General features: G+C 41.4%; 2 protein-coding genes and 1 pseudogene across 2 annotated transcripts; all 3 read left to right on the forward strand.

Moving 5' to 3' along the window:
* The first annotated feature begins 19,488 nt into the window (after positions 1–19,488).
* CDK15 (cyclin dependent kinase 15) lies at positions 19,489–114,088 on the forward strand. The gene is made up of 13 exons (XM_031651450.1): positions 19,489–20,391; positions 21,100–21,249; positions 21,463–21,557; positions 33,368–33,447; positions 43,643–43,737; positions 44,502–44,564; positions 54,767–54,890; positions 56,541–56,661; positions 69,780–69,873; positions 77,454–77,517; positions 94,569–94,617; positions 102,848–102,987; positions 113,946–114,088. The coding sequence occupies exons 1-13, from the start codon at positions 20,269–20,271 to the stop codon at positions 114,050–114,052; spliced, it is 1,305 nt and encodes a 434-aa protein (XP_031507310.1). The 5' UTR covers positions 19,489–20,268; the 3' UTR covers positions 114,053–114,088.
* Positions 45,345–45,935, forward strand: LOC103876449 (ubiquitin-conjugating enzyme E2 variant 1; the record flags this gene model as incomplete). Its single annotated transcript, XM_021924348.1, has 1 exon — positions 45,345–45,935. A coding segment is annotated over one exon (336 nt), but the record flags the coding sequence as incomplete, so codon positions are not given.
* Positions 99,991–100,369, forward strand: LOC116269129 (annotated as a pseudogene).
* Positions 114,089–144,179: the final 30,091 nt, after the last annotated feature.

The raw sequence follows: 144,179 nt of genomic DNA on the forward strand, positions 1-144,179 counted from the left end.
AAATTCACTTTTCTCTCTATACCATTTTGTGCTGTTTAAATTTTTTATCGTATGCTCTTTGCTTATTTTTAAAGCTTTTAAACTTTATTTTATTTTAGGCAGGGTCTTGCTCCATCACCAAGGCTGAAGTGCAGTGGCACCATCTTGGCTCACTGCAGCCTTGACTTTCTGGGGTCAAGTGATCCTCCCACCTCAGCCTCCCAAGTAACTGGGATTACAGGTGCACACCACCATACCTGACTAATTTTTGTATTTTTGGTAGAGATGGGGTTTCACACGTGGCCCAGGCTGGTCTCGAACTCCTGATCTCAAGGGATCTGCCTACCTCGGCCTCCCAAAATGGTGGGATTACAGGTGTGAGCCACTGCACCCATCCCTAAACAGTTTTTTTTAAAGGTCTAGTTCTCAATCATATCTTCCTTTCACTTTTTTCTTCCTTGACTGCTGGGACACACTCCTTCCAGGAGTCATAGCAGGAGTTTCCCCCCTATTCCTTCAGACCTTTCCTTTACCTTTGCAGACTCCTTCTTTCACCTGCCCCTTAAATTCAGAGACAAAATAAATATTTAATACATACTTATTATGTGTCAGGCATTGTTCTAGGCACTGAAAAGACATCATAATGAATAAAATTGACACGAGTCCCTGTTCTTATGGAACAAAGACTCTGGTGCTGTGGAAGACAGTCTCAACATGGAAGTCATCACTTCCTCCCTCCATGCATACAAACATCACTACTGACATCAAATGATGGAACCTGTGTCCTCTCCCCGCACATATAGGCTAGCCTTGAGATTTTTTATTTTTTTAAGTAATAGAATGTGGCAATAATGAAGTTCTGAATCAAGGCCTTAAAGAGAACTGGCAGCTTCCATGTTTCTCTCTGAAAAGCCAGCTTCCATGGTATACTCCAGATTGATTAGCCATATAAAGAGAGAGGTCACATGGATAAACATTGAGGTACCAGACATATGAGTAAAACCTTCTCGTACCTTCCAGGCCGGCCCAGTCACCTTCTGAATGCAGCTGAATGAGTGGCATCAGCCAATGCCAAGTGAAGCAGAAGAACAGCCTAGTCAAGCACTTCCTGAATTCCTGACCTAAATTCCTGAGAAATAATAAGTTGTTGCTTTAAGCCACCGAGTTTTGGGGTGGTTGGTTATGCAGCAATAACTGAAACAAGTGGGAAGAGTGGGAGATAATAAACAAATCTAAAATATGGTAATGACCAGTGCTATAAAGAGGCAAAATAATGCGGTAGCTAAAGGCCCATGCTGAGCCAGACAGCCTGCATTCACATTTCAACTCCAGCTTTGTGACACAATTTGTTTAACCTCCCTGTGCCTCAATTTCATCATCCAGAAAACGGATAGTAATGTCACCTACTTTATGGAGTGATGTGAGGTTTAAATGACCCAATAATACGTAAAGTGCTATGCATGGTACCTGGTACATAGTAAGTGTTATGTGTGTTGTTATTATTGAGAGCAACAAAGAAAGGTAGGGAAATAGAAGGCAAAGGCCTAATTTTATATTAATGGGACAGGGAAAGCCTCTCTTTTAAGAAGACATCTGAACAGAGACTTGTAAAGAAGTGAGAACATAAACCACGTGGACATAGCTGCAAAGGCAAAGAGGGTGGTGCTGCTAGAGCTGAGAAAAGAGTGGGAAGGTGAGAGATAAGAGCCAGTAGATAATGATCTGGTAATAGGACCAGAAAAAGAACTATGGGTTTTATCTGAGTGATACAGGCAACCCTTGGAGGCCTTTTCACAGAGGGTTTTGTAATCTGGCTTCCCTTTTTCAAGGGATGATTCTTCTGCTTTGTGGAGAGTAGAGAACAGAATGTAGGAGTGAAAGAGTGGAAGCAGAAAGATCAGTAAGAGGGTAATAGTTGCAGATGGTTATGATGGCTTAGCCCCAAGCAGCAATGGAGGAAAGGTAAAAAGCAGTTTGGTTCTGGATGTATTTTGAAGGTAGAGCCTGCCATATTTGCTCATTGATTAGAAATGAGCTTTGAAAGAAAGAAGAATTAAGGCCTGAGTAAAGGCCTTAATTGGTAAAGATGAGCTGGCTGGGCACGGTGGCTCACACCTGTAATCCCAGCACTTTGGGAGGCTGAGGCAGGAGGATCACCTGAGGTCAGGAGTTTGAAACCAGCCTGACCAACATGCTGAAACCCCGTCTCCACTGAAAATGCAAAAATTAGCTGGGTGTCATGGCATCTGCCTGTAATCCCAGTTACTAGGGAGACTGAGGCAGGAGAATCACTTGAACCTGGGAGGCGGAGGTTGCAGTGAGCAACCTTGCACTCGACTCTGTCACAAAAAAAAAAAAAAAAAAAAAAAAAAAAAATGGTGGGCTATCATTTACTGAGATAGGGAAGACTGGAAAAAGAGTATGGTGGAGGCTATGGGAAGGAAGTGTTAGGTTTTCATGTTCAGAAAATGGCAATATTTTACATGGCTACTAGGCATTGAATGGATAGGAGTCTGGTGTTGAGGAGAATGATCAGGGCTGGAGATATAACATTGGAAGTCATTGATAGAAAAGAGAAGCAGTCTGAAGCCTGAGCCCTGAGACACTCATTCTATTTAGAGATTGTGAAGATGGAAAGCATCTAGTCCAAGATCCTGCTGGGTTCTCTGAAGGGAGAAATCATTTGTATTTGAGAAACAGAAGGCCAAAAATAGCTAGCAGAGAAGGAGTGACAGGGAAGAGTGGCACAAAATGGGGTTGCAATGATCATGTAGGGGTTGGTAGGCCAGGGTATGACTTTGTATTTTATCCTAAATGCATCAGAAAGTTTTAAGTGGGGGAATGACCTGACCTGATTTGTATTTTTTGGACTTCATTCTAGCATGTGCTTTACATGTACTTCCATTTCCTTACACAGAATATTAAAAAGATGTTTACTTAAGAGTTAGGAGTTCATAAAAATAATATTATTTGTTTAAATTCATTCAGACTGAATAGATTATAGGAAATTTAGAAAGGAAGTAACCGCCCAGTGGCTTCACCTTGCCTGCTGCCTAAACGGAGCCGATTTATCAAGACAGGGAAATTACAATGGAGAAAGAGTAATTCAGACAGAGCTGGCTGTGCGGGAGACCAGAGTTTTATTATTACTCAAATCGGTCTCGGGGGATTGGAGCTTTTAAAGACAAAGTGGAAGGTATGGGCTTGGGAAGTGGGGAGTGCTGACTGGTAAGATTGGAGATGGAATCATAGGGGGTCGACTTGAGGTTTTCTGACTGTCTTCTGTTCCTGGGTGGGATGGCAGAACTGGTTGAGCCAGATTATGGGTCCGGGCGGTGTCAGCTGATCCATCCAGTGTAGGGTCTGCAAAATATCCCAAGCACTGATCTTAGGTTTTATAACAGTAACGTTATCCCCAGGAGCAATGTGGGGAGGTTCAGACTCTTGGAGCCACAGGCTGCATGACTCCTAAACCTAATTTCTAGTCTTATAACTAATTTGTTAGTCTTGCAAAGGCAAACTGGTCCTCAGGCAAGAAGGGGCCCTTTTTCATGAAAGGGTAATTATCAATTTTGTTTCAGAGTCGAACCATGAACTGAATTCCTTCCCAAAGTTGGTTCAGCCTTCACCCAGGAATGAGCAAGGACAGTTCAAAGGTTAGAAGCAAGATGGAGTCGGTTAGGTCTGATCGCTTTCACTGTCATAATTTCCTCAGTTATGATTTTTGCAAAGGTGGTTTCAGAAGCAGGGAGACTTAGTAGAAGGTATTGCATTAGGCCAGATGAGGGATGGTGATGCTTGGACTAGGGAGAGACAGCTGTATGAATAGAGAATTAGATAGATTTGAGTTATTTTCTGGAAGTAGAATTGACATGATTTACTAATGGATTAGATGTGAGATTTTATTTGTATGCTGCCTGGGTTTACTTTCCTGAGTAACTCATTGATGGGAATACCATTTTCTGAACTGGAGAAAACTAAGGAGAAGCCATCTCTGCACAGTTCGAGAAATCTGTTTTTGACATATTATTAAACTTTGGAATACCTTTTAGGCAGTCAAGCAGAAATGTCAAATTGACAGTTAGTGTTGTAGAGAGAAGTCAGGGCTGGAGATAGAGATTTGAGAATTATTCATAGATAGGTGCCAGTCAAAGTCAAGGGACTAGATGAAGTTATCTAGAAGCAAAGTACAGATAAGCAAGTGTTGAAAAGGCCCAGACTGAACACTGGGTCCACTCAAATTAGAAAGTTGAGCAGGGGAGGAGGCATCAGCAAAGATGGTTGCAGAAGAATCCCCAGAGAGGCAGAAGGAAAACCAAGGAAGTGTCCACTTCACAGAATCAAGGAGGCTTTCATAAAGGGTGGCACGATTATGGTGCTAAATGCCACCAAAGAGTAAAACAAGTAAGATCTGAGAAGTAGCCTTTGGATTTTAATAACATGGAATTTCTGGTGACTTGGCAAAGGCAGGTTTGTTAGAGCAATAAACACAGAAACTTTATTGGGGTGAGTTAAAGACAGAATAGGAGGTGAGGAAGCGAAGACATCTCCTTCAAGGTTTGCTGTGGAGTCAAAACATGGGGTGGTATCTAGAGAGGATAGGGTCAAGGTACAGCGTAGATACTATAAACCCAAGCATTTAAAAACAACGACGACAACAGATAGTATGACAGCAAAGCTAGATTTTCTACTGGACAGAATCTGACCTTAAAAGGAAAACAGAAAAGGTATCCAAATATATCTCTCTATATATTGTCATAGACTCAATACTGTGAGTGCACAGTCTGGATCAAATATACTGATAAATATAACTTTTATCATGGCATATATAACACTAATTTACAAACCTGTCTGTCTCTCTTATTGGAGTCTAAGCTCTCAGACAATTTTACTCATTTTTAAATTATCAAGTCTAGCACAGTGCCTTGCACTTTACTGACTTTTCAATGAATTCATTTATTGAGATTCAGCAATTTAACAATTTGTTGAAATGCAGTTCATTGAGATAGACATAAGTACTTGCCTTTTCTGTCACCTACCCGGTTGCCATTGGTTATAGTTCACATCCTCTGATTGGCTGCCCGCTGGGAGGAATTGAAGAGAGTTCCTCCCACTTCCCTATCCTTAGAAGTCATGCAAGACAAGACAAAGATCTTCCTGGTCTCAAATGGCAAAAAGACTGAAGGCAATGGCTTTTCTGCCCCAAAGTGATCCACAAGTGTGGAGTGGTATGTGATGCAGCCTTTGGGAGGTGATGATATTTGGACTAATTTTTATAATGTTGCAATATAATATATTTTAATGTACTATTTGCAAACTTCTTTGTGTGTGCATTTTATCCTCAAAACAACCCCATCCTAGGAATAATTATTCCTAAAATAAAGATGAAGAAACTGAGGCCCAGTGACCTGTCCAAGTTAATTTAACTATTCTAAGTGAGACAGGGACTCAAACCCAGGTCTGCAAACTCCAAATACTCTGCTTTCTCCCTCCTTCAACCCCTAATGAATCAAGGTGTTTTTATTTCATTTTTTATTTTTTGAGACAGGGTCTCACTCTGTCACCCAGGCTGGAGTACAGTGGGGCAACCATGGCTCACTGCAGTCTCTAACTCCCAGGCTCAAACAATCCTCCTGCCTCAGCCTCCTGAGTAGCTGGGACTACAGCTGCTTGCCACTACACCCAGAAAATTGATTATTGTTTTTTTGATATTGGGTCTCATGCTATCACACAGGCTGGAGTGCAGTGGCACCATCATGGCTCACTGCAGCCTCGACCTCCTGGGCTCAAGTGATCCTCCTGCTTCAGCCTCCTGAGTAGCTGGGACCACAGGCAGGTACCACCATATCCAGATAATTTTTTGATTTTTTGTAGAGACAGGGTCTCCCTATGTTGCCCACACCAGTCTTGAACTCCTGACCTCAAGTGATCCTCCCAACTCAGCCTACCCAAAGGGCTGGGATTACGGGTGTGAACTACCACACCCGGACAAATTAAGGTGTTAAGTAGAGTTCAGGACTAATATAAAAAGTAAGGTTTAAGAAAGGGATGATAGAGGATAACAGAAATGAAATAACGGGGTCAGCGAAGGCCAGTATTAAAAACTGAGGATAAGATTCATGGGAGGGTGGTAACAGGGATATGCCTCAGAGGGGGATCAGAATGAATACTAAGTAAACATTGGTTCCAGGAGCCCATCCTGTGTGTATGTATATGTGCGTGTGTGGGAGAGGTGTATTCACATTTATATAAGTACTCTTATTTAATTTGACAAGTGTTTCTTAGGACTCTAAAAGAGGTAGAAGATCTAGTTCATATCCTGATAGTATGCTTACCATCTTGTGAGGAAAACAATAAAAATAAGGATTAGAAAGAACAAATCAGGATTGGGTGCGGTGACTCGCGCCTGTAATCCCAGCACTTTGGGAGGCCAAAGTGGGGGGATCACCTGAGGTCAGAAGTTCAAGACCAGCCTGGCCAACACGGTGAAATCCTGTCTTTACTAAAAATACAAAAATTAGCCGGGTGTGGTGGTGCACTCCTGTCATCCCAGATACTTGGGAGGCTGAGGCAGGAGAATCACTTGAACCTGGGAGGCAGGGGTTGCAGTGAGTCAAGATCGTGCCACTGCACTCCAGCCTGGGTGACAGAGCGAGACTCCATCTCAAAAAAAAAAAAAAAAAAAAGGGATTGCACAAATCAGTCAGTGAGTGACCCAGAGCTCCGCCTTGGGGGAAGTCAGTGTTGGGGAGGGGAGGGCAAAGAAGCAAGGAAAGGTTTAGCAGAGATGGCACCTCAGTCTGGACTTGAAGGAGGGCTAGGCACAACGGAAGGGGAACATGTCAGATGAGAAACACTTGAAGGTTCAGTCAGATGAGCAAGGGAGATTGGTTAGAAAGAGAAGCTACTGGTGTGGCTCCTGTGAACAGAGGTAGGTAGGGCACGATAGAGTCAGGTAGTTAGAAGCCAAGCTGAGGAATTGACACTTAATTCCATAGGTAAGTAGGGGACCTTTGAGGATGTTTAATCAGAAATGGTCAAAGAGGCATTTAAAAAAATAAACCACCAAAAGATCTTCTGTGCTTTCAAAGTACAGTTGTAGTCTGGGTACCTTAATCAACTTAACTATTAAAATAGAGACTGTGTGTATGTGTGTGCGTGTGTGTGTGTGTCTGCGTGTGTGTGCGTGTTACATTTTTTATTCTTACTGAATTAGATTACATTTTGTCTCTCAAGTTAAACAAGGTAGTTACGAACAACTTAGACTATTGTTTTTAAAATATATATGCTGTGATTCTAAGTGGATGAGACCTTAGAAAAGGGGCACTTACCCCTCATTGATATCTGGGAGTATTTTACTATGTGGCTAAACTTCATGCAAGAAGATAAAGCCCAAAATGATGAGCAAAGACCTGTTGATGACATGCGGTAATTTGGAGGAATGATTTAAATAGCAATGCTTCTACTCATCTCATACCAAAAAATAATTAGTGGATTGAATGACTGATCACCAGCTGCAGGTAAGCAGATGCTAGCTTGCTATTTTTAGAATGGAAGCACATGCTGTTTGAGACTTGTTGAGACACATTCATAAATCCTATATTGACATAAATAATTAGACATCGGAGCCAGAATATTTTAATTAAAAGTAAATATCTAGATTTAAATAAAATGTCCTTCTATATCTGAATAGTTTTATGCAATGTGTGCCTAATGGTGTTATATTTCTCCGTCTTATTCTTTTCTTGTCTCAGTGTTGTTGGCAAAGCCTGTGCTGTTGACATGGCCTAGCATTCTGATCTCAATCTGGGCATTACAAGCACCCTGGTTTGTTTTTTTCTTTTTAAACTTTCTTTCTTTTTTTTTTTTCTAAAATTTAAGAGCAGTAGTTTAGGGCTAAAGAGCTTCTTTTTTCATATTACAATGCACAACACATACATTTCTATGTATGTTTTTATTTAAAAAGCATTAGTCCCCCTATCTACCAAAAAATCATGCCTCAGATATTTGTTTGCAAGTGAGTTGTTTTCCCATAGAAACAGTGAGGTTAATAATGGTTTAGTTCCTGGGCTGACTTACGATTACTGATTTATGACGTCATTCTTAGCTGAAAGCAATGGTTTTGCAGTATTTTGTAATTTAGAAAATAAGAAGAAAAATCCCTTGGTATGAAGTGAGTCATTTTTCATGAATATCAGTGCTTAAAGAAAAGCATGTTTCAGGGTACCAGGACCAAGAGATCCACGGAAGCTGTGGAGTTATGGGGCACAGTGAAGAAGGGGTTGGTGAGCAGAAACAGCACCCTGCCCAGCCATATGGGAGCCCGAGGCAGAAGGAACAATGTGTGTCTTTATACTTATGGATGTCAAAATATCCTCCCACATATTGAATCAAGTAGAAAAAGTTAATACAATTCCTATAATTTGGGAAACACCTACATATAAAGCCCTGTGTTGTCAATCTGTTCTCACATAGAGATCAACCCTCATAAACCCACACTGTGGGGGCTGGGGCAGAGAGGAGGATGGGGGGCCCTCCTGTCAGCACAGTGACCTGGGACCTGTGGACTGATTGGAAACCACTATTCTCTTTTTAAAATTCTGCTACTGATTATTTTGCTAATCATGGATTTTTGTGCATTAATTTTTATTTTAATTAATTTTTTTTTTTTTTTTTTTAGACTGAGTCTCACTCTGTTGCCCAGGTTGGAGTGCAGTGGTGCGATCTTGGCTCACTGCAACCTTCACCTCCCAGGTTCAAACAATCCTTCTGCCTCGGCCTCCCGAGTAGCTGGGACTACAGGCGCCCACCACCGCGCCCAGCTAATTTTTGTATTTTTTAGTAGAGACAGGTTTTCACCATGTTTGCCAGCCTGGTCTCGAACTCCAGACCTCAGGTGGTCCACCCACCTCAGCCTCCCAAAGTGCTGGGATTACAAGAGTGAACCACCACACCCAGCCTATTTTAATTTTAAAGTTTGTTTTAGAAATATTGCATTGTGAGATTATTCATTATTTTTATGCATTTAACTACTGAGTGTTTTGGGGTCCCCTTATGCTTGCTTTCAGTCCCAGCACCCATGGGAAACAGTGAGGAAGGGAGCTGCATAAGGGGTCCTCCAGGCAAAAAGATTCCCTTTCTTTTTCTTTTTCTCCATTCTTTCTTTTATTTCTTCCTCTTTCCCTCCCTCTCTCCCTTCCCTTTTTCCTTTCCATTTTTTTTTCTTACTTTGCATCTCCACCTCCATCCCTGGCTGCTACAGAAGACTCTGCTATGGGCAGGAGCCAACCGGATACCAGGGGCTGGGAGCTGGGAGGAGGACAGAATTTCTGAGGGGTGAATGGCCTAATCAATTTCCACAAAGCTTTAAAATACTTAAATTAAAAAAATGTGGTTAGCCACTCTACATTTCAGAGCCTTGGGGCCAAGTCTGGCTTGTCCAGCCCTAGCAACTGTTAGGCTTATGTATGTGATAAAGGCAGTTGGAGGAGTGAGAAAATCTTATGAAGCAACTGGGTAGGGCGAAGAAAAGATTTTTTAACAAAGGATGTGTGTACATTTGAGAAAGAGTGCCTGAGGTGGAACCACTTGGCTGTGAGTAGCAAAGTCCAAGGAAAATTGGGGTAGGTGGAGAGGTTTGGGGTTTGGAAGGGCATCATCATCTTGAAAAAAAAGTTGGCAGAGAAGAAAAGGTGATTTGGACAGTTCTCCATCCTGGCCACCGAGTGGTGCTGTCGGTACAAGGCTGTCTTCTTTCTGGAATGAAGGCCAGAAAGGGTCCAGGCACCCTGGAATTGAGATGGGGAGAGGGAGTCTTAGAGGATCTCCCACACAATTTGTGAATATCAGAAATTTACAAATCAGGTTTTTGTAACTTGCGTTTATTTGTATTTATACATCCACAAAATATGCATATTTTAAAGTAATAACTTGCAGAAGACGTTTTCAAACAGTTCTAAAATTACTGTTTTTAGTACTGTGGAGTGTGCTGAAATTCATGAAAAAGGAGGGTTTCCAGGCCAGACCACTTTATTCTGACAGAGCAAGAAACTTTAGGATAATATTAAAGAAGTTAATGGGAGCATTTTAATGTACTTCACAGGAATTAACAATGACAAATTGTACAAAGATATCATCATTCTTTAGTCAACAGGCTGGGCACTTCTATAGTTGACTGATTGTTCTGTGTGCACACTGACTGTGAGGGACTGCTAGAGAGAGAGGCATGGAATTGAAGACAGCAGGTGGAGGACGCTCACCTCAGCCTCTGTTTTAGTAATGCATTGTTTCCTGTCAGAGAGGAAGTTTTTTTCACATGACTACCAAAAAGCAAATCCTACATACAAGGAATGATGTACTGAGCTGTCAGACCCACTGTGTCAGGGAAAGGGTGCTTACTCACAGTAGCTGGGTCCTCATTGTGTGGAGACACAGCTAAGTCCCTAGCGTCAATACCAGTGAGTTTATTTATTTTTATTTTTATTTTTTCAAGACAGTTTTGCTCTTGTCACCCAGGCTGGAGTGCAATGGCGCAATCTTGGCTCACTGCAACCTCTGCCTCTCAGGTTCAAGCGATTCTCCTGCCTCAGCCTCCCAAGTAGCTGGGATTACAGGTGTGCACAACCACATCTGGCTAATTTTTGTATTTTTAGTAGAGATGGGGTTTCACCCTGTTGGTCAGGCTGGTCTCAAACTCCTGACCTCAGGTGATCCGCCCACCTCCTCCACCCAAAGTGCTGGAATTATAGGCGTGAGCCATCGATCCCAGCACCAGTGAGTTTAAATTCTCCCTGATACCTATGCTCTAAAAAACTTTGAACAATTTGCAGTTTTCTTATCCAAAATTGGGGGAATAAATATCTACATCACAGAATTAACTAAGATAATGTATGCAAAGTGCTTGTTTAGAACAGATACAAAATGGTAGCCATATTCGGTGATAATGCCTGCTGAAGGAAGGCAGAAGCAAGCACAAGCATAAAAGCTCTGGTATGACTCATCATCTCTACATTCTTAAATTGTATGAAGGAGGAAAATGGTCAAGTAGGCTAAAAGTATGGCCTCTGCAGCTGATCCACCTTGGGTCAAATCCTAGTTCTACCACTTCTTTCTTTTTTGGGCAAATTATTTAATAATTTTGCCACAGAATGGTTATGAGTAAATGTAAGTAAACCATGTGTTTGCCTTCTTATTATTTTCACTTCCTAGAGCCAGAAGACTTGTACTAAATTCATGACAAGTTGCCTCACTCTGGGACCTGACTGTGCTATATTTGCAACCTGTTCTTTATAAAAAGAACGTTGAGTCATTCTTTTAAAAATTCATGCTGTTATATTGAAAGTGGAAAATTAAATATAAAGTTGTTGTTCTCCATTTCAGGGGAATCACATCATCAATTCAAGTCCTTTCTGGAATTTTCCCATAGTCCATTCAGACTCAAGAAACCAATCAACCGTACAAATGCAAAGAAAAACAGAAAGTATCTAGTCTGTAGAAGCATAATTTTCTTTTTTGTTTAGACTGGAAGTAAGAAGTCTTCCACTTTCCCTGCTTCTACAACTATCCCAAGTATTCCTACAGTTTGAGATGACGAGTCCTTTTTTAGGTACGGTGTTCAGTATACAGTAGTCCCCCTTTATCTGTGAGGGGCGAGGGATATGTTCCAAGACCTATAGTGGATGCCTGAAATCAAAGCTAGTACCGAATCTCTATATACATTGTGTTTTTTCCTGTACATACATGCCTATGATAAAGTTTAATTTATATTGGGGACAATATGAGATTAATAACAAAAACTAACAACAAAATAGAACAATTGTAACAATATATCAGCATCGCTAGTCTTGCACTTTGAGGCCATTAGGTAAAATAAGGGTTATTGAACACAAGTGCAGAGATACGGTTGATCTGATAACCTAGAGGGCTACAAAGTAACTAATAAGAGGGAAGAATATACAGGGTGAATACGCTGGACAAAGGGATGATTCACATCCTGGGCAGGTTAGTGTGAGATTTTTATCACACTACTCAGGATGGCGTGCAATTTAAAACTTATGTGGTGTTTATTTCTGGAATTTTTCATTAAATATTTTCAAACTGTGGTTGACCACGGGTAACTGAAACCATGGAAAGCAGAACCATGGATTAGGAAAGGGCTACTGGAATTGCATTGTTTCACAAGCTAAGCCATTCTGTCACAAGAACACCTTACAATGAGATTTCCTTACCTGCCTGTGCAACGTCCTTTTTTTTTTTTTTTTGGCACGTCAAATGCTTTCCAGTAGATTTAGAATGTGGACCTACCCATATGGAATCAGTCAGCATTCTTGAGCATTCCATTTGTAGTTAAAAGAATTTTGATCCACAACCAGTAATCTTGTTTCAGGAGTGAAGTCCAGGATGTGGAGAAAGCCTGAATGAGAGGCAGGAATCTAGTATCAAGGCAAGGATCATGGAATTTAAGGCTAGAAACCTAACCATATTATTCGCAGGACCCCAGGAATGGTCTTTTAAAGCCAGTAAAAACTCAATAACTCACCAGTTTCGAACCTTACTCTTTATTAAAAACAGTGGAAATAGAAGATAACACTGGAATTTGCAACATCAATTTCATTGTAAATAGTATACTATTATGCAATAATAGTATGATATAAAGAAGGAACAGATATATGTATGTGTAAGGCTACAAAGGAGACCGAGATACCATGTGCCTGCAGTTCTGCTGACTGTCAGCAGACAGCACTCTCAGCATGTCAGTTTCAAGTTAGGGTACTCCAGGAAGAAGGAAGAAGCGTGACTTAAGAATTGGCGGGGCCTGATGGCTCACATCTGTAATCCCAGCACTCTGGGAGGCCAAGGCAGTTGGATCTCCTGAGGTCAGGAGTTTGAGACCAGCCTGGCCAACATGGTGAAACTCCATCTCTACTAAAAATACAAAATTAGCCAGGTGTGGTTGCACATGCCTGTAATTCTAGCTACTTGGGAGGCTGAAGCAGGAGAATCACTTGATCCCAGAAGGTAGAGGTTGCAGTGAGCCGAGATCGCACCACTGCACTCCAGCCTGGGCAACAAGAGTGAAACTCTGTCTCAAAAAAAAAAAAAAAAAAAAAAAGAATTGTAATCTATTGCTTTTATTTTTTACCAAAAGACGTACCATCTTTTTACAAAGGATAATGTTACATACCTCCTGGTTAATGAACTAGAGTCACTTATTGCTGGTTTAGTTTATCTATTACTGGTTTATTCGAAATATAACAACTCATTTAAAGTTCAGCCTTATAATTAGTAAGAAATGTGAGCACACTAAGAGACAGTTCATGCTCTTTTACAAATACAAGTTATTAATGTCTCCTCATTAAATAAAATTTGTGAAATTTGGTATACAGTCTTTGGGGAGTTTTATAAATATTTTCTACTATTTGCTAGTTTATTTTATTATTTACTTATTTTGAGATAGGGTCTCGCTCTATTGCCCAGGCAGGAGTGCAGTGACGAGATCTTGGCTCACTGCAACCACCGTCTCCCGGGTTTAAGTGATTCTTGTGCCCCAACCTCCCAAGTAGCTAGGATTTCAGCCACGTGCCACCACGCTAGGCTAATTTTTGTATTTTTAGCAGAGATGGGGTTTTACCATGTTGGTCAGGCTGGTCTCAAACTCCTGACCTCAGGTGATCCACTCGCATTGGCATCCCAAAGTGCTGGGACTACAGGTGTGAACCACCATGCCCAGTCTATTTGCTAGTTTAATAACCTTGGGGGAAAGTTACTTAAACTCCCTGAACTCTGTTCCCTCCATGATTAAATGTGGTTAATAATGGTAGCTACCTCACTGTCATGGCATTGTAAGGATTAATCTCTGCCTGCATGGAGCCTGGCACAGAGCAAGCACTGACATGGCAGCTGTTGCTATGATGATGATAATGATTGCTGTACTTTCATTGAAAGCCTCCACCACCCTTGATGAAAGTAGCCATGAATATAAAAAAAGAAATACATTATCAAAATGTATAGATTTTGTATAAAATGTGTTTTTTAAAACACTGTTGTTTTTCTACATTTTTATTTAGAAGTCAGATACACAGAAATGAATCCCCCTATAGTTATCACTCAGTTTAAACAATGATCAATATTTTTACCACTTTTGTATTTTCTATCCCCAGAATATATGTCTGCAGTATTTTAAAGGAAGCCTGGAAATTATGCCATTGTACCTATAAATACTTTAGTATGCATCTCTAATGGCAGGATTCTTTTTAAAACATAATCATCATGCAAAATTAAAAATAAATTCTTAAAACCATCTAATACCATATTTGAATTTCAATACTTCTTTCAGGAATGTCATTTTACAGTTAATTTGTTCAAATCAGGAGCCAAACCATATCTATATATTGCATTTGTTTGTTATCGTTTTTTTTGTTTGTTTGTTTGTTTGTTTTTGAGAGACAGCATCTTGCTCTGTCAGCCAGTCTGAAGTGCTGTGGCACAACCACGGCTCATTGCAGCCTTGACCTCCTGAACTCAAGCAATCCTCCCACCTCAGCCTTCCCAGTTGCTAGGACCACAGGTGCATGCCACCACACCTGGCTAATTTTTTCAGTTTTTGTGGAGATGGGGTCTCACTATGTTACCCAGGCTGTTCTTGAACTCCTAGATCAAGCAATTGTCCCACTTCGACCTCTCAAAGTATTGGGATTACAGGTGTGAGCCGCTGGGCCTGGCCCTTAAGTCTTTCAAATTCTCTTCATTTTCTTCTTATTTAATGCCATAGATTTGTTAGAGAAATCTCTTAGAGATTTTTGTCCTTCCTGATTTGCCTATTTGATTCCTGTGATATTATTTAATTTCTGTGTCCTCCGTGTTTCTTGTAATTTGGTTTTAGAGCTAGAAACTTTATTAGATTCAGGTTTAATTGTTTTCTTTAGTTACATCACAAGTGGTGCTGTATGTCCCGTTCCATCATAACAGGAGACATATAATATCTGGATGTCCCAAATTTAGTGAAGCTAAGATTGATCAGTGGGCTCAGATGGTGTCAGCCTGACCCCTTCATTGCAAAGTTCCTCATCAATCCTCCACCTAATGATTTTAGCATCCATTAATGATTGCTTTCTTAGATCATTGCATTAGAGATTCCATGATAGTGATGTTTGTATTTCTATTCCTTCTTTTGCATTTATTAGCTGGAATTCTCCCATAAGGAAGAAATTTCCCCTCATTAAGTCTTTGATAATCTTGAAAAAATAATTTATGTAGAAAATACAAAATACAAAAAATACTTGATTTTTCTCCTTTATTAATATTCAGAGTAATAAGTTTGTAAACTAGAAACCTTCAAGTGGGCACTTTTGTTTAGAATTACTGTAAAGTTACAGATTTTATACATTCCATGTGTCATTACAGTCATTCTTATTTTTGCTACTCAAATTGCCCAGTCTTCAACCAATGTGAGTCCCTTTCAGGTTAGCTTTCATATCCTTTTGACAGGACTCCAGTTGGCTTAAGATGAGCCTAGGACATCTTTCTTGATAACTTCCTTGCTTTCTGGCAAGAAAGATATCCCAGGCTCATTTGTCGAGTTCATACTCCAGACCTGGAATCTGGAATCCACCATTTCTGCACGGATGTTTAGCTCTTTCTTTTTAGTGGAAAATGGTGTTAAGAGGCCAAAATTGGAGCAGTAGGGCTGCTCATTGCTATTGAGTTGTCATTCCTTCTAGGTCTTTTTGGTTGACAGAGCTTTTTTTAAACAAATAAAAGCCATAAGTTTTTATTTCCAAGTCAAATTTAAGATCACATAATTTTTACTTGATTTCTTTGATTTGATATTTACATCTATTTTCTCTCACGCTGAAAAGTTTGGTTTCCAATGGCATTAGCATAATTACTCACCAGTTTTAACCTAAGATATGCCTATAATAATGATGGGGTTCAGAATATGCTACCCCCAAGTATGGCACCTTGGTATTTGAGAAAACAGCAGAAGCAGGAAAGTCATTCTCATCTGCCCATCTTCCTCTCATCCCTTCTCCCTTAAAGCAGGTCATAAAATCTAACTGACTTCCCTCTAAAGTAGGTCATAAGACCTCAACTCCAGATATAAGTTTCCTATACCCTGTAAAAAGGAATATCATTATCCCTGAAGACACGGAGATGCCAAGAATAATAAACAGGTCTTGCTAAGTTCTCCCCAGTTTCTTACCATTAGATCAGACCCTTTTGTCCTCCAATCACGTTTCTTCACAATTATCTACTTTTCTTCATCAAGCTTAGCATAAAAATACAGATTTTCCTGTTTGTTTGGGTCTTCATTTCTGAAGGCTCCTGTGTTGTGTAAACTTGCATTAAATAAATTTGTGTGCTTTTCTCTTGTTAATCTGTCTATTGGTATATGGATGTCATCCATGAACCTAAAGATGGGTGAGAAATCTTTTTTCCTCTATAATAGATTTAAAATAATAGTAATAATATTGCTACTATTGGTAAGATTACTACTACACTTTTTTTATTTGTTATTTTTATTTTTGGGGATGGGGTCTCACTATGTTGTCCAGACTGGTCTCCAACTCCTGGGCTCAAGCAATCCTCCCACCTTGGCCTCCCAGAATGTTGAGATTACAGTTGTGAGCCACCATGCCTGGCCCTGACTATACTTTATTTCCCTTCATTTCTTTGCCACCAAATATTGTTCTGCATTTTGCTTTAACTTAACAATATATTTTAGTCATCACTCCATGTCATTATATATAAATCTCCTTCCTTTTAACAGCTGCATATTACTCCATTGTGTAATTACTCCATTGTGGACATATATGAATTATTTTCAATGTTTATAACAGATTTTACATTATTTCTCATATTATCTGTTGAATGCTGTGATAATCAACATATTCTAGAAATGTTATATTTGGCTAAATTTAATAAAGATAGAATGCAAAGACTGGAAAAAATGGCAACTGTTAACTAAACATAGTAGTTTGAATTTATACCACTTAAGAAGGGAAAAATAACTCCAAAAATGTGGTGGGTGGAGAAGCTAGCCTGAAACGATCAGTAACCTAAAATTTTTACTGCCAATTAAAAAGTGGCTACCATTTGTCTTAACACAAATTCCCTGAAAACAGAGCCTGAGGTAAAAGGGGTGGGGTTGTAGGGGCAGTTTGTGCAATCTTAGGGAAGTAGAAGTGAGGAGAAGGAGAGAGGAAATATTAGGATTATTAGGTTGGTGCAAGAGTAATTGCGGTTTTTGTCATTGAAAGTAAGGGCAAAACTGTAATTACTTTTGCATCAACCTTATAAATGGAAGTTCTTTTCCCTTTCTTTCTTTTTTTCTTTCTTTCACCTTTCATCTCTCTCTCTCTCTCTTTTTTTTTTGAGACAGGGTCTCACTCTTTTGCCCAGGATGAAATGCATGATGCAATCATAGCTCACTGCAACTTCAAACTCCCAGGCTCAAGCGACACTCTCAAAATGGAGCATGTTTCTGAGCTGATCTCAACTCCACAACATCTCTGGTTTCCCAATGGTGGAACTGCACTCCATGGAACTTCCTGCAGTTCTGGTTGTATCACCTGGCCCTTGCAAGCTGTTGCTAGAGAAGCCCGAGCCTCTCTGGCTCTTGGTCTGTTTAGGCTGGTGGGCAAGCACGAGGGTCTCTCCTGGTCAGTCAGCTTCACGTGTTAGGGTTCCTTGTCCTATGACAGGAGGAGGTAGCAGCAACAATGAGTGTGCTTCAAGACCCCAGAAATGGCCTCTATTGCTATGATGGCAACCAGGCTGCTAAAGGAGGTGCAGCCAAGCCAATCTGGAGTGGTTCACAAACAGCCTAATGCACAATGCTAAATGAAATCGTCTAAGTCTTCTGTCCTTCAGAAATCTTTCAGAACAAAAGCTATTTCTGACACAGCAAGAAAATATCTTAAAAAGTCATCAGATATTTTTCCTTGGCTTTAAACAAGACCGTAAAGCCAGTCTGGTTGCACACACCTGTAGTTTCAGCTATCTGGGAGGCAGAGGTGGGAGGATTGCTTGAGCTCGGGAGTTCTGGCAGGTACGCAGTGCACACCTGGGAATAGCTCTTGCACTCCAGCCTGAGCAAGAAAGCAAGACCCTGTCTCTGCAAGAAAAAAACAAGTAGCTCATTCTAGTATCTAAACATAGCAATTTACACCTTTAATTAACCAGGCTGTAGGCCAGTGCTGTGGCTCACCTGTGTATTCCCAGCACTTGGGGAGGCAGGAGGATCACTTGAGCCCAGGAGTTGGAGACAAGCCTGGGCAACATAGTGAAACCTCTGTTTGTACAAATAATAAAAAAAGTATCCAGGCTTGGTGGTGTGCACCCCTAGTTCCAGCTATTTGGGAGACTGAGGTAGGAGGAATTCTTGAAAGCCAGGAGTTGAAGACAAGCCTGGGCAACATAGTGAGACCCTGTGTCTACAAAAAATAATTATCTGGTTGTCTTGGCACAGGCCTGCAGTCCTAGCTACTCGGAAGGCTGAGGTGGGAGGATCACTGAGCCCAGGAGGCTGAGGCTACAGTGAACGATGATCGCCCAGCTGGACTCCAGCCTGGGAGACAGAGGGAGACTCTGTTTCCAAAAACAAAAATGCAAGAACAGTCGTCATAGACTTGACCTGGGACATAACTTTTATGTGATGAAATTAACAATCTTTTAGGAAGAAATTAGCATTTCTGATAAAATGTATTATAATCACATTATTATAAATTCAAATGGAATTAAATATTCTGAGAAACTAGCTTCTCAGTCTCTCAGTTGTCAGTCAAAAGTTTAATGTCTTTGGCTGGGTGCGGTGGCTCAGGCCTGTAATCCCAGCACTTTGGGAGGCCAAGGTGGGTGGATCACGAGGTCAGGAGATCGAGACCATCCTGGCTAACATGGTGACACCTCATCTCTACTAAAAATACAAAAATTAGCCGGGCACGGTGCCGGGCGCCTGTAGTCCCAGCTACTCAGGAGGCTGAGGCGGGAGAATGGCGTGAACCCGGGAGGTGGAGGTTGCAGTGAGCTGAGATCGCGCCACTGCACTCCAGCCTGGGCGACAGAGCGAGACTCCATCTCAAAAAAAAAAAAAAGATAAAACAAGTTTAATGGTCTTTGAGCCAAGTATTCTTCCTTTTCTTCTTTTTTTTTTTCCACAAAATATCTCTAGATTGAATCTTGGAATTGACTTAAGTCTCTTGTGGCAATTTTGAAATGAAAAAATACATAAATACATGCTCATAATTAAATTACCTGAACATTTTAAAAAACCATCATGAGGTTCAAATATCAAATATTCATAAATATTGTTGTGATGATAGACATGACTCTTATTTTTTCCCTTAATAATGATTGAATGTTTATATATCCTCCATTCTGTCTCACTCTATGATTAGTACATTATAGTGGCAATAATCTTAGGAATCTAACAGAGAAAAATGTTGCATTTGAAGACTACAGACGGCAAACCAATTTGAGCCAGGTTCCTTGACATGTCGTGCTATTATTATAGTACTTTACATATAGTAAACATTAATTACATATATGTGTAAGGAAGCAAGAAAAGAAGAAAGTATTTCATTCAAACTCCTCTCTCTCCATCACCACTGGCTAATATCATCATTTGTATAGTTAAGAACAACACAGGCACTCACCACATAGTTTTTGAATAAATGAATGAATGGCAACCCTTCTAAGACTATTGGATACACTGTTGTTTGAAGGCAAAGAGATAGAGTAGATATCTTCAACTTTTTTCCTGTCTTATGATTCTGTGGTTTCTATGACTACTAAAAGTTAGCTAGGTAGAAAATTTGTTTTAAAGTCTGAAAACCAAAATGCTTTCATAAAAGGCAGGGAGAAAAATAGTCTTCAACATGTCCACTTTAGCACCAGGAAAACCTAATATCAATATCACTATCAATGATATCATATAAATATCATTACATTGATGAGCAATGTCAATCCCTAAAAACTATGTATACTAATAGCACTAACTTGTGGCCAGAACAAGAACCTTAACTGTGCCAAATTTTATTCTATTCAATAGCAGCTGCCTCGTTTTCAGTTGTGCACATCTGAATGCAAGCAATCCCTGTCTGATGTGGAGTTTCTTGCACTGATAAGGAAAAACTGCTGAAGTTGTGAGGCTGCTCCAGGCAGAGTCATCATGTGAGTCATATGAAAGCTCCACACTGCTGACCTCTGGCAAAAAGGGAGAGAACAAGGATAGGAGAGGCAGTGGGGGAAAGGTTCAAGTGCGGGTTTTCTCCTTGAACCTAGAAGATTATGGGTCAAGAGCTGTGTGCAAAGACTGTACAGCCTGGATGCAGCTGCTATCGTTGTTCAGAGGGAGGCGAGGCACACAGCTGTCGGAGGAGTCAGCCTGAGACCATGGAGGCTGCGTTCAAGGTATTTGTATCCCAGGAGGAGAGCATCTTTCTCTATTGATAAACCAAGGAGTTCAGACACTCCCTTTTTGTAGCAGGGTCTGATTCTTCTGCGGTAGGTCTAAACCAATAAAATGAAAATTCTATTAAAGTCACAGAAAATTTATGGCTGTAGTTATCAAATTTGGAGAATTTCTTGTAAACCAAAAGGGAAAAATAATCCTTGGCTTTGGGTTGCACGAAACTCACTTGGCTTGAAGTAGTTCTCTCGAAATCTCTAAGGTCCTAAATTACAGAGCTGAGATTTAAAAGGCAAGCTGCAGTATTAGTTGATATGCTATGGATTCGAAACTTTAGTAATTAGTTCATGATTATTAGCAATGCAGTAGTAGATTATTCCCCCACAGCAATAAATTAAGTGGACAGGAAAAAAAAAAAAAAAAAGCCAGAGTTAAACAGAAAAAAGTTGGAAAACATCCATCAAAGAGATTTAGGTTAACCTAAATGTTAAAGACATATTTTTAGGTGAAGAAAGAATGTAGTATTTCAGGAGTTGATACCATTATGGTCTTTTTCAGGGATCTTTCAAGAAAAGTGCCTTTTGGGGGTACAGGAAGCTTAGAAAACATGTGAAGAGTGAAAATGAGGCAAATAAAGAAAAAATTGTTTTACCAGGCACTGAATCTTTACTTTGCATAAATTTTATTCCTGCTCTTTCTTTTTTCTCTAGCTAACAGACCTAAAAGAAGCATCATGTTCCATGACTTCATTTCACCCCAGGGGACGTCAGGATGTCCGTGCTCAGAAGTTCAAGAGTAAAAGGCCACGGAGTAACAGTGATTCTTTTCAGGAAGAGGATCTGAGGCAGAGTTTTCAGTGGGTGAGTGAGCAGCTGATGTTGATCAAGAAGAATTTAATGTGTGCTTGTCTAGGGAGGCCGGCCCTTATGTCCAGGGCAATTACTGAGCGAGCCTTCCCAAGTCTGCTCTGGAAATGCTGTCTAATTTCCCTGGAGAAAAAAGTCAACACTAAAAAAAAGTGCTCTTTCTCTCTTGCCTTTCACCCACTCCTTTTCCCCATTCCCCTAAAGCAGAGGAAGAGCCTCCCTTTTGGAGCAGCCTCATCTTACTTGAACTTGGAGAAGCTGGGTGAAGGCTCTTATGCTACAGTTTACAAGGGGATTAGCAGGTGAGTGACACATAGCTGGGATACACTTTAGAGATAAGGGTCCTGCCCCCTTAATTTCACATTATAAAGCCAGGTGAGACATCATAGAGGTTCATAGCACTCAGGACCTGGGCAAGACACCATGGCCGACAGGGAGAGAGACATGATGACTTAAACAGCCTTGAAAGAAAAACAAACCTGCCCTGCCCTAATTAAAATCAGCCCACTTAAATGTTTATCAGCCTTTCCCTTCTTGCATTCAATTCAGAGAATTCAAAGAAAATAGACATTCTCTACTACTGACCCAAAGAACAATTACCACTCTTCAGGCCGGTGGGAGGCACAGTTGGTAAAGCGTCTCTAACAGGTTTTTTATATCCCTCCCTAAATCTCAATGACAGAGGTTTGTAATGGCAACCTGGAGTTTGCTGCTTCATTCCTCCACCTGGCCTTTATAGAAGAAATTGGAGGCCGGGCGCGGTGGCTCACGCCTGTAATCCCAGCACTTTGGGAGGCCGAGGCGGGCGGATCACAAGGTCAGGAGATCGAGACCACGGTGAAACCCCGTCTCTACTAAAAATACAAAAAATTAGCCGGGCGCGGTTGTGGGCGCCTGTAGTCCCAGCTACTCGGGAGGCTGAGGCAGGAGAATGGCGTGAACCCGGGAGGCGGAGCTTGCAGTGAGCCGAGATCGCGCCACTGCACTCCAGCCTGGGCGACAGAGCGAGACTCCGTCTCAAAAAAAAAAAAAAAAAAAAAAAAAAGAAATTGGAGTTGGTTTCTGCAAATTATGGTACATGCAAAAGATGATGAATCCTAGATTTTTTATACTTGCAAAATATACAAAATGTCTGGAGAATAAAAATACTGCTTATCCAAAAGCTAAGTACTAATTTTGGTAAACAACAAACTTTGTTAAATATATATAAAAGATCCATGAATTCCCTTGTCTTTTAGTCAAGGTTTCCCACCTTGACTAAAAGACAAAAAAAAAGTTGGAAGGTCGTTTTTTCTTTATGTTACTCCAATAGATAAAAATAATGGCTCAATAGTGGTTAAATATTAATTTTAAAAATATAGCTGATCCAAGTGCAGTGGTATTTACTACTTGATCACAACCAGCTACAGATTTCTTTGTTCCTTCTCCACTACCACTGCTTCATTTAACTGGCCAAAAACAAAAAAAAAGAAAAAAGGAAAATTTTATATAACTACTACGAGACTAAATATTCATTATTTATCTTAGTATTTATGCTGTTATTATTATTTTTACTTGTTAAAACAAGATTGTAGGGGACATACAATTTCATTTTATTTTATTATTTATCTATTTATTTATTTTGAAATGGAATCTCACTCTGTCACTCAGGGAGTGCAGTGGCGCGATCTCAGATCACTGCAACCTCCACCTTCTGGGTTCAAGTGATTCTCCTGCCCCGGCCCTTTATACTTTCTTAATCTGTTTTAGTCATGGTGTATATTAACTTTTTTTAATGCTGAGAACATCTGCAATAAAAGACCACATTTGATTTTATTCTAAGGTTCCTCATATCAGTTTGGCCATGATAACTGTTTCAAGATGGCTCAGATCTGGGGCACCCTGGAACATACTTGGATACATGGGTACCATGAACACTTCTGATCTTCCCTTCTGAGTCCTGACTTTGTTCCACACAAACAGACCTTTCTAGCCCAAAGTTTACACAGAATTCACTCATCTTTTCTCCTAGTTACTGTATGTTTTCTTTTTCATTTAACTCTTTCATCTATTGGGAATTTATATTGTATATTCACAATCATCCCAGCTCCATTTACTAGATTTTCTTTTCTCTGATGGTTTGAAATGCTGCTGTGATTACATATTAGATCTCATGACTACTTGAAATTGTTTCTGTTCTTTTTTTTTTTTTTTAATTTATTTATTATTCTTATACTTTAAGTTGTAGGGTACATGTGCATAACATGCAGGTTTGTTACATATGTATACTTGTGCCATGTTGGTCTGCTGCACCCATCAACTCGTCATTTACATCAGGTATAACTCCCAATGCAATCCCTCCCCCCTCCCCCCTCCCCATGATAGGCCCCGGTGTGTGATGTTCCCCTTCCTGAGTCCAAGTGATCTCATTGTTCAGTTCCCACCTATGAGTGAGAACATGCGGTGTTTGGTTTTCTGTTCTTGTGATAGTTTGCTAAGAATGATGGTTTCCAGCTGCATCCATGTCCCTACAAAGGACGCAAACTCATCCTTTTTTATGGCTGCATAGTATTCCATGGTGTATATGTGCCACATTTTCTTAATCCAATCTGTCACTGATGGACATTTGGGTTGATTCCAAGTCTTTGCTATTGTGAATAGTGCTGCAATAAACATACGTGTGCATGTGTCTTTATAGCAGCATAATTTATAATCCTTTGGGTATATCCCCAGTAATGGGATGGCTGGGTCATATGGTACATCTAGTTCTAGATCCTTGAGGAATCGCCATACTGTTTTCCATAATGGTTGAACTAGTTTACAATCCCACCAACAGTGTAAAAGTGTTCCTATTTCTCCACATCCTCTCCAGCACCTGTTGTTTCCTGACTTTTTAATGATCGCAATTCTAACTGGTGTGAGATGGTATCTCATTGTGGTTTTGATTTGCATTTCTCTGATGGCCAGTGATGATGAGCATTTTTTCATGTGTTTGTTGGCTGTATGAATGTCTTCTTTTGAGAAATGTCTATTCATATCCTTTGCCCACTTTTTGATGGGGTTGTTTGTTTTTTTCTTGTAAATTTGTTTGAGTTCTTTGTAGGTTCTGGATATTAGCCCTTTGTCAGATGAGTAGATTGCAAAAATTTTCTCCCATTCTGTAGGTTGCCTGTTCACTCTGATGGTAGTTTCTTTTGCTGTGCAGAAGCTCTTTAGTTTAATTAGATCCCATTTGTCAATTTTAGCTTTTGCTGCCGTTGCTTTTGGTGTTTTAGACATGAAGTCTTTGCCCATGCCTATGTCCTGAATGGTACTACCTAGGTTTTCCTCTAGGATTTTTATGGTATTAGGTCTAACATTTAAGTCTCTAATCCATCTTGAATTAATTTTCGTATAAGGAGTAAGGAAAGGATCCAGTTTCAGCTTTCTACTTATGGCTAGCCAATTTTCCCAGCACCATTTATTAAATAGGGAATCCTTTCCCCATTTCTTGTTTTTCTCAGGTTTGTCAAAGATCAGATGGCTGTAGATGTGTGGTATTATTTCTGAGGACTCTGTTCTGTTCCATTGGTCTATATCTCTGTTTTGGTACCAGTACCATGCTGTTTTGGTTACTGTAGCCTTGTAGTATAGTTTGAAGTCAGGTAGCGTGATGCCTCCAGCTTTGTTCTTTTGACTTAGGATTGTCTTGGAGATGCGGGCTCTTTTTTGGTTCCATATGAACTTTAAAGTAGTTTTTTCCAATTCTGTGAAGAAACTCATTGGTAGCTTGATGGGGATGGCATTGAATCTATAAATTACCTTGGGCAGTATGGCCATTTTCATGATATTGATTCTTCCTATCCATGAGCATGGTATGTTCTTCCATTTGTTTGTGTCCTCTTTGATTTCACTGAGCAGTGGTTTGTAGTTCTCCTTGAAGAGGTCCTTTACATCCCTTGTAAGTTGGATTCCTAGGTATTTTATTCTCTTTGAAGCAATTGTGAATGGAAGTTCATTCATGATTTGGCTCTGTGTTTGTCTGTTATTGGTGTATAAGAATGCTTGTGATTTTTGCACATTAATTTTGTATCCTGAGACTTTGCTGAAGTTGCTTATCAGCTTAAGGAGATTTTGGGCTGAGACAATGGGGTTTTCTAAATATACAATCATGTCATCTGCAAACAGGGACAATTTGACTTCTTCTTTTCCTAACTGAATACCCCTGATTTCTTTCTCTTGCCTAATTGCCCTAGCCAGAACTTCCAACACTATGTTGAATAGGAGTGGTGAGAGAGGGCATCCCTGTCTTGTGCCAGTTTTCAAAGGGAATTTTTCCAGTTTTTGCCCATTCAGTATGATATTGGCTGTGGGTTTGTCATAAATAGCTCTTATGATTTTGAGGTACGTTCCATCAATACCGAATTTATTGAGCGTTTTTAGCATGAAGGGCTGTTGAATTTTGTCAAAAGCCTTTTCTGCATCTATTGAAATAATCATGTGGTTCTTGTCTTTGGTTCTGTTTATATGCTGGATTATGTTTATTGATTTGCGAATGTTGAACCAGCCTTGCATCCCAGGGATGAAGCCCACTTGATCATGGTGGATAAGCTTTTTGATGTGTTGTTGAATCCGGTTTGCCAGTATTTTATTTAGGATTTTTGCATCGATGTTCATCAGGGATATTGGTCTAAAATTCTCTTTTTTTGTTGTGTCTCTGCCAGGCTTTGGTATCAGGATGATGTTGGCCTCATAAAATGAGTTAGGGAGGATTCCCTCTTTTTCTATTGATTGGAATAGTTTCAGAAGGAATGGTACCAACTCCTCCTTATACCTCTGGTAGAATTCAGCTGTGAATCCATCTGGTCCTGGACTTTTTTTGGTTGGTAGGCTATTAATTATTGCCTCAATTTCAGAGCCTACTATTGGTCTATTCAGGGATTCAACTTCTTCCTGGTTTAGTCTTGGAAGAGTGTAAGTGTCCAGGAAATTATCCATTTCTTCTAGGTTTTCCAGTTTATTTGCGTAGAGGTGTTTATAGTATTCTCTGATGGTAGTTTGTATTTCTGTGGGGTCGGTGGTGATATCCCCTTTATCATTTTTAATTGCATCGATTTGATTCTTCTCTCTTTTCTTCTTTATTAGTCTTGCTAGTGGTCTGTCAATTTTGTTGATCTTTTCAAAAAACCAACTCCTGGATTCATTGATTTTTTGGAGGGTTTTTTGTGTCTCTATCTCCTTCAGTTCTGCTCTGATCTTAGTTATTTCTTGCCTTCTGCTAGCTTTGGAATGTGTCTGCTCTTGCTTCTCTAGTTCTTTTAATTGCGATGTTAGAGTGTCAATTTTTGATCTTTCCTGCTTTCTCTTGTGGGCATTTAGTGCTATAAATTTCCCTCTACACACTGCTTTAAATGTGTCCCAGAGATTCTGGTATGTTGTATCTTTGTTCTCATTGGTTTCAAAGAACATCTTTATTTCTGCCTTCATTTCGTTATGTACCCAGTAGTCATTCAGGAGCAGGTTGTTCAGTTTCCATGTAGTTGAGCGGTTTTGATTGAGTTTCTTAGTCCTGAGTTCTAGTTTGATTGCACTGTGGTCTGAGAGACAGTTTGTTATAATTTCTGTTCTTGTACATTTGCTGAGGAGTGCTTTACTTCCAATTATATGGTCAATTTTGGAGTAAGTACGATGTGGTGCTGAGAAGAATGTATATTCTGTTGATTTGGGGTGGAGAGTTCTATAGATGTCTATTAGGTCTGCTTGCTGCAGGGATGAGTTCAATTCCTGGATATCCTTGTTAACTTTCTGTCTTGTTGATCTGTCTAATGTTGACAGTGGAGTGTTGAAGTCTCCCATTATTATTGTATGGGAGTCTAAGTCTCTTTGTAAGTCTCTAAGGACTTGCTTTATGAATCTGGGTGCTCCTGTATTGGGTGCATATATATTTAGGATAGTTAGCTCTTCCTGTTGAATTGATCCCTTTACCATTATGTAATGGCCTTCTTTGTCTCTTTTGATCTTTGATGGTTTAAAGTCTGTTTTATCAGAGACTAGGATTGCAACCCCTGCTTTTTTTTGTTCTCCATTTGCTTGGTAAATCTTCCTCCATCCCTTTATTTTGAGCCTATGTATGTCTCTGCATGTGAGATGGGTCTCCTGAATACAGCAGACTGATGGGTCTTGACTCTTTATCCAGTTTGCCAGTCTGTGTCTTTTCATTGGAGCATTTAGTCCATTTACATTTAAGGTTAAGATTGTTATGTGTGAACTTGATCCTGCCATTATGATATTAACTGGTTATTTTGCTCGTTAGTTGATGCAGTTTCTTCCTAGCCTCGATGGTCTTTACATTTTGGCATGTTTTTGCAATGGCTGGTACTGGTTGTTCCTATCCATGTTGAGTGCTTCCTTCAGGGTCTCTTGTAAGGCAGGCCTAGTGGTGACAAAATCTCTAAGCATTTGCTTATCTGTAAAGGATTTTATTTCTCCTTCACTTATGAAACTTAGTTTGGCTGGATATGAAATTCTGGGTTTAAAATTCTTTTCTTTAAGAATGTTGAATATTGGCCCCCACTCTCTTCTGGCTTGGAGAGTTTCTGCCGAGAGATCTGCTGTGAGTCTGATGGGCTTCCCTTTGTGGGTAACCCGACCTTTCTCTCTGGCTGCCCTTAAGATTTTTTCCTTCATTTCAACTTTGGTGAATCTGGCAATTATGTGTCTTGGAGTTGCTCTTCTCGAGGAGTATCTTTGTGGCGTTCTCTGTATTTCCTGGATTTGAATGTTGGCCTGCCCTACTAGGTTGGGGAAGTTCTCCTGGATGATATCCTGAAGAGTGTTTTCCAACTTGGTTCCATTTTCCCCCTCACTTTCAGGCACCCCAATCAGACGTAGATTTGGTCTTTTTACATAATCCCATACTTCTTGCAGGCTTTGTTCATTTCTTTTTCTTCTTTTTTCTTTTGGTTTCTCTTCTCGCTTCATTTCATTCATTTGATCCTCAATCACTGATACTCTTTCTTCCAGTTGATCGAGTCGGTTACTGAAGGTTGTGCATTTGTCACGTATTTCTCGTGTCATGGTTTTCATCTCTTTCATTTCGTTTATGACCTTCTCTGCATTAATTACTCTAGCCGTCAATTCTTCCACTTTTTTTTCAAGATTTTTAGTTTCTTTGCGCTGGGTACGTAATTCCTCCTTTAGCTCTGAGAAATTTGATGGACTGAAGCCTTCTTCTCTCATCTCGTCAAAGTCATTCTCCGTCCAGCTTTGATCCGTTGCTGGCGATGAGCTGCGCTCCTTTGCCGGGGGAGATGTGCTCTTATTTTTTGAATTTCCAGCTTTTCTGCCCTGCTTTTTCCCCATCTTTGTGGTTTTATCTGCCTCTGGTCTTTGATGATGGTGATGTACTGATGGGGTTTTGGTGTAGGTGTCCTTCCTGTTTGATAGTTTTCCTTCTAACAGTCAGGACCCTCAGCTGTAGGTCTGTTGGAGATTGCTTGAGGTCCACTCCAGACCCTGTTTGCCTGGGTATCAGCAGCAGAGGCTGCAGAAGATAGAATATTTCTGAACAGCGAGTGTACCTGTCTGATTCTTGCTTTGGAAGCTTCCTCTCAGGGGCGTACTCCACCCTGTGAGGTGTGGGGTGTCAGACTGCCCCTAGTGGGGGATGTCTCCCAGTTAGGCTACTCAGGGGTCAGGGACCCACTTGAGCAGGCAGTCTGTCCTTCTCAGATCTCAGCCTCCGTGTTGGGAGATCCACTGCTCTCTTCAAAGCTGTCAGACAGAGTCGTTTGCGTCTGCAGAGGTTTCTGCTGCTTTGTTGTTGTTGTTGTTGTTGTTGTGTAGCTGTGCCCTGTCCCCAGAGGTGGAGTCTACAGAGACAGGCAGGTTTCCTTGAGCTGCTGTGAGCTCCACCCAGTTGGAGCTTCCCAGCAGCTTTGTTTACCTACTTAAGCCTCAGCAATGGCGGGCGCCCCTCCCCCAGCCTCGCTGCTGCCTTGCCGGTAGATCACAGACTGCTGTGCTAGCAATGAGGGAGGCTCCCTGGGCGTGGGACCCTCCCGGCCAGGTGTGGGATATGATCTCCTGGTGTGCCTGTTTGCTTAAAGCGCAATATTGGGGTGGGAGTTACCCGATTTTCCAGGTGTTGTGTGTCTCAGTTCCCCTGGCTAGGAAAAGGGATTCCCTTCCCCCTTGCGCTTCCCAGGTGAGGCGATGCCTCGCCCTGCTTCAGCTCTCGCTGGTCGGGCTGCAGCAGCTGACCAGCACCGATCGTCCGGCACTCCCCAGTGAGATGCACCCAGTACCTCAGTTGAAAATGCAGAAATCACCGGTCTTCTGTGTCGCTGGCGCTGGGAGTTGGAGACTGGAGCTGTTCCTATTCGGCCATCTTGCTCCGCCCCTAATTGTTTCTGTTCTAATCTTTTAAAAAATCATGTTTCCTTAATCTATCTTTTCTTATATTTGTGCTGCCTTTTTTTTTTTGAGATGGAGTCTCGCTTTGTTGCCCAGGCTGGAGTGCAGTGGCGCCGTCTCGGCTCACTGCAAGCTCTGCCTCGCGGGTTGACGCCATTCTCCTGACTCAGCCTCCCTAGTAGCTGGGACTAGGGACTACAGGTGCCCACCACCACGCCCGGCTAATTTTTTGTAGTTTTTTAGTAGAGGCGGGGTTTTACCGTGTTAGCCAGGATGGTCTCGATCTCCTGACCTCGTGATCCGCCCACCTCAGCCTCCCAAAGTGCTGGGATTACAGGCATAAGTCACCGCACCCAGCCTTGATTTTAATTATTGTTGCTTTAGACTATTTTTAGAATATATCAAAACTCTAAATTAGAGAATTATTGACATCTTTGCTCTATTAGATTTTCTAATACAAATATCCTGTAAATATCTAATACAAAACAGTCCCTGGAATGGTCATTTGCAAGACCCTATACAATCCCTACCCTCCATTCCCCAGCACACACTCAGCTCCTCTCTGTCCTCATCTCTCCTTTGCCTCTCCTGCTCCAATGCCAGGACTGCTCCTGCCTCAGTCAAGGACTTTTAACTTGCTGCTCCCTCTGCCTGGAGCTGCCTTCCACTGTTCATGCACACAGCTGACTCCTCCCCTCCGTCAGATTCCCGGTTCAACTGTTACCTTATTTATAAAACTGTAGTCCCAGCTACTCAGGAGGCTGAGGCAGGAGAATCACTTGAACTTTGCAGGCGGAGGTTGCAGTGAGCTGAGATTGGCACCACTGCAAACGAACCTGGGCGAGAGTGACACTCTGTCTCAAAAAAAAAAAAAAAAAAGGTATAAAGCATTTTCTCTTATAAACATACTTGCCAAAAAACTTTTTGCAAGGTTTAGGGGAGAATTTCATGGAACCATGTTCTGAGGAAAATACATCATAAAACTTTTAAACAAAATTTAAAAGACATGATAAGGCAAACAAAAGAAACTGGGGAAAAGTTTGTGCAAAATAGTTCAATAAAAAGGTGGGCAAATCAGCAAATCACAAGAAAAACAGAAAAGATCCATAAACGTATGAAAAGTCAGTTTCACGTATGGTTAAAGAAATGTAAATTGAAATGTGATAAACCTTTTTACCTTTCAAATAGGCCAAAAAAATGAAGATGAAAGCAAAAAGCAAACCCACATGATAGGGCTATCTCAGAGGGACACAGGAGCCAACTGAAAGAGCTTCCAAAGGACAAAGCTGCAAAAATTTAAGCAACCAAAAAAAGTGGTGTTAAATTATAACCCAAAGTATAAAATAAATATCTATGAGTTCATACTGATATAAATAAATTATTCAATACATTAACAAATGGGAGAGAAGAAACAAATCTTTCATGCCAAATAAATACAAATAATTTATGTAGATAATATACCTTCAAAGAGGTACAGCAAAACTCTCCACTCCTTAAGTGTGGGTCATTCATAGTGGCATTTCTCTAAAAGTACAGTATGAAAAAGGGAGAGAAAGAGTAACTTTATAGTACAGAAACCTGACCAACACTGTCTCAGACAGGTGATTAAGGTCAACATCAAAAGTCATAAATCATGATGATGGTATGCACTCTTTTTTTTTTCAGATGGAGTCTTGCTCTGTTGCCTAGACTGGAGTGCAGTGGCGTGATCTCAGCTCACTGCAACCTCCACCTCCCAGGTTCAAGTGATTCTCCTCTCTCAGCCTCCTAAGTAGCTGGGATTACAGGCGCATGCCACCACACCCGGCTAGTTTTTTGTATTTTAGTAGAGACGGGGTTTCACCATGTTGCCCAGGCTGGTCTTAAACTCCTGAGCTCAGGCGATCCACCCACCTCAGCCCCCCAAAGTGTTAGGATTACAGGCGTGAGCCACCACACCTGGCTGATGGTATGCACTCTTAATATGATGTGATAAAAATGGTACTTTACCTCCCCCAAACCCATAACCCAGTCTAATCATAAGAGAAATATCAGAAAAGTTCCAAGAGATGGGTATCCTACCCAATACTTAACTAGTACTCCTCAAAACTCTCAAGGTCATCAGAAACAAAGAAGGTCTGGGAAACTGTCACAGTCAAGAGGAGCCTAAGGAGACAGGACAGCTAAATGTAATCCTGAATGAGATCCTGGACCAAAAACAAAAAAGACATTAGGTAAAAACTAAAGAAATCCTAATAAACTATGGACTTTAGTTAGTAATAATGTGCCAATATTTGTTCATTAATTATAACAAACATATCATATTAATGTAAGATATTAACAATAGAGGAAACTAGATGGGAGATATGTGGGAACTTTCTGTACTGCATTCTCAATTTTTCTATAAATCTAAGACTGTTCTAAAAAGTGAAGTCCAAAAGCTCCCAAAACAAAACCTGCCCCATGTTGGTGAGGGAGCGGGAGAATGGCCATTCTCATGACCAGTTAGTGTACCATTACTCTGTGGGACAGTTTGGGAACACGAGTGCAAATCAATGAAAACACGTGCATTGCGTACCCTTTGAATCAGCAATTCTGCCACCACTTTAAGGAAATAACTGGGGTTTTCTGAAAAGATTTGTCAACAAGTATGATCATCACAGTATTTTTGTAATAGCCCAAAGCTAGAAACAACGAAAAGGCTTTTGAAATTGGCTAAATACAGTATAGTATATTTATATGATTAAATGTTAAATCATTATTAAATATTGGATCATACAAGAATGAACTATAAGAGAAAAGTTACATGGAGGAAAAAAGGTTACTAACAATATGATTTTAATCCCACTGTATTAAAAACAATGGATTTATACCTGCATTAAAATCTTCTCTATTCTAGGCACTTAGCTGATAAATGAATAAAATGACGAATGAAGGGACAGTAGGAGGAAATGAAGAGAGAGAGAGATAGTGGTGTGACCTGGGAAGATCAGGTAGCACCTAGAAGCCCACTGCAAGAATTTGGCTTTTATTCTGAGTAATGCATGGAGATATGGTGGTTTTTGAACAGAAAAGTGACTTGTCCTGATGGTCATTTTAAAAGCATGCCTCCAACTACTCTGCTGAGAATAAATAGTGGGAGTGCAAGTGTCTCAGCAGGGAAACTGTCAGAAGACCACTACAAGGCTGGGCATGGTGACTTGTGCCTGTAATCCCAGCTCTTTGGGAGCCTGAGGTGGGCGGATCACCTGAGGTCAGGAGTTTGAGACCAGCCTGGCCAACATGGCGAAACCCCATCTCTGCTAAAAATACAAAAATTAGCCAGGCATGGTGGGGGTCCCCTGTAATCCCAGCTACTTGGGAGGCTGAGGCAGGAGAATTGCTTGAACCCGGGAGGTGGAGGTTGCAGTGAGCCGAGATCGTGCCACTGCACTTCAGCCTGGGCAACAGAGCAAGACTCTGTCTCAAAAACAAACAAACAAACAAAAACCAAAACACTACAATAAGTCAGATGAAAAATAATAAGCTCCAAATTTTCTATAATGGACATATATGTATCACTTTAGTAAAGAGGGAAAATGCTTTGGAATATATATGTTATATATGTATTGATATATGCTAAACTTTTTATTTTGAGAAAATTATAGATTTATATGCTACAATATGTTTTGAAGTGAAACTGCTTTTGTTTGATCTTTGGTATAAATTGCTGCTTAGAACCACCTCAATAAGTGTGTGCCCCTCAATCCCTCTTTTCTAGAATAAATGGACAACTAGTGGCTTTAAAAGTCATCAGCATGAATGCAGAAGAAGGAGTCCCATTTACAGCTATCCGAGAAGGTAAGAACAGCAGAAATGGACCCAACAGATCTGTTTTGACTCCTTGATTTGGTAAAAAATTTATTGCATTGATCCATTCAGCATCTAGTTTTGATTCTTCTGGAATACTATAATTACATTTTTATTTTTCATACAAGTTTTTCAAGAGCATTTACACTGCTATTTTATTACTTAATTTTGAGGAAATTGAGATTTAAAACTATTATATCACTTGACCGAAACTATGAATTCACTGAGCAATTACTAATACTTTCCATGTGTTTGGCCTCATGCTAGGTGCTAAGGCTATACCTATATAACCTCAGAAAATTCCTATAAAAGAGAAAATATATAATCACACAAATTCTTACTGGGAAATTTGCCTGAACATAACATGTTGTTAGCTAGCACCTGGAGATTTTCCAGAAGGTATGCATTTTTAGTGTTCTGCCTGTATTTTGTCTGTGCCCTGGGCAGTATAGCAAATCAGTGAGGAACCTGGTGTCAAATGGACTTGGGTTTGAAGCATAGGTCCACCAATCACTAGTGGTATGATGTTGGGTAGATTACTTTAACTATTTATGACTCAGTTTATTGCAGAAAGAGGATAATAATAGTAACTATTTCATGGAGTTGTTATGAGGATTCAACAAGAATATGTATATAAAGCATTTATCACAGAGTCCATTTTTCAGAGTTCAACAAATGTTGACCATTATTATTCCATTCTTCTTTTCCTGGGTAATGTCTTATTTACCATCAAGATAACTAATACTTTATAATATAAAATATAAAGCCAACATAGTGAAATGAATCATTAAAAATATAATTTATCAACCTTTATTGCATGAGCCATTTGAAATAAGATGATGATAGGATTGCTGTGCATTTCAGCAAAATCCCAGAGAAATGGCACTTCCCTGGCCTTATTTTCTCCCACTTTTAACTACTTATTTTCTGTTCTTTACTAAGCACATGCTATATGCAGATTATGCTGCTGGATGCTGTGAAGGATGAGAAGAGAAACCCATATCTTTGTTCTGTCATTTGTAGTCTTAACGGAGCACATGATTCAAGTCACAAGTGTATAAAAGACATAAACTAAGATTTTAGAGAACAAGTTAGTCTCAGTGTGACTGATGGAGTCAGTAGATTTTGAAATGAGCTTGTAAGGATGGGTTATGCAAACAGGCATGGAAAAAGCAATTTGGAAAATGAGTTTATAACTGAATTTGATATCCTTTTCAAAAGTCTTTCAGAGCCCCTGGGAAATACATCATTTTGAATTTAATTGGAGGGCCAAATGGGCTATTGGTTTAGCCAGAGATTCATCCTGGTAGGATCAGGTGCATTCTGGGAGAAGGCATGGTTTTAAATGTTTAATGTAATGGAAACTGCATTAACTAATGTACTTATTAATGGTCTCCATGAAAGGATGATCAGATTTGGAAAGAGATGTATGGGTAGGTTAAAGAGTATTTGTGAACGTAATAGAAATTCCCAGGTCACCTGCATAAGAGGAAGGTCTCCTTTGTGAGCTTGAGTTTGTCAATTGCTTAAGATTGGCTTTGCTTAGATATTGCCCACAGCCAAGTTTTTCAGGTTGACATTTAACTGTAACAGTGAAACATTTTGCCAGGTTTGCTAACAGATGGTTCTCAGCATGGTTCAGAAAAGCTGGATCCGTTTTGTTCTGTATGCTAAATGTTTCTTTCATTGCACATTTACGGAGGAATTGCCTCTCCATCACAGGTGTTTACAATTACATTTAGTAGTCAACTGTGGACTTTCTTGGTTTGTTTTATGGACTTACCTTACCGAATGCTTTGCTTGTGTAATATTAAAAACCACAAGAGGATTTCTGACACATTGGAGATTGTTAGGAATCCAATTTCCAACAATGAATGTTTCTTTTTACACCACTATAAAAGCTTGGAGCCCTTGTTAAAAGAGCCCTCTCCCCTCAAGAAGATATGAGGCTTCATTTGGAAACTTTGGCACTGTCCCATTTTTCCTGTAAGAACTTTAAGGATGTGAGACCAGGGAGACAGGAGGTTAAATGAGAAGGGCTGGAAGGCAAAATAAGAACAGCTGGAGTTCATTAGCTAAAATCCAGGGTCACTAGCTAAAAAGGCAACCGAAAGGCACATGCAGGAAAACTGAACAAGTAATGCAGCCTTCTTTAAACAGCCTTGAAGCAGGAATTGCTTTTCCTGAACAATTTGGCTGCCCTGATGCTATAGCAGCCAAAGATTTATTAAGTATGATTTTACTACATATATGGTCTCTTTCTATACAGGTAGAATACATGTGGCAATTTACTAGTCTGGTCATTTGGAGTACTATTTTCATTTGACCTTAACATGTGATATTATGAAACTAGCAAAAGTATGAACAGCACTAAGGGAAATATATATATATATATATTTTTTTTTTTTTAGATGAAGTTTTGCTCTTGTTGCCCAGGCTGGAGTGCAGTGGCACGATCTCGGCTCACTGCAACCTCTGCCTTCGGGATTCAAGCAATTCTCCTGCCTCAGCCTCCCGAGTAGCTGGGATCACAGGCATGCACCACTGCACCCGGCTAATTTTGTATTTTTAGTAGAAACGGGGTTTCACCATGTTGGCCAGGCTGGTCTTGAACTCCTGACCTCAGGTGATCCACCTGTCTCAGCCTCCCAAGGGAAATATATCTTAATACATGTGTCAGGTGCTTTTCATACTTATTTCAATCCTCTTAATAACCCTTAGAGGTAGATATTATTAATATTATTCCACTATATGGCAGTGATTCAAACCAAATCTCTCTGATTCAAAAATTTGTATGCTTTCTATACACCCACTCTAGAAATATTCATTTAGCACCTACTATGACCAGGCACTCTGCTGAACTGCTAGATACGCAGCAATACACAAAATAGATGTGTTCCCTACCACTCTCATTCCTTTGCTAATTAAGAAAAGCAGAGGCCTTCATAGTACCTTAGAAATCTCTCATAATTGACTCTAGAATTGTATTTTAAGTGTTTATTTTTACAACTAGGAGAAAATACTTTCATTTGAATAGGTTAATGTGTTATGTTTTTACATAGTATAACATTTCTTAGTTTTATGAACTTTATAGCAATATCTTAATAATGTGCATTGTTTTAAATATTTTTGTTCAAGTGGTCAACTTTTGGTTTAAACTGAGGACTTTCAGCCTGCTAATAGCATTTTTCTTAGGAAGGAGTCGTATAACTAATCTTTTTTGAGGACCAGGCACATGACATAATCTCCCTTTCCCCCTACATAATATATTTTTTAAAAACCTTTATACTAACCCTAGGAAGTAAAATGTGCTATTTTTGTTTTAGAGAAAAGAAATTCCAGCCTCAGAGAGGTTAGGTAACTTGTCTGAGGTCACAGAGATAGTAATCAGAGTTGTTAGAATCCATATCTATTCTATTTAAAATCCTTTCTACTTTATTATGATGAATTTGGAAATGCTTAACTAAAGTATTTGTTTAGCAACAGTAAATATAAAAATAGAAATCTGTTTTTCATGATACATTTTGTATAAACATTAAGGAAAATGCAGAAGAAGTATTTTTTTAATCTTTAATTTTAGATTCAAGGGGTACATGTCCAGGTTTATTGCATGAGTATATTGCATGATGCTGAGGTATCCTGTCACCCAAATAGTGAATATAGTACCTGATAGGTCATTTTTCAACCTGTGTCCCCCTCCCTTCCTCTCCCCTTTTGGAGTCCCTGGTGCAGTGTCTATTATTCTCATCTTATGTCTGGGTGTACCCAATACCCCCACTTATTAGCTTCCACTTGTAAGTGAGAACATGTGGAATTTGGTTTTCTGTTCCTGCGTTAATTCACTTAGGATAATGGCCTCCATCTGCATCCATGTTGCTGCTAAGGACACGATTTTGTTCTTTTTGCGTGTGTGTGACTGCATAGTATTTTATGATGCCAGTGTACCGATTTTCTTTATCCAATCCACCATTGCTGGGCACCTAGGTTGAGTCCATGTCTTTGCTATTATGAAGAGTGCTGTGACGAACATACAAGTCTAGGTGTCTTTTTGACAGAACAATTTATTTTCTTTTGGGTATATACCCAGGAATGGAATTGCTGGGTCAAATGGTAATTCTGTTTTTGGTTTTTTTGAAGCAGGAGGTGGGACTCGACTCCAGAGGTGGGGCTTGAACACTGAACCAAATTTAGGACTAGCTGAAACAGGGCCTGGGTGGAGACAGCTTTCCAGAAGACACACCCACCAGTGTGCCATGTCAGTTTACCATTGCCAATGCAACACCTGAAAGTTACCACCCTTTCCCATGGCAACAACCTGACAACCTGGAATTACCTCTCTTTTCCTAAAACTTTCTGCATAAACTGCCCCTCAATTTGCATATAATTAAAATTGGGTATAAATGTAACTGTAGAGCTACCTCTGAGCTGCTACTCTGGGCACACTGCCTATACAGTAGCCTTGCTCTGCAAGGAGCAGTACACTCACTGCTGCTGAACACTGCTGCTTCAATAAAAGCTGCTGTCTAACACTGCAGGCTCACCCTTGAATTCTTTCCTGGGTGAAGCTAAGAACCCTCCCAGGCTAAGCCCCAGTTTTGGGGCTCGCCTGCCCTGCCTCACTCTGAGAAATTTCTAAACTGTTTTCCACAGTAGCTGAACTAATTAACATTCCCACCCACAGTGTGTAAGCATTCCCTTTTCTTCTCAAGTTTACCAACATCCATTAATTTTTTACTTTTAAATAATAGCCTTTTTGACTGGTGTGAGATGGTATCTCATTGAGGTTTTGATTTGCATTTCTCTGATGATTCGTAATGTTGAGCAATTTTTTCATATGTTTGTTGGCCACTTGTGTGTCCAGAAGAAATATTTTAAATAAAATAACATATCATGTTGTATATTCATCAATTCTGATTCTATCATTGATTCTACAGTGCCAGTAATTGCAGTGTTTAAATTAGAAACAGCTCAGCTAAGAATCTTTTAAGATCATTCTCTAGTAGAAAAACATTACAAAGTAATGATTCCCAAACCATATATGAGAAAACTGAGCCAAAAATAGGCTAAGGATCCTCTCTAAGGTCATACAATGAGGCAGGGGAGGAGGCTGATTAGAACCTCTGAACTGCCAATGACCACAAATAGTCTAGGGTATGCCTGGTTGACAGGAAGTCTACCATTGAACACAATCAAATCACATCACAAATATAGCAAATCCACTGTGCATAGTTACATCTTTATAAAACAAAACAATGCCAGGATAATGGTATGTGATCAGCATTACAATTCCAAAGATACCAAGACAACTACTTATCTGACACTTGTCTTACTATTTCTCTAACATTTATCTAAAATTATTTCAATTATTTCTTTTCTTGGAATGCATAACTTGACTCATTGATTTGTGATTCTCAGTTCAGAGGAAATGTAACAACAGGGACTAGAAACACTTTTTAATTCAATGTCCAATGAAGGTTGGGGAGGACTCCATCCTTGACTCATTATATGATTCCTCATAAACTCATTACAATTGGCCTGGCTTTCATTAATTCATGAGCATTTATTGAGCACCACATGCCAGGCCTGTGCTAGTGCTGGAGATGCAAAGACAAGGGCAAGTTCAATCCATGCCCTCAATGAGTTTACAGCCTAAAGACGACTTTGACTACCAGGCCTTCATTATATAGAGCCACATCCTAGGACTTTGGAAGATCAGCTTTCTTCTGGAGACTTAAAGATATCTCTATTTACTTTTGTGTCATTTATTTGAAGAAAAACAAAAATAAGTATACATAGGATACATGAATAATAAAAAACACTATTTTATGAGACTCAGAATGCTAATTTTAGGATCTTTGCCCTTCTCAGTTGATTTTTGTGTCCCTCAACTCTTTAGTCTGCAGGACAGATATCACATCCTGCTGTGCAGTTTATAAAATGTCCTTAAAATTAGAAGAAAGAAAGACCTTTTCTTCCTGGGTTTAAGACCCACACATCTGAGGCTGTAGGCATTTCAGATCCCTCTGGTGGATGGACCAAAATGATAAACAATACTGTGAGATAAATGCTTTAAACATCATCTGCTCTTTCATCTGAATTCCCTATTCATTATTCAGCAAAATTCAGTTTTCATATAGCGATTTCAGTAGTTCTAGGGCACTAGAAAAGCAGTAATAGGCATGGCCATAAAGCATACAATATTTATAATCTAATGAGGGAGACAACTAAAAGAAAGGGGGAATAAAAGCATCTTCAACAGAAACACCCTTTGCCAACCAACTAGAGGTATAGAAAGGATATTAGGTAATTAGTGACCACTAATTTAAAGATAAATATTTATTGAGTGCCAGACATTGTTTTAGGCACTGGGTATATAGCAATAAAAAAACAAAAGTGCCCGCTCTCAATGGAGTTTATATTCTCAATTGTGGAGACAGACAATAAGCAAATATTTATATATAATATGTCAGATGGTGGTGATAGGCACTATGAAAAAGAATAAAGCAGGGCCCAGAGAGAGAGAGGGTAGGATGGGGTAGAGGTGGGATGGTGTGGAGGGCTGCTGAGATGGGATGGAGTAGATGGCTGCTTTTTCATGTAGAATGGTCAAGGAAGTCTGTACCTGTGTGTATCATTTGAGCGGAGGCTCTGAAGAAAGTGAGGAAGGATGAAGGCAGAGAGGTGAGAAGAGAGGGTTACAGGAAAAGACAATGAGAAGTGTAAGACCACGGGTTGGAAATGTGTTTGCAAGTGTGTCTAAGGAACAGCTAGGAGGCCAATGAGGCTAAAGCCAAGTGAGCAAAGATGGGAGTGTAAGGAGATGACAGGTCACGATGCGCACAGCCAACACGGTGGGCAGGAAATCACAAGTCCTTTCAATTTACTCTGCATGAGTTGAGAGGCCACTGGAGGGTTTGGAACCAGGAGGCACATGCCCTAACTCATTTGAGAAGGATAGCAGTGTCTGGCTGTCCTGTGAATAAGTGGCCATAGGAAGGAAGCGGGGAAGCAGGCAGTTGGGAGGCATTTGCAATAATTCAACCAACATATGATAGTGGCTTGGTCCAGGGTGCTGGCAGAAGGTATGGCAAGAAGGGAGGGGTTCTGGACAATCTGGAAGGTAATGCCAATAGATCTGTATGTGATAAAAAGTTGGATGAATGGTTAAAAAGATTTCTGCAAAGAAACTGGGTTGTGGGTAAAACTAGTAATTCCAATGTAAGTGAACAACAGAGAAATACAAAACAGACACATTTCCTACTTCTACAAAAACTAGAATTATCAAGAAAACGACATGAAGTTTATATCCAGTATTGTTAGCAGGAAGCCTCATCCCAAGTAGGTATTGTTCCTTGACCATTTTAGCAAATGAGAGCATGAGGCCATCATAATGAACAAAACATGCCATCATGATTTATAAAGAAGCATCTGGAGTTTTAGTAACATAGTTAGGTGAGACTAAAATTATATTAAACATAAAATTAAAATATCTTAACAATATTCTTAGCAATTTCAGTTTTACCATATCCTTTTGAAATCTAATTTTGCTATATGCTTCGCAACATAGGGGTGGGGGAAAGAGAGAAATGTATGAGATAATTTATAAATAAAAATACACATAAAGTATAAGCATTCTCAACTGATGGTCAGAAAATATGGAAGGTGTTTAAGACTCTAGCAGAAACATACCATAAACAAGATTTTAAGACTGAGAGTAGAGGTTTAGTGGGGTTCAAGGTGAAAGGCAGGGGCAAGAAGCTGGCAAGAAGAGGGAAGGGATACCAATTCTAATTTGCCTCTGTGATGCTTTACATTTACCAAGGTTCCACAAATGGTATCTGATTCCATCCTCATAGCAACCCTATGAAGTAAGTCAGAAAAGACGATGTCTCTTTTCCTAAGGAATGAATTGAGACGTGGGTTGAGATACTCTCCAGAGCTTACTCAGATAGGAAGTGACAGGGCCAGGATTCATATTAGGGCTTCTGGCTCCACAGACAGTTCTCCTTAAGACACTCAATAAATATGTTTGACAAATTAAGTGCTTACTCTTGGCTGAGTGTGGTACTAGCTGGTGTGGCAGCATCTCAAAAAGGGGGAAAGTCACTCCCTCAATTCCCATGTGGCCTTTAGTCTGAGACTAGGGAGATTAAACAGATGCCTGAGAAGTTGTTTATTACATTTACAAAGCAACACATTTGTAAAAGTGAAATAATAAATTTAGCCCATAAGGACTCTGGGGGCAAAAAGTAAAAATTAGAGCATTAGTCATTACAGCAAATAGGGTTAACAGGTATGATGGAGCTCCTTTGGTGTAAGTCAGCTTAAACTGACAAGTAAAGAGAGCAATTCACTGGCTCACAGATCTGATAACTACAGGCTGGTAGGGCATAAGAAATACCACCAGGAAGCCATGTCTCTCATTACCCAACACTGGTTTGCCGTGCCTTCATTTTATTCCCAGGCATGCTGTCACCAGGTGTTGGTAATCTGACCTCAGCAACTCCTAGCTAAATCCTACAAGTTTAGCTCTCACAATAGAAAAGAAAGCACTTCTTTGCTAATGGCACCAGCAAAACAGGGCTCTGCCAAACTTGGGTTTTGTGCCTGTCTCAGAACCAATCACTAGGCATAGGGGAGTGCCGTGCTCTGATTGGTCAGCTCTGGGTCACATGCCCACTCTTGGGTAGAGGCGGGGTCAGGCCTGCCAGATGAGCATGGTCTGAGGAAGAAGACGGTTGTTTCCCCAGGGGAAAATACAAGTGCCCCTACTAGAAGGGAGAATGGCTGCCAGGAGGGCAAAATGACAGATTCACTAAAATAGGTTGATGACTGAAGAAAATAATTTTGTTCCTAAATTTAAGGGAATATTTCAGTTGTTTGTTTCTAATCTTATGGAATTCTACACTGGGAGGGAGTTGGTGCAGGAGATTCATGATATGCAGGCATAGGCTACAGAATGCTGCTTTGAGTTTTTATCCTTTACTTTTCCTTTCCTTTAAGCTTTGACACGATTTATTCATGCAGGGATGCCCTGAAGTGAGCCTCATCATCTTTTTTTTTAAGATGGAGTCTTGCTCTGTCACCCAGGCTGGAGTGCAGTGGTGCAATCTTAGCTCAATGCAACCTCTGCCTCCCAGGTTCAAGCATTCTTTTGCCTCAGCTTCCTGAGTGGCTGGGATTACAGGTGTGCACCACCACGCCCCACCACACCCAGCTAGTTTTTGTATTTTTAGTAGAGACGGGGTTTCACCATGTTGGCCAGGCTGGTCTCAAACTCCTGACCTCAGGTGATCCACCCATCTCGGCCTCCCTGAGTGCTGGGATCACAGGTGTGAGCCACCATGCCCAGGCCTCATGGTCTCTTTATTGTACCTTTTCTAGTCTCTGCTTTCCTGAAGCCAGAGGTCTTCCTATCTCCGGAAGCTCAAAGACAGACTTTCAAACCCCTCCCAACCACTTGGCCTTTTGTGATGACTTCTTCCCTTCAAGGCTGCCTTTAGTAACCTATTATTGAAGAGACAAGAGAAAGCCCTCAGCCTTCTCCACTTTCACCTCCCTGGGCTCCCCAAGTTTGGCTGACTCCTCTTTTCAAGTTCACATTTTCTGCTTTCCACAGAGGTTTGCAACATAACCTTTAGGAAATCCTCTCCAGTCTCTATCATGTTTCAACAGTTCTTTACCCCATGCTCTTATCCCTGTCTCCCACCAATCATATCCACCGGCCTTATTGACCGCTTGTGAGAGTTAGAATTTTGGAGACTGGTCATGTGTCACAAAATCCTGCTTTAGAAGGCAGAACACTCCATTTCCTACTCGTCCAAAGCACTTTATCTCTCAGGCCTCTCCTGTAGCTCTGAAGCTAGGTTGATGAGATTCCCAAAGGGGAGCATTTAGTGATCTGAGTGCTTTGACGAAATTGATTAGGTAAATGGAAACATATTTTTTGCAACTACTGTAGCCTGTAGGAACAATAAGTTGTGTAAATGCAATGTTTTGCCATTTTTGAAATAATGAAGGTTCTTTGTAATTTTAAATATTCTTTTGCAACAAGAGATTGTTTTCCAGCAGTAAAATAGCCAGAATGTTTGATGTGAAATGTTTAAAAAATATATACTGCCTGATATCTTTAGAGCAGCACTTTCATTATCAATGATGGATTTAACATTTTGTTGAATTTTTCTAGCTTCTCTCCTGAAGGGTTTGAAACATGCCAATATTGTGCTTCTGCATGACATAATCCACACCAAAGAGACACTGACATTCGTTTTTGAATACATGGTGAGTTGTTCGAGCATTTTACAACACATGAGAAAAATAGCCTGGTACTTGTATAATGAATCTGTTAATATTTTATGGCATGATAAAACTTTTATTACACAATGTAGAAAGTATCATGGAAATATTCATTATTGTGATTAGTAGAACCTTATTGTTCCCACATCCGTCTTTGGTCCTGCTTCCTTACCCATGACTTTTGCTGTCATTTTTCCCCTCATCAGCAATAATAAATGAGGATCTTGAGTTTACCTCCTAAATAAAGCCTTTGCACTTATTTTTAATCTAGTTTTAATCACTATCTGAGCAGAATCCAACATTTTTTTCATTGACAATAAAGGTAAAAATCACAAGATATTTAAAAATTGTATGCAAGCTTGCTAAAGAATAACTCATGTTGTATTTTTGGAAGAAAAAATATTTAAATAAGCAGAAAGAACTTGTAAGGTATGTGTACTTGACTTGCCTCCAAGGACACTTGGAGAGTGAAAAATTCCTGCGTCGTCGTGTTCAGTGCCAGTCATTTAAAATGAGCATCTCTGTGCTGAGAAACAGGCTTTGTTCTAAGAGCCACCAGTTAGAAAGACACACTGTGTTTGACCTTAACAGTGGGTTCTCAGAAAACCTGATTATATTCCTTTTGCACCTTTTTCTTAAAATTCTGTACTTCGTAATACCTTCTGACAGTCAAGTCAATGTTCTGCTTTAGGAAACTATCCAAGCACCACTGAATTCACTCTCTTCTCTTTCTCTGCTGTTTTATTTAGCACACAGACCTGGCCCAGTATATGTCTCAGCATCCAGGAGGGCTTCATCCTCACAATGTCAGAGTGAGTATGTTAAGGGTCAGGACCCTCTCCTGGCTTGCCCACAGAAGGAGAGTTCTGAAACAGACTGCCTCACAAAGCAAAGTCCTATGATACTAAATAAGAGGATGGACATCACTGATATTCCAGAGAAAAGTTTTGTTTTTGTTCTTTTTTTAAAAAAAAAAAAAAGGAAAGAAAGAAAGAAAAAAGAAAAAGAGTTACTGAGTTGCCCCTTAAGATATAGAGCAATGTTTTCTGAGCAACCTAATGCTGTCAGTCATGGCCACATGCAAATGTGTCTTTAGATGAATAAACAAGTGAAGGAGAATTATACTAAAAGGAAAAAATTAAAGCTAGGCCATCGTAAAATAAATACCTTCATCCTATCAGATTACTGTGGTCTGTGATGAAATCTGAAATACTTGTTCTAGCAGATCCTATTATATATGTGGCCCTAACTCCTATTTTTCCAGTCATTAGAATAGAAATAATAATAAACTTTTAACTAGCTATAATTCTACATGTTATAAATTTTAGAAACCATTTATATTTCATACTTTTCATTCCCTAAGGTTTTATTGGCATTAATTAATTGATTGGCTCTTAAAATAACCATATGAAATTTGTATATGATGTATTTATTCATTTAACTAATATTTATTTATGTATTCATTTATTCATTCATTTAAGAAATATTTATTGAGTACTTAGTGCTGTAATAAGTTCTGGGGTTTCAATAATGAATAAGTTGTGTTTCTTATTTTCAATGAGCTTAAAGTCCAGTAAGATATATGAACTTAAATAGGCAGTGAGAGCTACCCTTCAAGCGACAGCAACGCAAGATGGCAGCCACCATGGGCTCAGGCAATTTATGAAAACAGAATATATAGCCTTAAAATAGAATGTGGACCTAAATACCCAGAAGCACTCCCGTTTGTAAGATTTGTAACAAAAATTAATATGAATGGAGTTAATAGTTCTAATGGAATGGTGAACCCAAGAGCTATATCAGTGCTAGCAAAATGTCAGAATTCATATATCATCAAAGTTATCCTTCAAGAGCTTCAGCGCCTAATGATGTCTAAAGAAAATGTGAAACTCCCTCAGTTACCTGAAGGACAGTGTTACAGCAATTGATCAAAAAGAAAAATCACAGGCCCTTTCCTCTCCCCAACATTTGGTGTAAGCAGTCTTCATTTTCCACAGTAGTAAATTTTCTAAATACATCTCATAGACCTCAAAGTACTGGAAAGGAAGCTCCTATTCAAAGGAAGTTTATCTTAAGATACTGTAAATGATACTAATTTTTGCATGTTTGAAATATATAAGTTGTTAGCCTGGCGCGGTGGCTCACGCCTGTAATCCCAGTACTTTGGGAGGCCAGGGTGGGCAGATCATGAGGTCAGGAGTTTGAGACCAGCCTAGCCAACATGGTGAAACCCTGTCTCTACTAGAGATACAAAAAATTAGTCAGGTGTGGTGGCACATGCCTGTAACCCCAGCTACTCAAGAGGGTGAGGCAGGAGAATTGCTTGAGCCCAGGAGGTGGAGGTGCAGTGAGCAAAGATTGCACCACTGCACTCCAGCCTGGGTGACAGGGCAAGACTCCATCTCAAAAAAAAAAAAAAAAAAAAAAATGTAAGTTGTGCTATAATTAATAAATAGGTGGTGAGAATCAAAGTGCTAAAGCCTATGGCCGTAGTAACTAGGAATACTGTGGGAACACATAATAAGGGAACCTAACCCAGTCTTGGAAGTAAGGTTTTGGAAAGGAATGTTTGAGAACAAAGGGTTGAGAAGAGTGAAAAAAAAAAAAAATTAAAATACCAGTGAGCTGTGTGGAGAATGGGATAGGGAGCTAACTAGAGAAACCAAATAGGAATGTTTCATGATGTGTTAAGGACCCTGGTAAGGGTGAAGACCATTACATTATCTGCACAATTGTGGGATTTTTTTTTATGGTAATGCTTGGCAATTTGAATAGAGGAGCAGAGAATGTAGACAGTTGGATTGAGTCAGAGTTGAAGTTCTGCCAGACATATGAAAGGAAGAGACAGGTAGGCAAGAGAGTTGAAGAGATTATCAAGACAGAAGTTAAGGTGTTGGCCAGTGGTATCTAGTCTGAGTCTAATCTGAGCGAAGGAAGTGAAGATAAGCAGCTTGCCGATAGTTATGAAGAGAGTGGAAGGGTTCAAGGACCTGGAGGTGTTGATTAAATAGAAGAATGGTTGGAGAAAGAATAACTGTGAGAGAGTGAGATTTTCAGGCTTGAGTGACTCTCACATAGCAGACACTGTGCTAAATGCTTCGAAGGAAAACTAGACATAAAAGACATGATCCCTGCCCTCAAGGGAGTACAGCCAAAAACAAGAGATAAGAAATAGGCACCAATACTATTACAGTACACTTGTGTAGAATGTCAAGAAAGAAATACAATCTAGTACTATAGATGTGCAAGGGCATCAAAGATATCTTCTAGTTTTAAGAAGTTTGAGATCTTAGGCCGGGCGTGGTGGCTCACGCCTGTAATCGCAGCACTGTGGGAAGCAAGGTGGGTGGATCACGAGGTCGGGAGATCGAGACCATCCCGGCTAACACAGTGAAACACCGTCTCTACTAAAAAAATACAAGAAAAAAACAAATTAGCCGGGCATGGTGGCAGGCGCCTGTAGTCCCAGCTACTCAGGAGGCTGAGGCAGGAGAATGGCGTGAACCCAGGATGTGGAGCTTGCAGTGAGCCAAGATCCCGCCACTGCACTCTACCCTGGGTGACAGAGCGAGATTCTGTCTCAAAAAAAAAAGAAATTTCAGATCTTAAACACACTGTATTTCAAGAGTCTGGAATAGGAGAGCATGTTACAGGGAGAGAAAATGTTTTCAGCAAAGGTACAGAGTAGGGAAATAGAGGATATGTTCAGGGAAGAGGACCCAAAAGTCATGGCTTGTTAGGGTTAGAGGAAACACAGTGTTTTGCAATCTCCAGGTTCCATTAGTGCGTTTTGAAATCAATATGGTGGTTAGCAACCTGCGTTTTTAAGAATGAAATAAATAAATGAGAAGAGAATAGAAAATATTAGCATGCATTACATTTTGAAAGAATAAGTATTATTTTCTGCAACTTTTGCTCCAATTGTAACTGTACTTATATTTTTAATGTATGGATGTGAATACCAGATACATATATATTTCTTACTGTAGACTGCAGTAAAAAAATCTTTAAAGCACTAGCCTGGTCTAACTTCCTTATTTTGCAGAGGAGAAATCCAAGATCTGAGAGGACAAACATTTTGCCTGAGGTTACAGAACCAACTTATGCCATTGCTAAAAGTGATTCTTAGTTAAAATTCTTTCCCACTAGTGCCATAGTTCTGTTGACCTGAAATACAGAATATATTAGTTCTAGTTCTGTTGACCTGAAATACAGAATATATTAGTTCTGTTGACCTGAAATACAGAATATATTAGTGAAACAGCATATACAAGTCTGGGGAAATAGATTGGGTAGGTGGCTGAGAGCCTCATTTTCTAAGAAATGTGGACCTTGGGCAGGGTATGGTGGTTCATACCTATAATCCCAGCACTTTGGGAGGCCAAGTCAGGAAGATCACTTATGCCCAAGAATTCAAGACTAGCATGGGCAACATAGCAAGACCTCGTCTCTACAAAAAATTTAAAAATCAGCTGAGCATGGTGGTATACACCTGCAGTCCCGCTACCTAGGAGGCCAGGTGGGTGGATCATTTGAGCCCAGGAGTTTGAGGCTGAGGTGAGCCATGATCACACAACTACACTCCAGCTTGAGTGACAAAGGAAGACCCTGTCCCTAAAAAAGAAAGAAATGTGAATTTTATTCCTTGGAGAGTACAGTCATTAGTCATTAAATTTGAGTTGAGAGAAAATGATATGATCAGAAGAAATTCATATCACTGTGGTCTGTAGGATGTATGAAAGGAAAGAAGAGACTAGAGTCAGGGATTCCACTTAAGAATTTTTTGTTTGTTTGTTTTGAGACAGAGTCTCATTTTGTTACCCAGGCTAGAGTGCAGTGGTGCAGTCATGGCTCACCTCAGCCTCAAACTCCCAGCCTCAAATGATCTTCCCACCTCGGCCTCCCAAAGTGCTGGAATTACAGGTGTGAGCCAAAGAATTTATTGATGTGGCCTGGCCTAATGCTTCTCAAACTTCAGTGAGCAGACAAGTGACCGGAGACCTGACTCAGCAAGTCTGGGGTTAAACCTGAACCTCTGCATTCTAACATGAGCCAAGCTGATGCAGATGGTGCTGATCAAGAGCCAAGCACTGAGCAAGGATCTAGTTAGCAATTAGTAATCAAGTACAACATTATGGTAGTGACAATGAGAATGGAGAGGAATGTGAAAATCAGTAACAAAGAAGAGTTCACCTCTTGGTAATGTGAGCATGAGGAGGGAAAGGATGGGGCCAAACATAACTGGTTTTGAGTTTGACTGACGAGGAGAATTGTAGCTCTATTAACAGAAATAGAAGAAGAAGAAGTTGGTTTGGAAAGAAAGAGGAGGAGTCCTGTTTCAGACATGTTGAGGTCCCAGGTGAGACAGAATCTCCAAAGGGAAATGAGCAGTAGGCAATCTAAAAGGAAATCTGTGCTCAGAAGGGAGCTGTGAGCTGGACGTGTAGATCTCAGGGTCTTCAGCACATAGAGTTTAGAAGACAAGGAATAGGCAACCAAAAGAGCAAAGACACAAAGAAAGGAGGACTGATGATGAGACTTTTGCCTTTTGGGATGAGAAGAGGAACAGGAAATTAAGGAACGAAGGGAAGCAGCTTATAGGAATGCAGAGCATCTGGAAAAAAATACACACTGTCATGGAAGTTAAGGGAAGAAGCAATTTCAAGAAGGAGGGTATAGTGGACAGTATTGCAAGCATCGGAAATACAGCTAAAAGTCATACTCTTGACTGCATTGACCTTGTGGATTTGTGAGGGACACACTAATAAATAAAGGAATTTATTGTGGGTATATGGAGGCACAAAGGAAGAGGTTATCCAAATCAAAGCAGGTGGGAGTAAGGATGAGTTCTCCAAGGTGGAGGCATCAGTGAATGTGTGAAGGGGCACAGAGCATCCATGCCCATCCCAGGCAATCCTCCTCCAGAAGCCTCCATGAGAGTTCAGCTATCCAGAAGGTCTCTGTACCCTAATCTTTCTGGGTTTTGCAGAGGCTTCATTGTGTAGGCATGATTTATTAAACTATTGGCCACTGGTGATCAACTTAACCTTCTGGTGATCAACTTAACCTTCAGCCCCTCTCCCCTCCCTAATCGGGTCTTGGTCTTTCCAGTGACCAGTCCCTATCCTAAAGCTACCCAAGGGTCTGCCAGCTATCGGTCAACTCTACAAAAAGACATCACTTTGGAGATTCTAAGGATTTTAGGAGTTGGCTGCCAGGAATCTAGCTGAAAATCAAACATATATTTCACAACATCACAGTCGTGCTATTTTATATAAGGAGCCATTAAGTGGTTTTAAACAAAGAGGTGATAAAGTCAGATTTTCTTTTTATAAAGCTTACACTGATGACAGTGTAGTGAATAGACTGGAATGAGGGCAATACTTTTTTTTCGAAATGTTATATTCCCCTGACCCTACTTTCTCCTTGTTTTCTTCTACCTCTCTCCCTCTACTCATTCCCTGAATGCTGGTGTCTGTTAAGGTTCCAGCCTTGTCAGTGAGGCTAATCAGAACCACAGTGGTACAGATGTGAGATGATGGTAGGAGAAAGTGGGCAGATATGAGACCAATTACTTAGCCAGAACTGATGGGAAAAACAAGAGTCCGCGATATTTTTTTCTGGATTTGAGTATTAAGATGGATAATGGTGCCAGTCACTGTGATAGAGAATCAGAAAGAAAAATTTACTTTGGAGAGATACGGTGAATTGTGTTTTAGACATGCTAAGTTTGAGGTGATTGCGGGATGTACAGGCGAACTCCAGACTATGTGGGCCTAAAGTAGAAAGGCAATCTGAATTGGAGATAAAGATTTTGAAATCATCAGAATACAGTTGTTCATTAGAGCACTGTCAATGGGTAAGATAGCTAAGGGAGCATGTGTAGAGTGATAACAGAAGATCAAAGATGGAGCCCTAAGAATATCAATATGTTATTATTTATTATTTTATTATGTTTTATTTTTTTAATTTAATTTTTATTTATTTGTTTATTTTTTAGATGGGAGTCTCTGTTGCCCAGGCTGGAGTGCAGTGGCGCAATCTCAGCTCACTGCAACCTCTGCTTCCTGGGTTCAAGCAAGCCTCCTGCCTCAGCCTCTCGAGTTGCTGGGTCTACAGGCACCCCCCACCTCGCCCGACTAATTTTTGTATTTTTAGTAGAGGCGGGGTTTCACCATGTTGGCCAGGCTGGTCTTGAACTTCTGACCTTAAGTGATCCACCTGCCTTGGCCTTCCAAAGTCCTGGGACTGCAGGTATGAGCCACTGTGCCTGGCCTATTTTTATTTTTTATAGAGATGGTTTCTTGCTGTGTTGCCCAGGCTGGTCTCAAACTCCTGGACTCAAGCACTCCTCCTGCCTTGGCCTCCCAAAGTTCTGGGATTACACATGTGAGTCCCTGCGCCTGGCCAGAATATCAATATATTAGATATCAGTAGAAGTAGAATCTATAAAAAGAACAGCCAGAGGGGTAGAAAAAAAATTAGGAGATTGTGGAACCGAAAGAAGAGCAGCGCCTCAGGAAGGAAGGCATGGTCTATGATGCCAAATGCTGCAAAGATAAGGAATAAGAGGTATCTGTTGGGTTTCATAGGAAAAGTCATAGGAAACCATGGTAAAAAACACTGTGAATGACACAATCATTGCAAAAGCATTTTTATAGGGGGATGAATTTTGTATTTCAGAGGACAAACAATTCCATACAATGGCAAGATCTAGTGTGTGACCACCGGAGTTAGTGTCTGAAGTGGACTGGAGAAGCAGATCATTGGAGCTGAGGTTGGCTAGAGCTGTTCTCATGGGCACTAATGTCATAGAGGCAACAGCTGTAATCCAAGTGCCCACATCTTCAGTGAATGACAGAGAGTGATTGAGAGTTCAGTGAATGACCGCTAAAAGAAGAGTAATGGAAGATGTCACTGGATGGCATTAAAATCCAAGGGACAGGGGTTTTTACTTAAAAGTAGAGCAGTAATGGTTTTGAAGTGGTAGTGGGGAAAAGGGAGGCAGCTTATGACACTTGTCAGTGGTCAAAGGTATGAGGAAGTTATAGAAAAACTAATATCCACTTGAGAATACTATAGGGAAGCAGTGAGCTCAAGGTCTCATTTAAGGAAAGGAGCCAGAAGGAAATTCACCAGAAGTTAGCTTTTAGGTAGTTTTTAAAGCAGGATTGAGGAATGGAGAGTAAACAGTGAAAAGGTTTGGGGGAGAGGGGAGCAATAGATACGAGGCTAAACAGAGGAAGCACAGAGCAGAATGGAGATGAGCATGTTGGGAGGAAAAGGAATAGTCGGAAGCTTATATTTTGAGTTGTGACCAAGGAAGGCAGGGTGGGAATCCTAGTGAGGTTATCTTGTTTCATATTTCTAGTAGAATGAGTCCCAGGGATCAGGGGGATGGAAGGACTCAGGCTTCCCTATAAGGAGTTGGCTAACAGATCTCATTGGTTTTTGAGTAACTCCTGGCCCAGATGGCACTAGTTCAATGGAATTATTTTGTTCCCCCAAACCTTATTGAGTTGGAAACAGGTCTAACCCCTGGGATTTGGGAAGCCTTTCTGGAAAGAGTCACCCACAGTCTGGCTGATGTTGAACTGTGCAGACGCCATCATATTTGGTTATGTTAGGATGCAGTAACTGGTGAAGCTTCTGCAGTGTTGAAGGAAGAATCCAGGTTGGGAGAGATGAAAGGGTGAGTGGGTCGTGAGGTTTGTCAGCACAAAAGTTTTGAGAAATGTGGTTATAAAATGCCATACCTTAATGCTGCAGTGCTTTACCACTTACAAATGCCTGTAGACGTATCTGGCAGAGAGGAAAGGGGTTGAATGGCAAGAAGGTGGGAAGTGACTGTGGCTAATTAGTGAGAACAGTCTACACTCGAGACATAAAAGGCATTTCAAGCTGACCTACTAAGAAGTTCTGTCTCTGACTCAGCCAGCTCGCTCTCTCCTTCCCTCTCATGTTTTCATTTTCTGTCTTTTCTCTAGTTTCTCAGGATGGTATAGTGGAGTCAGACAAGTCTGAATTTGAGTCTTGGCTCTGACTCGTCCTAGACATGTTTTTAAAGTTACATTGAGCCCTGTTTTTCTCTGCAAACTGAGGATAAGCATGCTATTCCAAAGGCTGTATCCCTCACTGGTCACCAACTTCCTGTCTTCTATCTACCTGTCTTCATCTTCCTCTTTCCCTAGTCCTGCATATTGAAAAACTTTTTTTTTTTTTTTTTGAGACGGAGTCTTGCTCTGCCACCCAGGCTGGAGTGCAGTGGCACGATCCTGGCTCACTGCAACTTCTGCCTTCCAGGTTCAAGCAATTCTCCTGCCTCAGCCTCCCAAGTAGCTGGGATTATAAGCAGACACCACAACACCCAGCTAATTTTTGTATTTTTAGTAGAGATGGAGTTTCACCACATTGGCCAGGCTGGTCTTGAACTCCTGACCTCAGGTGATCTGCTCGCTTTGGCCTCCCAAAGTGCTGGGATTATAGGCATGAGCCACTGGGTCAGTCTGAAAAACATATTTTTAAGCACATACTATGGTATCTTCTTGTCTTTTACCTGGAATTTAAGCTGGTTCTTTGTATTGTCTTTTCCATGAACACATTTATATTTATAACCAATCAGAAGGTTTAAATGTCAGTGTAGGAATTTTGTGCTGTGGAAGCTTCGTGGCTTGGTGAATGGTAAAATGAATAGTGTGTGTATATTTGAAGCACCAGGAAGAGAAAATGCTGGGAAGATTCATGGAACCAGTTAACATTTGACTAGGAGCCAGAAGAAATTTTTAAAATTCTTAAATGGTTTATGAACCTGATGTGGTAGCTACATGAAACCTGCACAGCTGCAGGTCTGCTATGGCAGGTAACTCCCCATGCTCCTGCTTCCATTGGACCATTTGGCTCCAGTGTCTCCAGGTCATTGTTAGGTCAGTAGTGGTCCTAGCATCTCTGAAGGTCCTAGTTTTCTAAGATGCTGTTGAAAAAGAGGATTAATCCACATAACTCTGCATCTGCCATTTTGCCCACGTCCCAGGAATGCTGGGCCCGGCCCTTCCTTTCTTAACTGCCAGAACATGTTCTCAGTTGACACAGGTCTTTATAAATACTGATGTTGGTGTTTGAATTCTCAGTTGCCAATGGCACTGGAAAATAGCAAAAGATACTTGGAATACTAAGCATTCTTTTTTTCCCGTAAGTTTCCGTGATGGTGGGAACCTAGTAATGGCTTTGGTTTCGGTGCCTCATAACCACATGAAACATTTTTAAATTGGGGCTTAGAATGTGTTTTTCCCTTTTATTTCTCCACCACTACCATTTACCCTTTCTCCCTTCTTCCCCCTACAATTTATTCCTTATTCTTTTTTGATTTTTTTTTGAGGGGGGAAGTCTAACTTCTTTTGGTCTCTCTTCCCTTTTCATCGTACTATGTATTTCCCTTGTTTTCGACTTTGAATTTAAGACTTTAAAAATAGGTTTAAGAAGATAAAGATTTCTTTATTTTCTAATACCATCTAAAGATATATTTTTTAGTGTGGTCTCCTTGTGTTGTGTTTTTAAAAGGGTTTCATATCAGAGAGCCTGGAAAACTTAAGCAGTTGTAAACTTTAGAATATCATTTCCAGGTCAACTTTGATCTTATATGCCAAGTTCATCGGTGGGGAAAAAAATTAAATCTTTCACATCTAAATCAATAACTAGTGTTCCAAAGGAAACTTCAAAGTTTCACTTTAGATTTTTAAAGAAGGGTAATTCCTTCAGTATCAAAGAAATGAGATGTCAGGAAAAGCCGGATTCCCTTTGTTTAGGACACAGTCTAGTTACTTGACTTTCCTTGTCCTTTTTCTTCCCCCTCTGAATGTAAAATTCTTCTTCTTCTTCTTCTTCTTTTTTTTTTTTTTTTTTTTGGCTCTCAAGAGACACTTTTACTATATTCTTTGAGATGACTGTTTTTGATTTAGAGGCGAAATCAGCACGTGGTGGCTCAAATCTCCTTATGGATAGTGTTTCTTCCTTCCAGCTTTTCATGTTTCAACTTTTGCGGGGCCTGGCGTACATCCACCACCAACACGTTCTTCACAGGGACCTGAAACCTCAGAACTTACTCATCAGTCACCTGGGAGAGCTCAAACTGGCTGATTTTGGTAAGTCGCCCCTCGGGTCTCATTCTGGGCTGTGAACAATGACGCTTTTGTGTGCGCTTGTTTAAGCATCGACTGGGCCTGGCCTTTGAAAACTGGAGGCCTGAGAACATGATGCTTTGTGAGGATATCAAACTACCATAAAGGAAGTGTGAGGCACGAAACAGGGAGGGATTGGTAGCTTTCTAGGATTCCACCAAGTCCCAGTTTAGTCAGATGGCCAAAAGCTGGGCACCTCTACTGCCCCACTGCCAGTTTTGATATAGAGACATTGGTAGAGTAAACTGTACTTAGTAAGTTTTCCTAAATCTAAGTGAAATACAAATTATATTTGAGTAGATCGAGATTATCTCAAGATGATAAAGAGGCTAACCCCAGATTGTAGCATGGACTCCTGTCAGGATGGAGACTCCAGGACACTTGTTCCTGCTCTCCTACCTTCTTTATCTAGGTATGAGATGCAAAGTTTTGTTCCCATTAAAGTGAAGCAGATTTCCTCTAAGTATCACTGTATCTTTCCATTTTAGCACTTATCACAGTTTATACTTATATTCACACACACAAATACATGCATACACACAAATATATGCACATGTGTGCGCACACCCACACGCACAAATATATATAGATTTGCGTGATGATTTTGTCTCAGCTGGACTGTAAGCATAATGAGGGCACCCTGGGTATGTTTTTGCTTATCATTTTATCCCTAGTGCCTGGTACCATAGTAGGTGCTTAATAAATACTTGTTGAAAAACTGGCTCTATGTGAGCTAAGGAACCAGTCTTCTCTGTTTGGCAGATGCCAAATGGTGATACTATCACTGCAGTATTTATTCTGAGATGGCAGCTTTTATCCTGACATGTAAGCATTTAACAGATATTTGTTTATCAATTCTCCATAATAGCAAACTCATCTATTGAAGGTTTTTTGCAATTCTGTGAGATAAACAGCTGACTGACAGAAAGACTCATTTTGCAGAACAGCACTTAGAAATTCATCTAAGGTCCTACCAAACTGATTAATTTGGATGAGCAGTCCCTACGGTTTATCTGCTAAACTGGGCTTTCCTGGAGTGCCAAAACGGAAAGTGGCCATGTTAGTCATGAACTGAGCTCAGTTTCTGTTACAGAGACCCAAAATTACAGAGGTATAACATGCTAGAAACTTAACTTTCTCTTGCAACACAGTCCTGAATTAAGCGGGCAGAGCATGTATGGTGGCCCCATGCTGTCTTCACCCAGCTGCTTCTGTCACGTGGCTCCACCATCCCCCATTGCATGTTTCAAGATGGCTGCCACCTCCTGCTCATCACAGCCTGGAGGAAGGAGAAAAGGGAAACAGAACCCTTAACCCCTCCACTAAGGCATGATCTGGAAGTTCACACATCACCTCTGTTCATATAATATAGGCAAGAACTTAGTCACCTGACCACACTCAGCTGCCAAGAAGGCCATATCTAGCTGCAAAGCAGGCCAAAATTTGAGAAATTCACTTAAAGAAGTGATAGACAAGAGTCAAGATAGTGATTAGTTCTACTAAAAGCACCTAAATTTGTGTTATTTTTTTTAATGGTGTTTACCCCGGTCCAGTGCATCAAGGTGCAAGCCAAGGTCCAGAACAATGGGTTTTACGCTTTTCCCTTTTGGACAGGTCTTGCTCGGGCCAAGTCCATTCCCAGCCAGACATACTCTTCAGAAGTCGTGACCCTCTGGTACCGGCCCCCCGATGCTTTGCTGGGAGCCACTGAATATTCCTCTGAGCTGGACATATGGTAAGAGTGGTACCAAGAAAATGGAGAAAGTGTGAGTCATCCTACTCACGAGGGTTGCTTTATCATCCACATGATATTTTAACAATAATTCTAATAATGGCAATCACTAATATACATATATATTTTTGAGATGGAGTCTCGCTCTGTTGCCCAGGCTGGAATGCAGTGGCGTGATCTCGGCTCACTGTAACCTCCACCTCCCGGATTCAAATGATTCTCCTGCCTCAGCCTCCTGAGTAGCTCTACTAAAAAAAATACTAATATTTATATACAGAAACATAAAGTACTTTCAAAGATACATCTCATTTGATTCTTGCAATTATTCTACAACCTTTTACTGTTGAACTGAGACTCACAGTGTTCTTGCCAAGGCATCTTCTGAATCGAACACTCTTTCTTTTTATTTTATTTTACTTTTTGAGGTTGAGGTCTCACTAGATTGTCCAGGCTGGTCTTGAGCTCCCATGCTGAAGCAGTCCTCCCACTTCAGCCTCTTGAGTAGCTGGGACTATAGGGTTACACCACTGCACCCTGGCAATCTCATGCTCTTTCTTTCATGCCTTTCCTCCTAGCTCCTCTCTTTAATCCTTTGCCTTGTCTCCTCCTTAACACCTTATCCTCAGAGAAACATACATCCCCAAACCACAGACACACAGATGTGCACACACGTGCATGTGCATGCACACACATCTGCATGAACATACTCACACAAGTTCAAACATAGTTCAGAGCCTGGTTTAGGGGGGGAAAAAAAAAGACCAAGCTTCAAGACACTCGATTTTCATGCCAGTTCGATTTCTAATCAGTTAACTCTGGATTCTGTTATCTTGAAAAAGTCATGTATCCTCTCTGTGTCTATGTTTCTCCATTTTAAAAATTGAAGGTAATAAACTCTCCCCATTGTAGTTAAATGGAACTATAGTACAAGTATAAGAACCAAATAGGTAACTGGGCGTGCCGGCTCATGCCTGTAATCACAGCACTTTGGGAGACCAAGGCTGGAGGATCGATCGCTTCCCAGCCCAGTTGTTTAAGACCAGCCTGGATAGCACAGTGAGATGCTGTCTCTACATTTTTATTTTAAATTAGTCAGGTGTGATGGCTAATTAAACACTTCAGGAGGGCTGAAGTAGGCGGATCTCCTGAGCCTGAGAAATTGAGGCTGCAGTGAGTCTTGATGGTACCCCTGCAATCCAGCCTGGGTTATAGAGTGAGACCCCATCGGAAAGAAAGAAAGAGAGAAAGGGGGGGGGGGAGAGAGGGAAAGAGGAGAGGGAGAGGGGGAGAGGGGGAGAAGGGAAGAGAGAGGGAGAGGTGGGGGAGGGAGGGAGGAAAGAAGGAAGGAAGGAAGGAAGGAAGGAAGGAAGGAAGGAAGGAAGGAAGGAAGGAAGGAAGGAAGGAAGGAATCCAGATAGGTGCTCTCAAGTAAAGCCACAGAGCTGGGGAGGCTCTAAGGTTAATGGGGTGCGATAGTGAGCTCTCAGACACTCATCATCCTAGAACGGCAGTGTTATTTTCTCTGGATCATATTCCTGGAGACCTCCCAGTCATCTGGGGGCCACTGTTAGACATGTGATGACTTTACAGACACAGCCAACTCTCCAAAGGTAATGAAATATATGAATCTCTTTCAGTACCTTGGAAGAAAGGGTTTATATAAAAACACAAAGCCCTATTTTCAAAAATCCATAATTGATTTTTAAAAATTAAATGGTGTCCTAAGAGACTAAGCTAAGCTTTTAGATCTCCCAAAGAATTAAGAAAGGTTGCAGACATTTTTCTCCAGTGTAAGTCATTGATTTCTGATACCCGGCACAATTTCTAGAAATATCATCTGCTAGTCAAAACCCTCCTGAAACTGTCAGCTCACACTGCTCAGCACTGTCACTTCAAAGGACTCCGGCAGGCTCTGGCTTACTCAGCTCTTAATGATAGCTTCCTGATTATGTTTCACAGACAGAGTGAAACTTCTACCCATCAATTTTAAACTATATTTTATTATGGAATATTTAAAACATTCAAAAGTGTATATAACATATATGTAGATCAGTGGTTCTCAACCAGGGAGCAATTTTGCTCTGCAGGGGACATTTGGCAATGTCTGGAAACATTTTTTGTTTTCACAGCTGGGGGTAGGGGGGTGGGGGTAGCACTGGCATCTAGTGGGTAGAGACCAGGGATGCTGCTAAACATCCTACAGTGCAGAGGACAGGCCCCTGCAACAAAGATTTATCCAACCCAAAACGTCTGTAGTGTCAAGATTAAGAAAGCTGATGTAGATTAAGAAGTTTAATTTACTTTTAGAGACAGGGTCTCCCTTGGTTGCCCAGGCTGGAGTACAGAGGTGAGGTTGTCTCACAGCAGCCTCCAACTCCTGGGCTCAAGCCTCCTGAGTAGCTGGGAATACAGGTGTGTGCCACCACACCTGGCTAATTAAAAAAATGTAGAGAGAGAGAGTCTCACTTTGTTGCCCATGCTGGTCTCAAACTCCTGGCTTCAAGAGATCCTCCTGCCTTGGCTTCCCAAAGTGCTGGAATTACAGGTATAAGCCACCACACCCAACCAATTCAGAAGCTTAATAACATGAACTCCATAACCTGCTACCCAGTGTAACAACTAGAACATAATCCGTACTGTCCTATCAACTGTGTCCCTTTCCCATAACCTGCCCCTCCACTAGAAGGCCTTTACCTGATATTTTTTTTCCTTTTTTTGGGTCAGTATTCTCTTACATCTTTTTAAAATAATCCTTTTACATTTTAGGGATATTCTAAAGAATTTTTTTGTTTTACTTGATTTTGAGGTTTTATAAAAATGATGTTATATTGCTTTTAGTCTTCTGTAACTTGGTTTTGTTTCATCCAATATGTTACATGTTTCTAAGATTCATCCATGTTGATCTGTTTCGCTATACATTATTTTCTTTAGTGAATATTTCAGAGAGAGATATATATATATTTTATGTGTGAGATAGAGTCTTGCTCTGTTGCAGTGGCTTGATCTCGGCTCACTGCAACCTTCGCCTCCTGGGTTCAAGTGATTCTCATCCCTCAGCCTTGTGAGTAGCTGGGATTGCAGGTGTGCCCCACCACACCCAGATCATTTTTGTATTTTTAGTAGAGACGGGGTTTCACCATGTTGGCCAGGTTGGTCATGAACTCCTGACCTCAGGGGATCCACTCGTCTTGGCCTCCCAAAGTGTTAGGGTTACAGGTGTGAGCCACCGCACCTGGCCTATGTTGTCTTTTTGAACAAAGTTCTGAATTATAATATTACTGACCTTATCACTCTTTTCTTTTATGGGTAGCTCTTTTTGCTTCTTGTTTAAAAATTCCTTCCCTTCCTGAGGTCAGAATGATTTTGTCCAATACATTATTATTATTACTATTATTATTATTATTATTATTATTTTGAGATGGAGTCTTACTCTGTAGCCCAGGCTGGAGTGCAGTGGCGCCATCCGGTCTCACTGCAACCTCCACCTCCTGGGTTCAAGCATTCCCCCCACCTCAGCCTCCCAAGTAGCTAGGATTACAGACATGCACCACCATGCCTGACTACTTTTTTTGTATTTTTAGTAGGGACGAGGTTTCACTGTGTTGGCCAGGCTGGTCTTGAACTCCTGACCTCAAGTGATCCCCCTACCTTGGCTTCCCAAAGTGCTGGGATTACAGGTGTGAGCCACCACCCCCGGCCTGTCCAATACATTCTTTTAAAGATTGTAAAGTTTCTTCTTTCACTTTAAATCTTTAATACATTGAAATTGACTTGTATTTGCTAAACAGTTGTTTCACACTAATTTCTTCAGTGATGTGCCATGCCAAATCTCCTTTATATCAAGTTTTCATAAATACATAGGTCTGTTTCTGGGCTCTCTGTTCTGCCAATTTGTCTGTTTTTGTACCAGTGCCACAATATTAATGTCTATAACTTTGCAATAATACTTGATATTTTGTAGGCCAAGTCTCCCAGCCTATTTCATCTTCTTCAAAAGTGTTTTGGCTATATTTCTCTTCTGATTTTTCATATAAATTTTAGATTTAATGTTTCAAGTTTCATGAAAAATGCTCCTGGGATTTTCATTGGAATTGCATAGTAATTATAGAACAATTCGTATATAATTTACTTCTTTATAATACAGTATTGTCCTCCAATTTTTTAACATGGCATATTGCTCCACCTGTTTAAGTTATTTTTAAATGACTTTTAATGAAGTTTTATATCCTTCTCTTGAAGGTCTGACATATCTGAAACAAAGGTTCTTGTAAGTCTATTTCATTGTTTATTGTTTCTTTTTGTTCTTGCATATGGTATCTTTTTTCCTATGTGTGTTCATTGGTTTTTGACAGTGATATGCTGATTTGCCTTGGAATTTTATTTGTGAGATTTCATTGAGGACCTGAATGAAGTGCGTTCCCTCAGAGAGGATTTGCATTTAATGATGCCAGATATAGCATATATTTTAAATGAAATTTATTATTATATTTTACATAAATGTTGGTCTACTACCCAGACCCTGATTTCTTAATAACATTTTCTGTTAAAAAGAACTTGGATTCTTTGAATAAATGACTGATTCTAAAGCTGGGGCAGATAATGTACAAGATGAGCCTGGAGCATCTTGTTGGGCCAGAAAATTTCCTTACAAAGTAATCAAAAAATGATAGGAATATGTCAAAAGGACATGGGAAGCAACTTGAAGAGGCTTTTGCTGGTTAAATCTGGGACAATTTGAGCATCAAAGTAAATAATGAGAGTAATGGATTATAATCCGTTGAATAAAATAAGATAGCTAGCTTCCTGGCTAGTTAGATAAGAAGGGAAGCTCACTGGATGCAGTGGCTCACACCTGTAATCCCAGCACTTTGGGAGGCCGAGGTGGGTGGATTCCTTGAGGCCAGGAGTTCAAGACCACTCTGGCCAACATGGTAAAACACGATCCCTACTAAAAATACAAAAAAGTAGCTGGGCCTGGTGGTGCACGCCTGCAGTCCCAGCTTCTCAGGAGATTGCAGTGAGCTGAGATCGCGCCAGTGTACTACAGCCTGCCTGGGCAACAGAGTGACAGCCTAAGCTTCTCCTGACAGAATAATGTCAACTAATAACTGGATTGAATATGACAGTTAGAAAATCACTATTTTATAACCAGTATAGTAGTATTTGGTGGAAACAAGAATAATTAATGCTAAAGTAGAGGGGGAAAGTTTGATGAGGAATAAGATATTTACATAGTCTCAAAGTACCTTTCACAAATTACTTGTTAATCACAAAGGGAAAAAATGGTAACTTTACAGTAGAGAAATTTGGCAGACAATATCTTGCCCAAGTGATTAAAGTTAATATAATGAATAATGGGACTGACTGGCATCATGTGTCTCCTCATATGATGCACTGAGAAGGATATAATATCATTTATGTGGTATTTCTGTTGGGGGGAAGCATAATCTGACTCTAATCATGAGGATACATCAGATAAACCTAGTTTAAGGGATATTCTACAAAGTAACTGGCCTGTACTTATTAGAAGTGTTAAGATTTTAAAAGATAAAGACTGAGGAACTGTTCCAGATTAAAGGAGACTCCAGAAACATGCCAACTAAATGTAATGCATGGTCCTAGATTGGATCTTGAGGGAGATGGTGCTCTAAAGAATACTGTAGAAACAATAGGTGAAATTTCAATAGGGACTGTGGATTAGATAGGGGTATTGGATGAATGTTAAATTTCCTGATTTTGATAATTGTACTGTTGTTATGTAAGAGGATACGTTGATTCTCAGAAAATACCAACATAATTATTTAGGGATGAAGAGTCATGATATCTACAATTTACCCCCTAATGCTTCAGAAAAGATATAGACAGATACATAGATAGATAGATAGATAAAATAATGAAACAAAAGTGACAAAATATTGGCAATGACTGAACCTGTTTGGAGGATATACGAGAGTTCTTTATACTGCTGCAACTTTTCTATAAGTCTGAAATTATTTCAAGATTAAGAGTTGCCTCCAAATTGCGAAATCGTGTTTCATCACAGATAGTGTGAGACGCACTAGCCTAACATATGATCAGAATTTGTAATTTCATAGCACACAGAATGTGTGTTTGAGAAGAATGTGTGTGTCCGCCCAATTGTTGAGTGCTATTTTTTGTTTGTTTGTTTTGTTTTGTTTTGTTTTTGAGACAGAGTCTCACTCTGTCTCCAAGGCTGGAATGCAGTGGCTCTATCTCGGCTCACTGCAACCTCCACCTCCTGGGTTCAAGCGATTCTCTTGCCTTAACCTCCCGAATAGCTGAGATTACAGGTGCACACCATCACGCCCAGCTAATTTTGTATTTTTAGTAGAGATGGGGTTTTGCCATGTTGGCCAGGCTGGTCTCGAACGTTAGACGTCAGGTGATCCACCTGCATTGGTCTCCCAAAGTGCTGGGATTACAGGCGTGAGCCACTGTTTTTACATATGTTCAAAAATTCAAGATTGCTGTTTGTGTTATCCAAATCTTCTTTATATTATTTTCGTCTTTTTAACCTACCAACGAAAGGTGTGTTGAAATCATTCACTATATTATTGATTTTTCAGAATTCTATCCACTTTTGCTTTATGTGCTTCGAAGATATTTTCATTAAGTGTGAGTAAATTTAAGACTGCTCATTATTCCTTTGTGCACTTTAGTTACCACTTTCAGAATAATTTTCCTTTCTCCTGAAATACATCTTTTAGAGTTTTTTTGTGTGTGTATGTAGGCCTGCTGGTGGCAAATTCTCTGTTTTTGTTTTCAGAAGATAAACCCTAATTATTGAAAGGTAGTTTTGTTGGGGATGTGATTCTAGATTGACAGTTGTTTCTCTCAGAACTTTGAAGATGTCATTCGTCGTCTTTGTCTTCCTTTGTTGCTGTCGAGGAGTTTGCTTTTAGCCTTATTACCTTCCTTTTGCAAGTGATCTCATTTTCTCTGGATGTTTTAAAGACTTTTTTCTTTGCCTTTGTAATTAGGCAGTTTTCTCTAGGAGGTGTCTAGTGTGGATTTCTTTTTACTTACCCTGCTTGGTATATCTTGTGCTTCTTCCATTTATGAATTCATGTCTTTCATCAGCCATTTTCTGTTTGAATATTGACTCTATTCTATTCTCTGTCTGTAGAGCTCCAGTGAAAGACTATTAGATCATATTCTTCTGTTATCCATTTCTCTTCTCTCCTTTATATTTTCCATTTCCTTAACTTTCTGTGATGCATTCTGGGTAATTTCTTCAGCTCATCTACCAGTTCTTTAAGTCTCTCTTAAACCATGTATTATGTTGGCGCAAAAGTAATTGTGGTTTTTGCCATTGAAAGTAATGGCAAAACCATAATTACTTTGGCACCAACCTATATCTCTTACCTTTTTACCACATATACAAAAATGTATGTTATTCCATGGATAAGTGTTTCATGAATTTAACCATGAGCAACAATGACACTTACAATATAAAAATGCAATTATAAGTTAAAATTATTATTACTCTTATTGATTTCATTTGATTGTTGTTTGCCTGGTAAAACTAAAAATGTAATGTAGAAATAGAACAATATGCATCTTCCATTGAGCTCACTATATTTGTTTACCCTCAAAGTAATTGCTAGACCTTGGGTGTTTACACTGAGATCCCTCTCCTCTCATTTTTTTCTCTTTCTTTTCAGAGTGATAAGAGGGGAAGTGAGAAGGGAGAAGATTTCCAGTTGGTAAAGAATGAAAAAGAAAGAAAAATAATCCTATTCTGCTAGGCCATGCAACCCCATAGGGTCCAAAGTGAATGCCTTTGTAGGAGGTAGATGATACTTGGTGAGCATTAGTACCTTTGTCTTAAAGAAACCAATTATAACCCGTAGTGCAGAGCCTCTCCTTCACAATGAGGCCTGGTGGCAGCAGTGTCAGTAGGGGGCCAGAGCAAATAAACGGGGGCTCTTGTTAATTATGGAAAACTTGCAACTAGGACATATTGGTTATTCCCAGTGCTCCCAACCAACATTCTCTCATCTTCCGACATCTTTTCTTCTCTCTCTTTCTGCTACCTTTTCAGACCTTAAAAGATTCCATTAGGGACTTTAGTGAGAAAAACACAATATTTTAGGATTATTAAATGGTGTGGTTTTTAGTTTTTTTGTATTGTGTTAAAATATACATAAAATTTACCATTCATCACCATTTTCAAGTGTACAATTCAGTGGCATTCAGTACATTCACATTGTTGTTGTAACCATCACCACTGTCCGTCTCCAGAACTTTTCATCATCCCAAACTCAAACCCTGCACATATTAAACGATAATTTCCCATTACCGCCTCTCCTCAGCCCCTGGTAACCATTATTCTACTTTCTATCTTTACGAATTTGACTATTCTTGGTACCTCATATAAGTGGAATCGTATAATACTTCTTCTGTGTCCAGCTTGTTTTGCTTAGCATAACGTTTTCAAGGTTCATCCATGTCATAGTACACTGAGTTTTCAAGAAGCATTTATTTCAGTACACAAGGTCGTCTATTCAGTATCAGTTTCAGGCAGCTGCTGGTTTTAGGACTAGAGAAAGTTGTCTCCGCCTAACAGATTCTTTACTGTCAAATTTCTTGCTGCAAACTTCCAAATATAAAAAGAGTGGTCTAGAGAAAAGCAAGTGAGAATGTCATGTCACTGCCATATATTACGTTATTCTGAATTAACTTCAACAGTAAAAAATGAAATACTGATTCATTTCTCCCGACAACATTTTGATATGCTCCTTGCACCTCCAAAAAGCCTAAAACTCCTGAGATGGTTTTTTCCTCCAGGGATTGCCTAAGGAATCTGAGGAATCTTTCCCCCTCTTATGGAAGAATTTGTTCATGCTCAGAATAGAGAAAAAGTAGAAGGAGAACCAGAAAGAGGAGAAAACATGTAAGCAGTTTCCTCTAACTTGACTGAAGAACCACAGTTGGAACCATAAAATGATCCAGCGCTTCTCTCCCTTCTGGAAGGGTTTAATGTTTGATGTCACCAGGTCTTTTCTCCCTTGCATATGCATTTCCCCTTCATCTACACGGGCTGCCCCAGGGGTATCTCCACAGAGCAGAAATCCTCGGAGAAGCTTAAAGATATGTAGGGTAAGAGGAGCCCCAGGAATGAAGATTTAAGAACAAAATAGAAAAATAAAAGGAAGTGGAAGCTAGTTCCCTATCTGGACTTGAATGTTCAGAATATTTAAAATGTTTGCTTTAACAATAGTCTGTGGTGGGCAAAATAGATGATAGCCACATGACTTGTATTCTTAAGGGCCAAGAAGCAAATTAAAAAAAAAAAAACAACACAGTTCTGAACAGAAATGAAAAAAATAAGATAAATTGCATAGTTTTGTTTGTCTGTATGTTTGTTTGTTTGTTTGAGATGGAGTCTGGCTCTGTCACCCAGGCTGGAGTGCAGTGATGCGATCTAGGCTCACTGCAAACTCCGGCTCCCCAGTTCAAGCAATTCTCCTGCCTCAGCCTCTTGAGTAGCTGGGATTACAGGGACACACCACCATGCCAGGCTAATTTTTGTATTTTTAGTAGAGACGGGGTTTCGCCATGTTGGCCAGGCTGGTCTTGAACTCCTGACCTCATGATCCACCCGCCTTGGCCTCCCAAAGTGCTGGGATTACAATGCTTACACCTAGAACAGATCTGTCACCTTTCAAACTTACAGTGTGGACTTACTTTGTTTTCAATGCATTGATATTTATGGCACCTATGGATAGTCCATGTACTGAAATAAAATTGATTTAGGAATTTTGTAAGTGTTCTAAAGGCATGCACAAGTGCATACATACACACACACTATATATATAGTGTGTGTGCATGTGTGTGTGTATAAATGAGTAACCTTAGACTTAGATTTGTTAGATAAGGAAGGTTTCAACCTTCCCCAAAATGCAAATGGAGAATTTCAAGTATATAAACCAAATATTGGCATTATATCTCTGGAACACAAACATCTCATGTTACTTTATGGTACTTACATAATGGCCTGAGTGCTGTAGTTTTTGCCAATATATTTTACATAATTTTGTATACAATTTTAGTGGTATAGAAGGTAAATGACACGACATAAGGAATTGTGTAACAAAATGACTTCTTGGTTCCCTACAGCTGTAAGTATGAAAACACATCGGCCAGGCACGGTGGCTCATGCCTGTAATCTCAGCCCTTTGGGAGGCCGAGGCGGGTGGATCACAAGGTCAGGAGATCAAGACCATCCTGGCTACATGGTGAAACCCCGTCTCTACTAAAAATACAAAAAAATTAGCCAGGCATGGTGGTGGGCGCCTGTAGTCCCAGCTACTCGGGAGGCTGAGGCAGGAGAATGGCGTGAACCCGGGAGAAAGAGCTTTCAGTGAGCCCAGATCGCTCCACTTCACTCCAGCCTGGGCAACAGAGCGAGACTTCGTCTCAAAAAAACAAAACAAAAAAAACACACCATGAAAAGGCAACAAGCTTCTTCCAGGCAATGGAAGGCTTTTTGGGGGAGAAAAGAAAGTGAATTACAGGTTTAAACCTAGGAATGTCATTTTTTGAACCTTGTTTAAAATGTTTTCAATCCTTCTAGTGGTTTGTGAGCTCCTGGGGTTTCTGGGAGGTGTTTGGTAACTGGATAGAGGGTTAGTTCATGCCTTTAAAAGCCAATACATTTCCATTTCTATTTCATAACCAAGTAATACGCCAATTATGTATGTATTTTATATACACAGACACGTATTTATTTTTACTTCAAAACAAAATGGTGTGAGGCCTTTCAAGAAAGTGCAAGTGGAGAAGTCACAGGGGGCAGGGTGGAGACCATTTGGTGGCGCCCACCAACTAGGTTTCTCCATTGGCTTATCTCTTAGTGGATCATTGCTAGCAACCAGCGTGTTTTTAAGCATTTGACAGTTTTCCATCACTTTTATTCGCCTTCATATATTGTTTCATTTATACCCTTAATATCTCTTGTTTTAAAGACAGGAGACAAAAAGAACATGGATATTTAAACACAAGTTAATGAGGAACTTTAAAATAACAATAATTCTACAAATTTACCTCAAGATACTCTACCAGATTCATAAGTTAAATTTATCTGATCAAAATTCTTGTATCACATGTCAAGATGTTTCTTATACAGCAAAAATCAGTAGAAAAGAAAAAATAGGCCAGGTGCATGGTGGTTCACACCTGTAATCCCAGTACTTTGGGAAGCCAAGGCAGGAGGATTGCTTGAGGCTTGGAGTTCAAGACCAGCCTGGGCAACATAGTGAGATCCCGTCTCTATAAAAAATATTAGAAAATAAAAAAGAAAAAGAATAAAATGGGGCTTTTTAAAAATTGGCAATAAGGCTGGGTATGGTGGCTCATGCCTGTAATCCCAACACTTTGGAAGGCTGAGGCAGGTGGATCAATTGAGGCCAAGAGTTTGAGACCAGCCTGGCCAACATGGTGAAACCCTGTCTCTACTAAAAATACAAAAATTATCCAGGCATGGTGGTGCATGCCTGTAATCCCAGTTACTCGGGAGGCTGAGGCAGGAGAATTGCTTGAACCTGGGAGGTGGAGGTTGCAGTGAGCTGAAATTGCACCACTGCACTCCAGCCTGAGTGACCCTGTCTCAAAAAAAAAAAAAAAAAAAGGCAATAAAAACAACCTGTTGCTTCATGGAGGACAAACCTGCTTGCAAAGCTCACTCTGATATCATTTTTTAAGCAAAACTCTAAGAACAAGCCAGTCAGTTAAGTTAAAACCAAATATTAGATTATGAAAAGAGTTTTTGTCTATTTTTACAGGATAAGATACAAATAAATTTCACTCTTTCTTTTAATATGTACTCTGTTCCCAAACCAGAAACAAAGCAGTTTTTAAACTTGATTGTCAATAAATCTACTTTCTCCTACACAATCAATGAAAAGTAATCTAAACAGTGTATGTCAGGCCGTGTGCAGTGGCTCACATTTATAATCCTAGCTTTATGGGAGGCCTAGGCAGGTAGATTGCTTGAGCCCAGAATTTCAAGACCAGCCTGGCCAAGATGGTGAAATCCCGTTTCTACTAAAAATACAAAAATTAGCCAGGCATGGTGGCAGCTGCCTGTAATCCCAGCTACTTGGTAGGCTAAGGCAGGAGAATCGCTTGAACCTGGGAGGCGGAGGTTAAAATGAGCTGAGATTGCATCACTGCACTCCAGCTTGGGCGAGAGAGCAAGATTCCACCAAAAAAAAAAAAAATTGCAGAATCGGTGTCAGCAACTTGGAAGAAAACTCTGCAAACAAAAGTCCTCTTTTTTTTTTTTTTTTTTTTTAAACTCCTAGGAACCAAATTGTTGTGGAGAAGGAGCAAATCAGACATGTTTAGCAACATTCTTTAAGCAGGAGTCAGAAGTAAGCTAACACTACATAACTGCTAGGCCAGCTTAGGAGCCCAGGACTGATGACTCTCAGTTGTTTTATGGATTATTTTAAGAAATGCTGCATCATCAAATTCTTAATATAGAGGATGATACATAGATAAGTGTAGACATCAAAGACTCTGAGTCAAATGCTGAATGTGGAAAAGTTTTAGGAATACCTAAACCAATTTATTTTGCTTAATGTTTCTCTTTTTCATGTACAAGTATGCAATATGAGAAAATAATCTACATTTAATTAAATTTATAACAGCCCTTTAGTAAGTATAAAATGAACATTCCTATCACATCATAGTTTAACTTGCATTTTTTTTTTCTTAATGGCAAAAATCCAATGATGCTTCTTACAATGATAGCATCTTAGACTCAATGAAAAGTGGGGATGAAATGAAATTTGGGGGTGCAGTACCTTCCCCTCTTCTCCTAAAACAGATAATGAGCTTGAATGATCTATAATGTTTGCTAACTCTACTGCTTTCCTAACTGCTTCTCGTGGTGTTCCATTTTAATAAAAAGCTGTGGGCTGTTCTTATTTTTGTTTGACATGGGGACTTTTTTTTGGCCCAAGACTTTTAATATCATGTGGTCCCTATTTAACTCTCCCTAAAATATTTATCGGGAGGAGAAATTCTAGTAGTTCAGTTTCGCTTGTATGATTTCTTTCAAAGTGTCAATTTACTCTTGTTTCCTTTGCTAGGGGTGCAGGCTGCATCTTTATTGAAATGTTCCAGGGTCAACCTTTGTTTCCTGGGGTTTCCAACATCCTTGAACAGCTGGAGAAAATCTGGGAGGTAAGAAAAGAATTCTTGTAAAGAAAATGAAATATCTGCATTTTAAGTTTTGAACCAAATTTGCCTTACAGACAAATGAAGCAGTCCATCTGCTTTGAGATATTAAGCCATATGTTAAGATTGTAGAAACTGTAGCATTTGCCACAGCTATAAGCACTCTGGGAATGTGTGGTCAGGAAACTCCCTGTTGCCCCATAGCAGCCCATGAATCCAGCTCACTGAATGACATTCAGGTCTCCTGCTACCCATCATTATTATTGTCTTAACCTCCCCAGGGCAATTTCTGCCATTACTACTCAGACACACCCCTACTTTGCTACCTCCAGTTCTAATGCTACCATATATTTGGCCCTGGATCTTTGTCAACTGAAAATAAGACAGAGAATTTTCAACTGGGTACAGTGGCTCATGCCTGTAATCCCAGCACTTTGGGATTGCTTTGAGCCCAGGAGTTCGAGACCAGCCTGGGCAACATGGCAAAACCCCGTCTCTACAAAAACATACAGAAATGAGTGGGCTGTGTGGCGCACACCTTAGTCCCAGCTACTCAGGAGGCTGAGATGGAAGGATTGCTTGAGCCCAGGGAGGTCGAGGCTGCTGTTAGCTATGACAATGCCACTGCACTCCAGGCTGGGCAACCAAAAAAAAGACACAGAATTTTCATAGAACCCTGATAGAACAGAGGCTTTCCATCTTAGTGTGAGAGAAGTGTACCATTTATCATGCTTATCCACAACCAAGTTCCTAAAGTGTCAAGGTGCCTTTGTGTGTGTATGTGGCTCCATTTTTTCATTCATTATTTATCCCTACCTCATTTGCCTACGATATGCTTTGTTTTTATGGCCCTTATATAGTACTACAGTCATACTATAGTCATCTGTATATTTCCTTTTTTGGTCATATTTTTATTGTGGTAAAATATATAAAACATGAAATTTACCATCTTGACCCTCCTTAAGTGTACAGCTTATCGGCATTAAGTACATTCGTATAGTTGCGCCACCATCACCACCATCCATTTCCAGAACTTCTCTATCATCCCTAACGGAAGCTCTGGACCCACTGAACAATAACTGCCCATCTTCCATCCCCTAGCCCCTAGTAACCTTTAATCTACTTTCTGTCTCCCTGAATTTGCCTCTTCTAGGTACCTCATATAAGTGGAATCATACAAATTTGTCTTTTTGTATCTGACTTATGTCACTTAGCATATTTTTAAGGTTCATCCATGTTGTAGAAAGTGTCAAGGTGCTTTAAATCGGCAGGGTGCAGGGGGGTACTTTATTACTTGCTATCCTGGATCCCGCTCTTTGTCTTCTGGCTAAAATAAAATGTACTTTGTGAAATTAAGACATTTTATAGAGGTTAATTACTGACATTAAATTTTCTTCTAGAAACATGGGGGCTATTATGAAGGAACATGGGAAAAACTGGGAAGCATTCACAACTAAAAAAAAAAAAAAAAAAAAAAAAAAATCCCAGCCAAAAGACTTTTTCTAAAAACGTCCTTGCAAGGCAGAGAAATCCTTTCTTCACATTGTGAAGAAAGGTGCTATAACATCATCTAAGCTGGAGACAGCCTACTGTAATAGCTCTGAAGTCGGCAATAGCTCTGAAGTCAGAAGACCTGGGTTTGAATTCTAGCCATTTTCTAGCTAAATGAACAAAAGCAAGTTATGTAGTCCCTCTGAACTTTCATTTCCTTGTCTGTAAAATGGGAACAGTGATAAGGACTTTCTAATTCTTGCTTTGAGAATTCCATGAGAACAAATGCATAACAAGCTCCATGCACCATAAATGCTCAATAGATGTTTGCTTTCCTCCTGTCTCATATAAATTGTTGTACGATGTTTCAGTAACCTAACTGCTAGCAAATATTACCTGAAATTTAACCTGATTGTTCTCTTCTTTCACTTAGCAGTATTACTTCTTGTCCACAATAGAGGAAGCACAATTGCAGTTCTGATACTGCAATGACCTTTTATACATTTGCAGAGTTTTTCCTGGTCATTTAATCAGGAAACAACACTTAGTGGTTATTCACCATATATAAGGTAACTCTATAAGACTCTACAAGGTCTTGTAAGAAGCTGTAAGCCAAGAGGGGAAAAAAACAGAATAAGAAAAACACATGATCTGTATTTTCAAGTGTTGTTCAGTCTAGGTAGAGCAATGGTGAAGTATAAGTAAATATATGTGAAACAAACATAAGCTATGTATATATGTAAAAGGATCTATCTAAAGATAGTTAATATAAATTGTAATACTGAAATAAGATGTGCTATTAGGATATTTGAAGAGTAGTTTATTTGAAAAAAATGTAAGTATATCCTTATGTGCTATTAGTATTTGAAGAGTTGTATATAAACTGATTTCTTTTTTCTTTTTTCTTTTTGTTTTTTTGAGACAGAGTCTCACTCTGTCACCCAGGCTGGAATGCAGTGGTGTGATCTCGGCTCACTGCAAGCTCCACTTCCCAGGTTCAAGCGATTCTCCTGCCTCAGCCTCCTGAGTAGCTGGGATTACAGGCACATGCCACCACGTCAGGCTAATTTTTGTATTTTTAGTAGAGACAGGATTTCACCATGTTGGTCAGGATGGTCTCAAACTCCTGACCTCATGATCCGCCTGCCTTGGCCTCCCAAAGTGCTGGGATCATAGGCGTGAGCCACCGTGCCTGGTCTTGTAAACTGATTTTTAAAGTACAATATACAGTTAGGCACAGTCATGTGTGCCTGTAGTCCCTACTGCTTGGGAGGCTGGCAGGAGGATCGTTTGATCCCAGGAGTGTGGGCAACGTAGTGAGACCCCCATCTCTAATAATAATAAATATAAATTTAAAATAACCCTTTAAAATATGACATACTATCTTTGAATGATGATACAATTTAAAAAGCAATCATTTTATGATTCTTTAGTGTATAGTTAGCACAGCACTTAGAAAAATCATAGAATAAAGTGAGCAAGATGCTTCTCAAGGCCTGATCACTCTTTAGGACTCACAATGGGCTAGGTACTATGCTGGAAAGAGAAAAAATAATAATTTTCTAACCTGCTTGAGACATAGTGGTATAAATGATAACGCAGCTGCTAAACATGATGACTTTCTCACTTTGTCCACAGAGCAAGAAACTACAGATGCAATAACAAAATTGCATTCAATGAACATGGGACTGTAGATAACAAACTAACTTCATTTCTTTGTATATATGCCCTGTATTGGGATTGCTGGATCATATGGTAGTTCCATTTTTAATATTTTGAGGAACTTCCATACCATCTTCCATAATGGCTATGCTATTTACATGCCCACCATCAGTGTGCAAATGTTCCCTTTCCTCCGCATTCTTGCCAACACCTCTTTCATCTTTTTGATAATAGTTGTGAGGCGATATCTCACCATGGTCCTAGTCTTCATTTGTCTAATGACTAATGATATTGAGCATTTTTTCATATACCTCTTGACCATTTGTAGTTCTTCTTTTGAGAAATGTGTATTGAGGTTTTTAGTCCATTCCTGCTACCATAACAAAATCCCTTAGACTGGCCATTTTATAAAGAACAGAAATTGACCGGGTGTGGTGGCTCATGCCTGTAATCCCAGCACTTTGGGAGGCCAAGGCAGGTGGATCACCTGAGGTCAGGAGTTCAAAACCAGCCTGGCCAATATGGTGAAACCCCATCTCTACTAAAAATACAAAAACTAGCCGAATGTGGTGGTGGACGCCTGTAGTCCCAGCTACTTGGGAGGCTGAGACAGGAGAATTGCTTGAACCCAGGAGGTGGAGGTTGCAGTGAGCCAAAATCATGCCACTGCACTCCAGCCTGGGCAACAGAGTGAGACTTCGTGTCAAAAAAAAAAAAAGGAACAGAAATTTATTTCTCACTGTTCTAGAGGTTGGAAAGTCCAAGATCAAGGCACTATATGCTCTTGTCCAGTGAGAGATTTGGCTTCCAAGTTAGTGCCTTGTGGCTGCATCCTCCAGAGAGGACAAATGCTGTGTCCTTACGTGGTGGAAAGGCAGAAGAGCAAACGGGCCTGGCTATTTCTCTCTAGCTCCTTTATAAGGGCATTCATCTCCGTCCTTGTGTCCTAATCACCCGCTGAAGGCCCCACCTCTTAATACTGTTGCATTGAGGATAAAGTTTCAACATGAATTATGAAGAGAACACAAACATTTAAACCATAACAAGTGCTTTGCCCACTGTTTTTTTTTTTTTTGTTTTTTTTGTTTTTTTTGTTTTTTTTGTTTTGGAGATCAAGTCTCACTCTGTTGCCTAGGCTAGAATGCAGTGGCTTGCTCCCAGCTCACTGCAACCTCCGCCTCCCGGGTTCAAGCAATTCTCCTGCCTCAGCTTCCCGAGTAGCTGGGATTACAGGTGTGCACCACCACACCTGGCTAATTTTGTGTATTTTGTAGAGACGGGGTTTCACTATGTTAGCCAGGCTGATCTCGAACCCTCAACTTCTGGTGATCCGCCTGCCTCAGCCTCCCAAAGTGCTGGGTTTGCAGGCGTGAGCCACCGCGCCCAGCCCTTTGCCCACTTTTTAATGGGGTTGTCTTCTTGCTACTGAGTTCCTTGTATTTTTTTATATTAACCCCTTATCAAATGTATGGCTTGCAAATATTTTCTCCCATCGTAGGTTATCTCTTCACTCTATTGATTGTTTCCTTTGCTGTGAAGACACTTTTTAGTTTTATTTATTCCCATTTGTCTATTTTCACATTTGTTGCCTATAAGCAGGTTAGAAAATTATACAGATTATAAATAGTTCCTGAATTTGTGTTTTACTAAACATGGCCTACACAGATGAAAATAGGAAAGCTACTTCAGAATCTGTGATATTTGATGTCAGAAGTGCATCTCTGAAAGCAATGGGTCCATTCTAAATCTCTTAACCTCTAACCACAATTTGTTCTCCATTTATCCTGAGATCTCATTCTTAGGAATAAAAACACATTGAGAAGTCCTGAATCTTTGTTTTACTATTTTTCTGAAATGCCTGTAGTGTATGTGTTTACATCTAAATAATAGCTGTCACCACTTTCTGATCAATTTTAAAAACTGATTTTAAATAAGTGTTTTTCATAAATAATCCTGGATTTAGTTCTAAAATCAGAATAAACTATGCAAACTTTAAATCCATTAATCAAAATGCTTTTAGTTTCCTTTCCAACAAAGGCAGATAAACAGCCCCTTCAGACCACTGTGGTTTGAAACATAGCACTCACTGGCTGCCTTTTAAGGGCCTTCAGGGAGGGAGTAAAACAACAATTTTTGGTTTTCAGTTTCCCAGACAGTGAAGGAGAGATTTAGTAATTTTCTCAAGTGAAAAAGAATTCAATAACTTTCAAATAGAAACTGAGGTCAAATTTCCAAATAAAGTACATTGAATTTTTGTTTAAACTTTTAAAATCTCAAGCTTAAAGCTTTGAACGTAAGATTTAAAAAAAAATTTTGGTATCCATTTTGTTGGCTTTAGTTAAATATCATACAAAGTAACGAACCATCTGGTAACTGTCACCTTAGAGAAAACATGATAGTGGTTGTTATGTATTTCTTCTATTGTTTTCTCTTCATTATATTTGCTTTCTTTTCATTGCACTTTGCCAGCCAACAGAGGATGTATGGGTACATGTGATTCACACCCCCTTGTTTACACATGCATCTGTGCAAATACATAAGGTGGTAGGTTCAAAAAGAAGAATTAGCTTCCTGTCCCCTGGCCCTCTCCCACAAAAGAAGAATTAGTCCAGTTGGTTTTTCAAAATGGATTCCAGGATTCTTAGTGTTCCCTCGGGCTCAGGGTGGTTGATAGGAAAAGCCTGTAATCCTCTCAGTTGCTTTTTAGTTTGTTTAGGGAATGGATCAAAGAAGGAAGATTTTACTGGGTGGCATGATTTTTTTATTATATGAGGGAAAATAGCACTTCAGTGTCTTTTGTTTAAAGACAAGCTTAACAGATGCCAAAAAGTACACCTCTCAGCCAGAGTCCTAGTCAACAAGCTGATAGATATTAAGATTCTGGATTCTTCATTGATTATATTCAGTCATTGTTGGGCAATTGACTCCCTGCCGTAATAATTGGGCCAGTATCTATAACCAGCATTTTACGGATGGATTCGCTAGACTCTTTCTGTAAGAGATGTTTCTAAAAAGAGTTATAGTGAGATATGCTTCTAAGAAAAGTTATACTATAGTAGTGTAATGAAAGCTACTAGTGTTTTATTAGTATTTCACAAAAACAATGTTACTCTAGCTACCATATATGACTGCCTATGGGCTTTTATGATTATTCTAAAAAAATACTAAGGTATTGCCTACTGGGGAACTCATGGTGATAGCTCCATCCAAAGTCTGAGCTGTTTGGGCTTTGTACTCCAAAAGACTTTATTTTCATACATCTTTACTAAAAACTAAGGCTTTAAATTGGTAATTCAAGGCTGGGCACGGTGGCTCACACCTGAAATCCCAGCACTTTGGGAGGCCGAGGCGGGCGGATCACAAGGTCAAGAGATCGAGACCATCCTGTCTAACACAGTGAAATTCCGTCTCTACTAAAAATACAAAAAAAAAAAAAAAAAAAAAAAAAAAGGCCGGGCACAGTGGCTCAAGCCTGTAATCCCAGCACTTTGGGAGGCCGAGGCGGGCGGATCACGAGGTCAGGAGATCAAGACCATCCTGGCTAACATGGTGAAACCCCATCTCTACTAAAACTACAAAAAAATTAGCCGGGTGTGGTGGCGGGCACCTGCAGTCCCAGCTGCTCCAGAGGCTGAGGCAGGAGAATGGCGTGAACTTGGGAGGCGGAGCTTGCAGTGAGCCGAGATCGCTCCACTGCACTCCAGCCTGGGTGACAGAGCAAGACTCCATCTCAAAACAAAAACAAAATCGGTAATTCAAAGCATAGGTCAGCTCTTTTTCAAGTGATGTTGTTCCCATGACAATCCATTAGTGAAAAACCAAATACCATATTCCAAGCTGCTAGTCACAGAGAAAACAAGCAGATGAGATGAATGTGATAGAAAGGACTAGAGTTAGTTTTGGGGTCATCTGTAGCCAACATTCCATTGTGTGAAGGTCAGTAATCTGAATCCTTTTTAATTTGAGCACATTGGGGAACAGCTGAATACCCATACTGAGGCATAATTTAGGCTGTAAAGTGTCTCCTGTCAATGTACATATTGTCATCTGATGTAAGGCAAAGAGACAGTCACTCCTGCTTCTTTATATCCCTAGCTCCCAACATGGTGTCTTGATGCATGATGATCATGCAGTAAATCTTTAGTGATGAGAACATGACTTTAAGCAAGGCTGTGTGATCTGCCTCAGAACAAGTGAGTCAGTAAGAATGCAGGCCCAGGACCATAGGAATGTATTACAGTTTTGCCCAAGAAACCACAAACGTTGGAAACACTCAGAGTTCTTTCTTGTATACATCAGCTAGTGTCATGCAATGGGACATATATCTGACTCTTCCCTGTTCTTCCCTTATCTGTTCTGCATGTCTCCATACCTCTTCCATCCACCTCTTCTCCCCACCTCACCTGTCTTTTTCTTTGTTTGGCTTTATATAGGTGCTGGGAGTTCCTACAGAGGACACTTGGCCGGGAGTCTCCAAGCTACCTAACTACAATCCAGGTAACATTGATCTGAGCTTCCGAATACTCTGAGAATTAGTAATGTAAGGAGAGCACTGGCCACACTAACAGGGCGTTCTTCTTGTATTGTGAACTCAGCAGCAAAGATGGGTGTAGAGGAATTTCTACATTCATATATTCCCTGACTAATCTTTGTATGAGGAAGACACTGAAATAGTAATTGAGGTTAGACCAGTTCCCCAGCTCTGTAAAACAAGTAGCAAGCTGAATATAATTTGAAGTGACTATTACTGTGGATTCCACATCCATTGTCAAATACCCAATGGCTCAAAAGAACAACTCAAAAGATGGGCTCACTTTTGGGCCCCCTGATTGTCATAAGTTTATGGATTAAATTGTTAAATCTCATAAGTACAAAAAGAAAGCTAATGCAACAGAACAGAGGTAGAGGCTCGCTAGGCCTAGGACATGCCAAGTAAGCTGTCTCTAGGTTATACTAAGAGTTCATTCATTGCCTGTAAACCTGACACTTGGTCATTTTCTCTCACATTTGGTCTTTCAAGACTGGCTTCTGGGATGGATTTAGAAGTGCTAGAAGTGTTATCCATGGGGAAATTCTTTGAGAAGTTGTTGCAAGGCCACATCAGAGGGATCAGATTAAGCAGTAGTCACTTCAAGGATGTTGAGACAGAAGGGAGGAGACAGGCACTGAACTACAGGATGAAGGATCATATTAGAAGCTGAAGAAGCAAATAAAGACCATGCCAAAGCTGAGCTCTCACTGGCAGGGTTAAAGGGGAGGTAGAAAGGTACAGATAAGGACAAGGTTAGGGTGGATGTGCTCCAAGCCAGATTTTCTAGTCTATAATTGTTCCAATACTAAAAACGAAATCTTCCCAAATTGTTGTCCTTACTAACTTTTTTTTTTTTTTTTTTTCTTTTGAGATGGAGTTTTGCTCTTATCGCCCAGGCTGGAGTGCAGTGGCACGATCTCAGCTCACTGCAACCTCCGCCTCCTGGGTTCAAGCAATTCTCCTGCCTCAGCCTCCCCGAGTAGCTGGGACTACAGGCACCCACCACCATGCCCAGCTAATTTTTTGTATTTTTAGTAGAGATGAGGTTTCACCATGTTGGCCATGCTGGTCTCGAACTCCTGACCTCAGGTGATCCACTTGCTTCAGCCTCCCAAAGTGCTGGGATTACAGGCATGAGCCACTGCACCTGGCCTGCTGTCCTTACTAACTTTGGTATGAGATTATCCTGGAAGGGTTTCATAAGAGCAAGAAATTTTAGATAGAGTTAAAATGTGATTAAAGAGGAAAATAAAAGACATAGGGAGCCGAGGACTTTTTTTTTCTTCTTTTCTTCAGCATCCAATACTTTTGCTTACGGCTATCCATAGGGATCAGGCATCTTGAACCACCAGGATTATGGAAGCTCTACAGCAAGCTGAAGACTAACTGTAAAGTCCTTTCTGCTGCTGTGTGAATGGTTATATCCATTACTAAAGGCCTTAAAATCATTTGCAAATGGTTTATGATTTCTATTTTTCTAGAGTTTAACACCCGAGAAAAATGCCATTCTCTGGTCACAGGGCTTGGAATAGTGCCTATTTCCATTGGTCTGAGATAGAGAAAAAAGAACAAGTTTCTTGTGGAGCCATGGTGCAGTCTGCAAATTGCTCCTATCTCCAGTTGCCATGGTTTCCAGGAGAACTTGGCTCTCATCTTTTCCTGCCCTGCCTGTACTTCTCCCTGTCCACTCTGTTCTCTATTTTCCCTCAGCTTCCTAACTGAGGATGCCAGCAGAAGTTCAGAGTCACAGATGGATTGTAGGAAACAATTTGGATGATGCCAACACAAAGCTACTGTGGTGGGCATATGCTGCTCCCCCAAACTTCAGACATTTGGGTTTCAGGTTGGTTCAGGCAATCAACAGTGATCCTTAATACAAAATGTCTTGGTGAGAGCAATAATCATAGAAACTTGGCCAAAGTGCTTCCCTGCCAGATTGTGTGCTTAATAAGATAACTGGGTTCCAATAAAACAGAGAAAATATGTTGTATTTTTAAAAATTTCCTGTTGTTTCAAAACAATGTGCAGGTTTTCTATATAAGAAGAAAAGTCTCCAGGCCCAACATCCATAGGGCGCATCATCCATTGTTTTTCTTTTAAGTTTTCAATTTAATTCGAATAGGTCAAACATTTTCAGGCACCTACTATCTGTCAGTTGCTGTGCCATGTGCTGGGGCTACATAGATGGAGAGGGTCCATTCTTGAATCTCTAGTGTTTGAGTTTGGATTCATTCATCCACACTCTTTCACCAGTTCTCCTTGTTACTGGGGTGCTCATTTGTGAGCCCTGCTTCCATAGCTTGAGGAGTTTGTGGCTGTGGGCCAGGCTGAGCTTATGGAGCAAAGGGAATTGGAACCTTAGCCATAGCCAAAATGTCTAAACCTGGATTTGGAAATCTTAGAAGTCCAGCCTATCTTGAGCCATGGGGTCAGTACTATCGATAACTCAATCCCAAGGACTGTGTTTTAAAAGGGTCTTCAACATCTGCATTTCAGGAACATCCCCTTACATGAGTCAATAAGTTCCTTTTGAGCCACCCCCTACCCATCCCCATCCCTGAGCTGCTGTGGCTTCTACACACTTGAATGTCAATGATTAAGGGCAACAGAAGACAAGCTGGGAGCCAGGAAAGTGTCACAGATGAGCACTGTGTCAGCAGCATTCTGGATGAGCTTCCCATTCCTCTCCTTTTCATTCTAAGTAGTCCTAGGAGCCCCCAAACTTTGAATCAGCCAGTACAATTTTGAGGGAGTCCAATTGTCCGAAACTTGGGAGAACCATCCAGTGTCCATCTACACCCATGCCACCATTTCTAGGCCTTATCTGGACACCTCTAGGAGGACAGCAAAGTTTCCATTTGTACAGCTTTTAAAAAGTCACCTGGTGCTGACCCAGCCGGACAGATTTCTCTGACAGTTAACTGTTTTCTTGGAGCTTTGATGAGCAGGGTTGTAAGTTTTCTAGCCATCAATTCAGATTCTAGAGCCTGATTAAACCTGGGCAAGGTAAGAGGGTTGTGTGATTTTGGAAACTTACTTTCCTTTCCTTCCCTCCTTCCCTCCCTCCTTCCTTCCTTCCTTCCTTCCTTCCTTCCTTCCTTCCTTCCTTCCTTCCTTCCTTCCTTCCTTCCTCCCTTCCCTTCCCTTCCCTTCCTCCCTCCATTCCTCCATCCATTCCTTCTCTCTCTTTCCCTCCCTCCTTTCCTTCCTTCTCTCTCTCACTCCCTCCCTCCCTTCCTTTCTTCCTTCCTTTCTTTCTGTCTCCCCCACTCCCCGTTTTAAGCAAGCTGGCTGAGAACTCTGTGTCCTCCACTTCAAAGGGCCAGTTGTCTTATTTTGATGTGGGCAGATTGAAAAGTAGGCTTTGAAAAGTAGGCACTTTTTTTGTTTAATCTTTTCTCCTGGGATAGCTTTCAGAGCAATATATCCAAGTGTCAGTGAGGGGGTTCTGACGAGCACGGATTCCCAGACTCTCAGCAGGATCATTCTCTAACAGAAATATAAAAGTGAAATATTAAAAACCCTGGAACGTGAACTCCATCTGCAGAGTACCCAGTATCTTGCCTGCTTGCACCATGGGAAAAAAAAAATCTTGAAAAAAGAGGGAGGAGAAAAAAAGTGTTTTGAGTTAGAGGTTTACAGGTTTAGTAGAGCATAGTAACATCCCCTCAAAGAAGTGGGTGTTGCTCTGTGACCCCCCAAAACGCTCCTCCTTTGACTCAGCCGCCAGAACACTCACCCTCCTCCAGCAGTACACCCCCTTTTCACATGCTAACTGAGGGGCCCGTGATTGGCTGAACAATAAACTGGTCACACTTGCTAAAGGGCTGCCGTCTTTCACACAATTAACCAAGACACATTAATCAAGCTGGCTGGACGGGGCTGCGCGGGCCTCCTGCAGTGGGGGAGGGGAGAGTTTGGTGAGCCTTAATAATACTCCACAGGAAGCAATAGTAAAGAACCGCAAGCTGGAGGAGATTCTGCTCTCAGAAAGTTGGAAGAGTTTAAAGCCCCAGTGGATGCCGTAGCTAGAATGGACAGGAGTTGTGGCGCTGAAGATCCCAGAAACTTAGAGCAAATTGAATGCTGGTCTTAGCTAAAATCTGCTAGTAGAAGACAGTACTGTGCATTCAAATGGCGACCCCCTAGAGACATTTTTACAAAGTTCCTTTAGCCTTCTTAGCTCTCCCTACCACTCCCACGAAAATGCACTCAGGAGCCACTTCCCTATGGAGACACAAGCACTGAGCAGTGGCTATGCCAAACCATACAGTGTAGGTTTCACTATGAGAACCAATAGAAATGAAGAATATACAAGAAGCATTCTGAATGAGATTTCCATTCCTTCCCAGTTAATTCAAAGTAGTCATAAGCACCCCTAAACTTTCAATTCAACCAGTACAATTTGAGGGAGCCCAGCTGGGAGCCCAGTCGAGGGTTCTCTCAATTTAGAACCAATTAAGAGAAAGTAGTAACTGGAAAGGTATTGGTCCTAAACTAAGTATCTGAAGGGTATTAAAAATAGTTAATTTTGAGAGAGAAAAAGTTAGCATTTGTATTTTTAATAATATTTTCTGATTTTTCTTTTTCAAATTCCCTTTAAATAGATGTTCCAATGGCAATGCAGAGCTGATAAGATCATACCTTAGAGACCAGTTTGCTACAGAATCGTGTAGGGCTTTTAAGAGAATCAACTAAATATTTAGACATTTCTCAACTAAAGTAAACGGAGGCCTTACTCCTCTGGAGGTTGTCCAGTCACCATCTCATTAGATGCAAAGATCCTGCGATAAAGAGAAACTTTTTTTCCTGCCTACATGATTGCAGCCCAGTTGTGGTTTTTAATGTGTCATTGATTGTTTCATCCAACTCCTTTTGCTCCACTGAAAGGGTCTGTCATAGCTCTGTTTGCTTCCTTAAACACGGTTTTTGAAAGCGCTCACGCTGTGTGAGCTCAAATCCTAGCATTAATGTACTGCTGGGTTCATTTCACCACACTCAAAAGCGCTGAGTTTAAATCCCTCTCAATTCCATTTGAGGCACCAGAAGACTTTATCCTTCTCCACTAATGGTTCCAAGTTTACATCTAGATACTGGGGGTCAAGGACAGGAGAGGATTTAGAAATAACAGTGCATGACATTAGTCAATGCATTTGCCAAATTGGCAATTAGTTCCTGATGTGCGTGCAAAGCATTTTATTCCTGTCTCTTTGATGCTTGTTCCCATAGAGAAAGGAATAGAGTCCACAGAGGCCTTCAAACTTTTAAAGAAATATCTGCTGAAAATCATGCCTGATTTGTGACATGAGCTCAGCCGCAGGGAAGCATCCGGGATTATCCTGGTTCTTTTAGTCCCAGGAAAGAACACTGCACGTGGGAAGTTTTTCCACTAGAAGAACGTAATGAAAATCAAAAGGCAGGAAAGCGGTACTAAAAGCCCTGCAGGGACCAGAATCAGATGTACCATAAGCGACAGGCCAAGGGACGCCCCGTTGTTTTTCAGTATGCTTGCTTTATCAACTTCTGACCACCAGGTGGAAGCAAGAAACAGCATGGATGGCATACTGACATCCGACAGCATTGTACTGCAGCAATGCAGCCTTGTTCTCGGAATGTCTTATTTTGACCTTAAATCCAGTGTGAGAGCTTCACTGCACCTGAAACCACTATGGGACAGACGATGATTAAAATTATCCTTGTCCCCACTGGGATGATAAAGAGCTATTCTGCTTTGGGCTCAAAGGGTTCTAAGCAAGTCTCTGTGTTTGCTGTGAACACAAGCTAAGGTCTGCATCTGGGTCGGCATCAGCTTGGTTGCATGAACTGTTAGCCAAGGGCGTTATTCAGTGGGTTGAACTGAGGGGAAAGATATTGATAAGAGAGGCTTTAACTGTGGGCATCAATTCATATGGAACTGTAGGTCCAAGCTCCCCCTTTTACTATCTGGGGTAACTTGACGAAGTTACTTATTTCCTAGTTCCCTAATCTGCAAAATGGGAGAAATCCTATCATTGTAAAAGTGTTTCCTGTGTGCCAGACACAGAACGTACACAATTGCTAATCCCTATTACTGCCTGCCAAGATCAATGCTGGATGGAGTAGCCCAATTCTACAGATGAGCAAACAGAGGCTTTCTCCTAGGCTCACACAGAGGCGTTTACTTATTGGAAATGGGTGAAATCTGCATCCAAACCTTGTTCTCCTTTCATTAATCATATTGTATCCCTCTGTCTCATTTTGCAGGATGAGTCTGAGAAATGATTTGAATTGCATCTGTTATAGTGCCTAACTTTTAGTAGGTGCTCAATGAAAGTTAGTTCCTATTCGGTTTTGGGTTTTGGTTTTTCTGTTTGTTTGTTTTTTGTTTTTTGAGATGAAGTCTCGCTTGTCACCCAGGCTGGAATGCAGTGGCATGATCTCAGCTCACTGTAACCTCCGCCTCCCAGGTTCAAGCAGTTCTCCTGCTTCAGCCTCCCGAGTAGGTGGGAATACAGGCGCACACCACCAAACCCAGCTATTTTTTGTATTTTTAGTAGAGACAGGGTTTCACCATGTTGGCCAGGCTGGTTTCGAACTCCTGACCTCAAGTGATCTGCCTGCCTCAGTCTCCCAAAGTGCTGGGATTACAGGTGTGAGCCACCGCCCCCATTCAGTTTTGTACACAGTGTGGAAGTTCAGCTGCTCAGTGACTTGCCAGTGGTTCAGACCCAGTGACAGGTGTGTGAGAACAGATGCTATCTCTGCTCCCTTAGAAATCTTGGCTTCCTTCTAGAGGTCAGACATACCTCCAGGCACCAGAACTGACTTTTGCTTTTACTTGCATGGCCTAAACCTTGCCCGAATCCGCACATCCTAAGAGCTGACTCTCAGTTTTCAAAGGCCTACCTAAGTCAGTTGTGCACCTGTTAAGGCTGTTCTTATTTGGTGATGGGTCCATTCTGCTCCCCGCACCTGGACTGCAGTGATATGTCTGCCCACTCTATGCCCACAGTGCCTTTCCCTGGGAGAATCCTTGTCATCTACATGCTACATAATGGGTATCCAGTAAGGGCTACTAAATCACAGACAACATTAGTGTTACCATTGTTAATTTCACCCAAACATGCTATAGTGGAAAGAGTGCTGAAGTTTTCTACAGAGCACACCTGCCCACTTCTAGTGCTTCTAGTATTCTACACAAGCCCCCTACCTGGCACATAATAAGTAGTCAGTAGATATTTGTGAAATGAAATCAATGACTAAGAGTTAGAAAACCTGAGTTCTAGTTCCAGTCGCACCCTCTTGGACTCTAAATAATTCTCATTGTCTGCTTTGCAAAGAAGAACATATAAGTTATTATTCACCTTATTAATGGTAATAATAATTATGATTTATTGAGGACTAACTATGAGCTAGACACTTTACATATTTTATTTTACTTTGATTCACAACAGCCCTATCAGATAGAGACAATGTTGTAATCCTTACTTTATTGATGAGAGAGCTGAGGCTTTGAGAGAGGTATGTGACTTGCCCAGGGTCACCTAACCAGGAAAGGGGTGACCCAAAATATCCACACCTGTTGGACTCCAAGGGGGTCATAGCAGTATTCCACTTTACCTTAACTATCAAAGGGCAGATATAATGATTTGGTAATTAAAACAGTGCCCTAGACTGGGGACTGGCCATAAACTTTTGCAGGTTCATTTCCAAATGATTATGTCTTTCCACCCAGACTTGATTTTAGAATCTGAGCCTGGCGACATATTTCAGGAGTGTAATCTGAATGGAGTTCCTACCCTGGGACTCCAGCAGCCTCCCTCTCTATAGCTAATGAAGCCACTGGCGTTCACTGAATCTATGAACCTCGATTGGGCTCATTACTGTCTCACTTCTGGAGCGCTGCCGAAAGCTCCTGGGGAGTTACTATTAACATCTTTATTAACCCGTCCCCCAAATCAGTCAGTGAAATTAATTTAGATACACAGCCACTTTGATCTTCATTAATGGTTGCTTCTAGTTTCTACATTTATTTTTAGTTTTCTCATCTTTAATTTATTTGATGTCAATTATTAGTTTTTATTGGGGGGAGTAGATTATCTATCTTAAAGTAATTAAGATTAGGAAAAATTGCAAGTGAGTAAAAGCGGGTAAAAAGTATTTTTTCTAAAGTAAAACCCCAAGAATATATACAATTTTAATTTATTAATTAAAAAAATAAATTTTAATGTTAAAAAGAAATAAAAGTAAAGTAAAACTCTGCCATGTTCCTTCCAAGTTGAAGAATAAAAGAGGCCTCAAGGTGCCAAATACCATGTAAATGGCTCAGACCAGAGCCTCCTTCTCCATGTTTATGGCCAGTGCCTTGCACCGTCAAGCTCTGTAAAACACAGAGCTGGGGCCAGGTGTGGTGGCTCAATCCTGTAATGCCAGCACTTTGGGAGGCCGAGGCAGGATCACTTGAGGTCAGGAGTTTGAGATCAGCCTGGCCAACATGGTAAAACCTCATCTCTACTAAAAATACAAAAATTAGCCAGGTGTGGTGGTGGGCGCCTGTAATCCCAGCTACTCGGGAGGTTGAGGCAGGAGAATCACTTGAACCCAGGAGGCAGAGGCTGCAGTGAGCAAAGATCATGCCACTGCACTCCAGCCTGGGCAACAGAGTGAGACTCCATCTCAGAAAAAAAAACAAACAAAAAAATATACACACACACAGAGCCAGGTACACAAGTGGGCTCACTTGAGTTACTTTAACATTTTAAAAATAAGTTTTAATATATTTATTTCATTTTTATTTTTCATCCAACCATCTACTTCTTATTTATTCAGCAAATACATGTTGAATGCTAGGTACTAGGGACTGAGAGAGTAAAAAATAAATATGACACTGGTACCTGCCTTCAAGGAATATAGTCTAGAGGGGGAAATAAATAAATAATACAATGTGGGAAGTATACTACAGCAGCATTGCCTGGGTATCTTTAAGAAACTAGGGAAATCTTGGACTTGGCAGTGACATGACAAGAAAGAATAGGAAAATAAAAGAAAAGAAGGAACTAGGGAAATGGCCCTCTTAATTTGGGGAATTTAGGGATGGTTTTATTTATTTATTTTTTTTGAGATGAAGTCTCACTCTGTCACCCAGGCTGGAGTACAGTGGCGCGATCTTGGCTCACTGCAACCTCCACTTCCAGGGTTCAAGCGATTCTCGTGCCTCAGCCTCGCAAGTAGCTGGGATAACAGGCGTGCAGCCCCATGCCCAGCTAATTTTTGTATTTTTAGTAGTGACGGGGGCTTCACCATGTTGGTCAGGCTGGTCTCGAACTCCTGACCTCAAGTGATCCACCCACCTCAGTCTTCCAAAGTGTTGGGATTATAGGCATGAGCCACCATGCCTGCCCTAGGGATGGCTTTTAAAGAAAGAGACGTGGGCTTGGCCTTCAAAAGTGCCAGGATTACAGGCATGAGCCACTGCACCCGGCCACCCCTGCTATTTTATTCAAAGGAAACAAAAGGGGGAAGGAAGAGATTTATAGAGAGAGTAATAAGTATAAGGTTTTAACCTTTTGAGATTAAGATATCTGTGGAACCACAAAATGGAGATATCTAAAAAGCAAGTGGAAATATAAACTGTGAGTACAGAAGTCCAGCCTAGAAATACAGGAGAAGTCATGTGCTTAAATCGGTATTTAAAGCCTCAGGTGTGAATTCAGTTGCCCAAAGGAAAGTGTGTAGAGAAAAAAGAAAGGAGGAGGGAACCCTGTGGGGCCAGTACTATAGGACTAGGTAGAGGGAAGGGAGTCTTTAGAAGCTGAGAAGGAACAGCCAGAGGAGCTAAAGGAGACCAGTAGGTAATCCTAGCAATACCGTGGAAATCATATGGCCAGCACTCACTGGAGGAGGGCTGGGTTCCATGCCTGTGTATTCTCAATGCTGAGCTCAATGACTGCATGTGGTGGCCCTTTACTATGTGTAGGGACTACAGGGAGTGGTCAGTGTCAAATGATGCATCATTAAATACAACACTCACTGAAAAGCATGATCAAGCCATAGGTCAAAAATCATTTGTTGTGGTAGACAGAGTTCAATCACGGTCCTGCCTCTGAGAGAGGGGAGAGTCCTGACTATGCCCATTCCCTCCACCTTCTCCATCCACCAGGAGCAAGGCCTGGTCTCTCCTTCCTTTACAGAGACCTCAGGCACAGGCTTTGGCAGAGGGATATTTTCTCAGAATCCGCAGAAAGTTTTGATTCACAATTAGAAAAGTAATACACTACAAATATGAGTTGGAGGGCCAAGGTTGAACAATGCCAAGGAGTACCCTCAATGAGGACATCAGCTTTTAGAGCCTCCTGATGATGCTCAAAGGGGACTCTAAAGCTTGGGAAGGAACAGGTGCGGTGGCTCACACCTGTAATCCCAGCATTTTGGGAGGCTGAGGCGGGTGGATCACTGTAGATCAGGAGTTCAAGACCAGCCTGGCCAACATGATGAAACCCCGTCTCTAGTAAAAATACAAAAATTAGCCAGGCATGGTGGAGTGTGCCTATAGTCCCAGCTACTGACTGGGACTGAGACAGGAGAATCTCTTGAAGCCGGGAGGCAGAGGTTGCAGTGAGCCAAGATCGTGCCACTGCACTCCAGCCTGGGAGACAGAGCAATATTCCATCTCAAAAAAAAAAAAAGAAAGAAAGAAAGAAAGAAAAAGCTTGGGAAGCCTTGAGCCAAAGACTAGGGAAACTTCCAAGCCAGTTACCTGAGAAAGAGTGAAGCAAACAGTTGTGAGGCCATGAATGAGTGTGTGTGTGTGTGTGTGTGTGTGTGTGTGTGTGTGTGTGTTTGGGGTGAGGGTGAAGGGCAGGTAGGAGAAAAAGAGTTACAGATTTTGGCAGTGCAGTTTTCAAGTTACTGCTTAAGATAGTGAAATAAGGCTAACAACATTATCAACTATTTAAATATACGGTATCTCAAGAATGCATTGTATTCAGGAAATTCCAGAGGTGTAGTTCAGTAGACAGCACTATAAGATAACCTTAGGGTGATTGTGGCAAGACTATAGTAACTAGAAAATGTTTTACCTTGAGCTAAGACTCAAAATGGTGCAGTGATGTTTTACCAATCAATCAACAAATCTCTGTTGACTAAGGTTACCAGACTTGAATTCCGTTGTGAAATGAGCTTTATTAAATATTTATGAAAAATGGACTATTTTTACTATGGTAGCAAAAGTTCTGCCCTCATTTTAATTTCACTCCACTTAGTTTGGAAACGTAAATGTTCTGCTTTATTACTTTCCTTTTGCAACTTTGCTTTTCCTGCCTCGAATTCCAATTGAACTCAGATGAGAACTCTTTTTAGAGAGAACTGCAGAGGGATGAGGAGAAAAATCGGGTCTAATGATTTACTCTCGTCTTTGGAAGGAGAAGGGAAACAAGCTACCTCCAGACCTATTATTTTTAGAGGCTATTGAAGCCAGAGAAACCAGACTCCGCTTGAAATGGTGCTGTGTGAAATGCCTATCTGTTTGTGGATCATTCTCTCACTGATCGCTCGCAGCATACCTACTGGGAAAAATCAATGGGAGAGAGGCAAGGTCATTCAGCCTCAGGTTATCTGCCTGAGTGGGAGGGCAGGCCACAAATAGGCTTCGTGCTTTGCTTCTGCTTAATAGCAGCTCCCTGACTGACCCCGGACACATCCATTCCTGTCTCAGCTAATGTAGCTACAAAATAGAGGTGGAGGGGCGTCAGTACAATCCGTCTACCCCAAGCATGGACTCAAGTACAAAATGTTGTTACTCCTGGGGTCCTGGGGCAACTATTACAGGTCATCCTTTTCTGGCAGAATTTATGAGAACTGAATTTTCCCTTGTAGTGCTTCCTCTCTCACATCCCTGAACAAACATATTAAGTATGTGTCAGACACTATGTTCCGCAATGTTTATATACATTGATTAATTAAATTCTTACAACAACCTCATTTGAGTTGTTACAGATGAGGAAATGAGCCTCAGAGAAGTGTGTGTTGAGTTGCTGGTGAGTGATAGACCCTGCCCTCTTTGCGAGACCAAAGATCCTCTGTTTTAGCTCCTCACTGGAAAATTCTGGAGACCATTGAACCATTGAAGACATAATAACAGGCCAGGCATAGTGGCTCATGCCTGTAATCCTAACACTTTGGGAGGCTGGGGCTGGAGGATTGCTGGATACCCGAGTATGAGACCATCCTGGGCAACATAGGGAGACCCCATCTCTACAAACATTTTTAAAAATTAGCCGGAAGTGGTGGTGTGCATTTATGGTTCCAACTACTCAGGAGGCCGAGGCAGGAGAATGGCTTGAGAACGGGAGGTCAAGGATGCAGTGAGCCATGATCATGCTCATGCCATTGCACTCTAGCCTGGGCAACAGAATGAGAACGTCTTTCAAAAACCAAAAGAAACTCATAATAACAGTACAATAAGTAACCAATGTCTGGACCCTTCCCAGGCTAGTTGAATCAAACCTCAGGGCTTCCTTTCTCGTAAAGGTTTCCAGGCAATGCCAGTATGCAGCTCCCCGTGAGAACCTACCTCTCCAAAATGAGAGGTCAAAACCAAAAGAAGAAAAGGAATGAGATTAACACTTACTGAGGCCCTACTACAGGCCACGTGCTTAATCTTTTGTAATTTTCCCAGCAACTGGAAAATGATTCCCATTTTACAGATTTGGAAACTTCTCAATTATTTAACCAGAGAGGCTAAGCAATTTCCCTAAAGTCTCAAAGCTTGTAAGTGGCAAAAAGGAGACTTGAGCTTGGATTTGTGTTCATGTTACCATACTACCAAGCTAAGAAACACGCCACTGACCCACATTGAGGACTCAGAAGAAATCAAGTCAGACTTAGAGGAACTGGGGCTTGGAGCAAGTTAGAATTTTAGTAGAAGATATTTAGAGAAGGTTTCCAAGGAGAACTAACAATAAGGCAGAAATACCTGAGTGGGAGAGAGGGGGATGTTATATCAGAAAGGGAGAGAAGCAGGAAAAGAAGAGACAAAGAGTGAAGAAATATTTATATTACAGTTACTATCCTAGTTTCACAACCCTATGCAGTAGGAACTATTACTATCCCCCTTCTGCAGGTGGGAAAACTGAGGCCCAGTGAGGTTAAGGAATATCTTCAGGTCACACAGCTGGTCAGAGGCATTGTGTGGGTTTACCCGGGTCCTGGATCCAAGTGCCTGGCCACGCATTGTTTATACTGCCCATAACTTTTCAAAGAAAGGGAAAGAGGAAGGAAAAGCAAATAGGATTTATTTTGTTTAATGGTCCAGAGCAGGCATTTTGCACTCATTATTTCACTGGTTCGCTTCAAGATCCTTGAGAGGTGAATACCACCTTCGATTTGCATTGAGAAAATGAAGGGTTGCCCCTACAGAATGGGAGAAAATTTTTGCAATCTACCCATCTGACAAAGGGCTAATATCCAGAATCTACAAAGAACTTAAACAAATATACAAGAAAAAATCAAACAACCCCATCAAAAAGTGGGCAAAGGATATGAACAGACACTTCTAAAAGAAGACATTTATGCAGCCAACAGACACATGAAAAAATGTTCATCATCACTGGCCATCAGAGAAATGCAAATCAAAACCACAGACACCATCTCACACCAGTTAGAATGGCAATCATTAAAAAGTCAGGAAACAACAAATGCTGGAGAGGATGTGGAGAAATAGGAACACTTTTACACTGGTGGTGGGACTGTAAACTAGTTCAACCATTGTGAAAGACAGTGTGGGGATTCCTCAAGGATCTAGAACTAGAAATACCATTTGACCCAGCCATCCCATTGCTGGGTCTATACCCAAAGGACTGTAAATCATGCTACTGTAAAGACACATGCACACATATTGTTTATTGTGACACTATTCACAATAGCAAAGACTTGGAACCAACCCAAATGTCCATCAATGATAGACTGGATTAAGAAAATGTGGCGCATATACACCATGGAATACTATGCAACCATAAAAAAGGATGAGTTCATGTCCTTTGCAAGGGACACGGATGCAGCTGGAAACCATCATTCTGAGCAAACTATCGCAAGGACAGAAAACCAAACACCGCATATTCTCACTCATAGGTGAGAATTGAACAATGAGAACACTTGGACACAGGGCGGGGAACATCACACCCCGGGGCCTATTGTGGGGTGGGGGGCAAGGGGAGGGATAGCATTAGGATAAATGCCTAATGTAAATGACGAGTTAATGGGTGCAGCAAACCAACATGGCACATGTATATGTATGTAACAAACCTGCACGTTGTGCACATGTACCCTAGAACTTAAAGTACAATAATAAAAAAAAAATTAAATTTTAAAAAATCAGAAAAAAAAAGAAAGAAAACTGAGGGTTGCCATGGATGGTCAAAGTATCTTAAATGAGGTCTCAGCAAAACTGAAGCAGCAGAGTCCATATTCAAACCCTAAGTCAGCTAACCCCCAACCCATGTGCCACAGAACACCACTCAAGTTAGAAAGAGTATTAAAATATTGAAGGCCAAAAACACAGCACATAGACCTCTCAGAAGGGAAAAATGGAAAATGGGAAGGGATGGAAATGGATTTCATTTTGTTGATTGAAACGGGAAGATGACTGAATGAGGAAATATTTTGATTTTGTTTGGCCAGGGAAGAGCTGTAAATAGGCAGCAGAAAGTGGTTTGAAGAGAAACATACTAAACAAATGCCAGATATTCTTATCTTTACTGGTTATTTTGAACTTAGGCAAAATAATACTGAACAGAGAGTAAATAACCTAGACAAGTACTTCCCTTAGTGCCCACCTGGGACTATAAAATGCCAGCAGAGAGGTTCACATTTGATTGCACCTGCCCTTGAAAACTCAGTTGAAGTCACTTTGATCACTCCTTTCACTCTACAACTCTTAGCACTATAAATTCAAATTTTCATTGAAGTTCCTTTTGAAATTGCAAAATAATATTGTATATGCTTTATTTCAAAAATGTTTGAGAAAATGGGCAACAAAGGAAAAAGGGTAAGCCCCTGTAACCACCACCACTATCTAGTGAGTAGCCTTCTAGATCTATGTGCACGCCAACGTGAACACATAAGTATTATCAAATTAATTTTTGGCCAACCATAATTAAATTCTTTGTTGTGATAAGCAACCTTGGTTTATTCCATTTATATAGGAACTGGAGGAAGAGATTTTTAAAACCAAAATAATGGCTGGGAACATTGGCTCATGCCTGTAATCCGAGCACTTTGGGAGGCTAAGATGGGAGGAACACTTGAGGCCAGGAGTTCAAGACCAGCCTGGACAAAAAGAAAAGTGAGACTCCCATCTCTAAATAATTTTTTTTTTTTTTTTTTACTCCAGAGGCTTAGATGGGAGAATCACTTGAAGCCAGGAGTTCCAGGATGCAATGAGCCATGATCATGCTAGTGTACTCACCAGCCTGGGTGAGATCCTGTCTCTAAACAAACTAATAAACAAAAAAATTAAATTTCAGGCCTAAGAAAAATATAAGGCAGAAATACCATTTTGAATGAGAGTTGAAATGTTCTTTTTTCAATTTGGAGTGGACAATGGAGGAAATTTGATGAAGAGCATCCATCAGCTTGCCTCCCCTGCAGCTTCTCTTACAGCCCTTACATGGAAGAAGCATTCAGTTAGTATTTCTTGAGTGAATGAGAAATCATTCCCTTTTAGGATGGTTTTTGTTTGGGTTAAATGGTATCAATACTAAGAATCATAGAAACACATACACCCAAATATAACTGTTATAGAGTGCTCCAATTTTTATTATCACCTATTTTGGAATATTCAAGCCAGGATTCACTTCCATTTTTTCCACAAGTGACATACAAAATTAGTTCCCCTTACTTTTTTATTTTTTATTTTTATTATTATTATTATTTTTGAGACAGGGTCTTGCTCTGTCTCCCAGGCTGGAGTGAGTGTCACAATCACAGCTCACTGTAGCCTCAACCTCCCAGGTTAGTGATCCTCCCACCTCACCCTCTCAAGTAGCTGGGACTATAAGCGCATGCCACCAGGCTCGGTTGTTGTTGTAGATACAGGTCTCACTATGTTGTCCAGGTTGGTCTTGAACTCCTGGTCTCAACTAATCCTCCAGCCTGGGCCTCCCAAAGTGCTGGGATTACAGGCAAGAGCCACCGTGCCTGGCTCCCCTGAGTTTTTTTTTTTTTTTCTTTTTTTAACCACTTTTGAGTCTTTAAGACTGCCTCATTATTCATCACATTTCACGCACATATACTTGTTCTCCCAAATGAATTGTAAGCTCTGCAGAAGTAGTGGGGTTTCTTTCGATCTGTTTTGTATTCTTCCCAGCACTTGGTACATGCTCTGCACACAGTATATGTTAAACAAATGTTTGCTGACTTTACTGAATATGTTGACTGTATTAGTTTGCTAGAGTTGCTGTAACAAAGTCTCAGACTGGGTGGTTTAAGCAACAGAAATGTATCATCTTACAGTTCTGGAGACTGGGAAGTCTGAAATTGAGGTGTTGGCAGGGTTGGCTCCTTGGGAGGGGTGTGAGGGAGAGTTTGATCCAGGTCTCTCTCCTTGGCTTGCTGATGGTCATCTTCTCCTTGAGTCTCTTCACTTCACCTTCTCTGATGCACGTCTATTTCTCTGTCCACATTTTGCCTTTTTAGGAGGATGCGAGTCAAATTGCATTAGGGCCCACCCTAGTGCTTTCATCTTAACTAATAACATCTGCAACGATCCTATTTCCATATAAGATCATATTCTAAAGTAGTTGGGGTTAGGACTTCAACATGTGAATTTTGAGAGCACATAATTCTACCCATAATAGTGACTTTTCACCAAATCATAAACATTCAGCAGGAGATGAAGCTTTAAAAATCTCGGTAGCCTACCTGATGCTCGAATCCTTTTTTTACACCAAGCCAAGAAGAGTATTTAGAATTTTAACAGTATATTTGGCAACAGGGTTTTCGGGTTGATTTTATTTTTTAACGCCCTCTGTATGCTTCCCAGAATGGTTCCCGCTACCTACGCCTCGAAGCCTTCACGTTGTCTGGAACAGGTGAGTACTACCTCAGGAAGAGATTGTTAAGCAGGATTGGAGAGACATTTCCCTGGATCTCAGTCCACTGAACAGCAGCCCCTGAGCACTTCCATGTGGGGGCTCTAAGCTGTAGGAAGATGCCTCTGGGAGCCCCAGACCCCTGGGAGTCTGTTAGTTTTTCTCTATGAACCATTTTACTTTCAGTGAGTTTGGTCATTAAAATTGTTTTGTGTCCCTCAGCCATGCCCCAGGCCCTGAGAACAGGGAATGTTGGTCTGCAAGAAAACCTAGTGGGTTTATTATTCTCTGACACAGAGAAACCAAATAACATCATTGAGTGGCTATTGGAGGGGGGGCAACTTGATTCATGGGGGTCATGCTTTCCCAGGCCCTCTCTACGCAGTCTCGGCTCAGACCAGGGCAGACTTTTATTACCAGCTTTCAACAAATCCCTAGTTTCTTTTGCAAAGTAAAACAGATAATAGAGACATTCCGGGAATAGTTAGCTAACTAAGCTGTGCCAGGCAACCTCCGGGCTAAGAAGAACTCAGTGTTTTCGGACAATGACCAATTACAATAACCAGTATTATTTGATCTGAGAGTAATTAGCCGAGGCTCTGTTCTTTTTGCTTCAGTGAGGAGGCAAAAAGGGCAGTGAGGAAAACATCAGAGACAGGGGAGATGAGCTCAAATGTCAAAGAAAAACACACTCTTGCAGGTGGGGAGAAGTGGAAGAGTTTCACTGGCCAAGATCCTGACTGAACACTTGAACATTGTTTTTCCCTGAAAATATGGTAGAATTTAACTTAACCAAAAGTTGTTTGAATTCTTCATTCTTACTGTTCATATCCTTTAAAAAGCCTCCACGTCGAGTAAATTTCAGGGTACAAAAGAGTAAAATAGGTAGGGAACATAGAATTGTGGACTACCAGAGGATCTTCCACTGGGAGGGACAGGTCTCTCCAGGACACCTGCACCCTCCACTCTTATTTTCAAAAACACTGTATAACCTGAAACTCCCCTTTATTTTGGAGACAGGTTCTAGGGAACTGCTGTTTATCACTTCATTTAAGACGTGCAAATGTGCTTTTGAACAGTATAGTCAGGCTCCCTCCTCTCTATCTAGAGATATGTGGATTTCAGCACTGCCCTGTGGCTTTCTTTCATGTCACTATCAGCTTCCAAAGTAAATGGCAACTCTCAACCTGAGAACCATCTTACTACTCCATGCTGCTGCTGCAGCTGCCCCTGTCCCGTGGCAGAAGATAGTTCACCAGCCTCCTGCTATCACCCCACCAGCCTTTCTTTCTAGGGCTGAGCAAGGCTTGAATTCTCTGAATACCTCTCTGGCTTTTCTGACAATACAGCACCCATGGCCTCTGCCCCTTCCCTTGTCCCCCAGCAATATGTATTCACCTTTTCTCAGACTTCTGGCTTCTCTGCTCAGATCTTTAACGCAGGAAGTAATGTCCAGGCTGGACCTGGTGGCTCACACCTGTTAATCCTAGCATTTTGGAAGGACAAGGTGGGCAGATCACCTGAGGTCAGGAGTTCAAGACCAGCCTAGCCAACATGACGAAACCCCGTCTCTACTAAAAATACAAAAAATTAGCCGAGCATGGTGGCATGTGCCTATAGTCCCAGCTGCTCAGGAGGTTGAGGCATGAGAATCGCTTGAACCCGGGAGGCAGAGGTTGCAGTGAGCCGAGATCGTGCTACAGCACCCAAGCAGGGAAAAAAAAAAAAAAAAAAAAAAAAAAAAAAAAAAAAAAAAAAAAAAAAGGGAAGTAATGTTTAGAGGTGTTTAGAGGTATGTTGTCTAATACAGTAGCCACTAGCCACATGTGACTGTTTAACTTTTAATTTACTTAAATTTAAAATTCAGTTATGTTGCACTAGCTGCATTCCAAGGACTCAGTAGCCACATTGGAGTAGTGACTATGATATTGGACAGAGCAAAAATAGAATATCTGCATCATCATGGAAAATTCCATTGGCAGCGTTAGCCTAGATTATCACATGGGAAAATTCTTGGCTCTGGGAAGGGCTCTGTGAAAGGGTTAATATTAGATGGGATATAGACTATGTACCTAGCAGGGTGCTACATATATTATTACATTTAATCCTTATGGATGTCATTCCCAGGTCAAAGAGGAGGAAACTGAGGCTGAGAGAAGTTAAGTAACTTGGCCAAGTTAGTCCAACTAAGTAAGTGGTAGAGCCAGGGTTCATCTGGTACCCGGGTCTCTGTGGATTTGGCCGTTGAATCAGGTTGCAGATGTGGCGAGTAACAAGCAGCCGAAGTGCCACTGGCTTTTCTACACAATCCCTACAGAGGTGTGGTGGAACCATTCACAGGCCTGCAGATGGATCCCCAGGGCTTGCTTGAGGTTTGATGGTGATCTCATTAATGTGGGCCTAGTAGGTACGCACTCACTTTTTAGATTGATTGGTAAATTGTAGGACAGCTTCTGCAATGTTTCTTCCTAGTATTGGATATATTTCTTACTATGGGCATCTACTACATCCCAAACTGAGAACATTTAAAAAGTGCCTACTCTCTCCCTGCCCTGTTCCTCTTCCTGTAGGTCTAGGGGGAAAACCAAAGAACCCACTTGAGCTCATACTGACCAGCCTGTCCTGCACCTCGGAGGTCAGTGGTAGTGCTGTGAGTGGGAGACTTTTATACTCAGAGCCAGGCTGTGCTAGGAAACCAAAACTGCTGTCCCAGACCCCTGAGAACAACCAGATTTTAGAATTATGGAGTGATGGGTTAGTAGATGGTGTTTTACACAGTCACAAAACTCAATTTTCATTTGTTCTTATTGTTTGTGTTTCTATTCTGGACTTGTAAGATTACATGTAGCTGTCCTGGCCCCCAGCACATCTTTTAGGATTGATATACAATTTTAATTATTTTTATGACTTTTATAAGCAATGGGGCCTGTGGCAATTCAGGTGGGTTGGAATGAATTTATTATCCTTGCCCACAGGGATGAGCACTCTCTTAGGCTGCTGGCAGAAATGGAAATTGGTACAGCTCTTCTAGCTGATAGTATGAATCTACAGCTCTTCTAGCTGATAGTATGAATCTACAGCTCTTCTAGCTGATAGTATGAATCAAATACTTTAACGTGTTGCATATATCCTTCAACCAAGGAACATCAATTCTAAGAATTTATCCTAAGGAAATATTACACAAACCCACAAAGATTTCTCTTTGAGAATATTTGTTACAGCATGATTTTAATAGTACTACCTCCACCCCAACAATAAAGGAAACAACTCAGATAGGAGTCTAGCTCTGTAAATTATGGTATGCCTACATAATCGAATGATAACAGCCAGTAAAATTATGTCCTAGAAAGTGATTCAAAGTTATGGCAAGATGATCAAGGTAGTTAAATGGAAAAAGTAGGTTATAAGAGCATGTATAGTATGATCCCATTTTTTTGTGAAACAAAAACTATACTTGTCTAAAAGCAAAGGACTGAAGAAAACAAAGACCTCAAGCAATGGTGATTATCTTTGAGTAAAGAGGATTATCTCAGAGTGAAGGGCTAGTCATAATTTTCCTTCTCAATAAGTACTCTGCAATAAGTATGAATTATTTTGGCATTGGAACATTCTCACCTCTTGAAATGTTACTAGAAGGAGTGATTTATCATAGGATTCTTTATCTTTAATAACAGATTCTCATTAATTGGATGAGTGGGTTTTCCTACCTCTGCAAGATACTCCTGGCATGTTTGGTAGTTAACATCACAAACCTAAGAGTAGGAATTCACATTTAGCTTATACGGAAAGGTGCTGGTAGGCACATTTACATTTGTGATGTTCATTTTTTGTATGCCAATGTTTATTTTTAAAGTAGGGGTTGTAACGAGTGGATAATTGTTCCAGTGGAAGTTAGAGGTGGTAGCCATGTGTACAACTATGAGAGTAATGGCAATTGGTAGCAAGCAAGGCCATAGGTGACAGGAAAAAGCATAATGATACAAACACGGAAGATGTCAGTAAATCATTTGCGCCCAAAAAGCAACATTTGTTCCCCCAGGACTCTGTTCTCAGCCTTGCAAAAAGAGCTCAATGTGCAATAGCAAGGCGGCAATCACTGAGGCGCTTGCCAATGGTCCTGCTACTAGTGCTGCCAGTGAAGGTTTGCGTTCATGTGGGGTGGAGTTGGCTTGTACAGGGGAGACCGACACACACTTGGCTCCTAGGAGGAAGAGCCTTCACCTGCCCACTTTGCCCTGGTGACCACCTCTGCCGGCGAAGGAGAAGGAGAAGCAATGTGCAGCAGTCATAGTTCAGAGGCTGTGAGACTGGAACAAGTCCAGAAACTACTAGAAGCCCTGAAACAACCCTGTGGGGAGGGTGAGGGTAGGTTCTCTTGGTTGAAATGGAAAATCCTAAAAAAGAAGTCCTTGTATCACTGATTAGTACCTACTCTTCTTTTATTCATTCACCTGGTTTTAAAAAAACAAAACCAAAAACCTGTTCTTATTTTGTTTTTTTGAGGCAGTGTCTGGTTCTGTCACCCAGGCTAGAGTGCAGAGGCACAATCATGGCTCACTGCAGCCTTGACCTCCTGGGCTCAGGTGATTCTCCCGCCTCAGCCCCCGGAGCAGCTGGGACTACAGGTGCATGCTACCACACCTGGCTAATTTTTGTACTTTTTGGTAGAGATAGGTTTTCACCATGTTGCCCAGGCTGGTCTCAAATTCCTGGGCTCAAGCGATCCTCCCACCTCAGCCTCCCAAAGTGTTGGGATAACAGACATGAGGCATAGCACTTGGCCAAATAACCTGTTCTTATAAGAAAAAGGGTGCCCCTAATACCCCTGTAAGCTCCATTAGCCTTTCTTGGCTTCCCCAGACACTACATAAACACAGTCTAAGTAAAAACAATATATCTGCCATGCTAACACAAGTTTAAAACCGGTCTCCCAGCCTTCCCTGTCCAATCAGACTGTAGCCCCTCAGCCCCCACTACAGGGCAGTTCAGGAGCCACCTGTTATGGGTTAATGTTGGAGGAGTATGCGAGAGAACAAATCGCTGATTGGGGTGGGACTGTGGAGGTGGAAGCTGATAGATGCATTGCTTCTCACCACCTACCTGCTCTCCCCATGTCCAGAAGTTAGTATTTAACCAGAAAGCGTGAAGCCTGCAGAAACTGGATTCAGGGCCCAATTTTGGCACAAACTTCACCACACCACCCAATAGTGTGGGTGGACCAGCTAAAATTTGTTCATGAGATTACTCCTGAGTCTCCTTCCAGATGGATCCTAGGCTCTAGTGATTTGTACTAACATTCTTCTTCCAAACCTCCATTTCATGGGCCCTAAAAAAGCTCTGCCTGCTTTCTGTGCCGATAGCGCTCACGCAAGCATGGTTAATGTCCCTAAAACCCGCTGGACTTTCTGTAAGAAGTGTGGCAAGCACCAATCCTTTCTGTAAGAAGTGTGGCAAGCACAAAGTGACACAGTACAAGAAGGGCAAGGATTCTCTGTATGCCCAGGGAAAGTGGCGGTATGACAGGAAGCAGAGTGGCTATGGTGGGCAAAGTAAGCCGATTTTCCGGAAAAAGGCTAAAACTACAAAGAAGATTGTGCTAAGGCTTGAGTGTGTTGAACCCAACTGCAGATCTAAGAGAATGCTGGCTATTAAAAGATGCAAGCATTTTGAACTGGGCGGAGATAAGAAGAGAGAGGGCCAAATGATCCAGTTCCAAGTGTCATATTTTATTGTGAAGACAATAAAATCTTGAGTTTATGTTCAAAAGAAAAAAAAAAAAAAAACCTCTGCTGGACAGGATGCCCTGGATGACTGGATGAGGAATATATCTGCCAGACCTTCTTCAGGCCACAGCAAATGAGTAGACTTCTACCCAATTCCTTTTTCTCCTAACTGGCCTGGAAATTTGCAAGGATTTGGTAATTTGCAAATTTCTTCTCTATCTTGTCTATGAAGTAATTACTCCTGAGTTTGAAGGTGGTTATCTGTTTGCAGAAACAGTTTCATGTCTTGGGAATCAAATAGCCCAAATTTGTTATGCAAATCTTATGCAAAAATTAGGTAAATTACAATTCTGGGCCAGGACTTCCAGCATCTCTGCATTGTAGCACCTGGAAGGGAAAGAATATCTGATCTTTCTTGCTTTAAGTCGGTAGGTGTATTTGAAATTAAGCAAGCCCATCTATATCTGCTTAACTGGGGATTTGCTGTGGTGTTTCGGGGCCACACAACTTAATTCTGAATGTCAGACATCAGTCCCATGAGCAGCTGCCCTCTGGGATGTGCAGTTTTCCCTCTTGTGCCTTTCCAGTTATAAACCTCTGTGTGTGTTGTGGAGTTGGGTGTACGTAAATGATTGGCATTAGATTAGCAAAGAGTTTCAAGCATTGTAAGTAAATAGGAAACATGAAGACCCACAAGCCACCCTCCCCAGCTTCATGTCAGGCCTCTCTCCTCATTTTTGTCCTGGACCAGCCAAGTGGCCTGATTCCCTTCTTTAAACTCTGGCTTCTCCCTCCCACTCTAGGGTCTGTGTGGGTACCACAGATCCCTGTCAGCAAGGCCTACCTCTTGCCTGCCCTCCCTTCTTCAACTCTCAGCTCAAATGCCACTTCCTCAAGAAATCCTTTCCTGACCACCTCTTCCCATTCTAGGTCAGGTATTGAGGCTATCTTAACCCTTAAAAAAAGGTCAGCTTGAGGATTTGTCCTTACTGTGATTCAGGAACTTAATTATCTCTCTGCCTCTGCTCCATCTCAGGAGACCCAAAATGTTATACCTGGGCTGCTATAACTAACCTTAACTGGGTAATTGCCAATTAATAGAAATGTATTTCTCACAGCTCTGAAGCCTGGGAAAACCAAGACCAAAGTGCCAGCAGCTTAGGTATTGGGCAAGAGCTCTCTGCTTCACAGATGGCACCTTCTCACTGTGTCTGCACAGGGCAGAAAGGGCAAAAGGGCTCTCTCAAGCCTCCTTTATAACCCAATTACCTCCCAAAGTTCCCACTTTCTAATACTATCACTTTGGTAATTAGGTTTCAACATAAATTTGAATTTTGGAGAGATACAAACAGTCAGACCATAGGATTCTTTTCTTCACAGTTGTACTTAGACATCTGTGTGATAATTTGATGAACATCTGACTCCTCTATCTGAGCTGCCAGAAGACAGTCTTGTCCTGTGTCTCCCAAAGCCAACCACTTACTAGCACAGAGTAGTTGCTCAATAAATGAATTTGCTCATCTCCAGATATATATTTCAACATAAGGTCAACTTGAGGATTTATCCTTACTGTGATTTAAGTACTTAATTATTTCTCTTCCTCTGCTCCATCTCAGGGGAACCAAGAGAGTTTTCTAGCTAATAAGCCTGGCTGAGCCTCAGAAATGCTGCAAACAAGTGTATTTTCTACCCAAACTTCACCCTCCAGAATCACCTCTTTAGAATTCTGTGCTTTTCCCCCTCCAGATTTCTGTGCTTGCCACCCTTGGAGTCCAGAGCCTCAAACATGTTTTTTGTTTGTTTGTTTGTTTGAGACAGAGTCTTGTTCTGTCACCCAGGCTGGAGTGCTGTGGTGCAATATTAGCTCCCTGCAGCCTCTACCTCCCAGGCTCAAGTGATTCTCATGCCTCAGCCTCCTGAGTAGCTGGGATTACAGGTGCATGCCACCACACCCAGCTAATTTTTATATTTTCAGTAGAGACAGGGTTTCACCATGTTGGCCAGTCTGGTCTCAAACTGCTGGCCTCAAGTGATCTGCCTGCCTCGGCCTCTCAGAGTGCGATCATATTTTGAATCAGGCCTTTCTACTTGGTTGTGCTGCAGTGTTCCTCCAAAAAGAATCCTTGATTATATATTTCTGTTTATAATATTATATATTATAATATATATTATATTATATATAATTATATATATTATTATATATTTCTGTTTATAATATATTTCTGTGTCTTTTATGTGTGCATGGTGCCCAGACACACGGTGGAGGGCAAGGGAGCCGAGTGATAGAATGAGGAGATTTTTCCCCTTCAACTTAGTAACAGGACAGTCAGTCAGAGTTTAGTATGGGGGTTACTTTTCCACTTGCCATCAATTTTAGCAATTCCAGGAAAATTCTACTTAAAATCTAAGTCTAGCAATCTCCTTTTCTTTACTTTTTGTTTTTCTCCTGTTGTTTTTCAGAAGGGAGGCTGCTGGAGAAACTCTATTTTTCTCCCCCACTTTTCCAGGCTGGGCAGAGTTCCTGAAGCTGAAGACCTGGCCTCCCAGATGCTGAAAGGCTTCCCCAGAGACCGCGTCTCCGCCCAGGAAGCACTCGCTCACGATTATTTCAGCGCCCTGCCATCTCAGCTGTACCAGCTTCCCAATGGTGAGCGAGGAAGTGTGTGCCTGTGTGCGTGCGTGAGTGTGTGTGCGTGACTGTGTGTGTGTAAGTCTTGGTGTCTTAAGTAGTTTGCCTCAGCACCGAAGAACCATAGCATTTACCCCCAGGAGTGAAGTTAGAGATCCATTTGCCTGGGAGAAGCAAGATAGGACCCAATCTTGTCTGAGTTTTGCATGAGCTTCTCTCAAACTCTGAAGCACTGGTGGGGAGAGGTTACAAGGACCTCTTTGTAATGGTGCAGACATTTCACAGGTACACATTTACACTCAGAAATTGGATGAGATGGACATTGTCTCTGAGTTGTTTGGCTTAGCTACCATCTGCCAGGAAGCCACACCAGTGTTTCTAACAAGACTCTTCTCCCTTTCTGCAGAGAGTAAGATGATAGGTGAAGCGGATATGTCCTGAGAGGGAGCTGGGCCTTTCTTGATTGGTAACAGCAAGCTGCAGAAGGCAGTGCCGGGGTGGGGTGCTGGGGGAAGGGAGGCCTCCTCCCAGGCTGCCCACCTCCTGTAAACACAAGTTACCCTAGAATCAGCCTTTGCTGCCTGGGCCTGAAGTCATCTTCCAAATCTGAAATCTGCTGAGGGATCATGTGGTTGGAACTCCCGTCATGTTTCTCGGACTGTGGCCAGGAAGAGCTACAGGAGGATGTGGGCAGTGGTCATGGGGGACTATCCTTAGGTGAGGTTTCTTTGAAAAAATCCACCATTCAGCTAAAAATAGTTTTAGGAACAAGGGACAAGTAGACAGGAAAAGCAAAGCTACCAGGAAAGTAAAACAGAAGAAGAGAGTGAAGCAGCCAGGGTTGGTTTTAGAAGTCCTAAGCCAGAGAAAAGAAAGCTTAGGAGGGAGGGCCTAAGGGCTGGGACTGGGATGAGGACACTGGAAGGGATGTGGGGGAGTGGTGATGGGGTGCCGTGAGATAAGGATGGGGACAGGGTGAGGAGCTACTGCCCAAGAGGTGTGGAAACAGCCTGGTCCGCCTTGCCAGAGTTTGCAGACGCAGCTCCTCTGTGTCTAGGACATCATCCTGCAGCAGTCCAAAGCGCTTAGTTTGGGACTTGTTGAGGCATTCTATTTTATGACTAAAGTGAGTCATTTAGGATCTCCAAAAATAACCATAATCATACAACTGAGGTTAATGTCTTACTTAACCCTGTAGAAAGAGTCAGTCATTAGTATTTATTAAATTGCCATTAAGTGTCAAGAACATATTAAGTGCTATAAAAAGTGGAGGAAAACAAGAGACTTGTCCTTGGCCTCCAGGATCTTACGAAGTGGGAGGAAAAGAGGGCGAGGAAGAGGAAACGGGGCACCCTTGCACACATATCAGCACAAATCATATCTAAACAGCTAAAAATCTGTGCATAATCAACTGCAGATGTGCAGAGACTATGTGTGTGTTGAAGGCAATTCTTTGGAGGAACAAGAATAATTCAAATGAGATGGATTAGACTGGAGGTGAATCTGAAGTGGAATTTGGAAGGAGGAGAGAGGCAGGGGTTAGCATATGGGTGGAACAAAAGACATTGCAGGCAGATCCACAATTCTCACTCCCTTCCTGGTACCTCTGCCCCCACTTTGGCCCCATTCCTCCCTGGCCACTCCCATCCCAATCCCCTCTTCCCAGTCCAAGCTTCTAGATTGTTCCTTTTCAGCTTTCTCCTCTCAGGCTTGGGACTTATAACTCTACTACTTCACGCAAGTGTACACGCTTGGATGTACACGCACGCACACACACACACACTCCCTTCTCTCCACTTAAAGAAACTTGCCCCGTTGGCCCTCCTTTAGGATCTGTTATTCCACATGCTGAGAATTGCTGGGGATCTTCAAAGTTTTCTAGGCTCCAGCTTTTGCCTGACGCAGGTTGATTAGGAAGAAACACTCACTGTCCAAACTGATGTGTTGTTAGAAACGTGGGTTTTGATTTTTCCTGGCTGACCCAAAAGCAAAGCCACCAACAGAGGGGCCCTGGTGCATGGATGTCTAGGGTTGTGTGTGTATGTGTGTATATGTGTGTGCGTGCGGGTGTGCGTGTATGTATGAGAGACAGAGAGAGAGAACAATCTGTATTCCTTCCCTGTTCACCCAGTCACAGAGCCCAAATCTACTTTGACACTTTTAGAAAAATGAAAAGATGGAATCTTGCAGGAGGCTGCCTGCACTAGTGGGGGAGACCAGGAGTGCTCACAGCAGGAGGGAAGTTGACTTTTCTTTATACATATAGGGGTTTTTCCATGCAGAGTTTAAATTATGCCTGATAAAAGGAGTTTCGTGGATGTTTCAGTTCTTTCAAATTCTCCTGGCTTCCTCCCAATTAAATGAGGTTTGTCAAAGCCACAGGGCTCTGCTGCTGCTGCCTCGGCGGACAAGCATTTCCTGCAGCGACATCTCGAATCCCCGAGGGAGAAGATGAAAGGGCCGGTGCCAAGAGACAGGGGAAGGCGGGGGCAAGATTGGGTGTGTGTGCCTCTGTGTGTGTGTGCTTGTGCACTCATGTGCACGAGCATATGTGTGTGCTTGTGTATGTGTGTGGCAGGGTGGTGGGCATGTAGAAATATGTATAGAGACAGATGGACAAGTAGATAGAAAAAGCAAAGCTACCAGGAAAGAAAAATAGAGGAAGAGACAGAAGCAGCCAGGGCTGGTTTGTGCACCTTCGTGACAGTGGCCCTCACCACCAGCACATAATCTACTAAGAGATGCGGTCCTTGGCCTGGCAGTGCCAGCCTGCTTTTTCATTGCCCCTGGCAATGAGCCTTTATTAACAGCCTCCTTTGCAGACAGAGCGTACCAGTGGGTAACCACAGTTCCCAACCTGCAGGGACACAGAAACTCCATCCCTGAGGAGGGCTGCCCCAGGCATGAGAATTGTGCAAAAATCGGCATGCTCTTGTGAGTGATTTGTAAGAAGAGTTTCTCTGCCATAATTATGCAAGAAATTTTGCTCTCTGGTGGCATTTTAGTATACAATTATTTAAGGGCTTATATTTATATCATTTTATTATTCTGGTTTTCTTCTGGTTGCAGGATAACAGAGTTGTCACTTTAAAATACATTCTGTTTCCCCTTTGATCTGGAAGATGCCAGCTCTTATTGTCTGCCCTCTAAAGAAGACAATTAAAGCATAAAGCCTGGGACTGGGAAATACGTGGAGAGTGGAAGGACAGCCTAAATCCCAGTGCAGGAGCGGCATAGAAATTCCGCACAAAATGAAAGAATTGTTCCAGTCCATCTCTATTTTCATGACGCTGAGAAGTCCCGAACAACCCTTTCCCTAGGTTGTGGCAGTATGCTTAGAGTCAAAGGGCATGTATCAGGGGGTTATTTGCCATGAAAACCAGGAATTCCAGGATTAGTTTCCTTTTGGACAGCACCTGAAGTGGAAAAGTGTGAATATTAGAATGGCAAGCGTGTGGGAACTTCTGCCAAGTTCTGACATTTTCCCTCATTGACTCGTGAACACCTGAAGAAACACTTGTTGAAGGAGAAATTATTGGTAGTCCCTCTCAAAACACAGCCAACGGCAAGCTAATTGCTTTTGCAGATGGCCAGGGAGTCTCTCTTCCCACTCAGACATCGGCTTATGGCCACACTTGTGGTCCTCGTGGCTGAGCCAGCAGGGCAGGACGTCAGCTGGAGCAGCTAGGACCTAAAATTAGGCCCTTGGTAACTCTCTAATCTTAACTGCAGGTTCAGCTTCTTCATTTAATTCCCTTTGCCCTCAGCATGAACTTGGGCTCTGGGAAAGCAACACTGTTTAATGATTTGGGGGTGGGGGTAGTAGAAAATCATTAAGCTGCCCCTTCTCAGAACTGGCTCCGCTCTGTTCTTGCAGGAAACCTTCCAAATGTTACCCTTGGAAAGTTAAGACTGATTTTGGAACCTAGCCATTTTGAACTACAGACACTGATCCACGAAAGTATTTTTTATCTGAGGCAGTAAATGACACGTGATTTAAGAGTCTGGTCCTTAAGCCATGGTCCTTGATCGTCAGGACATCAAAGGCTGTCTCTCTTTCTCTCTCTCTCTCTCTGGGTTGGTCCCATTTTGCTTGTTAGCCAAGTCTCATACTTGAGTCTCCCATTCCTTCCTGAACTAAATCCCCTTCTCCTTTAAAACGGGTTTTAGCATCTTAGGGGGAAAAAATCTTAAAAGCTTGCAATTGTTCCACAAGTAATTTTGCAAAAATGCTGTACCACAGGCCCCATTGTTAGCGTATACTCATGTACACATAGGGATGGAAGAAAGCATGGCATCTACCTCTACCTTTGATCACACCACCCCGATATCTATACTCTGAAAGTTCTTCAGCGTGCCCCATTGCCCTGTTAAAATCTGAGTTGTATTTTGTTTTGGTTCAATGAAAGAACTTCAGGCCTCTTCTTTGAGTGTTGTCTCCTTAATATATTCGAAGGTCCCTATGATATCACTTCCCAAAGGCCACTTTAGGCTGAATTCCTTGAACTTTTGTTTCTGAATGCAAATTCTGTTTCTCCCACTTTTTAGTCATTTTGTTTTATTGTTCTCTTCTGAATCTGTTCCAATTCTTTTGCTTATGTCTGAGAATATGGAGGCAGCTTAGACTCAAATTTCTTGCATGGTGGGAGAATCATGTTCCATTCAGTCATTGGAGGTTTACTGAGTGTCTATGAGGTGCGATATTAAAGGATACAAAAATGAATTCGTCATGGACCCTGTCCTCAAAGAGCTTACAGTCCTTTAGGAAATAAGACAAGTATATAAACAGCTGCAGATCAAGTAAACAAATAAAGTGCTCTAAGTGTTCGAAGGAGGTGAGATTAACTCTAGCTGTGGGGATCCAGGATGATTTTGTGAGTGGGCCTTGAAAGATGATGGGTCTGGATGATTGGGGAGGAAGGGCATACGGGGAAAGGAATGTCATGTTCCTCTCAATACCATCTAAGATCATTCCGAAGTTGTCTTATTTTTAATAATAGTGGCTCAGTCTTAACTCATATACCATTGTAGTTTTTCTTACCATCGTATGCCTTTTTGCAACAATTTAAACATTCTTTAACATGTACTAATCAAGCTTAGTTTCACTCTAAATGCTTCCACATAATTTCAAACCTATTCTGTTTATTGGTTTTATTGTCTATTCTATTCAAAGTTGAACCAGAATATTTTGTCATTCTATGAGGCCAGGTTTCAGGGACTGGGGATTTTGGAAAAGAGGGAAGGAAGAGTCTCAGTCATTCTCTTGACTCTATGCTACTTCTAGGAATTTGTAACATAACTCAGACCCATCTGTCCACCTTTTGAATCCTCCATCAATCAGCCCTTAAGAAGCACATTTGGAGATGTCCTCCATAACACACTTCCTCACCTTCTATGCACAAAGTTGTTCCCAATCCATTTCACTACATTAAAGGAGATACTGGGTTGAGACATGGTTTTTGGAGTTGCATAGCATTGTGTTGCTGGGAGAAGTCTGGGCAAACCGACTCCCTCAGGCCTACCAAGCCCTTAAGTTGGTTAAATGTGTTACGTTCATGGCTGAGTCTCCAAGTAAAGATAAATAATTCAGAAAAGAGTTATTTATAAAGACTACTTATTCCATACCTTCATTATATAGATGAATCACTGATGCCCAGGGAAGAATAATCGTACCTGCCTTTTATTGGACATCTATATGCTTTATATAAATTATCAATCTGTGTACTAATTGGTGAGGCTGGAATTGTTATCCTCATATTACAGAGTAGACAGCTGGAAGTGAGGTAGGGTAATTGCTTGAAGTCACACAGTTAGAAAGTTGTAGAGCCAAGATTTTACTTCAAATCCGACTCCTAAAAGCTACTCGTTTCTTACCATTTGTTGTTCTTGCTGAAGATCCCATAGGAACTTAGCTGCAAAACCAAGATTAGAACCAAGATCTTGATGCCCAGTTCTGTGCTCCTCCCACTCTCTCATGTACTGTGTTTATTTTAAAGCTTTTCTGGTAAAGACTCCACACATCCCCAGGTAGCGTGTTTAATATCTCACAATTAAGAGGGCTCAATTTATGTTGAATAGAGATTTACGCCCCAAAACCAACTTCTTCCTCAATGCCATCTTACCTTAGTTTCTTTTCTTTTCTTGTAATAATATATGCAATCAGCCTTGAGTTTTAAGATTTTTTTTTTTTTTTTTTTGAGATGGAGTTTTGCTCTTGTTGCCCAGGCTGGAGTGCAATGGCATGATCTTGGCTCACTGCAACCTCCATGTCCCAGGTTCAAGCGATTCTCCTGCCTCAGCCTCCCGAGTAGCTGGGATTACCTGCCTGTGCCACCTTGCCCAGCTAACTTTTGTATTTTTAGTAGAGACAGGGTTTCACCATGTTGGCCAGGCTAGTCTCAAACTCCTGACCTCAGGTGATCCGTCTGCCTTGGCCTCCCAAAGTGCTGGGATTACAGGTATCAGTCACCTGATCCGGCCAAGATTTCTTAATCAGTGGTGATAATTGTTTTTGTTTCACCGGTAACTCATTCAGGTGAAACTCATTCAGTTTTATAAGACAAACATCAAGGAATCCAATGGAAAATGAGGTGAAGGCATAAAATAGCAATTTATACAAGAGGAAACAAAAAGAGCACAGCAACACATGGAATAAATCGACTGCTTTACTAGGGATAAAAAGTACAAATAACCATTAAATTACTTATTTTTTCCTGTAATCTAATAGCTCCCAGTGTTTGTGAGATTACGGTAAAATGATTCCCTGCTGATGGTACTGAAACTTTTGCAAAGTATTATAGCATGCATATCAGGAGCCATAAAAATGATCATACCCTTATACCCTATGCCTTTGTTCCTGGAAATTATCCAAAGAAATAATTGAATAGGGGGAAAAACCCTAAGACCTAGATTAATGAAAATGTTCATTGCAGTGTTATCTATAATGTTTTACAATTTTTTGAATAAAGAGAAGCAATGTAACTGTTAAACACCAGAGAACCAATTGGACAAATGTTGGTGTATGGACTCAACATACAGTACTATGTAGCCATTTTAAATGATCATTAATAGAATTGTGTGATATTATAAAAGTTCTTATGCTATAACATGAGCTATAAGAAACTAGAATACAAAATTGCATATTACAATTGACCTGTGAAAATTAATATGTACATGAACAAAACCGAAAGGTAGTGTACAAAATAAAAATGCTCTTCTAGTTTAGTGGGGTTGTAGGTAATTTCTTTTCCTTTCTCAGAGCTTTCTTTAAACTGGTGTTATATTGTCTTAGTTGTTTAAAAGAATAGGTTAAAACAAAACGGCACAGGCAGTCTGAGCTGGGGATTGAGAGTTAAAGGACCTGAGTTTTCTTCTTTTTTGTTTCCCAACATAATGTGTTTTGGCTGTCATTAACCTCAGTTTCTCCATCTGCACGATGGGTTAACACTAGTTTTCTTTACCCCAGATTGACAGAATATTTATTTTTATAATGCTTTTAACTCATTGAATGCAAGGATTCATATAAATTTGGTCCTGGGAGAATGAAGGGCAGGAGGGAAAGGAAAAAATAAATAGGCATAATTAATTTTAAAAGGAAAGATCATCTGCTTTAATCGGAAATGTATGTGTACTGTGCCCCTAGTCAGAGTTTTAAGTGCACTTCGTGTTAGTTAGCAACTTCAATTTAAAGTGCTGTGTGATCCTCTGGGCTTTGAAGATATGAAGCCTCTATACATACACATGAGCTAAAATTACCGCATAATCACGAGGATGTGTGCACTTTGAATAATTAAATGCACTAAGCATCTCCAGCTGATGGATTGATGATGTGGGAGAGTAGTGCAAAAACCACATGACACGGAAGATTACAAGACATTTTGAAATGATAGCTGAATTTTCAACCTTTTTTTTTTGTTTGCTTGTGCTTTCTCTTTTAGCCATTATGGTCAAGTAAAAGAGATCTGATTATCTTGTTTCCTGTGAAAGGTTATTTAGCCCCTCAATCCCATTAAGTCACTTTCTGCACTCCAGTGCACTGAGCCTTGGTCGGGTTATCAGCCCAGGAAGAGTAAATGGAGACACCAGGATCGGATTTCTAAAGGAAGGAGAGTTAAAGCAAAGTTTGAAAGGGGTGACAGCCAACAGCCACGAGCTTAGGAACTCAATTAGACTAAAAAGACAACTATCTCATTATCTCGTTCCGAAATGATCTAAATACATAAGAATCTAAAAGTTTTAAATAAACTTGTCCTGCCGACTGTCTAGATGACTGAATTTCCCTTCTCAAAAAATTTTTAAACACCCGCTTTCATATTTATTTATTCTAAGCGTGAAGCAGCTGCGATAATTATGCTGTCAGCCTTGGGAAGCTAATGAGGAGCCACCAGAGTGGAAGGTTTTGCATTTGTGAGATTGCTGAAGGAGAGCCGTGTACAGCTTTTTTCGTTTTTTCTTTCCCTTTCTTTCTTTCTTCCTCCTTTTTCTTTTTCTATGAGTTGGGAAGGAGAGTCTGGCAGTCCACGGCCAAATTGGAATCCTTTTGATTAACTGGTTGCCTTCCCAGCATGTTCTGCCAGATAGTGTCTCTCTCTCTCTCTCTCCCTGCTTTTGAGGAGCTGCTGCTTTTAAGGGGCAAGGAAGTTGAAGGGAAATCCCAGCTTTTCATGCCACTGTCCCCAAGGCAAGAGGATACTTCTCCCCGAGAGAAGTTCCCCAAATGGTTTGAATTTGAGTTGATTTGAGAATAATCGGTAAAGTATACGCACTGTTTATTTTAGCCATTTAACTGTCTATACTATGACAAGATCTAAAATAAAGTAGAATACAAAATTGCATATTATAATGTCCTTGTGAAAGAGTCTTATACATATCAACAAATGGTATGATGGCTCCCCTTTCCAGCCTAGCCAATATGCGATTCCAAATACAAGAAGACCAGACCCCAGATTACCCACAGCATTTAAGGGCACGAGTTTAGGCCATGCGAGGCAGAGCTGGCAAGTTTCTTTTTTTTTTTGAGACGGAGTCTCGCTCTGTCGCCCAGGCTGGAGTGCAGTGGCCGGATCTCAGCTCACTGCAAGCTCCGCCTCCCGGGTTTACGCCATTCTCCTGCCTCAGCCTCCCGAGTAGCTGGGACTACCGGCGCCCGCCACCTCGCCCGGCTAGTTTTTCGTATTTTTTAGTAGAGACGGGGTTTCACCATGTTAGCCAGGATGGTCTCGATCTCCTGACCTCGTGATCCGCCCGTCTCGGCCTCCCAAAGTGCTGGGATTACAGGCTTGAGCCACCGCGCCCGGCCTAGCAAGTTTATTTCTTCCCTTTGGGTGTGAGCAGCTTCCAGCAAACAGTACTATTAAGGCATTTTATGCTTTTGGTGCACTAAGGACAGAAGCCTCTCTTTTTGTTAAATTGTGAGATATTTTGAGCAACCCAGGTTTATGCAAACTGTGAACCTGGGAAAAGCAATGCCCAAGTGGAAGGGGGCCCTGAGCAAATTTTGTGGATGTGCTTTGGCGACAATGTGGCTGCTGCCTCTTGCTATTTTTCTCAGATATCTGCGCTAATACTTGTAACAATGGCTACCATTTATTAAAAACATATTGTGTATCAGAAACTAACACAAGGTGTTTTGCATATATTGTCTTATTTAAGCTTACAGCAATCTGCCAGGAAGTTTTATTTTCCCCACTTTTCAGATAAGCCCCTTGCAATGTCAGCTTTTGGAGGAGTTGGCCCATAGCTTTAGTGTAGTGAGCATTCAGGAGTAGCAAGCACTTAACAAACACAGACACTTGGGAAAATGTGAACTGCCAGTATTCTGAGCTAACCAAATACCTGATTTGGACATCAAAGGTAGTATATATATTTTCAAATGGTTGTGTTTTTTTTGTTTGTTTTTTTGTTTTTGTTTTTGTTTTCAATCTGGAAGTTGCACCTTAGAGTCTATATAAATAGATTTTCAGCTGGGCACCGTGGCTCACGCCTATAATCTCAGCACTTTGGGAGGCTGAGGCAGGTGGATCACCTGAGGTCAGGAGTTCAAGACCAGCCTGGCCAACATGGTGAAACCCTGTCTCTATTAAAAATACAAAAATTAGCCAGATGTGGTGGTGCTTGCCTGTAATCCCAGCTACTGCAAGACTGAGGCAGGAGAATCACCTGAACCTGTGAGGTGGAGGTTGCAGTGAGCCAAAATTGCACCATTGCACTCCAGCCTGGGCAACAGAGCGAGACTCTGTCTCAAAAAAAAAAAAAAAAAAAAAAATTGCCTAATGTATCTAATAAGATTGGAAACTTTCTAAAACGTATCTAGCTCAGCGTGATGCTCATTGTCTATCACTCTCTAACATCACCCTCTAACGTCCGGACTCCTTGACATGACATTAGCTCCCTTCGCTATCTGGTTCCAACCATTTTTCCAACTTTATCTCCCAGTCTGTCTTGTTCTAACCATGCAAGATGACTTGCAGTTCCCTCAAACACTTTTCTTCCTTCATGTCTTTTCTCATGCTGATCCCTCAACCGGGAATATCCTCCTTGGCAGTCCTTTACTATGGAGGGCATCGTCATCCTTCAGGTCTCAAAGGGCACCTTGTCTATGCTCTCCTTGTCCATAGACTGGAGGGAGGGGTTATCATAAGCCTTTGTTTGTGCCTCACTTTTGGTCCTTGTTTGTATGTTATGTGTGTGTTCCTCCCAGTTTTATTCCTATTTTTATCATCTTCAACACATAGCATATTGCCTTGCACAAGTGTTCACTTGGTAAATATGCATTAAATTGAATTAAATAGAAGGCACTTGCCAACTATTGGATTCAGTAAAGTGAGTCATCTATGAGTCAGTATGAATTATTAGTAAATAAGTCTGGCTCATGCTTTGACATTTCTTCAGGTGACAAATATTACAACAGACAAAAATATACCACAAAAGATCCCAGGAAATAACATATTGGTGCTTCTCTCTTTTCATTCCTACAGAGGAGTCTTTGTTTACAGTTTCAGGAGTGAGGCTCAAGCCAGAAATGTGTGACCTTTTGGCCTCCTACCAGAAAGGTCACCACCCAGCCCAGTTTAGCAAACGCTGATGAAAAGAAAGGGTGAGATCACCAAGGTTCTTCCAGGTAAGTGATTGCAACAGTGAGGTTCCTTATGGACAAAATTGAAATGCAATTGGTGCCAAGTGGAGAGGACATTGCTCAGGGATTCAGAGCACCTCTGTGCTGTTTCTAGTTCTTCCTCGCCAACTCTAGGACAGGTGGCCTTGCCTCTTCAGGCCTCCATTGCCTGGGCTGGGCAAAGAGAATAATTACATGCATTGCCTGTCTCTTCCACTCCTGGAGCAGGGATAAAGTTCCTAAGACAGAACTTCTAAGCTTCCTCGTCAGTGTGAAATCTTCAGCTGACACAGGTGGGATGAAGGATTAGAACTGTTTTCCCTTAACTAGGGAGTTCTCACTGTCAACTGACAGGGCAAAATTTGTCCTGATAAGGGTAACCAACTGTCCAAGTTTTCCCCAAGACCAAGGGGTTTCCTGGCTGTAGGATGCTCAGTACTAGAATTGGCACAGTCCTGGGTAAACCAGGATGGTTGGTCACTTTTGTGGCACAAATTACCTTCCAGGGTAATCTTGAGTAGGAAGGGGTGCTGTGAATGATTTTCCCAAAGCCACTATACCCCTTAAATGAGTACTGCTAGCGGGCACAGGAAGCCAGGTGGGACAACTCCAAAAGTCACCATAGTATAGACAACCCTGCAGATGTCTCAAGAGCACTTCCCATACTGGGGCTTCCATGATGGTAGATGGTATCAAGATAGAGGAATCAAGGTAGAGCCCACATGCAGAGCCTGCCCGCCCGTTAGGTGACCCTGGCTATATCCCAAACCACAAGCATTATCCTATGATTTGGCCACCCATTTGACAACCACAGCTTGGCCATGCTTCCCAGGGGCCTAGATGGTAACCACTGGCATCTCCCTACACACCCCCAAACACTGTCACTCACATGGCTGGATTCACTCTTCATTCTTTCTTTTGATCTCTATCTTTGGCTGTCACGATTTAAAGGCATATACACATTAAAGATATCTGCTTCCTGGCTCTTCCAAGATCATTGTCTTGTCTTCAAAGAGCAGGGAAGTTTTAAAATTGTAGCTGATCCTCAGGGCATTTTATGAAATACCTAAGTTTGTATTTTGACAATACACATTTAAAATTACAATTGGTGATATAATATGGTATTTCCCAAGCAAAATATTCTCTAGAGCAGAGCTTTCACTGTATAATTATTTTAAACCTGCTAGTTACAAGGACAGAATGAACTTGAGCTGCATTCTGTGAAGTGGAGGGCTTACCCTTCATAAAATTATCAAAGACACTAATGGAAATGGACTCAGATGGTGGTGCTCCATTAACATTATTATTATTTCTATTGTTGTTGTTTTATTTTATTAAGCAACTGGAAGGTAGGGAGATAACCTTACCTTTCTGATCTACAGTGACCTTCCACAAAGAATTGTTACCTGTAGACATAAATTGGTTACAATAGAAAATCAATTAAATGCAGCGTGTCAAGCTTGTGGGCTGCACCAGCAATTGAAGAAGGGAGAAGGCAGATTTCGCCTCTGCTGGAGTAATCTCACGATGTCCCTAGGCCTTGGTACGAATATAAGGAGATAAAACCGAGATGAGCCACAAGAGGGAAAAGCTAGAGCAATTAAACTGTTTAATAAATGGCTTGGGATCAGCAAAATCTAGAGTGCTAGAGTTAAAGAGACTAAAAGCAGTAATCACATGGACACTTGGGGCCTGTAAATCTTTTCCAGTGAATTGAATTTATGTTAAAATATTCACTTTTCAGGAGAGTCAAAATGTAAATTGGGATATTAGGACTTCGTAACTGGCAGCAATGCCTCAAAATTAAGATTCTTGAAAGAGCTTCAAAATGTTGGTTTCAGGCAGGGAAGAAATGTATACTAATGTCTACAACAGAGAAATAGAGGGGAACTAAAATTTACTGGATAGATACTACACACCAGGCAATACAGTAAGGGCTTTACACCTACTCTTTCAAAGCTCAGCATGTTTTGAGCAGTGGGTGGTGAGTTACAATGATAGTTTATAGAATCTATCTGGAGATAGATTTTGATTATTTGTAAAGCTTTCTCAGTTCTTATAACCAGGGTTAAGATGCTGCCTCCCTTATGCTTTATCATTACCTTTTCTATTAAGATATATAATGCCATCAATAACTTTGCAATGTTTAACTATTTTCCTTCATCAATACTCTGTTGTTCATTATTTTGATTGTGTTTATTTTTCATTCACTTCCAGGGCTGTATTTCTGCAGTTTTGATTTTCATTTGCTTCAGCCTACTAAGAAGTTTCAAATATAACTCCATACTGAACAAGGGGTTTTATGCCCTCACCTATGACCTGGAATAGTTTAAATATGATATTCGAGGCAACAGTACATAATACTGGAGGAAAACGCAATGGAAGGTTATTGCTATTGTCATTTGCCTAGAATTTAAGTGATTGATTTTAAAAAATTAGACATAAACTAAGATAGTCTGAGAAGAGGACTTCTGAATAATTTCATTCATTTTGCCATTTGATAAGAGATTCCTGGGCTAGAAGGTTGATTTCCCAAAAAGACAGATAAGAGACTGATAATGTGACAAGAATCTGGAGACAGAGCTGGTGCTTACAGAGACCTGCCACTCCTGTGTTCGCTTACAGTGTCTCCCAACAAAAGATTTCTGTGGCAAAGAGAAAACTAGTCTAAAGTTTAGAAAAGTCTCCAGCGAAGACAGTTTCTTGGATAACATTGTCAACAACAGGACTTCCTGAGGACTATTTATTATTATTTCGTAGGGGGCACTTCCTCACTCACTAAAGTGGATTATCAGAGCATACTACCACCCAACCCATATTTTAGGAATTTGGATTTGGCTGCTGATTAGAATTGAATTTCAGGCTATCTCCTCCTACTGAATCTCAATTGTCTGTGATGATGGCAACAGTGATGGGGAATCTAAGCACTGGTTTGATGGTGGAGATATTGAATAAATAGATGGGAGCAGAGTTCCAAAGATATAATTTAAGCCCTGTTGCACCACCACCACCACCACCACACACACACACACACACACACCCCTCAAGTAAAATGAGAGATCTGTCTTAGCTAACATGTGTGCCGTTTTATACAATGACTCCTTCTAAAAGAAGCCAGGGAAACTCAAATCACTTCTGTCTATGGATCATCTCAGGAAATGTAGTAGCCTAGAAACCAGAGACCTCTGTATATTCTTTGGAAGAACAAGGAGGAACTAATTAAGAGAGAATTAAAAAATAGTAACTATCCCCCACCGTCTGAGATGGGAAAAGGAAAAAGACACATAGGTAGCCCAAATCAACCTGCCTGAGTAAGTATTTGATTTTAGTAAGGCATTTGACAAAGCCTGTCCAACTGTACCTGAAAGATGAAACGGTGTGGGTTGGGTGATGGAGCAGATATATGTACTCAAATCATGGTAGTTATTTAACCCAGAGAAACGCCAGCTGTGGTGTGCTACAACGTTCAGTCTTGAGTCCTATTCTGGTCAAATATTTTTATTAATTACTTGAATAAATCAGAGTACTTGGACAACTTATTCATACAACTGCTTAGAGTAAGTACTATTATTATTAATTTATGACTTCCATTTCACAAAAGGCGAGACTGAGGCTCAGTAAAGTTAAATAACTCCTTCATAGTAGCATGCCAGACTTAAGATGCAAACCTCAGACCTGGCTCTCCAATGTTCCTGACACCTATCAAATTTAGAGAATATATAACTCTTGCAGAGGCAGCTGCTATTTAGTATTGGATCACGATTCAAAAGACACCTTGCTAGAAGCCAATGAACAGCAGGCCAAAACAACGCTTATTTCCATCAAATTTCATCTGACTTAAATTCTTACACTTTGGGCTACAACTTAAAAAAAAGGCTGTGACTTAGTGGAAATTGGCACTTTTAAGTACAATATGAATTAATAGTATAATTTCGCTGTCCCCCAAAGATAATGCTAGTACCAATTGAAAGCTCAGGGATGCTACTGTTGACGCATCAGCAAGAGTTCTTGAGCAGCTTCACCTGTCCATCAGTACACTGAGTTCCCACAACAGGAGTGGGATTCCTCTGCCTCCCTGAAGATATGAGAGCTGTAGGAGGGATTCCCATGTTGGAGGTTAGAACAGCTGACCTCCAGTGTCCCATCTAATTCCAAGATTCTCCAATAATGAGTTTGGAACAGCTGTGGACAGACTATACTTGGAATTATGGTTAGATACTATTGCTGCAGGAATGGATAGACAAATTTGGTTTTTTAAAAATTGATTTTATTACGTGGAAGTTGACAGAATTATCCTCTTTATAATGGAAGATACATTATGCTTATGCATATGCATATGCATTATGCATATGATTATGCTTGTGCTTCCTTCTTTAATGGATTTACCTATTCAAAAGCTTAATAAAAAGTATAAGACTCTAAAACATTTAAATCTTTAATTTCTCAGTTTTATCAAATAAACATTCCTGGAATTTGTGCATATTTTTTCATCCCATGTTTTTGTTGTTTCTTCTGTATAGACAAACACCAGACTTTTAAAAACATAATTTATTTTTGTTCAGTTTGAGGCACTAGTTATTTTAGTAATGCTTACTTAGCCACTAGTGCTATTCACCTAATATTTCTGTCTTCCAGGCATCCATAATGCGGTGGCACTTCTTGGCTCTCGGATGGCTGGATATGGCCATGTGGTTAGTTCTAGCCAATGAATTGTGAGGGGAGGGGATCTGTGTCACTTCTGAGCCAAGCATTCATTTGATTGCCAGCATAAGACCTTCCAAATTTCTTTCCTTTTTTTTTTTTTTGTTTTGTTTTTTGAGATGGGGTCTCACCATGTGGCCTAGGCTGGTGTGCAGCAACTATTCACAGGTTATGATCATCACACACTGCAGCCTCAAACTCCTGGGCTCAAGCAATCCTCCTACCTCAGCCTCCCAAGTAGCCAGGACTACAGGTGTGCACCACCACATCTGACTCAAATTTCTTTTTACTTTTCCCTCGGTTCCAGTGACCAGGAGTGTTTAAGATGATCCCAGAATGAGGAGATGTAGAATAGAGTTCCCGGATGACATATGATGAAGGTGTGGTGGAAGAGAGAAGTAAAACTTTATTGTTTTAAGCCGCTAAAGTTTAAGATGATCCCAGAATGAGGAGATGTAGAACAGAGTTCCCGGATGACATATGATGAAGGTGTAGTGAAAGAGAGAAGTAAAACTTTCTTGTTTTAAGCCACTAATATTTTGAGGTTATTTGTTACTATAGTGTAAGTAGTCTATCCTGACTGCTACCAGGACACATAAAACACACACCTGCACTATCCAACGTGGGAGCTACTAGGAACATGTGACCATTTATATTTACATTTGAATTAATTATTAAATTAAATTTAAAAATCAGTTTCTCAGTCAATGTTCAATAGCTCTGAGTCTGGTGGCTGCCATATTGCATGATGCAGCTACAGAACATTTCTATTATTGCAGAAAGTTCTATTGAACGGTGCTGACATAGAGTGTCAGGATTTATGTGAAAGTTGATAGTGATGTCTTCTAACATTTCTTGATATTTTAAGTGTGCATTTAATACCACCTTGAAGTTAGTCTCGAAAGGTTTTGCCTTTTAAAAATAAAATCTCTGAGAGCCTCCAGTGGATGCTGGAAGAAAATAAATCACTCTGAAAAGTTACACTTCTTAGAACCAAATAACTCAGAAGGTCTTTTCCTGAAGGTTACATTGACAGAGAAGATGAACACCTTTTGTTTAGTTTTGACACTTTTCATTAATAAATTCCGAGGGCAGTTTTATTTTGGTCCATCCTCCCTGATTTTCTGCATGTTTCTACTTCTAACTCTTCTCTATCCCTAAGTGGGTTGATGTGCACCTGATATAAGATCTCATGTGCTCAGTAATGAAATCATCCAAGTTTATTATCATCCTTGTACACAATTCTTTCTATTGTAAGAACTATTAATATCGTGGATATTACAAGACAGACAATTGAAGGGATAAGAAGATCCCCAATGTAAGGGTGTTATAGAAAGGACAGGAGCTGGGAGAGGTGACATGAACCTGTATTTCCAGCCACTCAGGAGACTGAGGTAGGAGGATCCCTTGAGCCTAGGAGTTTGAGGCTGCCTGGGCAATACAGCAAGACTCCATCTCTAAAAAATAATAATAATAATCATAAAACTAATAAAAAAGAAAGAACAGGTTGTTTGGGGTTGTAAGGAATTGAAAACCCCAATTCAATGGCTTAACCCACAGGGTATTATTTTACATAAGAAGCCTAGAAGTAGGTGGTTCCAAGATTGATTCATTTGATGGGTCGATGACATCACAGGGATGTAGGGTCTTTCTATCTTTCTTCAGTGCATCTTCAGTGTCCTTCATTGCCTTAGTCCTCAGGCTGGTTCCTGTCATGGTCACAAGATCCTGCCACAATTCCCAGCATCACATGCAGACATGTCTACATCCAGTTGAAGAAGAGACCATCTCTTCCTGTATGCTTCACTTTAAAAGAAAGCACAGGCCAAGAGCAGTGGTTCACACCTGTAATCCCAGCACTTTGGGATGCTGAGGCGGGTGGATCACGGGGTCAGGAGTTCAAGACCAGCCTGGCCAAGATGGTGAAACCCCATCTCTACTAAAACTACAAAAATTAGCTGGCCGTGTTGGCAGGTGCCTGTAATCCCAGCTATTCAGGAGGCTGAGGCAGGAGAATTGCTTGAACCTGGGTGGCAGAGGTTGCAGTGAACCGAGATCGTGCCACTGCACTCTAGCTTGGGTGACAGAGTGAGACTATCTCAACAACAAAAAAAAAAAAAAAAGAAAAAAAGAAAGTACAGTTCTCTTTATATCTTACTGATCAGACTGTCACATACCTGCTTCTGAAATGCTAGCAAGGGGAATTCGATGGCTGCTTTAGGATGTTCAGGATTTCCTCCTGATCTGAAGCTAGCACCACCTCTCCTGAGGGGCAAATTCCTAAATAGTCATGACAACCTATCGGTCTGCCCTATCACAGAGGAGATGACTGAGGAAGAAGTGGGTACAGACTGTTGGGCAGACAACCAATAGAATCTGCCACAGCAACTAATTGACCGTGGGGCTGTGTGGTGTTGGGCGGGGGCAGTGGGAGGTGAAGAATGGGCATAAGGTTTCCAATCTGGATGCCTGGACGGCTTGTTACAACATTCACAGTTGGGTACTTCCTTTGAGAGAGACAGTTATGAGCTCACTTCTAGACATCTTGAGTTTGAGGTACTGGTGTGCATAAGATGATTAGAACTTCCAGCCTGGGAACAGGACATGGAGATGGCTGTGACTGTGTGTCATCTACACACTGATGGTCCTTGAAGTCCCCAGGATGTGACTGCCCAAGAGAACATATCTAAAGAGAGGAAGCACAAGAATTGTACCTTGGGAAAGCTCGTATTTAGAGCATGGAGATGGAAGAATCAACAAAGGAGACAAAGCATTAGTGGTTAGAAATTGGTAGAAAGGGGAGGTGTTGCAAGGAGAGGGGAGGAACTAGAACCATTCTGTGTGACAGAAATTAACAAGAACGTTCCAAGATTGAGTAGCCTGCAGAGAAAACCGTCAGGAAGGTGCAAAGAAAGGCCATGGATTTGGGAGGCTACCGGTCCTTGGTAACCTACAAGGGAGCAGCTTCTGTGGCATGGTGGTCATAGAAAAGCATGATGGATTAAAGAGACAGTGACAGGTATGAAAGCAGAATCAGGGAATATCTTTCAGAAATTCTTGTATAAAAGGATAGGAAAGATGGAGGACTCACTACAGCATGGAAGGACTGATAGGTTTTGTGTTTTGTTGGCATAGGAGAGATTATACATTTTTATGAGCTGAAGAAAAAAGAAAGAAGTTGAAGAATCAGTGGATAATCCAGAAATACCAGGCACGATCCCTTCTCGAGTTCTTGCCTGGCTCGTCTTGCTGCCTAGAATTCCTCTTCCAAATATCCACACATCTTGCCTACTTCAAGCCTTTGTCTAAATGTTCCCAGTTGGTGAAGCCTACCCTGGCCACCCTATTTAATGGGCCACTAATTTGGAAGCCTCCTGCACACCAATCCCCCTTAACCTGCCCTATTTTTCTAAAGCATCTTATCACTTGTTGTTGTGCTCCATAATAGATTTACCAATTTATAATATTTATTGTTTCTATCTCCCCCCAGCTGGAATGTAAGCTCCATGAGGATAGGAATCTGTTTTATTTTATTTTATGTACATTTTTTTGAGATGTAGTCTTGCTCTTCTCACCCAGGCTGGAGTGCAATGGCATGATCTCGGCTCACTGCAACCTCTGCCTTCCAGGTTCAAGCAATTCTCCTGCCTCAGCCTCCCAAGTAGGTGGGATTACAGGCATGTGCCACCATGTCCGGCTAATTTTTGTATTTTTAGTAGAGATGGGGTTTCATCATGTTGGCCAGGCTGGTCTCAAACTGCTGACCTCAGGTGATCCACCTGCCTTCGGGTGAGCCACCACCTCCAGCCTAGGAATGTGTTTTATTCACTGGTGTATCTCAAGCACCTTGAACACTCTCTTGCACGTAGCAGAGTCTAAGTAAACGTCTTTTGAATGAATGAATGAACTCTACCATGTTTCACCCGCAACCTGGCACACTTTTTCTCCCTTGCCCTGTACTGTTTTGGCTTTTCTTCATATATGACATACCAATGTATTGCATTTATTATGTTTTCTATCTCCCACAGTAGCAATCAAGCCCCACAGGAACAATGATTTTGATATGTTCTGTTACTGATATACCCCAAGCACCTAGAACTGTGCATGACACATAGTCGGTGCTTAGGAAACACATGGAATAAATGAATCAGTGAAGATGCAGAGATTGAAGGAAATGAGATTAACAGTCTATGTTTGCCTGGGAGAGGGTAAGAGATGCATGTCCTCTGAGACCGGAGAAGAAAAGTACACAGATAAAATATCATCAAACCACTGAGCAGGCATACAGAATCAGGAGCCGGGGGTACACAATCAGGCATTTGTTCAAATCTGTCTCTGCCACTTACTAGCTGTGCAATATGGGGGCAAGTTACCTCCCTTCTCTGCTTTCACTTCCTCCTTTGTAAGATAGGAATAATAGTATCTGACTCATAGCGTTGGTGGTGAGGATTAAAAGAATTAATACATTTAAAATATTTTAAAGAAGCTGGACACCGTGGCTTATGCCTGTAATCCTAGCACTTTGGGAAGCCAAAGTGGGAGGATCACTTGAGGCCAGGAGTTTGAGACTAGCCTGAACAACATAGTGAGACCTCATCTCTATAAGAAATGAAAACATTAGCTGAGCATGGTGGCATAGGCCTGTAATCCCAGCTGCTTGGCAGGCTGAGGTGGGAGGGTCACTTGAGCCCAGGAGTTCAGAGGCTGCTGTGAGCTGTGATGGTGCCATTGGACTCTAGCCTATGTGATAGAGCAAGACCCTGTCTCAAAATTAATAAGTAAATTGGGCTGGGCGCAGTGGCTCATGTCTGTAAGCCAGCACTTTGGGAGGTTGAGGTGGGTGGATCACCTGAGGTTGGGAGTTCGAGACCAGCCTGGCCAACATGGTGAAACCTGGTCTCTACTAAAAATACAAAAATTAGCCAGGCGTGGTGGCGCATGCCTGTAATCCCAGCTACTTGGAGGCTGAGGCACGAAAATCGTTTGAACCCAGGAAGTGGAGGTTGCAGAGAGCCGAGATCATGCCATTGCACTCCAGCCTGGGTGACAGAGCAAGACTCCGTCTCAAAAACAATAATAATAAATAATAAAATATTTTAAACAGTGCCTGGTACATAGTAAGCACTATAAAAATTAGGTGGCGGTGGTGATAGCAAAGTGAAAAAAAAAAAAAAGGAACAGGGGAATTAAATATGCTAATAACCATGGGGCTTAACCTGGAAGGGAAAGCGGGAGGACAATATGGAACCAACTTAGATTTAACAGTGAGTTTGGGTTTGGGGATGAAGTTGGGAGGGAAAGTCGACAACTGATTCTGGTTCTATTTGTGACTGTGGTTACATTTGGTGAGCCTGGCTAGTTAGAGCTGCAGGAACCCTGGGTTTCGCTAACCTCCTACTCTGAAGAATAGATTAAAAAATGAAGATCAGAGTTTTAAAATACAGATATTTTTCTCTACAGACAAATTCCAATTCCTGAAAACTTGTATGAATAAAATAATAGAACTGATTTTTTCCACTTTGAGATCTTTTTGGTTTTCATTTTAGTTTTGTAGGTATTTTGTAATTTTTTATGTTTCAATGTTTAGAGAAAGATCTAGGGGATTTGAGGCAGGAAACACAAAAGGCCAGGCTAATCACACAAACAGCGCCCACTACAATGGCTGCAATGGGCCACGCATCTCTGGAAAAGACAGTTCCCCAAAAGAGTGCCTGGGGAAGGCAGATAAAAGACTGAAGTTGGGTCATGTGACAGGTGTCACTTGAGTAACGATACTGGGGCCAGAGATGAAAGCCCACTCCTTCGGGTCACATGACCCAGCTTCATTACGCTCCCAGCAGGGGGTGAGAGAGTCTGGATGCCATTTTTACTTATTTATTTATTTGTGTTTTTTCCCCTTATTCTGTGATAATGAGAAAATGTTTAAACTCCCATCTCTGTGTTTAAACATTTCTTCCTGCTGACAGCAGCGGGATACCCCTTGATCAACTGTCAGATTGGAAAGTGCAATTTTTCTGGAAAGTAAACAGCATGTTAGATGGTTGGAAATAATTTTCTGTTTATTGGTAGCTGTTACTCTAGGAGTGATGGAGCCCTGTGACAGCAGTTGTCAAGTGAAGAATAAGAAACAAGTTTGGAAATACCTTTAAGACATAGCTCTGACAATAGGGCCTTACGAGTTTTTTATAGAGATGAACTCTAAAAAAGTTAAATTAAAATGGGCAAAAAAACTTTTCCAGTATTGCCGACTCTCGGAGATCTTTCTGGCAAAACTCACAGAGATTCAAAGGCAAACTCATGGAATGCTGGATGTGGATGGGTCCTCGGCAGGCACAAAACCCAACCCCCGTGTTTTACCACTGGGGGAACCTTGTACTCTTCACATAAATAAGAGGAAAGCTGCTGGGCACAGTGGCTCACGCCTGTAATCCCAGCACTTTGGGAGGCCAAGGCGGGCAGATCACGAGGTCAGGAGATCGAGACCATCCTGGCTAACACGGTGAAACCCCATCTCTACTAAAAATACAAAAAATTAGCCGGGTATGGTGTCGGGTGCCTGTAGTCCCAGCTACTCGGGAGGCTGAGGCAGGAGAATGGCGTGAACCCGGGAGGCGGAGCTGGCAGTGAGAGGAGATCGCGCCACTGCCCTCCAGCCTGGGTGACAGAATGAGACTCTGTCTAAAAAAAATAAAATAAAATAAAATAAAAAATAAAAATAAAATAAAATAAAAAGAGGAAAGCATAACAACTATCACTATAACAAAAGTTTCATTTTGTTTTATGTATGAAGATGAATGCAAAAAGCTGGTGGAAGCAGTTTAAACATTTTGACCTAAGTAGACTTAACAAGGTTTAATGGCACATATAGATATATACAGTTGACCTTGAACAACACAGGGATTAGCGGTGCCAAACCCCCCACCCCCTACCCCCGCTCCCCATCCTGTGTGCAGTAGAAAATCCACATGTAACTTTTTATTTTATTTTATTTTTGAGGCAGGATCTAGCTCTGTCACCCAGGCTGGAGTGAAGTGGTACAATCACAGCTCATTGTAGCCTTAACCTCCTGGGCTTAAGCCATCCTCCCACCTCAGCCTCCCAAACAGTTAGGACTACAGGCACTTGCAACTACACCTGGCTAGTATTTTTAATTTTTTTTTTTTTTTTTTTTTTTTTCAAGACGAGACCAGGCTCGTCTTGAAGTGAGCCTGGTCTCAAGTGAGCCTCCCACCTTGGTCTCCCAAAGTGCTGGGATTTCAGGCGTCAGCCACCACACCTGGCCCATATATAACATTTGACTCTTCAAAAAAACTTACCTACTAATCATCTACTGTTGACCAGAAGCCTTACCAATAAGATAAACAACCAATTAACACATATTTTATGTATGTATTTTATACTGTATTCTTACAATAAAGTAAGCTAGAGAAAAGAAAATGTTATTAAGAAAATCATAAAGAAGAGAAAATGTATTTGCTGTTCATTAAATGGAAGTGGATCATGATGAAGGTCTTCAACTTTGTGTCTTCATGTTGAAAGGGCTGAGAAGGAAGAGGAAGGGTTGGTCTTACTGTCTCAGGGTGGAAGGGGCAGAAGAAAATCCACTTTATAAGTGGACCTATGCAGTTCAAGCCCATGTTGTTCAAGGGTTAACAGTACACTTATATACAATCTTTTCTTTCCCAGTGGCTATAAGAACACCATTAGTCTTTTGTTAATTAAACATGTCGTAAGAAAAAAAAAAGGGGGGGTTTCTCTTTCTCTTTCTTTTTCTTTTTTTTCTTTTTTTTTTTTTTTGAGATAGGGTCTCCTCTGTCACCCAGGCTGGAGTGGAGAGGCACGATAGTGGCTTACTGCAGTCTCAACCTCCCTAATAGCTGGGACTACAGGCTCATGCCACCACAGTCAGCTAATTTTTTTTTAAGTAGAGATGGGTTTCACCATGTTGCCCAGGCTGGTCTCTAACTCCTGGGCTCAAGCAATCTGGCTATCTCAGCCTCCCAAAGTAGTGGGATTACAGACATGAGCCACCACACACAGCCAAAGGTTTCTAATATAAGTAATATATATTCTCAAGCTACATATAGGTTCATATCTATCTTCAATTAGGGCAACTTTAAGGTCCTAATTTGTCCCAGAATTTGCCTCACTTTTTCCTAATAGTTAGAAAAGTAATTCCAGCTGCTTGAGGAGGCGCTTTCACCTAGATGTTTCTAACAAATATGTCAAATTCTGCATGTCCAAACTTCTTCCTACATCAAAAACAAAGCAAAAAAGGTCTTCTCCATTCTCGTTTTGGTTAATAGCATCACCATCCTCCCAATTGCCTGATTCCCCTCTCCCTGCCTTCTAAATACCTTTCAGTCCATTTTCTTCTCTCGCCAGTGCCAGGCTATGTGGTTCTCAAAGTGAGGTCCCTGTACCAGCAACATCAGCATCCCCTGGGAAGCGGTTAGAAATGCAAATTCTCGGGGCTCACCTCAGACCTACTGAATCAGGAACTGGGTGGGGTGGAGCCTGGTAAATCTGCATTCACTAAAGTGAGAACACTGTCCTAGCTGTATTCTGCCCTGTAGTCTCCTAACTGGCCTTCCAGCCACCAGTTTTTTCCCTGGAGCATTCCTCGTACCAGTAGTTCTCAACTTTGGCTGCACATTGGAATCATCTTGAAAATACTGATGCCTGGGTCCCGCTCCCGGGAATTCCTGTTTCATTGCTCCGGTCTGCAACATAGGCACAGGACTTTTTTAAGCTCCCCATGTTATTCTAATGTGTAGCCAGGGCTGATAATCACTGCTCCACACTGAAGCCAAGGTTCTCTTGTTAAAAAACAAATCAGATGATGTCACTATCCCCCCTAAAAAAATCTCTATCAGTCATAGGATAAATTCTGCACCAGCTCTTCAGCATGGCCCCAACTGAGTGCTCCGGCTGTGGCTCCATCAGCCTCCAGGCTCACTCGCTTCCTCTACACTCACCCATGTGGAATTTCTCATTATTCCCTGAATGCGGTATTCTGTTCACATCCCTAGCCTTTTGCACTTTCTGTTCCCTCTGCTTAGAATGCCCTCCTCCATCCTCTCTGCCTGGTGAATTCTTATCCTTCAAGGCTCAACTGAAAGGTCCTCCAGCCCCAGGGTGAGTTGCTCTCTTCTCTGGGATCCCAGAGCACTCTGTTGCTATGTACATGATAGTATTGTTCCCATTTCATTGCAATTATTAGTTGACACTTCTTTCTTCTTCTTTTTTATTTTATTTTATTTTTGTTTGTTTTGTTTTTTTTGAGATGGAATTTCACTCTTGTTGCCCAGGCTGGAGTGCAATGGCGTGATCTCAGCTCACTGCAACCTTCGCCTCCCAGGTTCAAGTGATTCTCCTGCCTCAGCCTCCCGAGTAGCTGGGATTACAGGCACCTGCCACCACACCAGGCTAATTTTGTATTTTTAATAGAGACAGGTTTCTCCATGTTGGTCAGGCTGGTCTCAAACTCCCCACCTCAGGTGATTCGTCCACCTCAGCCTTCCAAAGTGCTGGGATTACAGGCATGAGCCACCATGCCTGGCCTTCTTTATCCTTTTTAAAAACTGACAGCATTAGGAGATTAGAAGAATGCATAGCTTTTTAAATTTTATCCCCAATGTCTACTGTAAGTTGGACATTGAGAAGATGTTCAATCAATGTTGGTTAAGCGAATGAACTGGAAACACCACCACTTCCTGCCTTCCATTGAGATCAAATCATGGTGCCATTTTGCTTTTCTTTCCGGAATCGGTAAAGATCATATATCTCATATCATACACATATGACTTAGTAATCACATACCATAAACATGTGATTAGGAGCCAACCAGATCAAGTCTGTCACTTGCTGGCCTTGGATTTCTAATCTTTAAAATAAGGTCAATAATCCCTATTTTGCAGAGTGAGTGTGAAAATTCATTGTATAACACCCAGCAGCATGCCTGACACAGATTAGGCACTAAATAAATTAAAATATTTATTATAATAATAAGTAAATAAAACTCACTGAAAAGAAAGTTAAACTGAGCAGCACTTCTGTTTATACATCTGTCTCTCTCTTCAGTCTGAGCTGCTGAAAGGCAGAAACTGTCTTATTTATCCGTGTGTTCCCTGGGGCGGGAAACACAGTAGGCATTCGTTAATTAATTCAGTCGCTCATTCACCAAGCATTTATTAAGCTAATGAATGAAATGAATAATATTTGGGTTGGAATGATGGCTTGCTGTTTGGGACACAGAGAGACTCACACATTTGTCCATCTCACAAAACAGAATCACAAGCTTGGCCGCTGGAAGGTGTCTCAGAAATCAGTTTTAAAGGTTCTCATTTACAGGTGAGAAAAGGGAAGTAACTAACCAGGAAATCCATTTTAATTTCAATATTAAGGATAACATTTCTGGGGTGCGAATGAATGCTGACCAAGTAGGAAACCAAGTTCACATTTGTAAAAGTTCTTGGGTGGGTGATACTTAACTAGGACAGTGCTTGGTTTTCCATGGGGTGAGAAACTGGGCAGTTGAGAAGAATTTTAGCAAAAATAATTGGAGGCACCTTTGACTATTGTCAGTTCCATATTATATAGTTTCTCTGGTGGAAAATAAAGCACCTTCTACCCAACATGCAATTAAATTTATGTTGTTCTGTCCTTTTAAAGGGCAGGTAGAAGGCACAATTTAGGTCACTTGACAGGTGTCATTCCAAGCAACAACAAAGAACAGATAAAAATGTGTTTAGCAGATGTAGTCGTGTAAATAAGCCTCTTTTTAAAAATGAATCACCACATGTCCCCAAGATTGGAATCACTCCTGGGAACATGGTGTGGAGTCTCCTCGATGCAGAAGAAAGAGGAATGAATGAACGAATGATCCAGACCAGCCAGAGACTAAACTGCAAGCAATGTTAGGTTCCCCTGTGACCATTCAGACTTGATGTGACTCTGTGAGAAAGCACTGTTGCGGGCCAGGGATTGGCAGGCAGCCCCGGCTTCCAGCCCCAGATAACAAGCTGCTCTCCAAGAACACGTGCTAGGAAAAGTGCTTGATCAGAGTGTCAGCTTGTGGACTGAGTAGGAACACTAAGTGGTTTTGTCTGTCACCTCCTCCACCCCAGCTGGAATTTGGCCATAATCTGATGGAAACACTTTGCCCACTTTCAGGAGAATTTTCCACTATCAGTAAGGCTGCTTTTTCATACTTCGGCTATCACCAAAGGCTTTCAGAACACTTGTACTACTATTGCCCAGGGGAGCTTATGTGTCTCAAGGGTAGGGGGTAGGGGACCAAAACCATTCTGAGCATGGAACGCTCAGTTGATTGAGGTTTCATGCATGTGAATTTCAGTCCCGTTTCCTGAGGACTGGACTGTACTAAATGCTATCCTGGAATCACGTCTTCATTAGTCCCCTGGGCCACATGACAGGTGAGTGAGTAAGCTGGGCTTCAAACTCAAATCCAACCCCTGAGGTTTCATACTTGAAACCTCTACTCATGATGTCTTCATGTCACTGTGAAGAGGACTGACAGGGCTTCAGAAGCTGCTGTGTGGGAGAGGGTTAAAAGTGTCAGAGTGCCTGGGTTCAGATCCTGACTCCACAGCTTTGTATGAATGCCTTTGCGCAGGTTACTTAACTTCATGAAGCCTCGGCTTCCTCATCTGTAAGAACTGGTCCAGCAATAGTACCTGCCTGTAAGGGGGCTATCATGAGGCTTGAAAGGGTTTGACTCACGACAACTGTATAATAAATGATAGTTACTAGTATTGTCATACACATCACAAATACAATCAACATTATGGATTTACTCCCATCTAGGTATGAATAGTCATGTGTTTGTATGTACACAATGTGACAATGAAGAAACACAATAGCCAAAATTTATCGGGCACTTAGTACATGTCAGGTAGTAAAATAGGGGTTCTGCATATATAACCTCATGCTTTTCATATATATGACCTGATTTATTCCTCACAGCCATCTGTGAAGTAGTTATTATTATTATTATAATATATTTTTGAGATAGAGTCTTGCTCTGTCACCCAGGCTGCAGTGCAGTGGTACAATCTTGGCACACAACAACCTCCACCTCTTGGGTTCAAGTGATTCTCATGCCTCAGCCTCCCTAGTAGCTGGGACTACAGGCGTGCGCCACCACACCCGGCTAATTTTTTGGTAGTTTTTAGTAGAGACAGGGTTTCACCATGTTGGCCAGGCTGGTCTTGAACTCCTGACCTCAGGTGATCTGCCCGCCTCAGCCTCCCAAAGTGTTGGGATTACAGGCGTGAGCCACCATGCCCAGCTAGTAGTTAATATTATAATCCTCCCTTTCAGATGAAGAAAATTAAGCTTGCCAGGCACAGTGGCTCACGCCTGTAATCCCAGCACTTTGGGAGGCTGAGGCAGGAGGATCACTTAAGGTCAGGAGTTCAAGACCATCCCGGCCAACATGGTGAAACTCCATCTCTACTAAAAATACAAAAATTAGCTGGGCATGGTGGCATGCACTTGTAGTCCTAGCTACTCAGGAGGCTGATGCAGAAGAATCGCTTGAACCCCAGGAGGTGGAGGTTGCAGTGAGCTGTGACAGTGCCATTGCACTCCAGCCTGGGTGACAGAGTGAGATTCCATCTCAAAAAAAAAAAAAAAAAAGGAGAGAAAAAGAAAAGAAAAGGAAGCTTACACAAGTTAAGTGACCTGCTTGGAGTCACACAGTTGATATTATATATGGTGATGCCGAACTTAGATTCCAGAACTGCCTTGAGAGCCTATGCTTCTAATCACTATTCTACAGTGCCTCTCTGAGGCAATAGACTTAAAAAAGTAGATTCCAAAAATTGCTACTTTCAAATGTGTTGTCTTTTAAAGAAATCTCTTTGAAAAGTGCCAGCTTACCCCATCAATACTGCCATTGTTCAGACTCTTTGGCCTTCAGAACCATACACAATCCTCATGAGAAAATGAGTCTCAATTTTATCATCCTCATCTTTTAATCTAAAATGGTATTACTTAACTTGATCATGCACCTTATTCCCCAGACTTTGATCTAAATGAATTTTAGCTGTTAAAAATCAAATCCACCTTTAAAGGATAAATATTTGTCCTCATCAAGATACTCCATTCACTTCAGTGTCGAAAAAGAAACGATCCAGAGTGTTTTTAACAGCATCTTTGGAATAAGTAATTCATCTTCCAGGGAGATTGCTTTGAAGGAGAGCCTCATGTGGGATGCATAAGCTCTGGTATGTTTATTTAAAACATACCTTAAATTTCCTTACACATATTCACAAGTAACTTGCCTGGAAGCCCCAGACACTCAGCTCTACTAAGGCAGGAGAAATTGTTGAAGTCATCAATTCCTTTTGAATTGTGTGTTCCTAGACTTTTAAACTTTTATTCAGTGAATTGTAAACAGGAGTAAAAGGTTTTGTTGCGGAAAAGGATCCTGCCTAAACAGAGACGCTCACACACATGCACCTCAACCCACCTCCCCATTCTGCAGTGTGAAGCCTTAAGCCATTGCTGGCTTAGGGCTAGAGAGAGCACTTGGGCTCTGAAGAGACAAATCAGAATAGGCAGCTTTTTTGATAGGAAGTCAGCAACTTCCATTCTTGCAACTATCCTGAGCTTAACTTAAATGCCTTCCAGTTGCTAAAAACCTGCAACTGCATCTGAGCCCAGACGGTCTTTTAACAAAAGTCGTCCATTTTTATGTGACCTGCCATTTGGTAATCAATACACACAAGATCACCCTTCCATAACCTTTTTCAGTCTCCAACACTTGATGAGTCGGGGTAGCTAACCCAGCCCAAAGACACTGTAGCTGGGCTTCGTCATTACAGTAGACCCTACTTAAACCCCTTCTTGCTGATTTACTTACAGCACAGCTCTTCTACTTTTTGCAGTAACATGACTTTGGTTTAAGCTCTTGTCACTTTCAGTTTTGCCTAGGCTGCCTCCCACTTCCTCCCAAAGCACCCCCCACCCCCATCATGCTGTGCTCTCCAGATGTTCACAATCCTGAAATATCCCATATGACAAAATATATACATGCTGTAATTATCCAAGTAAGTCCATCTTTGCTTACTTTGGTCTGGTTCCCATTTGTCTTATCAGTTAAATAGCAAAACTTTGATTAGTGTGGTAGGCAGAACACTGCCCCCCAAGCAAAGATGCCCACATCCTTAATCCCAGGAACCTATACCCATGCTATGTTACATGGCAAGGGGGAATTAAAGTTGCAAATGGAATTTAGGTAACTAATTAGCTGACCTGAGAATAGGGCACATATCCTGGATTATCTAGGTGGGCCCAATGTTATCACAGGGTCCTGAAAGTGTATAAACCAAAAAGTATCTGAGACAAGCCTCAATCAATTTAGAAAGTTTATTTTGCCAGCCGGGCACGTTGGCTCACTCCTGTAATCCCAGCAGTTTGGGAGGCTCAGGAAGGGGGATCACAAGGTCAAGAGATCAAGACCATCTTGGCCAACATGGTGAAACCCCGTTTCTACTAAAAATACAAAAATTAGCTGGGCGTGGTGGCGCATGCCTGTAGTCCCAGCTACTCAGGAGGCTGAGGCAGGAGAATGGCTTGAACCTGGGAGGTGGAGGTTGCAGTGAGCCAAGATTGTACCACTGCACTCCAGTCTGTGCCACTGCACTCCAGCCTGGTGACAGAGCAAAGCTCCGTCTCAAAAAAAAAAAAAAAAGAAAGAAAGTTTATTTTGCCAAGGTTAAGGATGCACCTGTGACAAAGCTTCAGGAGGTCCTGACGACGTGTGCCCAAGGTGGTCGGAGTACAGCTTGCTTTTATACATTTTAGGGAGACATAATACATCAATCAATACATGTGAGATCGATATGGGCTCCATCTGGAAGGGCGGGACAACACAAAGGTGGGGAGCGCTTCCCGGTCACAGGTAAATTTAAACATATTCTGATTGGCAATTGGTTGAAAGAGCTGTTATCTGTAGAAAAGAATGTCTGAGTTACCATGGGGGTTGCGGAGACCTAGGTTTTATCATGCAGATAAAGCCTCCAAGTAGCAGGCTTTAGAGAGAAAAGTAAATTTCTTATCAGACTTAAGGTCTGTGTTGATGTTAATGCTGGAGGGGTCTAATGAGGCATGTCCAACTCCTACTTCCCTTCATGGCCTGAACTAGTCCTTCAGGTTAGATTTTTAGGGTACCCTGGCTGAGAAGGGGGTCCATTCACATGGTTGTGGGCAGGGCCTTTAAATTTTATTTTTGGTTTACAGGCGTAAGAGGGAGGCGGAAGAGAAAGTCAGAGTGATGTGATGGAGAACTGGTCCTGCTGTTGCTGGCTTTGAAGATGGAAGAAGGCCATCAGTCAAGGAATGCAGACAGCCTCAAAAAGCTGGAAGGGGCCAGGAAACAGACTCCCTGCTACAACTTTCAAAATGGAGCACAGCCCTGCCGAAATCTTGATTTTAGCCCAGTGAGTACCATTTTAGATTTATGAACTACAGAATTATAAGAAATTTGTGCTGTTTTAAGCCACTGAATTTATGATAACATGTTATTGCAACAATAGGAATCCAATTCAATCAGCTGAAGCCTAAATAACCAGAAGACACAATCACTTCACATTTTTGGCATATCACTTTTGAGAGAAATATTCAAATCTCAAGAGAAACTTAAATCAACAGTTTACTTTTAAGCAAGACCCTAGATTGAATTCCCTTGAAATAGACCCTGACAGGATTGGGGGCCACAGGTTTATTGGGGAGCTCTCTTTGGTGCAAAAAGCTGGATCTGGCTGAGACACTGGCCTGCAATGCAACTGCATCTGAGGCCTTAGGCAATCCTACAGGCAACTCTGGAACTGGGATGGCCCTTCAAAATAGCCCCAGACTGAAGCAAAGGGGCTGAAGCTCTGTATCCACATCATCTGGTTTGAGCGAAAGAATAGCCTTGGGTGAGGCGGTTCCTGGTGGCTCAGAGCAATGCTCAGGCAATAAGATACTGTGAGCCACCCACCTTTGATATTTCTACCTACTGCTGCTGGGGGATGGATGGGTTGGCGCTGAGGAGAGGATCTGGGCAGGCACTAGGATATTCCCTACAAGCAATCTATATTTCTATGGGCATGTCCTGAGATCAATACCTATTCCATCTTGTCTTGCTATGACACAAGAAGAGCTATTATTAATTTAGTGCTTCCTACATAACAGATACTATTTGAAGGATTTTACACTCACCGTCTCTAGTCCTAGCCTCTTCCTAACCTAGCAAAGTAACTATAATTAGTTCCACTCTACAGATGAGGACACTAAGGCTCAGAAGTTTAGACTAGCAGAGTCCCAGGCCACCCAGCTAGTGAAGTGGCACAGCCAGGTTTTGACATCAAAGCCGGCCCATTTCATCCCCAGTCTTCCACAGAGCACACGGAGCACACCCCTAGGAAGAGAGTCAGCATTCACAGACATCAACCTGACACCACAAAAATTCTTGGTCCTCAAAGATAAGATTGCATTTGGTAAACTCTGATTCCTAAATAGGAAACGGAGCCTGAGAAAGATTGATAAGATATTAAACAAGGCTGAAAATGAAAAAAAACTTCTGGTGGCCCAGAAGGGTTGAGTTGATCAAAGTTTGTACTACATACTGTAAATCAAAGTTAATTAGATTTTTACTCCACGTTGTACATGGTGAATTTTATCATAATTTTTACTTGTGCCTCGGTGTTCTCTTTCCGAGTGGAAGCTCCTGGGGGAAAAGGGCCAAGAGGTTCTAAGTTTCCTTGTATGGCCCCTAGCACCACATCAACACAGGACAGCACATCATAAATACCATTTGATGATTTTCATCCTGCGCATTCACAGCCCCAGACCCCGTGTAAAAGCCTACAAAGCAATATCATTCACTGAAGCGCTACTCTCCCTGCGGGTTGGGTCCAGACAATATGGTGCTCTGGAAAACACTGTAAAAGCTCCCTATTTAATAAGGATCCTGGTGTCCTGTGATGGATGCTATAAAACCTCAGACCGGCTGGTGTGTTCATAGCCATGTAAGCCCATTAACAGTGTCTGGTCCTGTGGTAACATACTTCATATTCACAGTGCAAAGACAAAGCATTTATTATAAATAATGCTAGGTGACCCTGGAGTAAACACAGCTGTGCCCTCATGGTGTCTTGTCAGTGGTGCTCCCTCAGTAGATTAAAGAAATCCATGTTTTATGGAGCCATCACTTATTCTGTGTATACACAGAGGACTGGTTTGCTATCAACCTGCAGCTCACTGCGTACAAGGTTTCAGGCCCAGGAATTGCATGAAGCTGAGATGCTTCACTAAAATGCTTATTCTTGCACGTTCTAATATTTGCAAAAGGGGATGAGAGTTGGTTTCTATTTGTTCTTAAATGATTTACATGACATTTGGGGCTCTATACAACTCGTGGCTGCCTTTCAGATTTCTTACAGTCTCCTCTCTGCGCTCTGAGCACCCTCCCCTGAAGCTGAGGCTAGGGGAATGAGCATGACTGTCATCCACTAGCTGTGGGACTTGGGGTTATTCCTTTAACTCTTTGAGTCTTAGTTTTCTCTCCGTTCTTTTTTTGATTTTTTGTTTGTTTGTTTGTTTTTTTGAGACGTAGTCTCGCTCTATCACCCAAGCTGGAGTGCGATGGCACAATCTCAGCTCACTGCAACCTCCAGCTCCCAGGTTTAAGCGATTCTCCTGCCTCAGCCTCTCAAGTAGCTGGAATTACAGGCACACACCATTACACCGGGCTAATTTTTATATTTTTAGTAGAGACTGGGTTCCGCCATGATAGCCAGGCTGGTCTTGAACTCCTAACCTCAAGTGATCCACCTGCCTCGGCTTCCCAAAGTACTGGGATTACAGGTGTCAGCCACCACAGCCGGCCACTCACTCTCAGCACCTCCTCGGCCTCCGAGCCCACTCTGGCAGCACTTGAGGAGTCCTTCAGCCCGCCACAGCACTGTGGGAGCCCGTCTCTGGGCTGGCTGAGGCCGGAGCCACCTCCCTCTGCTTGCGGGGAGGTGTGGAGGGAGAAGCGCGGGTGGGAACTGGGGCTGCGCTTGTGGGCCAGTGTGAGTTCTAGCAGGCACCGGCGTGGGTCGGTGGGCCCGCACATGGAGCGACCAGCCAGCGCCACCGGCCCAGGGCAGTAAGGGGCTTAGCACCCAGGCCATCAGCTGAGGAGGTTGCGCCAGGTCCCCCAGCAGTGCTGGCCCACTGGCCCCCTGGCGCCACACTCAAATTCTCCCCGGGCCTTAGCTGCCTCCCCATGGGGCAGGGCTCCAGACCTTCAGCCTGCCATGTCTGAGTTCCTCCCTGTGCCGTGGGCTCCTGCGTGGCCTGAGCCTCCCCGACGGGCCCCGCCCACTGCTCAGTGGCGCCGGTCCCGTGGACAGCCCAAGGGCTGAGGAGTGCACACGTGTCTCAGGACTGGCGGGCAGCTCGGCCTGCAGCCCCAGTGCAGGACCCACTGAGTGAAGCCAGCTGGGCTCCTGAACTGGATGGGGACTTGGAGAACTTTTATATCTAGCCGGATGATCGTGTGTGCACCAATCAGCACTCTGTGTCTAGCTCAGGGTTTGTGAATGCACCAATCAGCACTCTGTATCTAGCTAACCTAGTGGGGATTTGGAAAACTTTTCCATCTAGCACTCTGTGCCTAGAAGGAGGATTGTATGTGCACCAATCAGTACTCCGTGTCTAGCTCAGGGTTTGTAAATACACCAATCAGCACTCTGTGTCTAGCTCACAGTTTGTGAATATACCAATTGGTACTCTGTATCTAGCTAATTCTGTAGCTAACTAGCACTCTGTGAGGCTGTGTCTAGCTTAAGGATTGTAAACGCACCAATCAGCACGCTGTCAAAACGGACCAATCAGCTCTCTGTAAAATAGACCAATCAGCTCTCTGTAAAATGGACCAATCAGCAGGATATGGGTGGGGCCAGATAAGGGAATAAAAGCAGGTTGCCGCGCTAGCCGGCGGCATTCCAGTGGCGTCTGCTTGTACACGGTGGGTGATTTGTTGTTTCACTGTTTGCGTTAAATCTTGCTGCTGCTCAGTTTTTGGGTCCGTGTTACTTTTTTGAGCTGTAACATTTGCGCAAAGGTCTACAGCTTCACTCGTGACAGCGAGATCATAAACCCACCAGAAAAAACCTCCAGACAACCTTTCACGTCTGAAGGCACAAGCTCTGGACACACCGTCTTTAAGAACTGTAACACTCACTGTGAGGGTCCGTGGCTTTATTCATGAAGTCAGTGAGAGCAAGAACCCGCCGATTCCGGACACAGTAGTACAGAGTAAGCTCCCTTAAGCTGCTGGAAAAAAAAGAGTATATATGCATTTTGTGTTTACATAACATTATTATATAGACATATTAATACGATTTTTATTAAATATGGACATGTAAAATCATGCACAGATTATGTATTATACAGTTGACCTTTGAATAGCAGGTTTGAACTTAAAGGGTCTACTTACACGTGGATTTTTTTTCAACCAACCAGATGGAAAATTATTCACGGGTTGCAAAACCTATCTATAGAGTAAAGGGGCAACTTTTCATAGGCACAGGTTGTGCAGGGCCGACTGGAGGGCTTGAGGTATGCATGGATTTGGATATACGGGAGGCGGGGTGGGGGTCCTGGGACCAGATGACTGTATATGCACATGTAGGTGTGTGTATGTGTATATAAAAGGCTTGCATTATTTTAACTGTATACGATTGGTGCAGCAGCATACACGTAATTTGTAAGTAAAAACGATATATATATAGGGGTGAGCCACCAGGATCAGTGGACGACATAGCCCAAACTAACACTGCCGTTTGGAGTGGTGAACGAACGTCATATGGTGGTTTTCTCACAAGATTTCCGTCACCTCTCCAACCACTTTCTCTTCATTGGTCAGAATTAGACCTAGAGAGACTGTTCCTTTCATTGTTTTCTCTGCCTTCTACAGACTGAGATACTTGAGAATCTTCCTCAACAATGAAGAGAGTGATGCTGAGCAGGGATTTCTGCCTCAGCGATTAGGGAGGAGACTCTCCTAATTAGGTGGGTGGACCTGTAATCCACACAACGATTAGATTTTTGAAGAAAAACCTATCACTGGAATGAAATCAAATTCTTGAAGGTTCTCTTTATACACAAACTTAGTTGCCTCTCCTCCATTCCGAAAGAAAATATACATTTTTTCTTTAACAAGATATATATACACACGTGTGTGTGTATATATATGTGTATATATGTGTGTATATATCTTACTAAAATAATGTTTTACTGTCACAAATTCAGGGACACTAAGTATTTAACTTATGTTTTGGGGGCCCACTGTGTGTCAGACATGTTGCTAGGCCCTGGGAATTCATAAATCTCCATGACATCACCTCTGCCCTTGAGGCACTCACGTGGAGTGAAGGAGATGGGCAAGTCAACAAATATCTTAGTTCATTTTCTGTTGCTTATAGCAGAATACCTGAAACTGGGTAATTTATAAAGATAAGGAATTTATTCTTACCATTACGGAGGCTGAGAAGTCCAAGGTTGAGCAGCTGCGTCTGGTGAGGACCTTCTCGCTGGTAAAGGCTCTGCAGAGCATAGAGGTGGTACAGGGTATTACACAGCAAGGGAGGCTGAGCGTGCTAGCTCAGGTCTCTCTTCCTCTTCTTATAAAGCCACCAGTTCCCTCTCATGATAACCCATTAATCTATTAATCCATGAATGGATGAACTCATTCATGGGAGCCAAGCTCTCATGATCCAATCACTTCTTGAAGGCCCCACCCCTCAGTACTGCTACATTGGTGATTAAGTTTCAACATGAGTTTTGGAAGGGACTTTCAAACCACAGCAACAAAGAATCACAAAGTGTATGTCAAGCAGTGAATTACATATAGAGTTATGGGCACAAGTAGCCTGCCTGTGAGACCAGACAAGGCTTCCCAGAGGGGCATTCCCTTCCAAAAAAGTGAGTTGAATTTGCCAGGTAAGGAAACACAGAGTGGATAGGAGCAGGGCATTGCAGACAGGGGGATCCTCGTTTATGAAGGTTTGGAGGATGGAAGAGACAAGATGACAGCAGGGGTGCGTGATTCCACGGGGCAAGAGAATACATGGTGTTAGGGGAAGTGTCAGGATGTGACCTAGTAAGTTAGGTAGGGAAGCTTGTTGAGAGTCGTATATGTTCTGACTTTATCCTATACACAAAGGAGAGGGATGGAAGGCTTATAAGGAGGAGATAGGCATGACCGTGTGGTAGGCTACCCCACTGTGGATTAAACAGATATTTTCCCCTTTTATCATCAGCAACAAAGGTGTCAGAAAAACCATATTGGATTTATGAAGGTAGTTTCCCTGTGTGTGTAACCCAGGGGTTATTGTGTCCTCCCTAAGAAACAAGGGATAAGAGGCAGCATAGAAGCCTCCCTTTGAAAAGGCCCAAATGCCCTGGAACGACTGAAGATAGCTTGCATTGAACAGCTAGAAAGAGGGCAAGGGGCCTATGGAAAGGGGTGCACAGAGGCAGAGGAAACCCTTTGTGTATTGGAAAGGTAGCCCTGCTGCCAAGGGGAAGAGAAGAGGGATCGATCTCAGTGGTCAGAGACTAGTGAAAGAACAAATCTAGGAGACCTACAGGCAAGGAGGAATTGGCTGTGTGTGAGAAGTGAAAGAAGAATTCTTGCAAAAGGCCTCATTCAGGTGTCTGTGGAAGTCACCAGAACTGAAAACATTTTCAGATGAGCTTTCAAGGCCAGCAGCTACTCAGTTTCAGGAACTCCTTCTTATCATCAAGGCCAAGAAACAGAATTGACCTGGGCTGAGCCTGTCCTTTAAGATTATTGCAAGCCGTCTGGGTGTGGTGGCTCACGCCTGTAATTCCAGCACTCTGGGAGGCTGAGGTGGGTGGATCACCTGAGGTCAGGAGCTCAAGACCAGCCTGGCCAACATGGCGAAACCCCATCTCTACTAAAAATAGAAAAATTCGCCGGGCTTGGTGGTGCATGCCTGTAATCCCAGCTACTCAGGAGGCTGATGCAGGAGAATTGCTCCAACCCAGGAGGCAGAGGTTGCAGTGAGCCAAGATCATGTCACTGCATTCCAGCGTGAGCAACAAAGTGAGACTCCATCTCAAGAAAAAAAGATCATTGCAAGCCACTTCTCAAGACATGTAACAGGGAGAGTGCAGACATTAGTGGCTACAGGATGTGGTATTTGTAGAGGTGAAGATATTGGGGGTCACATTTTTCAGACCTTAATCAGATCAGTGTTTAGTACTGTTAATTACCAAGTCATAGAACACTTTGTGAGATGTTATTCTATTATCACTACTAAGCACACACACCGACACACACACACACATACACAAAACTACCTTCAACTTGCCACATTGAGATTTCTCCAAAACTGGAGTCTATTCATTTTATTTAAAAAATTTTTTTAAATAACAACTTTTTAAAAACAGCCTTAAGGTATAATTCACATACCACACAAGTGATTCATTTAAAGTGTGCAATTCAATGGCTTTTAGCATATAGGTTGAGTTGTGCAACCAGCACCACAATCCATTTTAGAACATTTTCTTTCAGTTTTTTTGAGAGACAGGGTCTCCCCCCCCTTTTTTTTTTTTTTTTTTTTTTTGAGACGGAGTTTCACTCTTGTTGTCCAGGCTGGAGTGCAGTGGCGTGATCTGGGCTAACTGCAACCTCCGCCTCCTGGGTTCAGGCGACTCTCCTGCCTCAGTCTCCCAAGTAGCTGGGATTACAGGCCCATGTCACCATGCCCAGCTAATTTTTGTATTTTTAGTAGAGATGGGGTTCCCCATGTTGGACAGGCTGGTCTCAAACTCCTGACCTCAGATGATCCACCTGCCTCGACCCGCCAGAGTGCTAGGATTACAGGCATGAGCCACCGCACCCGACCTCAGGGTCTCCCTTTCTTGTCCAGCTGGTCTCAAACTCCTGGGCTCAAGCTATCTTCCTGCCTCAGCCTCCTGGGTAACTGGGACTACAGGCACACACCATTACACCCAATCTTAGAACATAGTCATCATTCCAAAAGGAAACATCATAGCCCTTAACCATCACCCCTCAAATCTCCATCCTATTCATTTCTAGGCCACCATGAATCTACTTTTTGTCTTTATAGATTTGCCTATTCTGTACATTTTATATAAATGAAATCCTACAATTTGTTGTCACTTGTGTCTGGCCTCTGTCATTTAGCATAATGTTTTCAAGGGTCATCCATGTTGTAGCACCTATCTGTAAGTACTCCATTCCTTTTTATGGCTGAATAATATTCCATTGTAGGATGTAACATTTTTATTTATCCATTCATCAGTTGACATTTGGGTGGTTCTACTTTTGCCCGCTGTAAACATTCATGTACAAGGTTTTGTGTGGATATATGATTTATTTCTCTTGGGTATATACCTAAGTGGGACTGCTGGATCATATGTATACACATGGTTAACATTTTAGGGAACTGCCAGATGTTTTTCCAAAACAGTGTACCATTTTACATTCCCACCTGCAGGGTATGAGAAGAACCTCATTTTAATGTCAAATTCACATTAATTCCTAGGGGAATTCCCCTTTGGATAGACGGGCTGGCTCTTGCCCCTTACTCCTGAGGGAAGAACTGGGACGTGGTCATAGTGCTGGCTTTTGCTTTCAGCCTTGCTTGGAACTTGTTTCAGAATATCTAGGCCATCCCCTTTGTTTCAGGCAGCCTCGACATCTGGGACATTGGAATGCAAGACTTATTTTCCTGTTTCTTACAAGTGTTTTAAGGAGAGAAATACTCTGAGATCCTTGAAACAGAATAGCCCAATTTTATGAGGTCTTGGTGGTGGTTGCCAAAACAAAATGAATCGCTGTAATACTTAAAATTGTTGAACGTTAACCCTGGAAGTGATAGTGAAGAGATCGTCTAGTCCAGGCATGGTAAATAAGCAGCAGCTTGCAAGGACGTCTGATGGGTTGTAGGTGCTTGGGAGTATGGAGCTCTATCCAGGCTCAGGAAAAGGACAATGATTGGTTAGCAGTGTCTACCATGGTGGCAGGAGGACATCAGTGGTAGCCCATATGCCACCTATTTGCTTTCTCTGATTGAGGCCACCCGTAGGACTCCCCAGGAAACAGGTGAGGAAGTATCCACAGCTGCACAGCTGGCTAATGACAGAGTTAAAACAAGAATCAGTACAACGTTTTTTCCTCTGCACCATACGACCCTCGGCTCTGAAAAGTGCTTCCTAAAGGGAGCTGACTGGGGACAAGAATAGGGTAACCCAGTCAGAAGTTCCATTTCTCTCCTTCTGTGTTCAGACTGTTCTCATCGGTGCCTATGGGACTTAGTCCATCAGGGTAACTAGTTAATGATTATAAAAGCTTGGTAAAGGCTAACTAATAAAGAGGGGCCGTTCCCACTTGTCGAACCCCTATACCTCCAGCATTCGTGTGGAACGCCCTTTGAAGTCCACAAACCTGATGCATTTGTACACAGGGAGGCGTGAAGGGGATGGGTTTGGACCAAGGAAAAAAGGTGAAGCCCCTTCTGATCTGAAAGGGAATGATCCGGCGTATGAATTCTCCACTTGAACAAAGGGAAAAGGAGTTCCATATTCTGCCCTTAGATCAATCAAACCCCATCTTTCCAGAAGTAGAAAGGACCAACGTCATTCTGGAGGAGGGGAAATGATCTTTCTGCAGGGGAGAAATGAATATTGACTATGAAAGATAGCCATGTTTTGATGGTTACCCCACATTATGAATATATGTAATACCACTGAATGGTACTCTTAAAGGTAGTTTAAATGGTAAATTTTATGTCAGGTGCATTTTATCCCAATTAAGAAATTGAGAGAAAATAACAAGTTTTGAAATCCTTAAATCTATTTGAATTTCATTAAGATGTAAAATATGGCCTGAGTTTCTCCTTTTCCACGTTATTAGTGAATGAAACTACATAACATCAAAAAGTTTACGTAAAACTCAGAGACCTCTTGTAACAAATTCTTTTTCTCTTTTTAAATGTTATTGTATAAAAATTTTATTATTATTATTATCATGTTGTTGTTGATGTTTTGAGAGAGTCTCACTCTGTCGCCCAGGCTGGCATATAGTGACACAATCTTGGCTCACTGCAACCTCTGCCTTCTGGGCTCAAGCGATTCTCCTGCCTCAGCCCCCCCAGCAGCTGGGATCACAGGCACCCACCCCTGCGCCTGGCTAATTTTTGCAGTTTTAGTAGAAACGAGGTTTTGCCATGTTGACCAGGCTGGTCTCGAACTCTTGGCCCCAAGTGATCTGCCTTCTTCAGCCTCCCAAAGTACTGGGATTACAGGCATGAGCCACCATGCCCAAAACTTTGTTTAA

This window comes from Papio anubis, chromosome 10, assembly GCF_008728515.1.
Source record: "Papio anubis isolate 15944 chromosome 10, Panubis1.0, whole genome shotgun sequence".
NCBI lineage: Eukaryota > Metazoa > Chordata > Mammalia > Primates > Cercopithecidae > Papio > Papio anubis.

Excerpts from the sequence above, each read along its gene's own strand:
- CDK15 (XM_031651450.1), top strand. The coding sequence starts at position 20,269 with ATGGGTCAAGAGCTGTGTGCAAAGACTGTACAGCCTGGATGCAGCTGC. Across the intron at positions 21,250-21,462 it reads TGAGGCAGAGTTTTCAGTGG|AGGAAGAGCCTCCCTTTTGG; the intron begins GTGAGTGAGCAG and ends CCCCTAAAGCAG. Across the intron at positions 56,662-69,779 it reads TCCTCTGAGCTGGACATATG|GGGTGCAGGCTGCATCTTTA; the intron begins GTAAGAGTGGTA and ends TTCCTTTGCTAG.